The sequence below is a fragment of the Benincasa hispida genome, chromosome 4 (assembly GCF_027475165.1).
Source record: "Benincasa hispida cultivar pf3 chromosome 4, pf3_genome.v1.1, whole genome shotgun sequence".
In the NCBI taxonomy this organism is placed as follows: Eukaryota; Viridiplantae; Streptophyta; class Magnoliopsida; order Cucurbitales; family Cucurbitaceae; genus Benincasa; species Benincasa hispida.
The window spans coordinates 53697565-53841743 of NC_143481.1; the positions used below are offsets into that span (position 1 = coordinate 53697565).

A 144179-nucleotide genomic window follows, 5' to 3' on the forward strand; every position below is an offset into this window, starting at 1 on the left:
TGACATTGTTTTCATTTGGTGCTCCATTTTCAAGTTGCTCCGACATGTCGTCTTTATCTGGTTGTTGTTGTTAGCGGCTATCTCTCAGTCTTTGTCAAAACGTCCTCTCAATCTCTGGGTCCTAATTCGCCAGAGATCGAGAGCTGCAAAGAAATCAAAAAAATTATCGTAGCACACTAAATTGTCGAAGTCCCCGGAAATGGCGCCAAAAACTTGACGCGTTATTTTATGAGGTTATGAAATGAATTACGGTGATGGGAATGCGTTGAGCAACAAGTTTTCTCAGCAGAATCCAAATATAAATCCCGCTAAGTTTCCTGGTAAGTCCAGGGTCGAACTCAGGGACTTAGAAAAACGGTATGCAGTGATAATTTTTAGAAGACTTTGCGGTAACCAATAAATCAAGAATTGTTTTTGGGTTGTTGTTTTCGGTAATAAAAAGTATGTGGCGAACTTAGGACAAGAGTTGATAATATGGAAGATGCGATGAATATGTGGGGAATGGGTTGAGAAGGGGTTCAAACTAACACTTCCTAGGATGCGTTCATGTTATGCGATCATGCAACACACATACAATAGCAAATCATCTCTCAACGCAAATGCTACGGCCTCTAGTTCTAGAACACATGCGATATATGCGATGAGTCTATAGGACCTATACATAAACCTCTATTCTTATTTATGCGATGACAAATGGCACAGACACAAATAAGGCGACCGCATAATATCATAACCCATCTCTAGGGTACATACGATGCATGTTGGCAAACAGAGCTTATCTCTAAGTCCCTATCTCTTGCTTATGCAAATCTAATCTTGCTCTCTCAAGTCTAGATTCTAACCTAGCTCTCTCAAGTCTTAGGTTCTTTCTTTAGACTCTCTCTCGAGTAGCTCTAAAGGGGTGTTGGGTGCAGCATAATTCAAGACAATCGTATGCGATGAAGATCCTAGGTCATGTTAGCTTAGTTCTTCTCAACCCATTCAATGGATTTAGCTAGTCATGCGTGCTTTTAAGAGAGTAAACAGATGTAGATAAGCAAGTTCCATTTTATAGATATAGAGTTGGAATACAAAATAACAATGCGAAATGAGAATAAAGAGCTTGGTAGCAATCTCTTGCTTCCCAAGGCTTTTTACACTGTTCTTCTCTACTCTGTTCAAAAGATAGTCTTGCTCTCGCGAGAGTCGGCCCTCTCTCCGCTTTTCCACGCCTTTGGATTCTCTCTTGAGCTGACCAGAGCGATCTTCTGGCATCTCTTCCCTTCTCTTGCTCCGCCTCTGAAATAAAAGAAAAGCTACTTCTATCTAAGGGAAAATTATCTAACTGTCTGAACTCCTTCACAGAAGGTTGCCTTCGGTATTTATAGAGCTTCGGGGTGAAAGGCTACTTCTCTCTTATCATTGCACTGATGGGATGGGATTAATTATCTGTCTGATGAAACGAATATTTGTCACCGTAAACTTGGGTGTACTTGCTACAGTAGTTCGTTAACGGCTTGTCAACTTAATTCGGAATCAACCGTCATCAGCTTTCTGTCCCATCGTGATTTATTATGCTTTTCACCCAGATACGCCCACTAAGTTGCACCATCTCTATGCGGCAATCCTTCTTGAGCAGATAATTGCGAGCGCAAATCACCGCAAAGCCTTACGGTAACGCTACGTTCAACCGTTGATTTCTTGTGATCGTATTTTCCACTTTGCGTCAACGCATATTCTGCACAAAAATACATAAGTTAATTGTTTTCATGCGATGGACGCCTGCGACTGCAATATTATGATCTTAATGCCTTTTGGACGCAATTATATATATTTTATCAACGCAAACCTTCATTGTTTAATAACTTAGCACTGTAATAACGTGCATTTCTGCCCGTTATCAATGGACAAATAGAATTTCATGCAAAGAAGACATGTATAAGGAAGACAACTAAAAAATTCATGCAAGTAGGAGGTGGATGCACCAAAGAGTATGCAAAATAGTAGTTATGTGTTGAACCATGCGCAGAAGGGACAACTCAAAAGGCTAAAGAAGAGGTGGAAAGGTTAAGAGAGTTGGACATTGCATGATTTGGACAAGATTACCATGTGTCATGCGTTGAGGCATCCAAGAGGGTCTATAAATACCTAAATAGAGTAGAACCTCAGCCCACAACACAAATTCTTCAAAGGAGGTCTAAAAGAAGTGTGTAAGGGCAAGATTTAAGGAAAACCTTGCGTTGATCAAAGAGGGCATGTGTTGGTAGCACAACCATGCGTTGATCAAGTGGTGCCAAGAGGTGGAGATGCTATTGGACAATGAGGTCATGAAGTAACATCAACTTGGAACGAGAAGTGCTTCCTAAATATTCATGTGTTTTGAGTCATTCTAAAGCGACTTGAAAGCTCTGAGTGGGGTAGTTTTCAAGGCAGGGCTTTTGGACAAGAAGCTCAAAGGAATTGGGCTGGAGAGTGAGGAAAACACATAAGGGTCAAGCTCTTGGGTAAGCTTGAGCTAATCTTAATGATTTGAGGATTCCAGCCAACTCATGAGAAGTTCTAAGCTGCTGAGATTTTAAGGTAAGAGTCTTGAGACATTTGTAAACCTATTTGTAGAAGGAAATGTCTCAAAATAAGGTCTGGAATGATGAGTAATCTAAGGTTAGATTTTGAATATGGAATTTAGGGTTCAAAAGGGAGCCAGCGGAAACCAAGGAACTTGGAAAGAAAAAGGTTCCTACCAATCAAGGAGAGTGGTATTTCCTTTAAGATCTGAAGTATATTTTTCATGTATATGTTTGTGTTGTGAATGAGTAGCCAAAACGACAATGAGAATATGTGGCTGGGATGGTCAGAGGGTCAACAGACCTAGTTCCTAAGCCCCGAGCAGAATCTCAAGGGATGGTTGGGGGCCGTGAGGCTTAGTTCCTGAGTCTGTGAGAAGAACCTCGTATGGGATGGTCAGAGGGCTAACGAGCCTAGCTTCTGAGTCCCTAAGCAGGGATCTATATGCACATAGGGAACACGTGAGAGTATAAGTTTGAGATAAGTATTAGTTTTAACTATCTACCGTGTGTGTAGGTAGGGTTGAGAACAAACTCATTCGAGGCTGAGGTTTGGATGTTAACCTCGTATTTGTGATATACTTGTATTATTATGAGTTGAAAGAAACTCCATAAGTTGTTTACCACTCACTGAGCTTCTTGAAGCTCATTCTATTCTTTCATGTTTTTCTTCCCAGGTAGCAAAAGATGAAGAGTTCCAGGGTGCTGCTAAGGTCAAGGTCTGCCACACCCCAACCACACTTCTGGTTTAAAGTTGTTGATGTAAACTATGTAGTTAAGTCTGGGAGTTTTATAAACATTATACTGTTTGTAATAAAATGGGTTTAGTCAAACAGTTGTTTATATCCTTGGCTTAAAGTTTAATGAGTGAAAAAAGTTCAGATGGGTAGTAGGTATCATGAAAAAGTGATATCTATTGTCCTTATGCGACCTTTCGGTTTTTTTAGGTAGGCTCAGAAGGGGTGTGACAATGACTATAAGATTTGGCAAATGGATGTCAAAACTGCTTTTCTAAATGACAATCTTGAGGAGACCATTTATATGGTGCAGCCCAAAGGATTCATAACCCAAGGTCAATTGCAAAAGGTTTGTAAGCTTAACCGGTCCATTTATGGACTGAAACAAGCATCTCGATCTTGGAACATAAGGTTTGATATTGTGATCAAATCTTATGGCTTTGATCAAAACGTTGATGGCCCTTGTGTCTACAAGAAGATCATCAACAGTTCGGTAGTTTTTCTAGTGTTGTATGTACATGATATCTTACTCATTGGGAATGATGTAGGTTTACTGACTATAGTTAAGAACTAGCTAGCAACCCAATTCCAAATGAAAGATTTAGGAGAGGCTCAGTTTGTTTTAGGTATTCATATTTTTCGAGATTGAAAGAACAAATGCTAGAGCTGTCTCATGTGTCGTATATTGATAAGATGCTTGTCAAGTATTCGATGCAGAACTCCAAGAGAGGCTTATTACCTTTGAGGCACGGAGTTACATTGTCTAAGGAACAATGTCCTAAGACACCTCAAGAGGTTGAAAGATGAGACGGATCTCCTATGCATCTTCTGTGGGCAGCTTGATGTATGTGATGTTATGTACTAGAGCTAACATCTACTATGCAGTGGGGATAGTCAGTAGATATCAATCTATTCTAGGATTAGATCACGGGACATCTGTTAAGAATATCCTCAAGTATCTACGGAGAACGAGAGACTACATGCTTGTGTATTGTTCTAAGGATTTGATCCTTACAGGATACACGGACTCTGATTTTCAGACTGATAGGGATTCTAGAAAATCCACATAAGGATCAATGTTCACTCTTAATGAAGAGCCAGTATTATGGCAAAGCACCAAGCAAGGGTGCGTCGCTAACTCCACCATGGGGGCTGAGTGTGTAGTGACTTGTGAAGCTGCTAAGAAGGCCATCTGGCTCAGAAAATTCTCGACTAATCTGAAAGTTATTCCAGACATGTCAAAGCCCATCACACTTTATTGTGATAATAACGGTGTTGTGGCTAATTCCCAAGAGCCTAGGAGTCATAAGCGCGAAAAGCACATAAAGCAGAAGTATCATCTCATCCGAGAAACTGTGCATCGAGGGGACATGATTATCACGAGCATAGCTTTGAGGCACAATGTTGCTTATCCATTTACAAAGGCCCTCATGGCTACAGTGTTTGAGGGTCACCTGCAAACTATGGGTCTATGGGACAGGCCACGTCTGGACTGAAGCAAATGGGAGATATTGTATTGGGCGTATTATGCTCTAGTTTATTATTTTTGTACGTTGTATTTTGATTATATTGTACACCCCACTAACTTTAGGTCAAGTGGAAGATTGTTGGGTTGATGCCTTAAATCTCATAGAGTCCTATAATTTGTAAACATTGTATGAACAAACTCATTATGTGATTTATAAAATATATGATATTTTATTCACTTTGTCTATAAAATATATGCATTTTAGTTGCATTAACCACAAACCAATAAACTAATATCCAAGGCTGTCTTTGTAAGTTAAACATGTATGTGGAAACATATGGGTGGATCATGTTTAAGTGATAACCGAAATGGTCTATAGTAGATGGATAAGGTTGGGTACCTTATCCTATGACACTACGAGTATGGTCCGCTTTGTAGGTGTTACAATTGTTGTAAAGTGCTACTACAAATGATCTAATCCTGATCATTCATGTATTAGACATGCGAGTGGGATTATATACAAAGGAGTTTGTATAAGACCAGGCCACGAAATGTTTAGTCTCATTATATAACACCGTTCATAATAGAGACTTACATTTCGTCAGGATGATCATAGGTAACATGACCTGAATCCTGAGTGAATTGTAAACTCATGTCTATGAAGGCAGTCTTTTGATTTGTATGGGTGAGAGTGGCCAGATCGCCGACTCAACAAGCCTACCATTTTGGGGATTCGTCTGATTGGGGAGCTGGGAACACAGCTACATAAGATGGAATTCACTCCTTCCTCGAGGCAGGGGTAAGTAGATAAAATTCTCCTTTAAGGGCTGATTCCGGGTCTTGAACAATGTGGCACCACACACTCTCCTGGCCCAAGAGAGGTTTAGTCATAGTAGGACTATGATCTATTGTTCATTAAAGGGATCAGTGATACTTATGGAGTTAGATGTAACTACAGAGGCAAAATGGTAATTTGGCTCAGCTGTACTTACAAACAATTTTTGAAGGGTCATCGTACTATTTATTGGTTATATCCAATGGACACAAGAATATATCTATAGTGCAAAGAATGCAATTGCCGGTCTTTAATGGAGTGTCCGACAGTTAATGGATGGTGAATAATGTAATTAAAGAGTTTAATTAATTGTTCATATACCGTTGGAGCTTCAAGCTACAGATCCATGAGGTCCCCTTGGTAGCTCAAAAGGATTTAGTTGAGAACCAGTTTTTGGATTAATTTGAATTGTTCAAATTAAAAGGGGGATTTAATTATATATGATATAAATAAATTGTTTCAATTATATGTGATATAATTGTCATAATGTATTTGATATATTATAGATTAATGGGAGGAAATAAATATTTGAATGAGATTCAAATATATTTTCTATCAATGTGATTCATAGTTGTTAAATTTAATATAAATGATATAGTTTATAAACAATAGATCATATTTATATTTATATATTATTATTATTATTATTGTATGTGAGAAAATAAACTATAGTTTATATTGTATGTGATACAATATTAAAACTATAGGTTATATGTTATATTTGATATAACGTATAATATATATACATATATATGATGAGTTAGTTATCATATTTATATTTATATATTATTATTATTATTATTATTAAAGAAGGGAGTTATATCTCTCTTCCCCATCTTTTCTCTCCACTTACTTTTGTGGGGTAGTTATTCAATTTGGCAAGAGGAGAATAAAAGAAAAACAGTTTTTCTTTTTCTTCTACGTTGATGTTGTTGAACGATTAAGAGAGTTACAGAAAAGTTTTGTGAGTTCCTGTGTGATATTTCTCAATCCTTTTCCTCCACCTAAACTTTTCCTCTAAACCAAAATAGTCAGAGCCTACCACTTTTCTTGGGTTCTCACTCCGAGAATACCAATGTAGCATTGTGGTTGTGTCTGGTTTTTGGTTCGAGAAATTCTTGAAGAAGGTCTTCAAGCTATTCGTGACTGTTCGACGGAAATGCGAATAAGGGTTCTTAAAAGGTGAAACTCTTGGACCTTTTTTCTTGAAAAGCATATTGTAGTTTAATTTAAATGCATATCTATTTGTATGTTTACTGTAAACTTAGTATTCGATAATTAATGGAATTTGGTCAATCCGCTTCCGCTCAAGGTTCTCCTTACCAGAGTTCCTTCAATTACAAGTGTTGTAAAGAGCTACAAATGATCTAATCCTGATAATTCATGTGGAGATGTGAGCATGGGTATTCTATAAAAAAGAGTTTGTACAAGATTGGACCACGAAATAATTAGTATCATTATATAACGCCATTAATAATAGAGACTTAAATTTCACCAGGATGACCATAGGTGACATGACCTAAATCTTGAGTGAGTTGTGAAATATTGCCTATGAAGGTGATCCTTTGATTTGTATGGGTGAGAGTGACCAGATTGCCAACTCAATATGCCTACCAATTTAGGGATTCGTCTAATTGGGGAGTTGGGAACATAGCTACACAGAAAAAATTCACTCCTTCCCTGATGTCGGGATAAGTACATAAATTGCTCCCTTAAGGGCTGATATTGAGGCTTGAACAATGTGGTCGCACCCTCTCCTGGCCTGAGAGAGATTTGGTCATAGTTGGACTATGACTTATTGTTCATCAGAGGGATCAGTGGTACTTAAGAAGTTAGATGTAACTATAGGGGCAAAATGATAATTTTGACCCAGCTATACTTACAAGCAATTTGTGAAAGGGTCATCCTACTGTTGAATGATATATCCAATGGACACATAAATATATATATATAGTGCAAAGAGTGCAGCTGTCGGTCTTTAGTCGAGTGACCAATAGTTAATGGATGTTGGGTAATTTAATTAAAGAGTTTAATTAATTATCCGAGTACCATTGGAGCTTCAATCTACAGGTCTATAAGTCCCCTCTGTAACTCAACAGGGATTATTGAGAATTAATTTTGGATTAATTTGAATTGTTCAAATTAATTGAGGAAATTAATTATATATGATATAATTAATTAAATTAATTCTATGTGATATAATTAATATAATATATTTGATACATTATAATATAAAATTTATTTTAAAAGGAAAATAAATATTTGAATATGATTCAAATATTAGTTATCTGGATGAGATTCATATAATCGAATTTAGTATAAATATGTTTTATATTAAATGTCATTTAATGATGAGAGAAAATAAAAACTATAAATTATATTGTATTTGATACAATATAAAAATTATAGGTTATGTGTGTGTATATATTTATTATTTATTTTATTTTATTTTAATTAATGGGAGGGATTTACAACTCTTTCCCCTGATCTTTATCATCTAGTACGTGGAGAAGGGGGCAAGTAGTTCGGTTGGATCATCATCTTCCCAATCTCTCTGAATGTAGTGAGATTACTCTCTGGAAAATTCTTCCTCCCATCCTCTTTCCCTCTTCCAAAATTTTGCAAAGCCCACCACTCCTGCATATTCTCCTTCCCAAGAGAATACAAAAGGTTTTAGAGTGGTGGTGTCCATTTGGGATTTCAACTTTGGAGATCGAATCGTTCATGACCCGTTCGAGGGACTACGCAAAGAATTTTGGCTTCAAGAGTAAGCTTATTTTTCTCCTTTTTTTTTCTCAAATAAGCATGTTGTAATTCTAGTTTATAATGCATAATCTTTTATCTCTGTTCTGTAATTTACAATTCTGTGGAACTAAAATTGGGAACGATTCCCGCTTCCACTACAGAACCTTCACCGGTTCCCTTCAATTAGAATCAGAGCGGTGGTTTTGATCCCATTTTTTTATTTTCAGAATGTAATTACAGTGGTGGGTTGCATTCTGTAAATTTTTCATGTTGAAGAATTTTACAACTTTTATGGGCGTTCCACTATAGAACCTTCATCGGTTCCCTTCAATTGAATGGTTTGTTATTATGGATATTTCGGGATTGGATCTTAGTTTTACAACTTTTATTTTACAAATTTTTGTTTCTCATATTTTGGGTCGTTTAAATGCTATCGAGTATGTAATTTATTGTTTTGAGTCGCTCGTGCTGTTTCTAGTGCGATCTGGAGAAAACGAGGCTAAAATCAGAGATGTTTCAAAGAAGTTTGAAATTGTACAGTAGTGTCACGACGCTGGGACGCGACGAACTTAGAAGAGGAAGAACTTTGAAGAAAATAAACCTGATTTATTTATCTTGGAGACATGTGAAGGAAATCAATCACAAGGATTTCCATGAGCAACGAAAAATAGATCATTCCAAATTACAATCATGAATGAACATTATAAATTACAGTCGTAAACAAAACAAATAGTTATACAATTGTTATAGAAATTACAGCATGATAACTACAAATGAATAAGGTGAAAGCCACAAACATTTGTAGAGTCGTCTCCACGCTCCTTGCTCACGAACGCTCGAACACAGTAACCTCAAATGCTTGAACAACACGACCGCAACACTGCACGAACACTTCGCGCTTGTCCTCAGCAATCGCCTCGGTCACAAACTCCCCAGCAAGAGCACGAACGGCCTCCACAGAACCTCGACGGTGTCGAGTTGAGTAAGACACCATTAAGAAGGTTACCTTGGTATTCTCGTGCGAGAATCCAGAGGGTGGGCTCTGTTCGGACTTGGTATGAGGCAGATTGAGGAGGAATGAACAATCGTGTACAAGATTGAGCAAGTGGGAGAAGACAAAAACCTATCGCATAGGTCGATGTCCAATTGTCTAGCAAAAGCTAAGTGATTGTTTAGCTCATCGTTTAGATCAGTGTTTGTTGCCTACAAAACACTACACGATCGTTTACTTCGCTCAAGCTATCGCTTAGTAAATCTGTATTTACTTGACAATCTCCGTGAGTTTCTTTTTTTTTTTTTTTTTTTTTAGAGAGAGAAATCTCAAAATATTTTTCCCAAAATATTAATTAGGGAAATAATTTTTCTTTTATCTCACGGTTACCATGAACCACCAATAACCTCCCACTCAATTGGTTATTAGAGAAAAAGATTTAATTATCCAATAATTAATATTATTATAAATATAAATGCTAACCAACATATCATACTATATTTATAACCTATAGTTTTAATATTTCATCTCATGAAACATATAAACCATAGTTCTTTTTCTATTCCATGGTATTTAATGTAAATCTCATTTACAACAATCCTCTACTAGATGTATCTCATACATCATACCGATTATATCATATACAATCAAAATACCTCTTGTCAGTTTGAGCATTTCAAACCAAATCCTAGATTGGACTGATATCGATTGACAATCCCTACTGCTTAGCAAATTTCGGGTCTAGTATACAACATTGCATACATCAAGCTTCCTACAGCATAAGCATAGGGAATCCATCTCATTTCCTCAACCTCTTTAGGTGTCTTAGGACATTGATCCTTAGACAAAACGATTTCATGCCTGAAGGGTAACAAACCCTTCTTGGAATCCTGCATCCTGTACCTGAACAACATTTAATCATTGTACGATGCCTAAAACAGGGCTAACCGTTTGTTCTTGCGATCCCGAATAATCTGGATCCCTAGAACATACTGTACCACACCCAAATCTTTCATTTGGAATTGGGCAGCTAGCCAATACTTAATGTCAATCAGATACCCTACATCATTCCCAATGAGTAGGATATCATCCACATACAGTACCAGGAAAGCTACTGAGTTGTTGATGAGCTTCTTGTAAACACAAGGCTCATTAACGTTCTGATCAAAGCCAAATGACTTGACAGCAGTGTCAAATCTGAAGTTCCAAGATCTAGATGTTTGTTTTAGCCCATAAATGGACTTCTTAAGCTTGCAAACCCTTTGCTCTTGATCTGGAATTACAAACCCCTCTGGTTGAGTCATATAGATGGTCTCGTCAAGATTACATTAAGAAAGGCAGTCTTGACATCTATTTGCCATATTTTATAATCATAAAATGTGGCTATGGACAGAAGAATCCGATAGACTTCAGCGACAACAGGTGAGAAAGTTTCCTCATAGTCAACTCTCTCAACCTGGGTATAACCCTTTGCCACGAGTCTAGCCCTAAAGGTTTGCACCTTTCCATCTACACCTCTCTTTCGCTTATAGATCCACTTACACCCAATAATCTTACCCTATCAGGTGGATCAACTAGCTCCCAGATGTTATTGAAGTACATAGACTCCATTTCCTGGTTCATGGCTTTAACCCATTCATCTTTGTCAACATCCTCCATTCCTTTCTTAAAAGACAACAGATCCTGGACCCCATCATTCGTAATGACGCTTTGGGCTTCATTCAAACCCATGTAGCAATCTGGTGGGTTCATAACCCTCCCACTATGTCGAAGCAATCTCAACTCTTGAGCTGGTTGACTAGACGTTCTGACCTCAGAAACTTTTATTGATATGTCGGCCTGTTCAACAACTCTTGTTGAACCCTCAACAGTCTCAGTATCACTTGCGATCTCACGTAAAACGAGCTTACTCTGTGGCTTATGATCCCTCGTGTGGTCTTCTTCCAAGAAGATAGCATTTGTAGAGACAAACACTTTGTTCTCACTCAGATCATAGAAGTACCTCCTCTCGATTCCTTGGGGTAGCCTACAAAGAGGCAAACCTTCGAACGCAGTTCCAACTTCTTTGGGTTCGTCGCTAGACATGTGTCGGACAGCCCCAAATCCTAAAGTGACGTAAACTACCTTTACAACCTCTTCATAACTCTAAAGGTGTTTCAAAAACACTTTTCGAGGGAACGTTGTTCAGGATATAACATGCAGTCTACACTGCATAACCCCAAAACGAGTCTGGAAGATGAGCATAACTCATCATAGATCGAACCATGTCCAACAAGGTTCTGTTTCTCCTTTCTGATACACCATTCTGCTGAGGTATACTAAGGGCCGAGAGTTGGGACTCAATCCCATGTTCTATCATATAGTTCTGGAATTGGAGGTCCATATACTCTCCACCACGATCAGATCATAGTGTTTTTATCTTTTTACCTAACAAGTTTTCAACTTCAGCCTTATATTCCTTGAACTTGTCAAAGGCTTCAGACTTACGTTGCATTAATAAGAGATACCCAAACCTTGAATAATCATCTATGAAAGAGATGAAATATTCATACCCACCTCGAGCTCTAACATTCATGGGACCATAAAGGTCTAAATGTACAGGCTCCAAGGCTTCCTTGGCTCTATAACCTTTTCCAGTAAAAGGTTGTTTGGTCATCTTGCCTTCGAGGCATGATTCACATATCGGTAAGGAGTTTCTTCTAAACTCTTTAGAAGTCCACTTTGTACCAATTTCTCAATCCTATTAAGGTTGATGTGACCTAACCTCAGATGCCAAAGATAGGCGTTTTTCTTAGGAGAAACCTTTGGTCTTTTAGTTGTTATTGTCGTACTAAACATTTATGTGTTAAACAAGGCTTTTATGACTAACGACCTTAGTACATATAAGTTATTTTAAATTGAACCATAACCAATTCCATTCCATTCTTGAAAATAAACACTTTATTCTCAGAAAAGAAGATGGTATAGCCTTGTTCAATGAGACAAGAAATCGAGATTAAGTTCCTCTTAATATGAGGAACTACAAAAACATTATCTAGTAACAAATAATGTTTCTTGTCAACAAATAACTTCAGTCTACCTACAACTACAGCTGAAACAACCTCATCAGTCTCAATAAGTCATCTCTTCCTGTGGCAACGTTTGCCTGGAACTAATTCCTTGGTAAGAGGAATTGACTTGATTGATAGCACCTGAATCAAGGATCTAGGCAGAATCACCATTCTCTACCAGACACGTCTCCAAGACCAATAAATCATATTTATTATCTTGTCTTCTCTTTTAAAGAGTAGTGGGATCGAGGTCGTTTGCCATGAAATTCGTTTCACACGATTCTTTCCACTATAAGTAATCAGTCATTTTAAAAGCTTTAAACGGAAATACTAACGAGTTGCTGAAAAGAAAAAACACATTGACCTACGTTAGGTTTTGAACAAATACCCGTTGTAAAAAAAAATAACATCCAATAAGGTTTTAGTAAAACTAACATGAAGCCCGTGTGACATCTAGTTTCGCAATGACGCTTCAAAGGTTTAGGAAAAAAGCCACCAAAGGGAGGTCAGTTATCCCTCCTCTGAATTGAGAAGATCTCAACCAGTCATTAATACCAGAACAGTGCTTGTTCTTATAATGACTAGCCATCATTGATTTGGCCAAGAGATCATTAACTTACTTAACAATCTCCCGTAAGTGTGACCCGCCATTTTAGGCCCTAGAGGTCCATCACAAAAGGCCAATCCGAAGGGACAAAAATCTGATTGGGGCAAAACCTAAAGCGACCCCTATCCATTTCTGGAGTTCACCTTGATCTTGACCAACTGCACAAAATCCATCCAAAGGGGACGCACAAAGGCGACATGAGCGAGTACAGAATGATCTCATGGTGTGAACCAATAACAAAGACCATAGGACGTGTTGACACATACCCTTCACCCACTAACTATAAACACTCTCTCCGTTCACCTTGATATTGACTCATGGAAACACCATCCGAAGGGGGATGGCCAAGCATGAATCTCACGGCATGAATATACAGGGAGAAACGTGAGTGGAATCATAGACATATTTGATACGCCTCTTCCTCCCACTAAGTATTTTATAAACTAGGGTTTAGGTTACTTAGAAAAAAACACGGCTAAGGATTTTAACTAAGTGACTTTTAGGTTTTCCCAAGAGTAACATTTACCTTGGATAGTTGAAAAAATTTTGATCATCATCCATTAAACTCTTTAATGGAATCTTTGACCAAATCGCCGCATGCTTGTTGAAAATCTATCTAATTCACCTTTTCAGGTAGATTCCCAAGTAGGGGTTTTACATTTCCGTCAACTTAAGAACCTCATCCTAGCCAGAACCCACCTTAGACAAAAGGTCCCTTATAGATAGGTTTACAACAAACTTAATCTTTTATTTCAACCAATTTAATCCTATTAAACCGATTTAAAAGATTAATCTAGGTTGCTAAACTCTTTAGAACCACTTGAACTTAGGTCTATCTCAATCCAATTTTAAAACCCTTTTAAAAAACTTGAGTTCACCCTAAGTCTGCACTGATGCATTGTGAATATTATGAAATAATGGTGTATATTGCGATGGTGATGTATGCGTTGTGCATGAAAGTTTTCCTAGCAAAATCCAAGTATAAATCCTACTAGATTGCCTGGTAAGCCCAGGGTCGAACACAGGGACTATGGAGACAGTATGCGACGGTGATTTCAGAGTTTTTTGCGGTGACAAATAAAACAATGAGTTGGTTGGTATGTTTGTTTAAGGTATAGATTCTTGCAGCGGAATTGAGAAAAGAGTTAATAACAACGAAAGTTACAATGAGTATGTGGGGGAACGGGTTGAGAAGGGATTTAGCTAACACTTCTTAAGATTGCATTCACGTTATGAGATCATGCTACACACATACAACAGCAGGTCATCTCTCAATGCAAATGTTATAGCTCCTAGTTTTAGGATGCATGCAATGTATACGATGATGTCTATAGGACTTATGTCTAAGCCTCTATTCTTGTCTATGCGATGATGAATGACACACACATACACAAGGCGACCACATACTACCATAACCTATTTGTAGGGTGCATGCGATACATGTTAGCAAACAGAACTTATCTCTAAGTTTCTATCTCTTGCTTATGCGGTTCTAATCTAACTTTCTCAAGCCTAGATTCTAACCTAGCTCTCTCAAGTCTAGGTTCTTTCCTTAGACTCTCTCTCGAGTAGCTCTAAAGGGGTGATGGATGCATACATAAGACAAGATGATCGCATAAAATGAAGATCTTAGGCCATGCTAGCTAAGTGCTTCTCAACCTATTCAGAAGTTTAATTACTCATGTGTAATGTAAAGAGAGTGAATAGATGTAGAGATGCAATTTCCATTTTATAAATGAAATCAGAATACAGAATGACAATAGAAAGTAAGGATAGGGATCCTGGTAGCAATGTCTTGCTTCCCAAGGCTTTTACACTGTATCTTTATCTACTGTGCCTAAAAGAATATTCTTGCTTTCACAAGAGTCGGCCCTCTCTCTGTTCTCAATGCTTCCCAACACTCTCTCGAGCTCACCAAGAATGATCTTCCGACGTCGTCTCTCTTCCTTCACCTCCGATTCTAAGTATATAGAAATTACAGACTACGGCTATCTATGTATATGGTGGAAAAGAACTCTAAAATTCTAAAACTGCTGAACTAGAGTGGAACTGAACTTCTTTAACGAATGTGGCCTTCGGTATTTATAGAACTTCAGGGTGAAGAACTTTTCTCTCAAATGATTGCTATGATGGGATGTCATTAAATCTCTGTCTGGTGCGCCGATTAATTGTCACCGAAAAAGTTGAATATACTTGCTACAGTGTGTCGTTAATGGCTTGTCAACTAAATTCGGATTCGACAGTCATCAGCTTTCTGTCCCATCCTGATTTATTAGGCTTTCACCTTGATCCGTCGTCTTTCTGCGGCCACCTTCTTGAGTATATCTTCGCGAACGCATACGATCTCATAGCTTTGTGGTCGCAATCTTCTAATGCTCTCGGACGCTGAATTCCTTGGATCGCAATTCTGCCTTGCGCCAACACATTTTCCTGTACAAAATAGGTAAATTAGCTGCTTTAATGCGATCGCAATGTTCTCAACTTAATGCTTTTGGACACAATTTTACATATTTGTACCATCGCAATCCTTCATTGCTTTATATCTTTGCATTGTAATGACGTGCATTTCTGCCCGTTATCACGCACGCAACTCTTAATTATTGATTTTAGGTCTAATTTCCTTTATAACACTTATAAACAGAAACAACCACAATGCTAAGCTAACACATGCAAGGCATTCGTAACGCTTATAAACAGCTTAAGTGTCATACTCAATGCATTGTCCATTCATTGCTACTTCTTTTATATAATGCTTATACAAAACAGCAATGAAATAAGCAAAGCATGCTTCCATTCACCCTTAGACTATAACATTTATAATAAAAAGGATGATGCATGATAATGCTCAATCCATGCAAAATATAACTCTTATATTTCATGATGTATGCGCATGCTTTCAAGTAATTTCTTCATGCTCGATTATAACAATTATAATACATGATGCATGAATAATTGCATAACCTAAGGTGGGTTTTGAACTATATGTCAAACACTTTGGCATATACACCATGCATCACATGCATAATAAACCAATGTTGATGAACCGGGTAAAATTCCTTAAAAACCACAAAATTAAAGCTAACTATTACAAAGACAAGGAGTCTCCGGTTTAAACAGGCAAACCGGGTCTTGAACCGCTCGAGCAAAGCATAGTGTCTCCAACCATCGTGTACTAAGCACCCCACAATCGTCTACACGATAAAACAAACGCTTTGCTCTATCACTTACCAGCGCTCCCAGAGTTAAACAATCGTTTAACATTTACTACACGATCGTTTAGAAAAATCTAAACGATCGTTTAGCTATTACTACACGATCACGTACCTTTACTAAGCGATGAAGCCTGAGGTACACGATCGCTTATCACGCTCTGCACAACGCCCGCCTTCCGCGATCATCTAAACGACTACGATCCTGTGAAGCACCATCGCCTAAGTGATCGCTTAGCTAGCGCCTCCGTATCGCATATGCGTGATCATGTAGGTAGTAACTAAGCAATGAAGCTTGCTAACTACACGATCGTCTAGTGCGCTCCTTTTACTAAACGATGAGCATCACATGCTCCCACTACGATCGTCTACCTCCAGCGCCTATGCGATCATGCAACCAACGCTACACGATAGAGTAAACGATTTACCCCATCGCTTAGCATTAGCTAAATGATCGTTTAGAAAATACAACATAATCTTTTAGAAAAATCTAAATGATCGCTTAGTTAAATCCCAACGATTGTTTATCTGAGGCTACATGATACGACCAACGCTTGGTCTTCTTCTTCGTTGAGAACCGCATCTCCATGCTTCGAAACTTCAACACGAACGACTCGACGAACTCAAACTCTTTGAATTACAGACTCGATTGCAAAGTTAATTATGCCCTCAAACATAGGGGCCCTTACAATTAACACTTTATAATTATAGAAAGCTTTAACTAAAAGGCAATTAAACCAAAAACATTCATCAACTTCACCACAAATGCAGAAACTCACTGCGACTGTCAAATGAAGTTCAAAATAGAGTTGTAATTTGGAATATCAAAATAACCTGGCTCTGATACAAATTGAAGGAAATCGATCACGAGGATTTCCATGAGCAGCAAAAAATAGATCATTCCAAATTACAATCATGAATGAACGTTACAAATTACAGTCGTAAACATAACAAACAGTTATGCAATTGTTACAGAAATTACAGCATGATAACTACAAATGAACAAGGCGAAAGCTACAAACATTTGTAGATTCGTCTCCACACTCCTTGCTCATGAACGCTCAAACATAGCAACCTCGAACGCTCGAATAATACGACTGCAGCTGTAAGCCCTAAACCTTAACCCTAAATTCTTATGTGATTTCTTAAGCTTGAGATTTATATAAGTATACTAAAGGAGGAGTAGGGGAACATTGGCAAATTAAAGAAGTACACAAGAGAAGTTAGTTTGGCTCAGGGATTAAGTTAACCATGGTTAAGTTATAATTAAGTGAGTATTAAGGATTATTATTATTATTAAAACAATTACTGCTATTATATTTATTATTATTATTTATTAAGTAACTACAAAGAACATTAGCAAATTATTATCCTTATTTATAATTATTAAGGATTATTATTATTGTTAAATAATTACTGCAATTAAGTAGCTAGAATTAAGTGAATAACTATATATAAGAGTTAGTGGAAATTAGTATGTGAAGTAAATAATAAAAGATAAAAAGAAAAAGAGAAGGAAGTGGTTCTTCTTTGGCGGTGGAGGTCTTCTCTCTCAAGAAAATCTATGAAAATTTGCAGCTAACACGCGAAGAAGATGAGGAAGATGAAGATATAATATTTCTGAAGGAATTGAAGTAAGATTTGTTGGTGAAATTCAAGAAGGAAGTGAAGGAAGTCTGGAATAGAGGCCAATCTGAGCGTATTCTGGGTTTTCTGTGATATCTGGTTGTACAGAACGACTTAGAAGCTCCAATTGGTCAGGTTAGAAAGCTAACTCAATTATTTGAAACTTTTGCGAAGGTTGTTAGAGCTGAAAATGATTGGAAGTGGATGAATTTTCAGGTGGAAGTCAGTGGGTAAGAAAAATCGAGAAACTGGAGAGAGCTCTGGTTCTTGAAGCGGTTTGAGCTTTCTAGGAGGAGTTAGAAGCTGAAATGTGTGAGGTTAGTTAGCTAATTCGATTTATAACAACTTTTCTGAAGGATTCAAAACCTAAAAACGAAGGGAAATAAATGATTTCTCAGGTGGAACAGAAGGGGGTTGCAGGAATCGTGAAGAATGGTACCTTCTGGTTCCAGGCGATTTCTGGACAATCCAACGGTTTTTAGGTCTTTCTATCTTCAAGTAAGTTGTATAGGACTTGAAATCAAATAGTTTGACACAAATTTCACTCAATTTGGTCAAGTAATTAATTAGTTATAAATTTTTGAAGTTTGGCTGAAAATCTGGAAAAACGCTGGGGACTTGCTGCCAGCTTGTGTGGGTGCCTCACGGTCAAGACCGCCCCTCAGCACGCCTATTGCTTGCTTCAGCACCTTCCTAAGCCCACAGCACGCCCATCCTTGCCCACATGTATGTGTCAATAGCCATGGCACCTAAATTTGAGTAAGTTAAGGCCTATTTTGAAGTCGGTGAGTTTGGCTCCAAAATTGATTATTTTTGGACTCATTGACTATTTTTCTTTGGGCTTAAATAGGTATTTTAGATTTTTTTTTTTTTAACTTAAAAATACCTGAATTTGGAGTTTAGGTGAATTTTTGGAGATTTTATGAGTAATAGTGGTATAGGTTGAGTGTAAGCCCAATTCGAAAAGGAGTAAAGTTTTAAAGTGAATTTATAGGTTGGGTAAGGTTAAAAGTTCATGGTTTAGCTCATTTATGATAACATGGGTGATGTGAAGGATTATTTGAGTTTAACCTTGAAGTACCCATGTTTAAGGGATAATGGGACATATAATGGTTTTCAAGAAAAGTATAAGCCGAGTCTGAGTATAGACGAGATAAATAACAGAAAAGTGATTGATAAAGGATTTGGAACTGCTTTTCAGGTCAGACAAGGCTTTGCGATATGTATAAACACCCGGGGAAACGAGCTCCGAATAGTGAGTGACAAAAATGTTTTCAAACTATGCTTTATTAAGTTATTGAAAAATCTGCAATTACATGTTTATGAGCAAAGACTTCCCAGGCATATTGTTATTTTCTTATAAATGATTGGATGATGCCTGAAGTGAGTTTTATGTTCAATGTTATTTAAATATGATTGACGAGCTTGTACCTATGATTTGTAAGCATCCTATGTTTCACGTTTCTTGAAGTATGTTTTACAAGCTATTGAGTACTGAACATGTTTTAGTTAAATGATAAGTACCCTATGTACCGATACCTAAGGACATCGAGACGGTATCGAAATGAATGGGACCCTAACACATGAGGACTTCGGTGATGTATCAAGACAGCCCGATGTATGAGAGCTCTGCATGCACGTATCACAGTTTACGACGATGAGAGTGTTGAGCTTGCTCCACCTCAACTAAGGATTTAAGGGTACTATGTTTTCAGATGGTTACGATGTTTATGAACTATGTTTTCAAATGACAAAGTATTTATGAACCATGATTTCTAGTTTTATGACTATGGAATGTGTTATGCAAAAGGTTTCCCTATGTTGAAACCAGCTTGATTTTGATTTAATAAGAACGTTTAAATATCTCTATCACTCATTAGACATCTGTCTAATGTTTTCAAATGTTCTCTTTCTTCCCAGGTAGCGAAAGGTTTCCAGGAGCTTGACCTAACCTTGCAAAGTCTCTGGTGTGGATCCTCCCTTAGCTTATTATTATTAAGTTTTGAGTTAGTTGGCATGTAGTAGGCATGGTGGAAAGTTGGGGTAGAGAGAACCTTTGTTGTGTAAACTTAGCAGATGATTGTATAAAGTCTACTTCAGTATATATGAAAACATGTTGTGAAAGGATTCTGTATGCCAGTGTAGTGGAAGATCAAGTTAATTATGAACTGTTATCAGTTGTACAGGTGTATAGGTTGAGTAAACCCCTTGGGTTGCATTGTTTGTATGTTAATAAGAAGAATGTATCTCATGCTCTTTCCCAGGGATTAAAAGGGAAATCTGAGGGATTAAAAGGGAAATCTGGGGGAGGGTGTGATAGCAACACTATACGAACACTTCGCGCTCGTCCTCAGCAATCGCGTCGGTCATGAACTCCTCAGCAAGAACACGAACGGCCTCCACAGAACCTCGACGGTGTCGAGTTGAGTAAGACACCACCAAGAAGGTTACCTTGGTATTTTCGGTGTGAGAATCTAGAGGGTGGGCTCTGTTCAGACTTGGTATGAGGCAGTCGAAGCAGGAATTAACAATCGTGTACATGATTGGGCAAGTGGGAGAAGACAAAAACCTATCGCATAGGTCGATGTCCAATCTTTTAGCTAAAGCTAAGCGATCGTTTAGCTCAGTTTAGCTCAGTGCCTGTCGCCTACAAAACACTACACGGTCGTTTACTTCACTCAAGCTGCTTAGTAAATCTGTATGTACTTGACAAGCTCCGTGAGTTTCTTTTTTTTTTTTTTTTTTTGAGAGAGAGAGAGATCTCAAAACATTTTTCCCAAAAAACTTACTAAAATTAGGAAAAAAAAAATCTTTTATCTCATGGTTACCATGAACCACCAATAACCTCCCACTCAATTGGTTATTAGAGAAAAAGATTTAATTATCCAATAATTAATATTATTATAAATATAAATGATAACCAACTTATCATAATATATTTATAACCTATAGTTTTCATATTTCATCTCATGAAACATATAAACCATAGTTCTTTTTCTATTACGTGGTACATAATGTAGATCTCATTTACATCAATCCTCCATTAGAAGTATCTCATACATCATATCGATTATATCATATATAATCAAAATACTACTTTTCAATTTGAACATTTCAAATCAATACCAAGAATTGATCCTCAACTGAATCCATTGAGTTACCAAAGGGACCTTATGAACTTCTAGCTCGAAGCTCCAATGGTATATGAATAATTGACTAAACTCTTTAGTCACAGAATCCACCATCCGTTAATTGCCAAGCACTCCACTAAAGACCGACAACTGAACTCTTCTTACCACAGATATATTATGTGTCCATCTTAACCAATCAGCAGTGCAACAACCCTTCACAGATCGCTCGTAAGTACAGCTGGGCCAATAACCGTTATGCCTCTGTAGTTACATCTAACTCCTTAAGTACCACTGATCCCTCTAATGAACATAAGTCATAGTCCTACTATGACTGAGTCCTCTCTTCCAAAGAGAAGCTGTGACCATTATGTTCAAGCCCCGGAATCAGCCCTTAAGGGAGCAATCTCTCTATTTATCCCTTCTTCGGGAAAGGAGTGAATTTCATCTTGTGGATTGAGTTCTCAGCTCCCAGATCAAACAAGTCCTCAAAAAGTTAGGCTTGTTGAGTTGGCAATCTAGCCACTCTCACCCATACTAATCAAAGGACCGCCCTCAAAGGCAGGAGTTCCCAAAACACTCAGGATTGAGGTCGTGTCACCTATGGTCATTTAGGTGAGATGTAAGTCTCTAGTATCAACGGCGTTATATACAGAGTCTAGTCATCTCATGGTCTAGGTCTTATACAAACTCTTTGTATAGGACACCTCTGCTCGCACATCTCCACATGAATGGTTAGGATCTACTATCTGTAGTAGTTTACAACACATGCAAATCTCTACAAAGTGGGCCATATCCGTAGTGTCACCAGGATCAAGTATCTCACCTTAATCCTTATACTACATACCTATTTAGATTATCACTTAAGGCATGATCCACTTATGTATCACATATACATGCTTAAGTTCACATAAGATAACCAAGGAGTTTTGTTTAATGGATATGAGTAAATGCTAGAATTAAATAACACTTATTTTATTCATTCAACAATATGTATCTTTATCAAACAATGAGACTCCGAGAGAATTAGGACACCAATCCCAACAACATGCTTAGTAGAGAATGATGATTCTACCTGGATAGTTGATTCAAGAGCTACTAATCATGTATGTTCTTCTCATTAAGGATTTAATTCTTGGAGACAATCGATAGCTTGAGAGATGACTCTCAGAGTCGATACTAGTGAGGTCATTTCAGCTATTGCTATAGGCAAGCTTAAGTTATTTTTGTACAAGAAACGATATATGTTATTGGATGACGTATATGTAGTGCCTCTTATCAAGAGGAACTTAATTTCAGTTTCTTGTCTGATTGAACAAAAGTATTCCTTGTCCTTCTCTGAAAATAAAGTGTTTATTTTTAAGAATTGAATGGAACTAGGCTTTCGGTCAATGGAAAGTAACTTGTATTTACTAAGGTCGTTAGTTAAAAAAGTTGTGCTAAAGACAAAAATGTTCAAAACGGCAACAACTGTTAAAAGATCGAGAGTTTCTCCTAAAGAAATGTCCATCTTTGGCATCTAAGGTTAGGTCACATTAATCTCAATAGGATTGAGAGATTGGTGAAAAGTGGACTTTTAAATGGTTTAAAAAAAACTCTTTGCATGTATGTGAGTCGTGCTTTGAAGGCAAAATGACAAAACAACATTTTATTGAAAAAGGTTATAGAGCCAAAGAGACCTTGGAGCTTATACATTCAGACTTCTATGGTCTGATGAATGTTAGGCCACGAGGAGGGTATGAATATTTCATCTCTTTCATAGATGATTTTTCTAGATATCGGTATCTATACCTAATGCAACATAAGTCTGAAGCATTTGAAAAGTTCAAGGAGTACAAGACTGAGGTTGAAAACTTGTTAGGTAAAAAGATGAACACTACGATCTGATCGTGGTGGAGAGTATATGGACTTAAGATACCAAAACTATATGATAGAACATGGAATTATGTCCCAACTCTTAGCCTTGGTACACCTCAATAGAATATCGAAAAAGAGAAACAGAACTCTGTTGGACATGGCTCGGTCGATGGTGAGTTATGCTCAACTTCCTGACTCGTTTTGGGGATATGCAATAGAGATTGTTGTTTATATTTTGAACAATGTTCTCTCAAAGAGTATTTCTAAAACACCTTTTGAGTTATGGAGAGGTCGTAAAGGTAGTTTACGCCACTTCAGAATTTAGGGATGTCCAGCCCATGTGCTAATGACAAACCCCAAAAATTGGGAACCTCGTTCAAAAGTATATCTATTTGTAGGTTACCCCAAGGAAACGAGAGATGGATACTTCTATGATCCAAGTGAGAATAAAGTGTTTGTAATGACAAATGCTACCTTCTTGGAAGAAGACCACATGAGGGACCATAAACCACAAAGTAACATAGTTTTAAGTGAAATTTCTAATGAGTCTACTGACACTTCAACAAGGGTTGCTGAAGAGGCTGATGCATCAACAAGAGTTGTTGATGTTGGTTGATCTAGTCATTCGCATCCATCTCAAGAGTTGAGATTGCCTTGACGTAGTGGGAGGGTTATGAACCTACCTGTACATTACATGGGTTTAATAGAAGTCTAAGACATCATAACTGATGTTGGGGCTGAGGATCCATTGTTTTATAAAGAAGCAATGGAAGATGTTGACAAGGATGAATAAATTAAAGCCATGAATCAAGAAATGGGGTCTATGTTCTTCAATTCTATCTGGGAGCTTGTAGGTCAACCTGATGGGGTAAAACATATAGGTTGTAGATGGATCTACAAGAGAAAAAGATGTGTAGATGGAAAGGTACAGACCTTTAAAGCGAGACACAAGAGAAAAAGAGGTGTAGATAAGGATATTGATGAGCCTTGTGTTTACAAGAAAATCATCAACAGCTTAGTAGTTTTCTGTTGGGTTTTATGTCCTAAAAACTCGCAATTTGTAAAATGATAAACATTTTCTATAATCAATATACTTGTTATTGATTTCATAAATTATACGAAAGTCTAAATCCAATAAACTAAGACCCATGACTATTGTATGAGTACTTAAACTTTATGTCGAGACATAAGAGTGGATCAAGTTCGAGTAAATAGTCAAAATGATCTATGGTACGTGAATAAGGTTGGGTACCATATTTTGGTAACACCATTGGATGCGGCCTACTCTATAGTTATTACAAAGAGTTGTAAAGTGCTACATACGATGTGATCCTAATTCATACATGTTATGACATGAGGAGTGGGGTCGTCCTATGTAATGAGTTTGCATAAGATCAGGACCAAGAAATAATCACTCTTACTTTATAATGCTATTTACTGTTTAAGACTGACTATTTCACCTATATAACCTAGGTTAACTCGATCTTAATTCTGAGCTAGCTATGAACTCCTGTTTGTTCGGGATTATCCTTTGATATGGAAACGGTGAGAGTAGTCCAATAGCACTGCTCAATAAGTTTACCATTTTGGGGATAAGACCGGATGAATAGTTGTTCTCTCAAGTACTCAATCAAAGTTTTGAACAAGGGGCCTTACCCTCTCACTGGGCTGAGAGAGTTTGGTTTAGTGATTGGATCACAAACCAATTGTTCATTAGAGGATCAATAGGGACTTGAGGAATAAGAAGTAATCTCGGGGGTAAAACAAATATTTGACCCAGCCATTATTACGAACAACCTGTGAAGGGTCGACTTGCTGATTATGGTTAAATCGTGTGGACATAATATATCTACAGTGAGGGGAGTGCAACTATGGGCTTTAGTGGAGTGACCCATTAGTTAAAGAATGGGGATTAATTTGGTCTAATGAGTTTAGCCAATTAATCTCGGATCGTTGGAGCCTATGATCTGTAGGTCTGCGAGGTCCCCCTACTAGCTCGTAACGGACTAGCTCTAGAATAGTGTGATAAGTTAATTTGAAACGTTCAAATTAGAATTAAGGGAATTAGTAATTATATGAGATATAATTTTATGTTTAATTTTAAAATTAAATGAAATAGGAGAATTTATATATTTAAATATAATTTAAATGTATAAAGATGGATATGTGTTAAAATTAATTTAATATTTGATATTAAATTAATTAAGTTTTATTTAATAATTAATTTATGAAATTAATTAAAATTTTCATTTTTAAAATCAAAATAGATTTAATAAAATCAAATTTTGATTTTTTGAGATAAAATTAAAAAGGAAAATAAAACAAAAAAAAACACATAAAATGAAAAATGAGGGTTTTCCATTATCCATCACCAAGTAGCTCACTCAAATGGCATTATCTTTGCCTTGTCTTCTCCAAGCATGAGTTGTAACTCATGCAACTCTTCTCTTTGCATGTTGATTTGCAATATAATGAAGAGATTGGAGTGAAAATCGTGCATGCAATCTATAGAGATTTTGAGAGAAAATTGGGTTTGAAGAAAGAGTTCTTCAGCTAGTTTTCTGTCGTGAGCATTTCTCCTTCTACCCTTGATTCAAGCTTAATTTGAGTCCCACAACTCAATCTAGAACACCAAGAGAATAGTTTGGGAAGATCTTAAGGTGATCTAGAACAAGATTTGGAGAAGATAGCAGCTGATGAAGGAGCTTTGAAGAAGTTCTACAAGAGGTATGTCTTGAAAATCATTTGTTTCTACAAAAGCATGCTTTATATTTTGCCAAAATTAGTGAATTTGAGTGCTTAGATGATCCTTGTGCTTCCGCTACTATTGATACAATCCTACAATTGGTATCAGAGCTTCAAATAAGCATTCAATTTGGTTTAATTTTGGTTTGATGGGTGTTTTATATGAGACATATGAAATTGTTGCACTGATATGGTTTTCTGAGTTTGGGTAGTTTAATTCTCTTTATTTTCTCAAATTTTTAATTGGCACTGGCTTGATGAGCTTTAATGTATTCCCAAGAGTTTGTAATTTATTTGGAGTCATTAGAGTTGAAATTAAGCTATAAATTGAAGAAACAAGCGAAGAGGTCGAATTGCAGTTCCAGAAAATTAGCCTCTGTTCTTATCGCCATTGAGCTTCAGTATCTAAACGATCATTTAGCTTCATGCTTTAGACGATGTGAAGAAAAGCTAAGCGATCGTGTAGCTTTGGGTGTTGATCGTTGAGGTATTGTGTGCTAGACGATCGTGTACCTGCTGAAGCTAAGGGATGTGTTGTATTGCTATAAGATGGCACTACACGATCGTGTAGCTTTGGCTGGGAGCTAAGCGATGTGATGAAGAGCTATACGATAGCCCTGAGCGATCTACAATCATTAATCTTTGACCAAGAGCTAAACGATGCGTTGAGTTGCTATGCGATATAACTACGTGATCGTTTACCTCTATACGGCAGCTAAACGATGTGTTGAATTGCTATGCAATAGCATTACGTGAACGTTTACCTCTATGCGGCAGCTAAACGATGCGTTGAGTTGTTATGCGATAACACTACGCGATCGTTTACCTCAATGCGGTAGCTAAACGATGCGTTGAGTTGCTATGCGATAGCACTACGCGATCATTTACCTCTATGCGGCAACTAAGCGATGCGCCGAGTTTCTAAGCGATAGCACTACGCGATCGCTTACCTTTGTGCGGCAGCTAGGCGATGCGTTGAATGCTATGTGATGGTATAAAGCGATCGTTTACCTTTTGCGCGTGCTAAACGATCGGCTTCATACGTTAGACAATGGAGCTAAGCGATCGTGTAGTAAATTGTCCGTGCTAAACGATGGACCTGCGCGATAGTGTGAGACACTAAGCGATCATGTAGCTTCCTTCGATACTAGAAGATGAAACTATGCGATACAAGGAAAATACTACACGATCGTGTAGCTTTGCTAAACGATCAAGCATTTATTAAACGATCAAGCAAAATGCAAGACGATGGTCGTCATTACTAAATGATGAGACTTAGCGAGATGTTGAACATGTGCGAGGGCTACCAATTCGACCGGTTCTCTTGTGGTCTGGTTCGGTTCAGCTTCGAATGGTTCTTGGCTAGTCCGGCTCAGACGATTTGGGTTTGGTTCAAGCTACTTCAGTTTGTTTTGGAGCGGTTCGAGCAGTCTGGGAGCAGTTCGGAAGCTGTTTTGTAATAATTAGGTTTTGTTTGCTTTTTTTTGCCAAAACTAAAACCATATAAGTCTATGTTTAGTTATTTATGCATTTTATGTATGTTATAATTAGATAAATATTGTATGTGCATATAGTATGTCATTTAGATTTAAAATCCCACCATAGGAAGCATGTTACATGCATTGAAAGTACATAATTGTTATAATATATAGTATGCATGTTAGAATTTCTCATATTTAATATAAATGTTATATTAAATGTTGAATGCCTCATGTATGTTATGGATGTTTAGCATGTCTAAAGTTTTATAAGTTGCTATAAAATTGGGTTGGATATTTAAAATCCATAAACAACAACTGCATGCTCAAGTAGGTTGTAATCTTCTATTTCGGATGCAAATTAATACCGTCCTATAGGATCTAAAAATGGCGGGTCACACTTACAAGAATTACTAAGTTGTTAATAAAGATCTTGACCAAAAACGATAACTAAACGACTATAAGGAATAAGAGTTATTCTGGAGACAATAGGAATAAGAGTTATTCTAGGTATAGTGTTTGGTCAAAATTGTTTGCTAACTGCCCCACGGTAGCACATATTCTGACTCACTAAAGTGTCGTTGCAAATAAATAATGGTTATGGGTGTATTATTACTTTTTGCTAAAACTTGATTTTGGATTTATTTACAATTTGCAACTTAGAATTTGTTTGAATTTTATCAGCATGTCGAATTCTTCTATAATACTCGCTTTCGATGTACGTAACAATAAAATCAAATCAACAAACAAATTACTAGCAGTTGATTATACCAAAAGAGTTTTAAGAAAGGATTGTCATCTATCTCCCAACTCATCTGAAATTATGAATTATGTAGATGAGAATGTTGAATTCGAATAACAAGATAAATATGATTTACTTGTTATCAAAGCATGTTTAGTGGAAAACGATAAAATCTGGATAATTGATTCAGGTGCCGCTAATCATGTATATACTATCTCACAGGAAACAAACTCCTAGAGACAGTTGACAGAAGGTGAAACAATTTTTAAGGTAGGGACCGGGGAGATTGTTTCAGCCAAAGCAGTGGGAGATATGAAGTTATTTATAGGAGATAAATACATTTATTTGAAAAATGTATATTTTATTCCTTCTATGAAAAGGAATCTAATATTGTCTCCTGTTTGCTAGAACAAAATTATAAAGTTTATTTCGAAAATGGTGAAGTGTTCATCAATATGCGAAATAAACAGATTTTCTTTACAAAATTAGAAAATAACTTGTACATGTTAAAACCAACTGAGGTCAAAGCTGTTTTGAACAGAGATGTTTAAAACTGTTGGGACTCATAAGAAAAGGAAAATTTCTCCAAATACATCTTTGGCACTTGAGATTGGGTCACATAAATCTCAACAAGATTGACAGATTGGTTAAGAACGGTCATCTAAATAAGTTGGAAGACAATTCATTACCACCATGTGAGTCCTGTCTTGAGGATAAATCACAAAGAGATCTTTTTTGGAAAAGGTCTTAGAGTCGAAGAACCCCTAGAGCTGATTCACTCAGACTTTTGTGGTCCTTTAAATGTTAGAGCAAGAGTATGAATATTTCATCAATTTTATAGATGATTATTCCACGTATGGGCATGTTTACCTAATGCACCAAAAGTCTGAAACTTTTGAAAAGTTCAAAGAGTATAAGGCTGAGTTTGAAAACCAATTAGGTAAAAAGATTAAAACGCTTCGATCGGATTGAGGTGGTAAGTATATGGACATAGAATTCCAGAACTATCTGATAGAACATGGAATTCAGTCTCAACTCATAGCCTCTGGCACAGCTCAGCAGAACGGTGTGGCAAAGAGGAGAAATAGAACCTTGTTGGACATGGTTCGTTCCATGATGAGTTACGCTCAGTTACCAAATTCTTTTTGGGGACACGCAATTGAGATTGCGGTGTATATTTTGAACATGGTTCCCTCGAAAAGTGTTTCTGAAACACCTTACGAGCTCTAGATGGGACGTAAAGAAAATTTATGTCACTTCAGGATTTGGGGTTGTCCAGCACATGTGTTGGTGCAGAATCCTAAAAAGCTGGAACACCGTTCAAAAGTATGCCTATTTGTAGGCTACCCAAAAGAAAAAAAAAAATGTGGTTTCTTTTATGATCCTCAGGAAGATAAAGTATTTGTATCGAAATGAAACCTTCCTAGAAGAATATTATATAAAGAACTATCAACCTTGCAGTAAGCTAGTAATAGAAGAAATGTCCAAAGAACGACAAACGTATCAACAAGAGTTGTTGATCGAGTAGGTTCTTCAACAAGAGTTGTTGATCGAGCAGGTCCGTCAACAAGATTTGTTGATGAAACTGATACTCTACATCCTTCTCAAGAGTGGGAATGCCTAGTCATAGTGGGAGGGTTGTACAAACAGCCTGACCAGTACATGCATTTAACTGAAACTCAAATCATCATACCAGATGATGGTTTAGATGATCCATTGTGTTTTAATCAAGCAATGAATGATGTGGATAAAGACCAATGGCTTAAAGCCATGGACCTTGAAAAAGAATCTATGTATTTCAATTTTGTCTGGGATCTTGTAGATCAACCAGAAGGGGTAAAACTCATCGGTTGCAAATGGATCTACAAGAGAAAATGAGACCAAATTGGTAAGGTATATAGATTTTGAAGAAACCTTCTCTCCAGTTGCCATGATAAAGTCTATAAGAATACTCTTGTCCATAGCCACATTTTATGATTATGAGGTATGGAAAATGGATGTCAAGACAGCTTTTTTGAATGGCTATCTTGAAGAGAGTATCTATATGTCTCAACCAGAAGGGTTTATACAACAAGGTCAAGAGCAAAAGGTTTGCAAGCTTAATTGATCCATTTATGGATTAAAACAAGCTTCTAGATCCTGGAATATAAGATTTGACGCTACGATCAAATCTTATGGCTTTGAACAAAATGTTGACGAACCCTATGTATACAAGAAAATCATCAATAAAACTGTCGCTTTTCTGGTGTTGTATGTTGAAAATTCACTAATTTTGGCAAAATATAAAGCATGCTTTTACAGAAACAAGTGAGTTTCAAGACATACCTCTTGTAGAACTTCTTCAAAGCTCCTTCACCAGCTGCTATCTTCTCCAAATCTTGTTGTAGATCACCTCAAGATCTTCCCCACTATTCTCTTGGTGCTCTAGATTGAGTTGTGGGACTCAAAACAAGCTTGAATCAAGGGTAGGAAAAATGCTCAATGCAGAAAACTAGCTGAAGAACTCTTTCTTCAAATCCAATTTTCTCTCAAAATCTCTATAGATTGCTCGCCCGATTTTCGCTCCAATCTCTTCATTATATTGCAAATCAACATGCAAAGAGAAGAGTTGCATGAGTTGCAGCTCATGCTTGGATAAGTCAAGGCAAAGATAATACCATTTGAGTGAGCTACTTGGTGATGGATAATGGAAAAACCACTTTTTCCATTTTATGTGTATTTTTTTTTTCCTTTTTCAATTTTATCTCAAAAAATCAAAATTTGATTTTATTAAATATATTTTTATTTTAAAAATGAAAATTTTAATTAATTTCATAAATTAATTATTAAATAAAAATTAATTAATTTAATATCAAATATTAAATTAATTTTAACGCATATCTATCTTTGTACATTTAAATCATATTTAAATATATAAATTCTCCTATTCCGTTTAATTCTAATGTTAAACATATAATTATATCTCATATAATTACTAATTCCCTTAATTCTAATTTGAACGTTTCAAATTAACTTATCACGCTATTCTAGAGCTAGTCTGTTACGAGCTAGTATGGGGACCTCGCGGACCTACAGATTATGGGCTCCAACGATTCGAGATTAATTGGCTAAACTCATTAGACCAAATTAATCCCCATTCTTTAACTAATGGGTCACTCTACTAAAACCCATACTTGCACTCCCCTCACTGTAGATATATTATGTCCACATGATTTTACCATAATCAGCAGGTCGACCTTTCACAAGTTGTTCGTAATAATGGCTGGGTCAAATATCTGTTTTACCCTCGAGATTACGTCTTATTCCTCAAGTCCCTACTGATCCTCTAATGAACAACTGGTTTGTGATCCAATCACTAAACCAAACTCTCTCAGCCTAGTGAGAGGGTGGGGCCCCTTGCTCAAGACTTGTATTCAGTACTTGAGAGAACAACCTGTTGCCTATCCCTAAATCAGGTAGGTGTGACCTCTATCTTGCAAGGCTATGTCCCCAGCTATTCATCCGATCTTATCCCCAAAATGGTAAGCTTATTGAACAGTGCTGTTGGACTAATCTCACCGTTTTCATATCAAAGGATCATCCCGAACAAACAGGAGTTCATAGCTAGCTCCGGATTAAGATCGAATTAACCTAGGTTATATAGGTGAAATAGTCAGTCTTAAACAGTAAGCAGCGTTATAAAGTAAGAGTAACTTATTTCTTGGTCTTGATCTTATGCAAACTCATTGCATAGGACGACCCCGCTCCTCATGTCATAACATGTACGAATTAGAATCACATCGTATGTAGTACTTTACAACTCTTTGTAACAACTACAGAGTAGGCCACATCCAATGATGTTACCAGAATAAGGTACCCAACCTTATTCATGTACCATAGATCATTTTGACTATTTACTCAAACCTAATCCACTTTATGTCTCCACATAAAGTTCAAGTACTCATACAATAGTCATGAGTCTTAGTTTATTGGATTTAGACTTTCGTACAATTTATGAAATCAATAACAAGTATATGGATTATAGAAAATATTTTTCATTTTACAAACTGTGAGTTTTTAGGACATAAAACCCAACAATACTTCCACTTTGACTAAAACTCCAGTGGATCGATATATATAAATATATACAATGTTGAGTTTACATGCAGAGAATAAAATGTACAAATACAATAAACTAGGGCATCATAATAGCTATCAATTCTCTCACTTGCCCTATTGATACAAAACTCGTAGACCTAGTTCTTTTAGGTGACCCTTGAACACTTTAGCCGAGAGGGCCTTCGTAAATGGACCAGCTAAATTGTCTTAGGAAGCAATCTGGGTGACGATAACGTCTCCTCAGTGTACAATCTCCCTGATGAGATGGTACTTCTGTTCGATATGTTTTCCCCTTTTATGGCTTCATGGTTCCTTTGAATTTGCAACTGCTCCACTGTTGTCACAATAGAGAGTGACAGGCAAGTGCATATTAGGAACTACTTCCAAATTTATTAGGAACTTTCTGAGCCATACTGCTTTTTTTGTTGCTTCACTTGCAGCAACATACTCAACTTCGATTGTGGAGTCTGCAATACAACTCTGCTTGATGATCCTTCACACCACTGCTCCTCCGTTAAGAGTAAATACGGACCCCGAAGTTGATTTTCTAGAATCAATATCGGTCTAAAAGTCAGAATCAGTGTATCCAATAAGGATCAGATCCTTAGGACCATACACGAGCATCTAATCTCTCGTTCTCCGCAGATACTTGAGAATGTTTTTAACAGCAGTCCAATGGTCATGACCAGGATTGGACTGAAATCTACTGACAATTCCTATGGCATAGCATATATCGGGATAAGTACACAACATTGCATACATCAAACTCCCAACTGCAGATGCATATGGAATTCAATTCATCTTCTCAACCTCTTGAGGTGTCTTAGAACTTTGTTCCTTAGACAAGTGAATTCTTGCCTGAAAGGTAAATATCCTTTCTTGAAATTTTGCATTTTATACCTAGAAAACTTCTTGTCTATATTAGCTTGAGATAATGTCAATCTTTTGTTCTTGCGATTCTGAACTATTTGGATTCCAAGAACATACTATGCTTCTCCTAAATCTTTCATTTGGAATTTTGAAGGCAACCATCTCTTAACGTCAACTAGATATTCTACCTCATTCCCAATGAGGATGCTTAGATGATCCTTGTGCTTCCGCTGCTGTTGATACAATCCTACACTTTCCCCGTACTCTATATGGATGATATCCTACTAATTGGGAATGATGTAGGTAGGTTTTCTAACTGATGTAAAGAAATTGTTGGCCGCCCAATTCCAAATAAAAGATTTAGGAGAGGCGTAGTTTGTTCTAAGGATCCAGATCATTAGGGATCGAAAGAACAAAAGGTTGGCCAAATCTCAGGCAGAGTATTTTTACAAGATGCTTGTCAGATATTCGATGCACGATTCCAAGAAGGGTTTGTTACCTTTCAAGCATGGAATGTATTGTGTAAGGAACAGTGTTATAAGACTCCTCAAGATGTTGAGGCAATGAGACAAATTCTCTATGCATCGACTATTAGTAGCCTTATGTATTCATTATTATGTACCAGACCTGACATTTGTTATGCAACAGGGATTGTTAGTTGATATCAATCCAATCCAGGATTAGATTACTAGACAGCAGTCAAAACAATCCTCAAATACCTTCGGAGAATGAGGGACTATATGCTTGTGTATAGAGATAAGGATTTGATCCTTATAGAATACACAAACTCTAACTTTCAGACTGATCGAGATTCTCAAAAATCTACATCAGGGTCAGTGTTTACTCTGAATGGAGGAGCTATAGTTTGGCGAAACATCAAGCAAGGATTCACCGCAAACTCCACTATGGAAGTCGAATATCTAGCTACTTGTGAAGCTACTAAAGAGGTAGTTTGGCTTAAGAAGTTCCTTACTAATTTGGAAGTTGTTCCAAATATGTATTTTTCCATTACACTTTATTGCGATAATAGTGGTGCTATAGAAAATTCTAAGGAACCTATGAGTCATCGAAGAGGCAAACGCATAGAGCGAAAATATCATTTGATTCGGGATATTGTGCATCGAGTTGACATGATAGTCATGAAGATTGCTTCAAAGCACAACGTTGCTGATTCGTTTACAAAGGCTCTCATGGCTAAAGTGTTCGAGGATCAACTGGAAAGTCTGTGTATACGGGACATGCGGCATATTGTCTAATGCAAGTGGAAGATATTACTGGGATATATTGTGTACCCTTGTTTATTGTATTTTGTACTTTATTTGTATGGTACATTAGGCTCCCTTAGGACAAGTGGAAGATTGTTGGGATTGGTATCCTAAATCTCTTGTATTCTCGTAGTTTCTAAATATAGTATAAACAAATTGTTATTAATAAAATAATTTTTATTTTATGAGCATACACTCAATCCAATAAACTAAGATCATAGGTTATTTTATGTAATTTAAACATGTATGTAAAGACATACGGGTGGATCATGTTTAAATGATAACCTAAATAGTCTGTAGTAAATGGATAAGGTTGGGTACCTTATCTTGGTGACACTACAGATACGACCCGTTTTGTAGATGTTACAAGTGTTATAAAGTGCTACAAATGATCTAATTCTGATCATTCATGTGCAAATATGTGAGTGAGGGTATCCTATACAAAGAGTTTGTATAAGACTAGACCACGTAATGATAAACATTTGTATGAAGTCCTAAATCCAATAAATTAAGACCCATGACTATTGTATGAGTACTTAAACTTTATGTGGAGACACACGAGTGGATCAGGTTCGAGTAAATAGTCAAAATGATCTATGGTAAATGAATAAGGTTGGGTACCTTATTCTGTAGATGTGGCCTACTCTGTAGTTGTTACAAAGAGTTATAAAGTACTACATACGATGTGATCCTAATTCATACATGTTATGACATGAGGAGTGGGATCATCCTATGCAATGAGTTTGCATAAGATCAAGACCAAGAAATAAGTCACTCTTACTTTATAACGCTATTTACTGTATAAGACTGACTATTTCACCTAGATGACCTAGGTAACTCGATCTTAAACCTGAGCTAACTATGAACTCCTATTTATTCGGGATTGTCCTTAGATTTGCATAGTTGAGGGTTGGCTCAACAGCGCCAGCTCATTAAGACTCCCATTTCAAGGGTAAGACTGGATAGATAACTGGGGACATAGAGTGCAAGACGGAGTTCACGCCTACTCAATTTAGGGAGAGGAGAAAGGTTGTTCTCTCAAGTACTGAATCCAGGTCTTGAGCAAGGGGCCCCACCCTCTCACTGGGTTAAGAGAGTTTGGTTTAGTGATTGGATCACAAACCAGTTGTTCATTAGAGAATCAGTAGAGACTTGAGGAATAAGACGTATTCTCGGGGGTAAAACAGATACTTGACCCAGATGTTATTACGAACAACTTGTGAAAGGTCGACTTGTTGATTATGGTTAAATCATGTGGACATAATATATCTACAGTGAGGAAAGTGAAACTATGGGCTTTAGTGGAGTAACCCATTAGTTAACGAATGGAGATTGATTTGGTCTAATGAGTTTAGCCAATTAATCTCGGATCGTTGGAGCCAATGATCTGTAGGTCCGCGAGGTCCTCCTACTAGTTCGTAATGGACTAGCGCTAGAATAGCGAGATAAGTTAATTTGAAATGTTCAAATTAGAATTAAGGGAATTAGTAATTATATGAGATATAATTACATGTTTAATTTGAGAATTAAACGGAATAGGAGAATTTATATATTTAAATATATAAAGATGGATATGTGTTAACATTAATTTAATTTTTGATATTAAATTAATTAAGTTTTATTTAATAATTAATTAATTTTTTCATTTTTTAAATCAAAATAGATTTTATAAAATAAAATTTTAATTTTTGAGATAAAATTGAAAAAGAGAAAACAAAACACACAAAATGGAAAAAGGGGTTTTTCCATTATCCATCTTTCAATTAGCTCACACAAAATGCATTCAACCTTGCCTTGTCTTCTCCAAGCATGAGCTGCAACTCATGCAAACCTCTCCTTTGTATGTTGATCTGTAATATAATGAAGAGGTTGGAGTGAAAATCGGGTATGCAATCTATAGAGAATTTTAGAGAAAATTCGGGTTGAAGAAAGGGTCATTCAACAAGATTGCAGCAGTGAGCATTTCTCCTTCATCCCTTGATTCAAACTTGTTTTGAGTCCCACAACTCAATCTAGAGCACCAAGAGAATAGTGGGGAAGATCTTGAGGTGGTCTGCAACAAGATTTGGAGAAGATAACAATTGGAGAAGAAGTTTTGAAGAAGTTCTACAAGAGGTATGTCTTGAAACTCACTTCTTTTTCTGTAATAGCATGCTTTATATTTTGCCAAAATTAGGGAATTCGAGTGCTTAGATGATCCTTGTGCTTTCGCTATTGCTGATAAAATCCTACAATTGGTATTAGAGAATTAAATAAGCATTCAATTTGCCTTTATTTTGGTTTTGTGGGTGTTTTATATGAAAAATATGAAACTGGTGCACTAATATGCTTTTCCAGTTTTGGCTGTTTAATTCTCTTTAATTTCTCATTTAAATTTGTAATTGGCTCTTGTTTGATGAGCTTTTATGTGTTATCAAGAGTCTATAATTTATTTGGAGTCACAAGAGTCGAAATTAAGATGTAATTGAAGAAACAAGTGAAAGAGGTCGAGCTGTTGTTCCAGTTTTTCAGCTTCTGCACAAAATCGTTGTTGAGGTTCAGTTGCTAAGCGATCGTCTAGCTCCATGCGCTACACAATGTGAAGAAAAGCTAGACGATCGTATAGCAACAGGTGCTGGTTGTTGTAATATTGAACGCTAGACGATCGTGTACCTATGGGAGCTAAACGATACGTTCAATTTGCTATACAATAGCACTAAGCAGTCGTTTAGCTTTGGTATGTGAACTAAACGGTACATTGAATTTACTATATGATGGTACTACGCGATCATTTAGCTACGATGCGCGCTAAGCAATGCGATGAATTGTTACGCGATAGCGCTGAGCGATTGTTTAGATGCGGAGCTAAGCAATCGTGTAGACGAAGTGCTAAGCGATGCGTTGAAGTTTCTATGTGATGGAACTAAACGATTGCTTACCTACGAAATGCTAAGCGACGCGATGATATTCTATACGATGGAGCTGAGTGATCGTTTAGCTACGGCGGATACTGAACGATGGCATGAAAGCGCTAGATGATGGTATTACGCGATCATTTAGTTCTATACTATAGAACTAAGCAATGGAAGTCAGCGATCTTGTAGTTCTATACGATAGAAATAAGCGATCGTGTACCTTTGGGAGACACTAGGCGATCGTGTAGCTTTATGCGATAAAGCTAAACGATCATTTAGTTGAGGCAAACACTAAGCGATCGTGCAGTTCTTCACAACAAAAGGCGATGGAGCTAGACGATTGCCTTCAACGCTACACGATCGGCCTTTGTAAAACTTTGAGGTTGGACTGAGAGCAGCCGGTACGACCAGTTTTCTCAAGATTCAATCTGGTTCAATATTAAAGTGTTTTTGGCTGGCCCGGTTCAGACTTATCCAGTCCCGTTCAAGATGTTTGGGTTCAGTTTGGAGCAGTTCGAGCGGTTCAAAGACGGTTTTTGAAGCTAATTGTAATAGTTAGGCTTCTGTTTGCTTGTTTTTGCCAAAACTAAAACCATATCAGTCTTTGTTTAATTATTTATGCATTTGACGTATGTTATAATTAAATAAATCTTGTATGTCCATATAGTATGCCATTTAGATTTAAAATCCCACCATAGGAAGCATGTTACATGCATTAAAAGTATGTTATAATTTTTATAATATATAGTATGCATGTTAGGGTTTCTTGTATTTAATATAAATGTTATATTAAATATTGAATGCCTCATGTATGTTACGGATGTTTAGCATGTCTAAAGTTTTATAAGTTGTTATAAAATTAGGTTAGACATTTAAAATCCATAAACAACAGTTGCATGCTCACATAGGTTGACCACCTGTTTTAATTGTTAAAACTTATAAAACCTAGGTTACAAACTCAACCGGTATGTAATCATGTCTAAGGCCGGGGGTACTTAAGTTGACGGTTTACGGAATACCTCTTACTTAGGGATTATGGCCAAATTATTGATCATTGGTAACCAGTTTTATGAGCATACGTGGGTGATGTGAGGTAATAAAATGGTTTATCACCTAGACATCATAGGTTAAAATCTGATTATAAGAGTTATACTTGGATAAACCACATAGACTTAGGGTTGTTTTATTAGTCGACAAGAACATAAGTATAAATATACCCAAATAGAACACTTCAATGTCAGTTTAATAACTTCTATATGATAGAGTTATTAGAAAACTTCACTGGGATATTAATAACATATACGATACGTTATTTTTAACTCTCACGTTTCTAAAAGTTCACAATCTAGATTTAAGCAGTACTTTGTGTCACCTTGGTAGTTGATGGAATACGAGACATACGCAACGGAATAAGGATCTAATTACACTCTAATTGCTTTTAATTTAAAGGAAAAAAGCATGCAATTGAAGGAAAAAACACGAAATTAAAAATTACTTTTGAAGCTCCCGAAAACCGTTTTTCCTCGCTGAATCTCGACCCGAACTCTTTCGGACCACCATTAGAGTTGACCTACTATTCTCTAAACTTAGAACCGGATTGTGGGACCCGATGGATGAAGAACCCGAGAGAGAGAAAGAGATGGAAAAGAAGATGGAATTTTGGGTTGGGTTTTGGGTTTTGAATTTGCTCCAAAGTAGTGATTTTTTCAGCCCAAATTTAGAAACCAATTTTGGAAAAATGACCAAAAGTTTTTTCATTCAAATTGAAAGCCCAATTTATAGAAAAAAAATCATGCAACAATTACATGAAACAAATCCATAAAAATCCAACATCTAGATACCACTATCTAAGTGGGCTTAACGTCTTCACTATAAGCCAACACCTAGCCCACTATTTTGTTAGTGGAATTATCCAACAAAAGTTTGGATTTTTCCACTAATTATAGTCAAAGGGTAAAATAGTCATTTTGTCAAAGTCAAACTTTGACCAAAAAGTCAACATTTTGACTTTTTATGATTTTTTCGTGTTGACTAATTTTGACCTCCCGAGCATGAATCCGCATTCATTTTCTCGAAATTAAAATAATATTTGAATATAAGGTCGGTCAAAGTTTGACTTTTCAAAGTCAAAAGTCAACTCTTTGACGTTTTACATCTTTCACTATTTCCATTATTTTCGAGCTTCCGAATATGAACGTATTCATATTTTTGATATTTAAATCATATTTAAATATTAAAGTTGTATCTCTAAACTGAAAAACTGAACATTATATCACATATACTTGTCAGTTTCTCTCTCTTCACCTAATTCGAACAATTCGAATTATTCTATCATACTGTTCTAAGTTTACTCCATATGAGCTAGTAGGGGAACCTAATGAACCTATAGATCATGGGTTCCAACGATCCGAGATTAGCTACCTAAACTCTTTAGACAGAGCTAATCAACATTCGTTAACTAACGGGTCATTCCACTATAGTCCTGTAGTTGCACTCCCCTCACTATAGATATATTTGTGTCCACTTGATATAACCATGATTAGTAAGCTAATCCTTCACATGTTGTTCTAATCTTGGTTGGGTCATAAAAATCGTTTTACCCCCAAGACTACATCTTGTTCCTTAAGTTCCACTAATCCTCTAATGAACAATTGGTTTAAGGTCCAACCTATAAACCGAACCCCTCTCAGACCAAGGAGAGGGTGGGGCCCCTTGTTCAAGACCTGAATTCAGTACTAAAGGGAACAACCTATCTACCGTCCCTATAATGGGTAGAAGTAAATTTCGTCTTGCACCCTATGTTCCCAGCTATCCATCTGATCTTACCCCTGAAATGAGAGGCTTATTGGGCCAGCGATAATGAGCTGCCCTCACCTATGCAGATCTAAGGATAATTCCGAGTGAACAGGAGTTCATAGTTAGCTTAGGATTAAGATTAAGTTACCAAGGTCATCAATTAACGAAATAGTCAGTTTTATACATAAAACGGCATTTAGAACGTAAAAAGTGACTATTTCATGGTTCAGTCTTATGTAAACTCTTTACATAGGATGCCCCTACTTTCATGTCTCCACATGAACGATTTAGGATCACATCGTTTGTACTAACTACAAAATGGGCCGCATCCATAGTGTCCCCAGAATAAGACGCCCAACCTTATTCATATACTATAGATCATTTTGGCTATATATTTGAACTTGATCCACATTTATGTCACTACATAAAGTTCAAACTACATTAAATAGCCTCAGGACCTTAGTTTATTGGATTCAAAATTACAATTTCAATAACAATTTTATTGAAAAACAAAATAGAATATGTTTATTAATTTACAAACTACGAGTTTTAGGACATAAAATCCAACAGTAATGACCTCCCTTTGGAAAGTATTTTTTAGCTTAAATCTAGATTTTGGTGAATAAGAGAAAGTTGTTCAAATATAAGTCTATTATACGATAAATAGATTTTAACTACCATGTCTCCACATAGTTTACACCGTAAGATTCATATGACGTTTCATGTCACCTTGGGAGTGACCTCCCTTTGGAGAGTGTTTTGTATGAGTCAATATCAAGGTAAACGGAGGAAGTAGTTCATAGTAAGTGGGTGAAGGCTATGTGTCAATATTTCCTACGGTCTCCTCCATTAGTCTAAACCGTGAGATTCCTATGTTTTGCTTGCTGGTTAGCTTTAAGCAGCCCTTTGCTAGTCGTTTAGCAACGGCTATCCCCACGGAGGGTTGTAACATAAGATTCGGAACAACACAGACTTCAGTAAAATGAATAGGGTCCTATAGTTCCATTTTGGATGTTGTCTTCTATTTTGAAGGCAAATTCGTACCGTCCTATAGGATATGAAAATGGAGGGTCACACTTACAAGAATTACTAAGTTGTTAGTAAAGATATTGACCAAAAACGATAACTAAACGACTATAGGAATAAGAGTTATTCCAGAGACAATAGGAATAAGAGTTATTTTGAGGATAGTGTTTAGTCAAATTTGTTTGTTTTAGTGAAGGAGTATGTGACTGCCCTTCGATAGCCCATATTCTGACTCACTAAAGTATCGTTTCAAATAATGGTTATGGGTACATTATTACTTTTTTGCTAAAATTTGATCTTGAATTTATATACAATTTTCTAATTAGAATTTGTTTGAATTTTATCAGCATGTCGAAATCTAGAATACTCATTTCTGATGTACATAACAGTAAAATCAAATCAGCAAACAAATTACTAGTGGTTGATTATACAAAAAGAATTTAACAGAGGATTGTTCTCTATCTCCTAACTCATCTGAAATTATGAATTATGTAGATGAGAATGTTGAATTCGAACAACAAGATAAATATGATTTACTTGTTATCGAAGCATGTTTAGTGGAAAACAATAAAATCTGGATAATTGATTCAAGTGCGGCTAATCATATACTATCTCACAGGAAACAAGTTCCTAGAGATAGTTGACAGAAAGTGAAACAATTTTTAAGGTAGGGACCAAGGAGATTGTTTCAGCCAAAGCAGTGGGATATATGAAGTTATTTATAGGAGATAAGTACATTTATTTGAAAAATGTATATTATATTCCTTCTATAAAAAGGAATCTAATATTTGTCTCTTATTTGCTAGAACAAAATCATAAAGTTTATTTTGAAAATGATGAAGTGTTCATCAAAATGGGAAATAAACAGATTTGCTCTGCAAAGCTCGAAAATAACTTGTACATGTTAAAGCCAACTGAGGTCAAAGCTGTGTTGAACATAGAGATGTTTAAAATTGTTGGGACTGATAAGAAAAGGTTGATTTCTCCAAATGCCTAGTTTATTGTATTTCCCTTTATGTTTCTCAACCTTGTATTGTATATATTTGTTCTCACTAGAGTTTTAGTCCAAGTGGGAGATTGTTGGGAATGTCCTAGAACTCGCAGTTCATGTTAAACATTCTATTTATCAATAAATATTATTGAGTAATTTATTCGATAAAGTTGTTAATTTTGCATTCTATTATGAAAATCCAATAAACATATCCATGGCTATAGTGTGAATACTTTAAATTTATGTGGTGACATAAACAAGATCAAGTTAATAGTATATAGCCTAAATGGTCTAATAAGTATATGGATGAAATTGGGTGTCTCATCTTGGTAACACTATTGGATGCAGCCCATTTTGTAGGTAATACAAATGATGTGATCCACAGATCATTCATGTAGAGACATGTGAGTGGGAACATCCTATGCAATGAGTTTGCATATAGACTGGACCACGAAATAGTCACTTTTCTTTATAACGATCGTTTACTGTTAAAACTGAGTATTTCATTTAAGTAACCTAGGATAATTCGATCTTAATCCTGAGCTAGCTATGAACTCCTGTTTGTTCGGGATTATCCTTTGATCTGCATGGGTGAGAGTAGTCTAACAGCACTGCTCAATAAGCCTTCCTTTTTATTGAGAAGATCGGATGAATAGCTGGGGACATAGCCCTGCAAGATGGAATTCACTCCAATCCGATTTAGGGTTAGCAGATAGGTTGTTCTCTTAAGTACTGATTCTAGGTTTTGAATAATCGGGGCTTCGCCTTCTCATGATAGAGAAAGGACTTGATTCATAAGTATTATGAATCAAATTGTTCATTAGAGGGTCAATGGGAACTTAAGGAACGAGATGTATTCACAGGGGTAAAACGGGGATCTTGATCCAACTGTGATTACGAACGACCTGTGAAGGATCAACTTACTGATCATGGTTATATCGAGTGGATATAATATATCTACAGTGAGGGGAGTTCAACTATGGGCTTTAGTGGGGTGACCCGTTAGTTAACGAATAGGGGTTAATTCGGTGTAATGAGTTTAGTCAATTAATCTCGGATCGTTAGAGCCCATGATCTGTAGGTCCGCAAGGTTCCCCTACTAACTTGTAAATGGATTAGCTTTAGAGTAGCATGATAAGTTAATTTGAAACATTCAAATTAGAATTAAACGAAATAGGAGAATTTATATTTAAATATGATTTTAATATATGAAAGTGGATTTGTGTAAAATTAATTTAATATTTGATATTAAATTAATTAGAATTAATTGAATTATTTAAATAATTATTTATTAATTTGATTAGAAAATTAATTTTACAAAATTAATAATATTTTTAATTTTTGAAATTAAATTGATTTTTGAAATCATTTATGAAATTGAAGAGTTGGAAAAACAACACAAAAATGAAAATATGGTTTTTTCCATTAAACCTTCAATTAGCTCACACCAAACCCACTTATTTTGGCTTCAATAACTCTAAGCATGAGCTGCATCTCATGCAGCCATCTTCTTTGCATGAAAGACCTGCAATAAATAAAAAAGATTGGAGTGGAATTCGGGCATGCATCAAAAGAGTTTTTGCTAAAAAAATTCGGGCTGAAAAGTTGTTCTTCAAGTGGGTGGGTTGTAGCAGTGAATTCTCCTTTCCTTTCATTCAAGCTGATTTTGAGTCCCACAACTTATTCTAAAGCTCCAAGAGAATAGTGGAGAATATCTTGAGGTGATTCATAGCAAGTTTTGAAGAAGGTTACAGCTAAGAATCAAGATTTCTAGGAGTTCTACAAATGTATGGCTTCAAAACCTCCTGTGATTGATGAGCATGCTTTAGTTACTGCCAAAATTAATGAATTAGAGTGCTTATCGATCCTTGTCGCTTCCACTGCATGCTGATATACTCTTACAATTGGTTTCAGAGCATCATTTAAGCACTCAATTTGGTTTAATTTTGGTTTGGTGGGTGTTTTTCATGAGTTATATGAACATGGTGCATTGATATGGTTTTCTGAGTTTTGGCATTTAATTTCTCTTTGATTTCTTGATTAAATTTGTAATTGGCTCTTGATTCATGAGCTTATATGTGTTCTCAAAAGTCTGTAATTTATTTTGAGTCATTAGAGTTGAAATTTAGATGTAATTGAAGAAACAAGTAAAGAAGGTCGAGCTGCAGATTCCAGTTTTTTCAGCCTCTGCTCAAATAATTAAAGAAACAAGTAAGAAATTAGAGTGCTTATTGATCCTTGTTACTTCCGTTGCATGCTGATATACTCTTACAACTCACATTATAAACTCACATTAACTCCTCTATAACTATAATGGAGTTATGTGTTTATTTAATTTATATTAAATTAAATCTAATTTAATTAAGTAATTATTAAATAATTAATCTTAATTAATTAAATATCACATATTTAATTAATATTAAATTTGAATTATATTCAAATGTATTTCTCTCTTACAACCTATAATTTTAATGTGTATCACATTCATATTAATTTTAACCTATAATTTTAATATGAATCTCATTCACATTAAATTTAACATATAGTTTCAATATGAATCTCATTCATATTAGATTTAACTTATAGTTATAATGGTATTCATATTATTTAATATTTGAATCTTATTCAAATACATTATTCTCTCATATAGTTTAATATTTTGATCTCATTCAAAATTAACTTTATAATATAATGTATCTGTAGGATTGTGTCAGCAACAACGGAAGCACAAGGATCATCTAAGCATTCAAATTCACTAATTTTGGCAAAATATTAAGCATGCTCTTGTAGAAAAACAAGTGAGTTTCAAACTTTTTCAAAGTTCTTTCTCCAGCTGCTATCTTCTTCAAATCTTATTGCAGACCACCTCAAGATCTTTCCAATATTCTCTTGGTGCTCTAGATTGAGTTGTGGGACTCAAAACAAGTTTGAATCAAGGGATGAAGGAGAAAAGCTCACTGCAGCAACCTTGTTGAAGAACCTTTTCTTCAACCCGACTTTTCTTTAAAATTCTCTATAGATGGCATCATCGTTTTTCACTCCAATCTCTTCACTGTATTGCATATCAACATGCAAAGGAGTGAGTTGCATGAGTTGTAGTTCATACTTGGAGAAGAGAAAGCCAAGAAGATGCATAATGTGTAAGCTACTTCAAAGATGGATAATGAAAAATATTTTTTTTCCATTTTAGTGTTTTGCTTTTTTACTTTTTCCAATTTTATCACAAAATCAAAATTTGATTTTAAAAAATGAAAAATATAATTAATTTCATAAATTAATTATTAAATAAGACTTAATTGATTTAATATCAAATATTAAATTAATTTTAACACATATTCATCTTTATATATTTAAATCATATTTAAATATATAAATTCCCCTATTCCATTTAATTCTAAAATTAAACATGTAATTATATCTCATATAATTACTAATTCTCTTAATTTTAATTTGAACGTTTCAAATTAACTTATCACGCTATTCTAAAGCTAGTCCTTTACGAGCTATTAGGGGGACCTCGTGGACCTACAGATCATGGGTTCCAACGATCCGAGATTAATTGGCTAAACTCATTAGACCAAATTAATCTTCAATCGTTAACTAATGGGTCACTCCACTAATGCCCATAGTTGCACTCCCCTCACTGTAGATATATTATGTCCACATGATTTAACCATAATCAACAAGTCGACAAAGTTGTTTGTAATAACGACTGTGTCAAATATCTATTTTACCCCCGAGATTATGTCTTATTGCTTAAGTCCCTATCGATCCTCTAATAAACAACTGGTTTGTGTTCCAATCACTAAACCAAACTCTCTCAACCCAGTGAGAGGGTGGGGCCCCTTGTTCAAGACCTGGATTCAGTACTTGAGAGAACAACCTTTCTCCTATCCCTAAATCGAGTAGGCGTGAACTTCATCTTGCATCCTATGTCTCTAGCTATCTATCCAATTTTATCCCTGAAATGGGAGTCTTATTGAGTTGGCGTTGTTGAACCAACCTTCAACTATGCAAATCTAAGGGCAATTCCAAATAAACAGGAGTTCATAGTTAGCTTAGTATTAAGATCGAGTTACCTAGGTCATCTAGGTGAAATAGTCAGTCTTATACAGTAAACAGCGTTATAAAGTAAGAGTGACTTATTTCTTGGACCTGTCTTATGCAAACTCATTGCATAGGATGTCCCCACTCCTCGTGTCATAACATGTACGAATTAGGATCACATCGTATGTAGCAGCACTTTACAACTCTGTGTAGCAACTACAGAGTAGGTCACATCCAATGGTGTTACCAGAATAAGGTACCCAACCTTATTCATGTACCATAGATCATTTTGACTATTTACTTGAACCTGATCCACTCTTATGTCTCCACATAAAATTCAAGTACTCATAAAATAGTCATGGGTCTTAGTTTATTGGATTTAGACCTTCGTACAATTTATGAAATCAATAACAAGTATATTGATTATAGAAAATGTTTATCATTTTACAAATTGCAAATTTTTAGGACATAAAACCCAACAGTATCTATATATGTATTATGTATAATGTATCTATATACATTATATTAATAACTATATCATATATAATGTATTATTTATATACAATTAACTTAAATTCTCTTATGATTTGAACAATTCAAATTCTTTCAAAACTAAATATTCCTTGTTTTATTCTTAGTGTGGAAATAAAGGGACCTAATGGACCTACAGATTCAAGCTTCAGCAATACGACATTAATTAATTAAACTCTTTAATTAGATTAATCTTAATTAATTAATCAACATTCATTAACTGTGGGTTACTCTATTAAAGACCCACAGCTGCACTCTTCGCACTGTACATATATTTTTATGTCTATGGATATAACCAATTATCAGTAAGTCCACTCTTCACGAATTGCTTATAACTACAGTTAGGTCAAATTACCGTTTTACCCCTATGGTTACCTTTTACTCCTTAAGCCTTATTGATCCTCTAATGAACAATCTATTTATGATCCTACCATAAACAAAAACCCTCTCGGGCGAATAAGAGGGAGGGACCCCATTATTGAAGACCCAAGATCAGCACTTAACGGGAGCAATTCATCTACTTACCCTAAATAAGGACTAAGTAAATTCCATCTTGTGTAGTTATATTCCTAGCTCCCTACTTGGACAAATTCCCAAAATGGTAGGCTTATTGAGTCGGCGACTCGGGCCACTCTCATCCATACAAATCAAATGACTGCCCTCATGGATAAGAGTTCATAACTCACTTAGGATTGAGGTCTATGGTCATCCTATGAAATGTTAATCTCTTCAATTAACGGTGTTATGATGAGAGATTAATCATGTCGCGGTCCAATCTTATACAAACTCTTTGTATAGGATACCTCCACTCGCATGTCTTCACATGAATAATTTGGATCAAATCGTTTGTAACACTTACAACTCTTGCTACATTTACAAAGCGGGTCCGTAGTGTCATCAGAATAAGGTACCTAACATTATTCATATACTATAGACCATTTAAGTTATTACTTGAACATGATCCATCTATATGTCTATCAAATACTTTTTAAATTACATAAAATAACATTGGATCTTCCCTCAATGCACGAATAATTACATATTTAAAATAATCAATCATTATTTTAAATAACTTATTAACTACAAGGCTTTATGGTATATATCCCAACAACTTGCGCTCTCAGAGCCACCACAATAAAAGAAAAACCTAAAATCAACCAAGGGGTCTTTTTTTTTTTTTTTTTGAAAATGTAGATAACTGGAATCTTAGATGTTCAGAATTATAAATGTACAGAACTATAGATGTCTGACATTTTAGATTACCATGTGTTGTTTTATATGAATATTTTTGCAGGTATCTGGGAATATTTTGATAATCATGTTTGTTTTGTAGAAATTCTACTCAAGAGTGTCTTAAATTTACATAATATTCCAAGAATACCCATACAATTATTTATTTATTTATAATTAATTTTTGCTTATGTAATATATTTATTTTTATCAATTTAAATTTCTTTTTAAATTAATACAATTTATATTATTTTTATATGTTGGTTTTCTCAAAAATAATATATCATAATCTTATATTTTCTATAAAATAAATATTAATTTAAATTTAAATTTAAATATCTTGCTAAAAGAATAATAAGAATTACAATAATAACAAATATATATATATAGTTGACAATATTTATTTTAATTATATAATGCAAATGAAGATTAATTTATATATGTAAAATAGAAAAAAGAATGCAAAAAATGAGGATGCCTCAACTCGGAAATCTGAAAAATCTATGTTTTAAGAGAATATCCAAAACTCTCGAGATGTCCTCCATAAGAATATCCTAGGATATCTCAAAATCTCCAGATATTCAGATATCTTACAATACCATAAAATAAATACGATAATCTAGATGTTCATTCTATGAAAATCTAGAATGCTCGTGAAACAAACTACCCTTAGATTTGGATGTGTTCTTTCGGAAAAAGGTTGTGAGAATTGCTTGAAAATTTTCTAAATAAAACCATTACTCCATGGCAACACTCCCAACCGAAGACTCAAAAGTTACACATCTTGATTGGTTGAACGTTTACAAGTCCAAAAATATATCATACCAAGGCCAAGAAATGGACAAATTAAATGAAAAAAACATATATATAAATAAAAAGTTAGAAAAAATGTGAAAAGAAAAAGTAGAAAAGGGATTGAAATGAAAATTTGGAAGCATGCAAAAATGAGAGGTGGCGAGCAGAGGATGAATTAGAAGTGTGTGTTGGCGGAGAAAGGGAAGAGAATTTAAATTCTTTCTTATCTAATAATACCTCCTCCATCCCCAACACAACACCATCAAATTTAACCCCACTCTACATATATATTCTTTTATTTGTTTTTTTAAATATATAAGATTATTTTTAAATATAGAAAAATAAATTAAAATATAATAAAATTTTAACTATCAATAATAGATGTTGATAGACACTGATTAACTTTTATCAGTATCTATCAGTGATATTGATAGATACTGATAGAAGTCAATCAGTGTCTATTATTGATAATTTTGTAAATATTTTCAAGAATTTTAGAAATAATTTCCCAAAGTTATATTTTTTTTTTTTTTTTTTTGAAACTTTTACGGATAGAAAAATTTTCAAACTTTACAGAAATAAGAAAATAAATACTAATATACCTTTATCAGTTTCTATCATTGATAGATATTGATAGACTTCTACCAGTCTCTATTAAAGAAGATTAAAATTTTATTATTTTGTATAAATAGTTTAATTTATTTTTCTATTTTTGAAAATCTCTTTTTTTATATTTAGTTTCTAAGGTTTTAAAATAGTATATATTTAATTCTTAAGTTATCTTTAATACATTTAATTTTTTTTATATTTGGTTTCTAAGGTTTTAAAATAGTATACATTTTATATTTGATTTCTAAGGTTTTAGATCAAAACATGTACACTAGATACAAAATCTAGGACCAAAAAGTTATCTTTTTTTCAAAAATTTATTAAGACACAAATATGCACCTACTTAAAAGTTTATGAATTAAACTTATAATCTTACAAATGGATAATTGCAATGGATAATACCTTTCTGATTAATAATTAATTAAGTACTATGTTACAATATTTCTAAAGAGTTATAAATAAAGTAAAATTTATTAGTCATAGATTTTATCATGGATAGATATTAAAAATTGTATCTAAATATTATTATATCTACAAATTCTTTTGCATCGTATTATAACAAGTAATTAGTTAGACTACATTAGCCAATAATTTAGACTTAATATCAACTTCAAGAAATTTAAAATAATTTAAAAATGATAAAATAATTAGTTGAATTCTTTATAGAATCCTATAAGGGTAGGGATTGGTTTTTTTTTAATTTAAAAATTAAATGTAACAATAAAAAAATCTAAGAATAGAAAAAAATGTCAAATTATTTTTAAAAAAAATAGTAAGAAAATATTTATAGATATTAATAAACTTCTATCAACTAATCTATCAATTAGATCAATTTTATCAAACTCTATCGAATAGAATTAAAATTTTATTATTTTATATAAATAGTTTCCGTATTGTTTTATTTTTAAAAATCTCCTTAAAAAATATATGGAAAAAAAAAAAACAAAACCAAGAGGAAGATCCATTCCGATAAATTTTTGTCTGGATTGAGGTTTGTCCAGAAAAGACGCGGCACACCGCTATCCCCACACCTGGCTTTCTTATTCGCGTGTCCAAACAACCCCCATCTTCTTCACTATATCAACTCTCCGCTCCCCATCCCTCAATTCCGCAAACAAAAAGAAAACCATCCAATAATGGGGAAAACAAAATTATCTGTTATGGCCGCCGTGGCGGTGGCTTTGGTGGCGGCGGCCGTGGTGGCGGAAGGTTACGGCGGAAGAGTAGGCGGAAGGATGGAGATCAAAGACGTGAAGAGGAATGAGGAGGTACAGCGATTAGGAAGATTCAGCGTGGAGGAGTACAATCATCGGATGGGAGGCGGCGGAGGAAAGGTGAAGTTCGCGGCGGTGATTGCGGCGGAGAGGCAGGTGGTGTCGGGAATTAAATACTATTTGAGAATTTTGGGGATTCAAAATGGGGAGAGCAAAATTTTTGACTCGGTTGTGATTGTGAAGCCCTGGATTGGTTCTAAGCGCCTTCTGGATTTTTCGCCTTCTATAGTTTCGAGCACTCCCATTTTTAATTTCTGATTTTTCTTTCTTTCCCTTTGGTATGCCTAAATAAATACGAAAATGATTTTCTTCCATTTTTTCTTCTGCAAATTAAGTGCACCCCCGAGTAGCAGCGTGTGTTCATGAGTTGAGTTGGATTGAAATTTTTTTAGATCTTAACTTGTAAATTTTTTCAATCAATCTAATCTAAATATTTGGTTGATTAATTCACTTAATCGGATTATTTTTTAAAAATTTTATTAAAAAAAGCAAAAATGTAAATAAATTATTCAAAAAATATTGAAATTAAATAAAATTAAAATCGATATACTTATTTAGTTTTACCAGCGAGAGGAAAATATATTTTTTTAAGTTAATAATAAATTCAAGTTGGATCGGATTGGTTTAAATTATATTAGGAAAATCCATGAACTAATTCAAATCCATAAAATTTTCATTTATTTGAACACAATTCAAATCGTATAGTTGGCTTGAGTTGATCGGTTTTTTCAGGTTATCGAGTTTTTTTAACACTCCTGTTAAGTAGTACTAAGATGTCCACTAACTATGCTAACAACAAATTAAATATACTTGTAAGTGGTATTGACATGCACATTAACCATCTTAACCAGTCAAAGGTTTAATCTAAACGTACAATGATTTATCGCAAATTAGGTGTATCTACAAGTAGTATTGATATAGACATGTACACTAACTATGCTCTTACTTGCATTAATTTATAGTAAATTAAATGTACTTGTAAGTAGTATTGACATGCACCCTAATCACGTTAATTAGTCAGAGATACGATCTCTTACTTGCAATAATTTATAATAAATTAAGTGTATTGGTAAGTAGTATTGACATATAAACTCACATGTACACTAATTATGTTTATTGCCACCAACAGAATTGTTGAATATTGTACTAGATTAATAAGATCTTATTCAATTTAAAATCTTTAATTTAAAGAGAGAAATTTCGAAATTCACTTTTTTTTAAGTTTAATGGGTAAATCCATTTAAAATAGCCATTTTTAAATATAAAAAAAATAAAATAAATTATTTATAAAATATAGTAAAATTTTAAAACTATCCATGTACGTTGATAGATACGGATAGAAATCTATCAGCGTCTATCATTGATAGTTCTAAAATTTTACTATATCTTATAAATATTTTCAACAGTTTTACCATTTAAAATAATTTCCTTTTTAAAACTTATGGGATTTAAAATATTACATTTAAAGCAATCTTTAAATTTTGGAGTTGTTCAATGAGGAAAAAGATTGTATCATGGGGGGCTTTCTACACTTAATAACCTAATTAAATAGGTCAAATTACAAGAATAACTTAACTTTACCATTTTCTCTATAAATAGTCTAATATGTTATAATATTACATAAAAATCGCCCAAAAGTCATTAATATTCCATTAATTTTTGCCTTTCTTCATTTAAAAAAAAAAAACGAAAAGATAAAAATATTAAAAAAAAATGGAAATCATGTGCAAGTAGTTTTTTTTTTTTTTTCCAAATTTTCAAAACCCAAAATAATTTTCATTTCCATTAAATTTAGAAGATCTTTATTTACAAATTTTTCTTTTTACAAATTTTGAATTTTGACTTAAATTTTAGAATCTCCATACATTTAATACATAATTATAGTACCAAATCTTGGCTTTCATCTACATTTCTTTATATGTATACTAGGTTTATTTTTAATATATACGACGCTATTTCTAATATATATAATGTTTATTTCAAATATATTTAGAACAATTAGAGATTTAAAGTTGTTATATAATATATATCAATATTATAATTTTGGTTTCATTTCTATTAAAATATTTATTTCACTTACTTTGTCACATCTATCCATATATATTTAGTTATTTTGCAAATATATGTCTCATATTATATAATAATAATGATATGGTAAATTGCAAAATTCATCCTTCAAGTATGGTAATTGTTGCAATTTTCACCTGAAAGACGTTTCATAGCAGATGGATAATTTTGAGAACATAACCACCATAACATATTCTTGAGATTTAGAGATATATAACCTATTTGTTAACGAATAAAATAAGAAACGTTTAAATGGAAAACACTCATTAAAGATGATATATTTCATAATTAATTATTAATAAAAAAAACTTTCTAATTATTTAATATTAAATTTATTTTTATTTTCTTTAATATTTTAATTATAAAATACTATAAAAATTAGATAAGAGTAAGAATGTACTACAAGACTAAATTTGTCCAGAAAAATCGGTAGAAATCTAGTTATGAAATATCATTCAAGTTTAGGCTATTTATGAAATATAAATAGATTAATTGTTTAAACTTTTCAAGTAAGTCTATTAGTATTGAATATGATTTAGCCCAAAATTGTCTAAACCCAAATCCAAATGAATAGGAAATAGTAAAACATAGCAATATTTTAGGTTGCATTTTGAAAATGGTCAAAACACACAAATCTTCAAAACTATAACAAATTGCCTCTTTTCCGAAAATACCCTCAATAATGCGTGAAATACGGTATGATTAAATCTGAATATTGATATCAAATTGAGCATAGTTCAATTGGTATTCAAGTATACTAAAAACCACAATGTCTAGAGTTCGAATGTACTTACAAAAAATTGGAAAAAAAAATCGAGTGTTTGTGACTATAAGCCTAATTTAAAAAAAAAAAAAAAGACAAAAAAAAAAAGACAAAAAAGAAAGGCTATAAAACCACCTCGAATCTTCTTTTTTTTTTAAAAAAATTCTTGATTTTGAGGAAAAAAATTATTTAACCAATTTAAAAGATTCATAGAAGCTCAAAAGACTCCTTGAAGACCGATGACTCTACAATTCTTTGAAGATCGAAGACTCTTCGAATGACCATGACATTTTTGAAGTGGTTAAAAAATCTTCAAGATCAAAAAGTTTGAGATTAGAAGGCTTTGAAGACCAGAAGACTTTTAAGAAAAATTAAAATTTTGACCGTGAGAACAAACTTTTTAGTAACCCTCAAGTGAAGCATACGTTCAAGCAAAAGAATCAACCAATAAATATTAGAAATTGTATCACCATATCCACATATTATAAATCAATACAATTCAAATTCATATTCATGAATTAAATTTCCTTGTTAAAATGTCATGCGAACACATTTGATTTCATTTAAAATATTCTAAAAATCACCTAATTAAAATTATTCTTCCCTAAAATCATACCAAGGGTGCAACAAAAATTATCATGTAATTATTTTTTCTAAAATAAATAGAGAAATTAAGTAAGATAAAATGACATTATTGTATCTGTGAATTTAATTCTATTGTACTTAAGGAAGTGATCTTATGAATTTGTGAAAATTTAAACAGGTAAAAGTTATGCACTAACCATCTTAAAACAAAACTCCAACAACGTGCCCTAAATTATTCATTCATGAATTGAAAGTATAAAGTTTAAATTGATATAATGTATATTAGTTTCATACCAACTCAAAAGTTTATGATCAAATAAATGGAACTTTTCCGAGAAATCATTTTAAATAGTAAAACTGTTGAAAATATTTACAAGATATAGAAAAATTTTAGAACTATCAGTGATAGATACTGATAGATATTGATAAATACTGATAGACTTCTAGTGTCTATCAATATCACTGGTCGACATTGATAGAAGTCTATCAATATCTATAGTTCTAAAATTTTACTATATTTTTTAAATATTTTGATTTATTTTTCTATATTTAAAAACAACCCAACTTTTTCCAACAATATATTACAATAAATAAAATTATAATTTACAAACAAAATATTGGCTATATAAGGCATATGAAGAACCAAACTTAAAGGTTACTAAGAATTATAGTTTTGCAAATGATTCAAACTCTTTCCTTAAAGCATCTCCATCAGTTCATCCTTCTCTTTCTGTCTTCTTATTTCTTCTTTCATTCTCTCTAACTCCCAAACTATTTCTTCAATCTTCACTTCAATGGCATCATCACTTAGCTCAAAAGCACTCTCCACCACCCTCACAAGCCTCCACAAGCTTGCCATCATTATCACTCCGCCGCCTTTCCTCTCCGCCGCCACCTCCAAAACCAACGCCACGACCGCTACCACACCATCCACGACGCAACCTGACCGTCTAAAGAACGAGCAGCCCAACCCCACCATCAGAGCTGTCGTCTTTGCGGAGAGAAAGCTCAAGATGGCAATGCTCACCCAATGGAAGTACAACATTTTTTCTTCTTCTTTCCCGTGTGATCCACAAGATATTAACGACGACGAAAGTTCGAGAACGGTGATGATAAGGTCCATTACGAGGAGAACAATGGTGATGACATGAGCGGGAGTGGATTCGAGTAAGGTGATTAAATGGACTCTCCATGACGAAAATGTGTCGATACTATTTGTATTTGGGGCGACGAATAGAGATCGCCATTTTTTACGTCTTTCGTAGAGTTTCACAACATCGTGGATAGACGATTCTAAGGATTCGATGGTGGTGGTGGTGGTGGTAGCGGATTGCAACGGAGATGTCGAGTTTAAGAAGTTAGAGAGAATAGCCATTTGAGATGTGATATCAATGGAAAGGGTTTAAACTTTAAATATGGAAATGGAAGAGAAAAACATTAATATGGTTTGAAGGTTACGCCAAGAGATGTGGGCGGCTTCAAAATCAAGTTGTGTGGTGAAAGGTAAATGAATGCTTAAAGCAATAATTACTATAACCCTAAAGTTTCTCGGATGTACATGGTTGGATTGGATTGGGTTGAGTATATTTTTTGAATCAACCTGAAAATTCGGATTGATTTGATTGGCAACCCAAATGACCCAAATAAAGTTTCCAACCCAACTCAACCTAACCCTTAAAAATCAGGTTGGGTAGGATTGGGTTGTCGGGTTATAACTTTTTTTTTTAATAAAAAATATGTAAATTTATATATAACACATGACTAATAACTAAAATCTCATAAAATTAATATGTTAAATACCAAATATCTATGATATTTATTGTAAACTTTAAACAAAAACAAATATCATAATAATTTAAAAGAAAAATATTAAAAAATCAAAAATTAATCAATACAAAGAAATCAAACTTTAAATAAAAAGGAATATATATATATATACAAAATTCGGGTTGGATTAGGTCACCCAAATTTTTTTTAGCCAACCCACAACCCAACCCAATCCAATAAAAATAGAAGAATTCAACCCAACACAACCCAAGAACAAAACTAACCCAACCCAACTCTTACATTTTGGGTTGGGTAGTCCGGGTTGTTCGGGTTGTTGAGTTATTTAAACACTCCTAGTTTCTCGTTGTTTCAATTGATATCAAATTTGTACTGTCAATTTCGAAATTTGAAATTCTATTCATCCGTTTCATATATTATCAAAGAAAAGAAAATCTCACTTTTATAGATTGTTCACATATTCATTCATTATTGAGATACGTCTCAAATCCTCGACTAAGATGTTAGAAGTTCGAATTTTTTTATATGGTTGATTGAATTAAAAAAATCAAGATAATAAAATAAAAGAGACATGTATTATAATCTTTAATATTAAATCATTATAATTAAATTACTAATGTTACTTTTTTTAATATCATATCATTTTATTTCAATCAAGTTCATGTGTGGAAATCTTTTTTTTTTTTAGTTCAACCAATAATTTCATCATTATCATATCATTTTAATTTTTTTTCTGAACCACGTATCTCTTTTCTTTTCTTTTTTTTGGTTCAATTTACTGATTCATATTATTTTTACAAATTTCTCTAATTTCCTTGATTTATTTCTTATAGAATACTCTTGTTGACATGAAAACTTTAATTTTTAAAATTTTGGAAACTTAGGATATTGGCATTCTTTGATAGAAATTATTGTTTTTTTTTTTTTTCTCTCTCTCTATGTTTTTAAAATATTTTGTTTTTATTTCAAAATTGCATTACACAAATACTTATTTTAGTAGTTATCAGTAATTTTCATTGAATAAAGCATTGAACAGAAGCTACCTGCCATGATTTTTGTTCATCTATAAAATTAATAATTGTTTACATGTGTTTGATAATTGATTATATATCGCATTTTAAAATGTATTAGTTTTCGTTGAATAATTGATGAGAAAAAGTAAACTATAAGAATAAATAGATTTTATGGAAATTTTCAGTTTCAAATACATAAAAATGAATCAGCTTATTTTTAAATATAATAAAATGTCACTATCAACAGTTCTTTGATTTAAAACAATTACCCGAAGAATAAATAAAAAATTTTAAAAAAATTTCAATTTAACCAAATTAAACCTTAGACAACAAAGTTGAATATAACTAAAACAACGTTATGGTACATATTTAATAGTATGGAGTAAAAATGGAATTAACGCCTAATTACATGAACAAAAATTGAATTTCCTTTCATCTTTTACACAAATTTTTAGGTTTTTAAAACAGTTATGCATTAAAGTGGAATTCACAACCGTTTAAATATTAAGCATAGCTCAATTGACATTCGAGTGTGTTTGTAACCATGGGGTTCGTAGTTCGAATTTTTCTATCCTCAATTGTACTAAAAAAAACTATCAAACATTGTAAAGATAAGTTTAAGGACTTGAAAAGGATAAGTTCGAATCTATTGTTGTATTTAAACTAATTAAACTATGTTCAAATATTTTACAAGAGTGTCTTCGTATTATAGTGCTTAGCGAAAATGTGTTATGATAGGTAATAAATATCAATAAATATTTATTGTTGATTAAATTGAAAAGTCAGGAAACAACCAACAACGACAGAGTTTTCATGACAGTTTTTTAGAGTCATAAAAACCTATTATTAGTCTAGTGAATGAAGAGTTTTGTATTATTTACAAGTGTTGTTGTATATGCATATTTTATCCACATGACTTCATTGCATTTGAGACTAACTTAGAGCATATAGTTTTATTTGCCAATAATACATGAGTAACCTCACTTAATTTCTACACTAATTTGTTTGAATTGTATGAACTTAAAAGTAAAAAACCACATTTCATAACAATTTCACTTTAATTTAAGTCCCAATGGCTACTTAAAACAAAAGCATTCCTTATTAATATTTTCAAAAAATGAGGTATTTGTAATGGGTAGTACTTCTAGGGTTAATAATTAAGTGTATTGCAATATTTTAAAAGAATTGAAAAATAGCAAAATTTATCATTGATAGCCTCCATCATTGATAAACTTCTTTCAGTGACATAGTTTATCACTGATAGACTCTAAGAGTTAGATCTAAATTTTGTTATTTCTACAAATTTCTTTGTATTATGTTTTATCTACTAATATTTTAGGTCTAGTTGCTATATTTGCATACACCTAAAAAAATACTTCTAAAATCTTAATAGTGATAACTCAACTAACAAAATTCAATCAATTTAAAATGTTCGTACAAAATTTGGTCTCATACGTACTCGTATTCGAACCTTTGTATTTGTTTTTTTTTGTTTTTTTTTTTTTTTGGTAAAAACAAAAAAACAAGCAAGAATGAGATCTTAATTTGCTATAAACAAATTCATCAATTCCACCATACATATGATACAAACATCATTTTTTTTTTCTCCTTGTCACCATTGTTTAATAAGGAGAAGAGGATCCTTAAAATCATCAAAGTATAAGCTTTGAAGGGGGGAAAAACAAAAGGAAGAATAACAAAGGAAAATGAAAAAGAATAATAAAATCATGTTGTATGTACAAGAGAAGCTTGTGCTTGAGCAGCCATTGAAAGTTCAAATTGCCTTAAAGAAATGGAAGGAAAAGAATTAAGAAACTCAGAAGGAACAAAGTTATTGAGATTATTATTATTATTATTATCCCAATTATTAGGGTTAATAATAATAGGGTTTGTAGTTGTAGAGCCATCCAATCCAATGTGTGTCACATGCTTCACATCTGTTGGATATCCAATCTCCATTTCCACTTCATCTATTTGATCTTCATCTTTTCTCAAAACTAGGGTTTTTTTTTTAACAAGAGAGATCAAAATTCAGTTTTCCACTTTTCTTCTTAAAGAATATATATGATTATATGGATAAAAAAAAAAGAAAGAAAATGACAGACCCATGAAAATAAGAACATATGGACTATTTGGGATGCTGAGATGATATAAAATGTGGGGAGTTCTGATGTTTAGAGAGTTCGGATCAAGTATGAACGACTGAGTATGATCGAGTATGTTCAAGTATTGAGATGATATACAATACACATAAGGAAAATGACGGTGAGATACGTAACATGTTCCGAAAATGGACCCACGAACAATTAAAATCGGTGAGATAGGATAATGGGCCTCCAAACATTGAGATGATATAGGATGTGGGGATATACCATCTCATGTTAAGCCCCCAAACAGTGCCATAAAGATACACACATCTATGAGAACATATTTCAATAGCAGTAGATAATAATCATATGAAATTATATGAAAAATACTTAGGTGTATATCGGACAATACCTATCTTTTCGTATCCCACTGAATTGTCCCATCATAATTTTTCATGTAGCAAACTTTGTTTATTTCTTTTTTAAAATATTTCAATTCTTTTGGGTAAGTTGTACCTAATCTCATGCATATCCCTCCCTTTCACATATTAAAAATAATTAAAAAATTAGTTTTAAAAAAATAAATTGTCACATGACAATTTTTTATTGGACAATTGTCTAAGTTGCACAAACACGAGTGCAGCTCATACAACACCTAAGAATTTTTTCAATTCTAGTTTTTTTTGTGAATGATGAGGCAGAGATGCATAAAGATGGGTACGTCTCCTAATTATATTGATTGGTTAAAGTATTTCTTTTTTCTACCTTCATAGAAGTATTTCTTTTTCTTATTTTGCAGTTATTTGAAGGGGATTTTGTAATGGTAGGTAAAATTAGTTGGTGGGTGTGACTTATTTTTGTTTAATTTATTTGGATTTATTTTCACAATTGGGGGAAGGGTTATTTAATTAAGATAAGAAATGGTAGACCAACTACTTTTTTTTCTTTTTCTTTTTTTTCTAGAACTCCATACTCTTCTAGTATGCTTTTTAAGCTAAATATATCACTAAGTAAAGTATACAAAATATTCTTTTTATTTAACTCTTAAATTTTATAAATTTCAATTTACTCAAAAAAAAAATCAAAATTTTCAATAAAGCATTGGGTAAGAAATATTAATTAGAAAATATTTTTTAGGAGCAAGTTTTTACTTAAAAGATAATTCAAATATCTACCATAACTACTTGATCCAAAAAAAACTAATTCATGTTTAATAACTATTTACTTTCTAGCTTTTCTGTTGCCATTTCTTGATTTTTATCCTTTTTAAGTAAACATTTGAATTCGAAATCAAATTCCATGGATAAAAACATTTTTTTTGTTTTAAGAAAAAAATACATTTTTCAAACTATTTTTTCAATTTTCAAAATTTAATGATTCTCTCTCCAGAAAAATATCTCAGATTTTGAAAATTATTGGAAAATAGATAACAAAACAAAGAAACTCATAAGTGAAAGTATTATTCACTAAGCATAATTATCAAAAATTAAAAACAAAACAAAACAGTTACCAAATGGACCTATACAATCTCTCTTCAAATTATATATATAAAACACTTAAGCTAATTATGTCAAAAGAAGAAAAATATTACAATTCATTTGGAGAAGGATGGATTCATATTAAAATCAAAAAGTAAGTGAAGATGGCAAGAATGAAGAAAGATTAACAGATGAAGAAGTGTTGCATTGAGAGAGTATTTGTTTTATTGAGTGAAAAATCAAATGTTCTTAGAAGAATACTATATAGAGTAGGTGGTTAATTATTATTATTATTATTATTATTATTATTATTATTATTATGGCAAATGTTATATCCTTCAATTTTGTGGATTGCATCCGTTTAAACCCTAAAATAACAATGGTATCAATTTAAACCCTGAATTTTGGAGATTATATCAATTTAAACCATAAACTAACAATTGTATCAATTTAAACCCTGAATTTTCACAAGTGTATCAATTTAAACCTTCCATTATGATATATTTGGATAAATAGCTGTGAGACTTATAATTTTATCAATTAAATATCTAAATTTACATAAGTGAATCAATTTAGACTCTTAATTAAGATTTATTTGAAAATTGTCCATTCAAATTATAATCCTCAATTTTTGTTAAGTTGATATTTGTAGAAGTCAACACGCATATAAGAATTTATGCATTGATGATTTTCAAATACATTCCTAATGAATATTCTAAATTGATTCACTTATACTTGTTTATAAGTTTATTTGAAAAAAAAAAAATTAAATGTTTAGAATGACATTTTCTAAACTAAATATGAAGGTGTAAATTGATATATTTATGAAAGTTCACCGTTTAAATTACTTATAAAAGTTTTGGATTAAATTAATACAATTATTAATTTGAGGTATAAATTGATAAGAATCCCAAAATTCAGGATTTAAATTGATACAAGAGTTCAAAGTATAAATTAATATTTACCCTTATTATTATTACCTAGAATTGGTTGAGTTTTAAAATTTAAGTTGGATAAGGTGGATGTTTTTTAACTTTAAAAAAGTTTACATAATAGGAACATAATTCTTAAAATGTCAGATCATTATTAGTGAACAAAAAAAAAAGTCACTATTATTCAATTTCAAAAATATTTTTTTAGTGGAGATATTTTATTTTTTAAAAAAAATAAATAAATTGTAACTCTTTGAAAGTATAATTGAAAATTTTGAGCCATTAGATAAGAAATTTTTAGAATGGCCAAATGATGGAATTTCTCTATTCTTTGGAAGTATTATTCTAAACTCTCAAGTATTATTATAAACTTGCAATTATCATATAATATCATATTGCATTATGAATGGAGAAGCACATTATACCATGTTTATTTCAAGACAAATCATATAATTGTTCAGAAGCCATAATAAATTCAAGATAATTAATGAAAGAAATTATAATTCAAACAAATATGTAATTATGGAAACAAAATAAAATTACTACTTACCAAATAATTGGGAGAAAGTTTTGAGGCTTCTAACCAACTTATGAACTCCATTTGATATGTTAGGCAGAACAAATAAGAAACCAGAAGGGTTTTTCATTTTCACTTCAGAAGTTCTATTTTCACTTTCTTCTCTTCCTAAAAAAGTAAATAAAAGTAAATAAATAACCCAAAACTGTTTTATTGAGGGGGGAAAAAAGAGAGAAACTTGGAAACAAGAAAAATGGAAAGAAAATCATTGATCCTACTTGCTACACTTGGGTTTACTTCTGAACCTCCTTTAAGGTCTCGTATTTGAGCCATGGAAATCGAGGTGCTCGTAGCGACACTAGAGCGAGAAGCACAACCCGAGAAGAAAGGAAGAGCGGCGAATTTTGCAATGGCTCTCATGTTTTGGAGAAGGGAAAAGTAGAAGTGATTAAAAGAAGAATGTTGAGAAGCAAATGATTATAAGGTTGTGTTGTAATTAAGGGTATGTTGTTATGTTATCAAAAGCTGGCTTTAGAAGCAAGATAGAATGATTTACATGTGGAACAAAACAAGACCTACTCCAAAAGTTTGGTACTTTGAAAGACAGATTAGCAAAAGAGAATCTTCAATTATGGGGGTGGGTATTAGTTGCAAAGTTAGCTCAACAGTGCAATTCAACCTAATATTACTTTTCTCTCAAATCCTATTCTCTCTCGGGTTCCACCTATTGGGCCAAGATATGTTAACATCAGAGGACAGTTACAGATATAGCAATCAAGTTCAACATATTGGCATATATAGCACAATATCAAAGAATTTGAAGATATAATATAATTTAGATTCAGTTTTCAAAATCTATCAATGATAGATATTACTATATTTATAATTATTTTAAAATGTAGCTATACATTTAATTATTAGTCCAAAAATGGAACTCGTTGCAATTACTCTAACATTCAAAGTGTAGAGCCTTTTAGGCACTCTTGAAGACCAAGCTAACCAAAGGATTTCACTTGCTTCAATTCATATTGATGGTGAAAGATATGGTTATTCCCTTAATCTTGACTCAATCATACTAACAAACATTGAATCAATATCAGAGTGAAGAGAAAGGAATTTCTGTTTTAGTTCTTAGTTTCAAATATTAAGTGAGGTTTAAGTTTTCAATTGTGGGTCACTCTTGGATTTACAATTGTTTTTTTCCTTCCTAAAGATACATACAATGCTTTTGTAACTATAAATATTTATCTCCAATCCAAGTTATTTGCACTATCAGAAAAGAAATGTGGAAATTAAAAGATTAGAATTAAAAGGGGGGGGGAAGAGAGAAAAGAAAAGAAAAGAAAAAAGGGGGTATATCTTATCTAACATGTCACATCTTCATCTTTTTTATCATTCTACAATCAATTTTCATTTCATCTAATACTCAATTTTCACCCCCATCTAATACTCATGTCCATATCCATAACACTTTTTCAAAGTCACATCTATAAAATAGCAGCAAATAATGTTTATGAACTAAAATAGACATTTTAGAGTATCGAAAACGGATCCAGATCTTTTGATATCGCTCTCGATACCAACCCAAGTATTCATACCATTCGATATTTACGATAAAACCAGAAGTATTGTCTAGTAAGCAAAATAAAAAGGGAAATTAACCAAGTAATTAGTCCATGGATTGAAAGTTCAAACAATTATTTAGTCAGAAGTCTAATTGGAATAGCCATCACAAGAAAAGTCCAAACTATTTCTATGTTTTTGCTCAGTGCACATGGTAAATATGTGGAAAATGGTGGGAAAAAGGGATAAATAACAAGAAGCTTTGGAACAATTATTTTCAATTACTTTCAGAATATACTGTACAGGAGATCAATGGTTAACAATGGAAGTACTTGATACCCAACTAATGGCAAATCTACCAAACCAACGGCAATGGACCCATCTCTCTCAACCAGACTAAGAATAAGCTTTCCTATGATGCTGCTAATATTCTAAATTCGCAACTGCTAATCTCGATATTTCTCATAAGTTCGGCTCGTACAATTAGTAAATATGGGATTTTTAAAAAAAATGGGTGAATTTTTTAATAAAGAATTGCCTGATTCGACATCACTGACTTGTGAATCCAGAACTTGAATCCCGACTTCCAGTGCGTGTCGCAAGAATGGCAAATGTCATTCGAAAATTTGCCGGAGGTGAGCTGCCAATGGCAAACTTTACATGACAGTTCTGCCCATGAGAAAAAAAGAGAATCATCAGCAACCACGTGTCAACGAAACAAAATCGTGCGAGTGAGAATGCAAAATTTTCTTTTCGTATGTAGAAATCAATTTAATTACCAATAGCTAAATGATTTAGAACCTGTTTCATATGACAGACCATAGTTTTTAAGACAACAAAATGTGGAAAACGAATGCAATTTGGCTACTTAACTCTATATCTACTTGATCGAGCAATTTAAACATTAAAAAGTAAGACAGTAGACAATAAAAACAATCCCCGTTTTGCTGACCTGTTTCATTCCCCTTTCCAATCTACTAAATCTGTTCGAGATACATGTAGCTTTGAAACTCGTTCTTCTTCGTCCATATCATTGACTACACCCCGACATCTAGGATACCCGCAATAACAAGCTAGTTGTTCATCAATGGAAAAAAACCTGAATGCAGAATGAAATATCAGCATCTACAGACTGCATAAAATAAGATGTAATCATCCAGAATGAGCAGAACCTATAATCATATGTAAGTTCTTCCCATCGCTTAATGTCCCTCTTTGCAAATATTATTATGTGCTCATCTCCATTGACACTTATAACTCTGGAGTAGCAATTTGGCTGCATAAAGGAAATATTATTGTGAATAATCAATGAGAATTTCTTGTTTAGAAGAGGAAAAAGATGAAAATAGAGTAACAAAAACAGAGAGATTGAATTACATAACCAAATTATTGGGACAGGAAAACTGCCAACAAAGAATTTTCCTTACTGAAAATGCAAGTTTTCACTCCTTAATTAGGTTGCACTCGAGAATAGAAGATCCTTTAATTGAGGACGATAATTTTCTCGAGTTCCACATCAAACTTGCAGTTTAGTTTTCTGTTATTGTATATAAATTCATTTTCATATTTTGTGATCAGGCTGTCAAAGATTCTATTTCACAGTTCCAAAATAAACAATTTCGATGTCTGAATGAAGTTCATCACAGGTGACAATGGCAGTGTCATCATTTGATCTTAATCTACTATCTTTAGTTTTAAGAATTGGACTATATTTAATGTCCCTGAACTCCATAAATGACCTTATCAGTAGTACAACAGCTACATCGACTACGAGGTGTTGTGTTTGTTGTTTGGCAAGAAACGTGACATTTGATTGAAAAGGAGAAAGATTTACAGTAAAGTTTTTATAGATAAAGCAGAAGCCTAAGCACTTTACAGAGCTCCCAATCATCCCATCCTTCAATGGTATAAACTTAGTACGTCAGCCTTCCCTTTCTTATTTGAGTTTTTCTTTTTATTTAAAGATCTCTGTGAAGAGCAACACTTGCTGTGTAAGATAGCTGAGTTCATGAGAGAAAAACAGGAGTTAAGTTTCTCTTCCAACTTCCAAGCATCCAAGGAAAATATTTAGCTTACTTGCATTCATCCCCACAAAGCACTATGATATGAGATAATTCTACTGACACCCAATTTAATGGGTCATCTCATAAGGAGAAAGAACGCTAACAAGTTAAAATGGGAAAAGGTAAAATAAATGAATAGCTAGAGTAAGTAATGCATACTTCACAAGAGTGGTTGATCAGATGAGCAATGCTCCCAGCCCTTGTAGCGTCGATTACTCTTTCATCATCAATTCTAAACATGTAAGTGCCAGCACCCTGAAATAAATGGAACTCATTAACTTTTCTCAGTCCGATTCCATTAAAGTGGAAGGGGAAAATCCAAAATCTATTAGAGGATAAATAAAGGAATGCTTCTAAATTTACCAAATTCAAGAAAACCACAACTCACTTCCAGAAAACCGTTTTATTTAAGCAACCTAGCTTTTATCGAAAAAATAAAAGAATACAAGATCAAACAAAAACAAATATTAAAAAAAGAGTCAAACACTAACTACATAAAGGACTTCAATTGAAAAGAATAAGACCAATATAATAATTACAAAACAGCCTAGTAACCAATGCATAAACAGAAGCATCAATCCTCTCCCACTTACTTTTTGCCCAATGTTCATATGTTATTTCTTTGTTTGGATCTTTTCGTTTCATCTTGTATCTTTAGGCATTAGTCTCTTTTCATTCTCCTTTTTTAAGAACATAACTGCTTTCATTCAGAAAAATGAAAGAATACAAGGGCATACAAAAAACCAAGCCCACAAAAACCCCTAGAGAAAGGGTTTCCAACTCAGTAAAAACCTAGGGAATAATTACAAAATGTCTTCCAAACTGAAGCCCAAAGAGAGACATGGAACCTCACCATCCTTATTCCACCCCAAAAAGACTCCAATTGAAAAGAATAGACTCCAATCGAAAAGAATGACTACCTCCTCCAACAAAGAACAACAATCCTTATTCCACCCCAAAAGGAATGCTGTCACCACCTCCAACAAAGAACAACCATCCTTATTCCACCCCGAAAGGAACGCTGCCACCAATCCCACAGGTAATTTGCGAACTTCAACTCCCACAACAAATGAGTGATCCTCATGATGCTTCCTACGCAAGATAAAGGAGGAATGCCTTTGGACATGACCTAAGGTATTAACTCTCCCTGTAAAACCTGCTCAGCAAAAACCTTAAACCCTTTGGAATTTGTACCTTGCATACAAAGGAGAAGACCAAAGCCTGGAAAGAGGATAAAAGCTTATATAGGAATGACAAGAAAACTCCCTAGCATGGTCAAGGGACATCCTAACATCCCTCCTCAAGGAACAATAAGGTTGAGCAACTCCCTAGCATGGTCAAGGGACATCCTGACATCCCTCCTCTAGGAACAATAAGGTTGAGATCTGTCACCTCGACCACAACTCTGTTAGAGAAAGGGCAACAAAAGTCCAAAGAAATTGAAAAAGATTGGTCAGGAGAAGACAACGCCGAAGCCACATAATGCAGCTTCTCATCCGAAAGAAAGTAAAATCGAGGGAACAAGTCACAAAGGTTTGTCTGCCACTCATCGATCATCCAAAAGCAAACACTTAGGTCATCCAAAAAACCAATTTAAAGAAAATATTTTCCAAATGCTCCAGTTCAAGTGAACAGTTTTTTTGGAAGCTCGACCTGCACTACATGTACAAGTATATCTATGTATGCATGTGAGTGTGTATATATATATCTCAAGAAGATAAAGCGTGGTTGAAGCAAAAAATGCATGGTTGAAGTAAAAAATTAAATTTTTTTTTAAAAAAAAACCCAAATGCTATAGTTTTTCCGTTTAGTGTTAAGTACTATCTCTCTAAGAAGAAACCCTAAGGAGCTGGCCTTTGCACTACACCCCCTCATAAGCGAATCATAACAGTCAATTATATCCTTGAGAAAAACTTGCCTGATTAGACGAGGTTACAACTCAAGAACACCTTAATACAGTCAGATTACAAGAAAGCTGAAACAAAACTAACGCTAGTAAGTATTTAATCTCAAAGTATGGTTATTTTGTGAAAAACAATTTTATTCTACTTCAACTATATCAAAGAACAAGCACACTACATGAATTAAATGGCAGCAAACAAATCGTAATTGTCAAGGAATTTTACTCCTTTTAAGCTTAAGCAAAAAAATAATCAAGTTGATTACATAAGATGAGATGTGCTTTGAGAAATACACGAGTGAAGTTAACCAGTGATTATTGTAACTAAGCCAAATTTCAAGAAATTGCATTTCTTTATCTTGAATTATTCGTGATTGGATTTCGAAATTTAGAGATTTGAAATTTGTTTATTTTAGTTAAATCAATTTAAATTAATCTTGGTAAAAGACATGAATTTAATTCTAAGTATTGAGAATTGAATTTAATTTTGGTTTGGAATTTTAATTGTTGGGGTTGAAGTGAGGAATTTTATTTATGCATGTTTATTGGAGGAAACAAATTTTTAACGTATATATTTTGGTTTGGGGAAAGGGGAGAAATTAGGGTTTTTAAAGAAATTTTATTTATATATTAGGGGTGTCTCGTTAAGCGTGCAAGGCAAAAGAAAAAGAGAGAGAGAGAGAAGGGAAATTTCTCTCTTCTTTCATCGTGACAGCACACCCCCCCCCCCGGTTTCTTCTCCCCTTCACGCTTCGAGCGCCGCTACCCACACAACACTAACGCATGTCACGCTGTCGTCGACGACCACCTCCTGACGAAGCCACGCCGCACCCCCTTGCCAATCGAAGCCCATCCGCCTGACAGATCCGGTTCACACGCAAGTCGGTGAGTTTGTGTGCGTACGAGTCCGCCAGCCAATGTCGTCCGTTCGTGGGTTGCGCCGCCAGGTTCCCCTTCACCGGCCGTGAGCATTGTCGAGTCGCCGTTCCAAACCTGTTTCGCACTGGCCGTTGTCAACACACACGCATCGCCGCTCGATTTCCTCCATGTGTCGCCGGTGAATTGTGGAATTTTGGGTGAGTTTTGGTTCAGGTTGGACGTTCTTGAAGGATTCTTGTTTAAACCTTATTTATCCACTGAATTTGGGTTAATTCTTGATTTGTCTTCAAAGTTGGATCATCAAATTAGTTTTCTTGTACCATTGGGTATCGTTCAGCAAGCTCAAGTGTATTTTGGCACTCCTTTGGTGAGTGATTTTGGTCTTGAAGAATAATTTGGAACATTATCAGTGTCTGAGGATTGGTTTTAACCCTTAATTATTGGTTTATGTTCAAGTTGGATCACTTGCGAGTTTAGGGGACGTTTTGGATCAAGTTGCTACTTAAGTGAAATTAAAAGGCTTCTAAAATATTGTTATGAATGAATTTGGGTTTGATGGTTAAATTAGAGTTATTTGGCCTTTGTCCTAGAACCTAACTCCAAGTTGGAAAAGCTAGAAGAAAGGTTATCTTATGGGTTTATTTTGCTGTCATCTTTGGACCTAATATCAAGGTAAGCTACTTACTGTCGATTCACCCTCGAACTTAAATGGTGTTAAGTATGTGGTTGTATCATGTATTTTGGATTAAAATGTTATGACTCGCTATGTTGGGTTGATGTGGGGCTATGGGGGGCCTGTGTTTATGCCATGGGAATTTATGATTTCATGTGAATGTCGCAATGATTGAATAATTGATGGACTTTGTGACTGTTCTAAAAACTCATAAGCATGACTTAAGATTATGATTGTATGATTATGACCATGTTAGACTAATTGTGACTCTTGGAAATAAGGGATTTAGTTGATTGTCTATAGTCTCGGGGGTATTATATTATTTACTTTTACCTATTTTTCTTTCCTTTTTTGTATTTAGGTTTGTTGGAACTGATAAATAAGAATCCTCTTGTATTTCTCATATTATATAAAAAATTAATAAAACGGACTCTCTATCGTGGTTAGGATTTTCCATGTAAATCTTGTGTCTCCTCTTTCCCTCTCTTTTAACATGGTATCAGAGCATGGTGACAAAACCCTAGCCGCTATCAACGAAAACCAACCGGTGCAAGATAACCTTAATGTTGCACCAACATCACTTCCGCCACAGCCGTCGATGGAGCCTCCGACCAACACCATCGCCGTCGCCGCCGCCGCCACTGCCATTCAGACCACCATTGACCGGTATCTTTGATCGCTGCAAATACATCCTCAACAGCAATCGATCAGGAACCCTAACGCCACCAGCTCTACTCCCAACACCGACACCACCATCTCTGGTCCTATCGTCGCTGCCTTTGGTCCCATTGCCATCAACCACTTCACCCAGCCACCGGATTATGACACTGTGCACTCAAGTCTCGATAGGAAGACTAACATATCACCTAGTGAGCCCAATAGTAGGTTGCTTATTGGGTATATATATACTCATTCTTTCGTCTTTATGTGTTTTAAGTATGGGAAAAGACCAGACGGCGAATGACAAGGAGAACCCATGACCTGGCCGTTGGGACTTGGCTTCCTTCCACACTTAGGTTTTCTTTTAGTTAGACATGATTTGGTTAGGATCTAGTATTTAAAACTCCTGGTTATTTTATTTGTTCATTTGTTAGTTTATTTTTATTTGCTTAATTTGTTCATGTGTTTTCAATAAGTTATCGTTTTAGAGCTTTATTAAATGAAATAGAGATTTTATTTCTTTTTTTCCAAACCTCTCTACAAATAATATACTGTCAAGCTCATGCATACATGTAGTAACGCCCTAGTTAGATATTAGAAAGTCGGGTCATTACAATTATTCCACAAACAAGAATATTTTATCACAAAAAAAAAACCCAACCCCAAACCCCAACACCAATGCATTCAAATTAAAAAATCATGACCGATATAAAAAAAGAAATATGGTAATCAACATGATCAAAGAAAAGACAACCCACTTAATATATCAATCAAGAAAACTCATTCTAAATCCAAATGGTGAAACTTCTATTGCATGGGTGTGACATATGATTGATACTACATGAAACCGACAAACAGATTAATGATACTGATGAACTTACCACCAGTAAATTATATATGAACCGCTCCCTCCTGTCTGCAATGGGAGGTCTAACAATTTCTCCCGTGTATTCGATTACCTAAAGAAATCAAATTTTATATACTTACTGAAAAAGGAACAATAAACGAGAATAACATTGTTTTTACCATATCCCCTGCTCTGTGTGGATGCTTAGCAAAGATTCCAAATCCATGAATCCCAGACTTCCCTAAAGAGCCAAAAGAGGTTTCAATTGAAAGAAAGCCAGTTAGATGGATAGATCTTTTTTAGATAAGCAGTTAGATGGATAGATATAAGAACTTGTTAAATCCATCCTCAAGTAAACTATTCCGTACAATCATATAGAGGGTGTTTGGGGCAAGGAGTGGAATAGTGAGCTCCAAGGAGTTATGAAGTCTAGGGAGTTGTGAACTCTTGAGATCCACAGTGTAAAAAGTTGATGAAGTATAAAATTGATGTTTTTTAGTCATGGAATCCACAAACTCCTTAGACCAAACAAGGAGTGGAGTTCACAACTCCTACTTCCCAACTCCTTCTAAACTCCTGGTGGATCTAACAAAAAGAGTAAACTTGCTTCACAACAATAAGTTCAAGAATTAAAATGAGTTTCCTTTGGGCATAGAAGTAAACTTGCTAATGCATTCACAACAATAAGTACAAGAATTGAAATGATTTTTTTTTTTTTTTTTGTTAAGTGAGGATTATTGTTTTATCTCATTAAGAAAAAACACATGAAACTAATTGAATAAGATAAATATGTTTTCTTAAAAAAAATGGTGACTGAATTAATAAAAATTTATTATCAAATGTTTCCTAATGGAAACCAACGCAGTTTCCTAATTGTGGCTGAATTAGTTAAAACCTACAAGAACACAAAATGAGGGGAAAAAAGGGTTTTGCAATTTAATCCTTACCAAATGCAAGTCTTTTCCTGAACGTTTCCCTCATAAATTTGTATTTTTCAGCCACGGAAAGTATGTTTCGAGGATCAAGCTGACAAGTTTTCAAATGTTGAAGTGAAAATTTCATGCCTAGAACTCCAATGCAAGGCAATAAGTTTCCTGATAACAAATGTTGGGAATAACCGCTCGCTATATAAGGCTGATTTTCAACAAACAATCGTTTCAAGGATGCAGCAGCAACGGCTTCAGGTGCTTTGCGCCCTCTTCTCCCAAAGTAATTATAAGGCTCTGCCAAGAAGAGGACAATATATCAAAGATAGAACACTTCGATGTGAACCAACAGAACATATTATGGGGAGAACAGCAAAACAATTTCTATAAAACTGTCAACAGAATAGGACTTGTCATTGAAGATACAGTTATTTCTTTCTCCCCTAGATTCCAAAGATATGCTATTTTGATAGCCAGTAAAATAAATTTCTAACTCCTCCATAACTACCGAGCAGGAAAAAGTTGAAATTTACGGTGAATCTAGGGATTACTCTGTCAAAAGTCTCCTCCTAATCCTAAAATCCCTGTTCTGGGATTCAACCCACCAACAATCTGCAACTGGAGCCCCTTTTCTGGATGAAAGGGCAAGAAAATCTGAAAGTGCCATTAGCCCAAGCATCCTCCCAAACATGAATATAAGTGCCATTAGCCACTTTACAGCCTGAAAGACTTCAAAAAATCATCTCTACTATTGTCAACATCAACCCACCGTTTGCCTCTTGCCAACCCTCTCAGGGTTTATTAATCCAACCATGGATGGCACAACCACCCTTCTCCTTCTCCATAGGCTATTCCCTTCTTGGGTAAACCTCCAAAGCAATGTTTAACAGAGCTTCATTCCTTTGTTCAAGGGAAAGATGTCATTAGTAACAATTTAGTCCAGGAACTTCTGTAACAATTTGTGACGAGCTAATCGACAGGGCTTCATCTAATCTATTGTCCATTCAAACATTAGTGTGTAACAATTTAGTCGTCCAAGTAGTCCCAATGTGAAAGACGTTAATAATAAAATTGCTTATATATGCATGTAGATCAACAAATTAAAGGGGGACCAAATTTCTTAATAAACTAAGAAGACTAAATTATTACATAATGAAAACCTACACTTAATTTTGATTAGATTCTTCACATTGGGTTACAAATTTTAAACTATACCAACAAAATTGTGACACTTGTTCCAAGACTAAATTGTTACCAATTTGAAGTACATATTTTTTTTGTTTTTGATTGAAACAACTGCTTTCATTGAGAAAAAATAAAAGAATACAAGGGCATACAAAAAACCAAGCCCACAAAAACCCACTAAAGAAAGGGTTTCCAACTAAGAGAAATAATGTCTAGAGAGAAGTTACAAAAGACCTTTGAAACCAAAGCCCAAAGAGATGCATGAAATCTCACCAACGACTAAACCTCACTATAATCCCTCTCCACGTCCTAACACTCTATTGTTCCTTTCTCCCAAAGATTCCACAATAAAGCACACACCCCAGCAAATCAAAGAAATTGGCTTTTCTCTCGAAAAGGCAGATGGAGAAGGAACTCCCCGATCATCAACCAAACATCCCCCTGACGAGCAACCGAGATATCAAACTCTTGCAAAAAAACAAATCCAAACGAATCTCACGAATTGACACTCCCAAAAAAGGTGATCTATACTTTCCTCCACCTTCCGACAAAGAATGCAACAGAAGGGACCCATTAACGAAGACATCTTTCTCAAAATTCTATGCAACGTATTCACACGACCAAGCAAAACCTACTAAACAAAGAACTTAACCTTCTTTGGAATCTTGATCCTCCACAAGACATCAAAGACCGACTCGAGAGACGGTGAAGGATCCAACAAAAACCTGAAAAACAACTTACAAGAGAAACCCGCAAGCGGGTCAAGACTCCAAACACAAACACATCCATCCTCCCGATCTTGAAATTAAAACCCTCAAAATGAGAAGCCACCTCATTCATTTCCTTATTGGTCAAAGACCAACAAAAGCCAAAGAAGAAAGAGATCAAATTACCTGACCAAACCAAGAAGTTCGACGCAAAGCAATTTTTCAAAGAAGACAAATGATACAGCCTAGGAAACGCAGCAGATAGGGGTCTATCCCCCACCCAATGATCCTCCCAAAAATACATCTCCTTACCATCTCCCACGATATAGAAAATAAGATGAGAATAAGAGGGAAGCAGAAGAGAAATGTCTTTCCAAGGATTTTTTGTGTGTACCTTTGCTACCCACTCAAGGGTTGGGGACCGTGTTTGCTCAGGATAATCTTTTGCCACAAAGCTTCGGGCTCAAGGGCAAAACACCATAACTGTTAAGCCAACAAAGCTTTGTTACAAAACCTTAAATTTCCGAGCTCTAGCCCTCCCAGATTCATAGGTTTCCCGACTGCATCCCAGATAACCAAATGGGACTCCTTTCCTTCCTCCACCCCTTCCCAAAGAAAGTCTTTCATGAGCTTCTCACTATCTTTGCAAACCGACAAAGAGCACAAAAAAGAGAGAAGTAGTAGATGGGAATTCCGCTCAACACCCACTTAGTTAACGTCATCCTCCCAACTTTGGAGAAAATGCTTTTCTTCTACGAAGCAAGCCTTTTCCTTACCTTTTCTAAGGGAGCATCCCTTAGAAAAAGTACATATACTAAATCTTGAAAATTAAAGTTCAATGACTAAATTGTTACTTCAATGAATATAGTAAAGGAAAATATAGGGATCAAATATGTTATTTCACCATAAGAGAACAGTTAAAACTCTCGATAAAAGAACACCCCGCAAAAGAAAGAAGCAAAACTAGTAAACCTGCAGTTTCTAACAATGATGCAACTAATCACAAATTTAATTCAACAATTAAAAGTGCCAAACCTGTACGAGCACAACCAGATGGATTGCATGGTGGAGTATAATTGGAGCACTGCTGTCCAGCTTGCCCTATACGATCCTCAGCCATTAAACGCTCATTAGATGGTGGCCTGTGTTTCTTGCAAAAGGAAAGTAATCGAATACACTGATGTTCTTCATCTTCATCCGCAGCAAGTAGATGGAGCCTGTCATCTTCCTCAAGCTTTGAAAATACAAAAAAGAAAAGGAAAAGAAAATCAACAAGTTACTACGGCAAATGTTTGTATAAATTTTAAAAATAAATAAATAATCCAGCAAACAAGCGTTAGCAAATGGATGGATAGTATACCTCTACACAAAGACCAGCAGCTCGTGCACAAAGAGGGTGATATGCTACATAACAAGTATTGTTTGAACACTGTTACAAAGTAGGATACGGTTAAAGTAAAAATATGAATAAATGTAAAGCAGGGATCGGGTACTTTGTCATAACCACATACTTCTGTCAAAAAATTATATTACTTTTTGTCTAAATAACTAAAGTTTTCTTAGCCAACTGACATTTGTGTCAACTACTCCAAAACCCTGTCTAATACACCATTATTTGAAAGCGCAAAAAAAAAAAAAAAAAAAAAAAAGAGAGAGATAATTATAATATTAATTTTCTGTCGATATCTCAATACTTCCATCGATATTTACATGTTTCCATGGATTCGATATCAACATGAAGGGTAAGTCGAAATTTCCATTATATCATAGAAAAATCCATTAAACATAAAACATAAGCAACAAAATGCCACTAATGTAAATATAATATAAATAACAGACATGTTAAATTATTTAAAAAGCTTAAAATGTTTATTTACTAATTTAAATTTTGTTAGAAATAAGGGGCTTTGTTGATAGTTTATAGTCACGAGGGTATTTTAGTATTTTACTTTACCCTAGGTTTATTTCCTTTTTTGTATTAGGGCTTGCTAGAGCCTATAAATATGGCTTCTCTTGTAACCTTCATTTTATGTTAAAATAATAAAAAGAGACTCTATCGTGATTTTTTCTCCCTGTTCTAGGGTTTTCCACGTAAACTTAGTGTTCTCTATTTTCTATCTTTTAACATGGTATCAAAGCATGGTGACGAAACCCTAGCCACCATCGGCGAAAACCAACCGGTGCAAGATAACCTTAGTTTTTCACCAACCCCACTTCCGCCACAACTGCCGATAAGGCCTTTGACCACCACCGCTGCTACTGTCGTCCAAGCCGTCGTTGATTGGTATCTTTAGTCCTTGCATATCCGTTCAACTCTCGTGCCGACCCTTTGATGGAATCTCTAGTGTCGCCGCCCTTTTTCACAATGTTGTCGGAGTTTCTCCCTGAGTGTCGCCACTATCAATCCTTCCAACCTTGTTGTGAATAGCCGAAACATACACCTTGAAGCCGAGATTGATGAGTTGTTCGCCTACCACAGAGGTAAATCCCTTGTCGCGGCAACAAGCCTTTCACAGCCACCGAGAATCCCCGGCTCCTTTTCCCTTCCAACCGCAAGCAACCTACCTGTAGCCGTCGGGCCTTCCTCATCATGCGCCACCTAGTTATGAACATTAAGATTTAATTGGTTTATCTCCAATAATGGTTCAACAACAGTTGGCTAATCTTCTGGCAAGTTTTCTGCAATAAATCGCTGCTCTTGGAGCAACCCTAGGTGCTTCCACAAACTTAAATTCTAGTACAGTGAATTCTGACATTCCTTCCGGTCTACCGATGTATTTAGAGAATCCGGTAACCTCTTTCCCTGCTTTAACTACTACAAACATTGTTTGTCTGGATCTATGGGAAATTCCTCAGGGTTAATTACAAGAGAAGTTGAATGGTCAAAATTATTTCTCCTGGTCTCAATCCATCAAAATGGCTCTTGAGGGGCGTCAAAAGTTCGGATATCTAACTGGTGAGATACCAAGACCTAGGTTAGGGATCCTCAGGAGCGCATTTGGAAAGGAGAAGACTCTCTGCTTCGATCACTGTTGATTAATAGTATGGAACCTCAGATAGGGAAACTGTTGTTATACGTTGCGACTGCTTGAGATATCTGGGACGCAGTTCATAAATTATATTCTAAGAGGTAGAATGCAAGTCCTTACACCTTGCGTAAACAAGCTCAAGAGTGCAAGTAGGGGACGATGGATGTCATTTCATACTTTAACAAATTGTCCCTAATATGGCAGGAGAAGGACCTGTGTCGTGAAATTATTTGGGATTATCCTTGTGGAGGTGTTCAGTATTCCAAGATTGAGAAAGTTGATCGTGTTTATGATTTCCTAACCAGTTTGAACTCCAAGTTCGATGTAGTGTGAGACCATACACTAGGACAAAGGTTTATACCTTCTTTTATGGAAGTGTGCTCTCGTCTAGAGGAAGACAAAGTTAGTGCTATGAACATCACGACTGTAACTGCTGCTGATTCTACTGCTTTCAATGCGAGATTATCTAGTTCTGATAGTGATAAGCAAAATGGAAAACAGACCCTGGTGTGTGAACATTGCAAGAAACCCTGGCATACGAAAGATCAGTGCTAGAAGTTACATGGTAGACCACCAATGGCAGAAGACGTCCACCAAATGACAAGTCCAATCCTGATCGGGCTCTTATGAGTGAATCTGCGAGTGCCTCCCAGTCACAACCTCAAGTGAATTGCCAAAGTGACCCTAGTGTCTCTTCTCTTGGGGTCGTTGCTCAATCGGGTACCTCTCAATCCTTAAGTCTCCTCAACATAAATGGTAAGAAACCATAGATACTTGATTCAGGGGCTACAGATCATTTGACTGGATCTTCTGATAATTTTCTATCATATCTTCCGAGTGTTGGTAATGAAAAGATTCGGATTGTAGATGGGTCATTTGCTCCTATTGCGGGCAAGGATCATATTTCTCCTTTTGATGGTTTAACTTTACAGAATATGTTGCATGTATCCAAAATATCTTACAATTAATCTATTACTAAGATAACTAGAGATCTGAATTATCAAGTTGCCTTCTCACCAGATAATGTTTTCTTTCAAGACTTGAGCTCAGGGAAGACAATTGGCACTGCCCGGCACAATACGGGACTCTATTTCCTTGATGATGACGCTTCCTCTAGGAACTGTTATAGGACTAGTTTGTTGTCTTCTTATTTTTCAACTTCAAAAAAAATTGTATGTTGTGGAATTTTCGCCTTGGTCACCCAAATTTTCAATACATGAAATATTTATTTCCTCATTTATTCAATAAAGTTGATGTCTCTTCTCTGTCTGGTGATGTATGCATTCGCGCAAAAATGCATAAGGTCACCTTTCCGTCTCAACCTTACAAACCTTCTCCGCCCTTCACCCTTATTCATAGTGATGTTTGGGGTCCCTCGAGTATTACCACCTCATCGGGGAAACGTTGATTTGTAACCTTTATTGATGATCATACCCGTCTTACATGGATTTTTCTCCTCACTGATAAATCTGAGGTTTCATCGATATTTCAACAATTTTACACAACTGTTGAAACTCAATTCAACACCAAAATTACTATTTTTCGTAATGATAATGGTCATGAGTTCCTTAATCATATCCTTCGTGATTTATAGTCCTCTAAAGGCATTGTCCACCAAAGCTCATGTGCCTATACCCCTCAACAGAATGGGATGGCTGAAAGGAAAAATCGTCACCTCCTCAAGGTTGCACAGTCTAAAAAAGAAAATGGCTGACGAGTTTGAGATCAAAGATCTAGGAAATATAAGGTATTTCCTTGGAATGGAGGTGGCAAGATCAAGGGAAGGGATCTCTTTCTCACAACGGAAATACACTCTTGACCTGTTAAAAGAAACAAGTATGACTGGATGTAGACCTACCGACACTCCTATTAAATTCAATGCGAAACTGGGAGATTCTGTTGACAAAGTTCCTGTTGATAGAGGTATCAATGTCTAGTGGGAAAGCTAATTTACTTATCTCAAACTAGACCAGATATTTCTTATGCTGTCAATGTTGTTAGCCAGTTTATGCAGGCACCCTACGAAGAACATATGGAAGTTGTGAATCGGATTCTGAGATATTTGAAAAGCCCTCCGGGTAAAGGTCTGATGTTCAGGAAAACTGACAAGAAATGCATTGAGGCTTATACCGACTCTGATTGGGCAGGATCAATTATGGACAGAAAGTCTACCTTTAGATACTGTACTTTTGTGTGGGGTAACCTAATTACTAGGAGAAGTAAGAAGCAAAGTATTGTTACTAGAAGTAGTGTTGAAGCTGAATACAGAACTATGAGTTTGGGAATCTGTGAAGAAATCAGGTTGAAGAAAGTTCTGCATGATCTTCACCAAGACATTGTTTTACCTGTGAAGCTCTATTGTGATAATAAAGTGGCTATAAGCATAGCCAATAATCCTGTACAACATGATAGAACGAAACATGTGGAGATTGATAGACACTTTATAAAAGAAAAACTAGATAATGGCAATATCTGTATTTCGTATATTCCATCTAGTCAACAAGTTGCTAATGTTCTCACCAAAGGATTACTCAAGCAAAGTTTTGACTCATGTTTTAGTAAGTTGGGTCTGATTGATATCTACGCCCCAACTTGAGGGGGGTGTTAGAAATAAAGGGCTTTGTTGATAGTTTATAGCCCCGAGGGTATTTTAATATTTTACTTTACCCTAGGTTTATTTCCTTTTTAGCATTAGGGCTTGCTAGAGCCTATAAATATGGCTTCTCTTGTAACTTTCATTTTATGTTAAAATAATAAAAAGACTCTCTATCGTGGTTTTTTCTCCTTGTTCTAGGATTTTCCACGTAAACTTAGTGTTCTCTATTTTCTATCTTTTAACAAATTTATTTTTATTATTTTTTTTATATATAATTTTTCCAAAAATATCCATCGAAATCAATATTTCTATTGAAATTTCCATAAAATTAGGTCTTCAACCCATAACCTACACGACTAGATTCAACACCCACCAAACGTGTTTTCAATTTGTTGCCTCGGCGTTTGCACAACCTAACCCAACTTCGACCCTTATCATTTTTTTCAATAATCCCACCAAGCCTAAATACAAACTAACCAAACCCATCCACCCATTTCAACTTTGGCCAGCCTTTGTTCAAGAGTTTTTCTTCCACGATACATGATATTCCACCTAACCCACTCATTTTTCTTCTTCAATGGACTCATCTAATAACATGGAAGCTTCTTTTGTTGAAATGGGCAGTCTTCCCCTCAAGGCTCGAAACACACTATTATTTGTACTCAATCAATTGTCCCAAAGACATATTGCTTTCATGTTTTCAAAACGTATTTTGATGTTAAAGATTTTTATTTGTTCTTTTTTTAAAAATTCATTTTGATTAAAACTTATGGACAAGTTTTCTTTTCTTTCTTTCTTTCTTTCTTTTTTTTTTTTTTTTTTTTGAGGGATATGAAGGATTAGGATAATCTTAGGTAAATCTCTTTTACCCTCACTTGTGTATTAATCCTTATAAATGGGGGAGTTTCCCACATGTATTGGACACACTTTCATTCTAATAAAGATCTTAAATTGACTTTTGGAGAAAACTCTGCTTAATCCTTCTTAGGCTACACCATTATCATTCAAACTTGCATCAAACACGTGCCAAGCTTTTTTTTGGGTGGTACTAAAAAAATTTTATGGTTGTCCTTGTTCGAGCTTCTTTCTGGCTGCTTTGGAATGAAAGAAATGACCGTCTTTTCAGAGATATTTCTCACTCTTTTGATTCTTTAATGTAGAGGCTTTTATCTAGTGCTTCCTTTTGGTGTAAATCACAACAGCCTTTCTAATCTCCAAATTGGAAAACTGTGTTGCAATTCACCAATAGGTGTTCAAAGTTTCAACTCCTCCATTTCATCAATCAATAAAATTGTTTCTTCAAAAAGAAAGAAAAAACAGCCAAGTCTCAAAAATCTTTTCCACATGTCAAAATATCTCATATCAACCAAAGAGAGATGTTCAGCATACTAATATTTATTATAACTATAGTCTTGTGCATATTTGTGCCAGCTGAATTTTTTTTTTACTGTAACCGTTGGCTGTATGGTAGCTCAAACTATAACACACCCATCAAATCAGGACAACTATCATGCACATACATGCTTAAATTAATAACAAACTTACTTGAATGCAAGCTCCGTAAGAGACCCCACAGATGCTGCATAACAGCTTCCAACGATCCTGTTTTAGAAATTACAGTAAAAGAAAATAAACAACTATGATCTTCATATCATAAAATTAAAACTAAATAAGCATAAACTATGCAACTTATATTTATAATTTAAGGCAAAATAAGCACAAATAATAAAGAGAACAGATATGTATTCATCAACACAAGGTAGTAAGGAAAATTGTGCATATCCCTCCACCCAGGTAAATAATGGGAAGATAATGGTGTCCATTATACGTAATATGCCTTACTACTTTCTGCTTTTCAAAAAGAACAAGGATTGCATACGAATTCTAATCAAAAATTATAATGCACGTGCAGTTCAACGAAAGTTTAAGGGAACCATGAGCTGAAAATATGATGGTTAAAACATTGATATAATTAAATTTATCCTAACTTATTAGCTTAAGCTTTTGTGTACAAAGGCATTTAAAATGGTATCATAGCAAGAGGTCTAGTGTTTGAACTGTTGCAATATTATTTCCTCTCCAATTAATATAAATTTCCTCTATAGATTTCAAGCTTAGGTAATGTTGAAGTATAGATATAATTAAATTTACCGCAACCCGTTAGCTTAAACTTTTGAGTTTAGTGGTGATTTAAAAAGCTTATAGGGCATCATGGCATCAGCTAACTTTCATTATAAGAAACTTAAAGAAGATGCAAAAGAGGGGGAGAAGAAATATCCCCACACACCTACAGGTTACAAAACGGAAGCCCAAGTAGTGTAAACAGGAGTAAGACTATAATTACAAAAGAGTTTAGAGGTCGAAGACCAAGTGGAGACAAAAAGTAACTAAATCCCTAAAAATTTCCCTGCTAGGTTCTTCACCACGAAGAGAATATCTTTCAAACCAAAGCCTCTAGAAAAGGGCAACGACCCCATTAGACCAAAGGAATTTCATCTTCAATCAAGGTTTTTTCCATCAGTAATAAACAAGCACATCCAACTTTTGCATTAAGAAGTTTCTAGGTAAATATTCTAAAGGGAAAAGGGTGCAAGAATCTAAGGATCAAGTTATTTATACATTAGAAACTACGAAAGGGTACCTTATTGATTCTATTAAGACCGTCAATGGGCTCCATTTTCTTGATATCAGATAAACACGTTTCTGCAGAATGTGAGAAGTCAACATACATATTGTAATTTCCAATTATTGAAAACTCCTAATGATAAACTCACAAACCAGGTATCCATATAGCACAAGCAAGATGAGCCCAGCGTCCATCAGTTGTAGGCTTCATTGCACCCCCTGGAGAATATGAATTTAATAAACCAAGCTTTCACCGGAAAAAGTGAAAGACGATTCAATATAATTCAAAGTTGATATACAAAAATCCTATCCAAAAAACATGATATACAGCAATCATATTTTAATGGTGTGAATTCAAATACCAATGACAGGACAGAGGCAGCATGGTGGCGGACAGTCAGGAGACCCAGGCCGACACAAGTTGCACAACCATATTACTCCGTCAACTGGTTCTAGTTCTCCATAGCACCTAGCGTGGACCTAAAGTATAACAGATTAAATATAAGAGTAAAATATAAAATAGCTTTTGAAAGGCAGGATAGTAGAAAGTTTAAGTAAAGAACAGAGGAAACAGACTAGCTCATAAATCTAGTTGACGTATAAATATATAATTCATAGAATAGATTTCATTTCACGTATACTGAAGTAATGTGATCCACGTAAACCAGTAAAATTAAGAATGTGGCATTTCAAACAAATGCTACAATCAATATTATGATGTATGCATTTATAATTCACTATATTTTATGCATTCATGGATCAATATCATTCTTGATTTCAACCTGAAGCTAAATCATCCCAATGAAAACCCATTTCCAATTTCTTCAGCCTCATCTAATAACTCTTTTGTTTTTTATTTTCTATTTTGGAAAATTAAACTTATAAACATTACTTTTATATGTGTGTTTATTTGATTTGTTGTCTATTTATTAAATTGTTTTCAAAATCTAAGCCATATTTTGAAAACTCCTTAGAACTCAAGGATACAGTACAACCTATAGAACAAATCTCATTCAAGTAAGGTCGTAAGCCATATTTATATATATGTATATATATATATATATATAAAAGTTTTCGAAATTCTATTATTAAGAGATGTGAAAGCATACTAAAAAATCATGAGAAATAAAGCATAATTTTCAGATAAAAATAAAAATCAAAGCATTATCAAAAGGGCCTAAGTTTAGGCCAATGTTACTTATAATATTTATGGGACTCTGTTTAGTTTTGTAGTTTAGTTCTCTTTCAAGGCTGTTGGGTTCAGAGTAGTGTATTTTTCTAGTTGTTGGTTTGTAACAATATGTTGATACTCGTAAGTGATTATCAAAAAGTTCTATTTCAAGATAGTTGCAGATGGTTTTGAAATTAAATTATGAAAAGGAAGAGGAAACATACCATCATTCTGCATTTGTCACACTGCAAGAAGAGGTTATTTTCATACTCCTATTGAAAAGAAGTATAAGCTCGATTAGCAAAACATAAAGCATTAACCGTGACAATCATAAGACAATAGAAACCATTGTCAGAATTGAAAAATAAATGTAAAGGGTGAAAAAAAAGAGAAGCTTATTCATCAAAAAGGGGCAAAGAGGATAAATTTAGACTCACTAGCATGGTTATTTTTATTTTTTAAAATAATAATAATAGAAGTCTCAACATGATCTAATGCACAGTAAAAACTGGATTAGGAGTGAGTGAGCAGTTTTGGTAAGAAAGTTTCGCATATGAGAAGGCTATACCAAAATGAGGTGAGCAGATTATGGTGTGAGCTAGGAGAGGAACCCAGAAAAAATGCAGTCAGGTCAACTGTCCTATTTTCAATTATTTTATTTATTTAACATGAAAAACAAAGATGCATATAAATAGCCAAACAAAAAAGAACCAAGATAGGGAGCATGACCTTGATAAATACCTAAGAGGTCATAGGTTCAATCCATGGTGGTCACATACTTATAATATAATATCTTAATGAAAAGGCTCTTTTAGTGTCATCCTTTTACATCGTTTAGTGTCATCCTTTTACATGGTGGCCACATACCGATCCCTTTACATTGCTTTAGTGTCATCACAATTATCTTGTATCGTCTTTCATTATCTTAATGAAGAGCCTCGTTTCCTTTTTCAAAAAAATATAATATCCTACGAGTTTCCTTGACACTCATAGAGTCAGGCGGGTTGTCCCGTGAGATTAGTCAAGGTGTGCATAAGATGGTCCGAACACTCACGGATATAAAAAAAACACAAAAGAAAAAAGAAAAAAGAAAAAAAAAATGAGAACAACCAAGAGACCATAGAGGCACAAGTAGTCCCTATGCCAAGGAAGAATTGCAGAAAAGGTCTCTCCAATCTAAAATGATAATAAAAGGAGCAATTCAAAGGGAATTATGAAGAGGACTCCATTTGAGGCTATGCACCTACAGAGTCCCAAAAGTTTACAAAAGAATCGAAGTTATTTGGGAAGATTCTTGATCTTCATTCCTGTATTCTAGTAATGAGTATCTAATTTCCTTCATTTTTGTAGGAAACAGAAATTGACTGATCTTTACCTTTTACTACAATAGCAACTGAAAGGGCACCCATCTACCCAAAAGTTCATTGAGGGGGAGAAAGAGAACCCTTAAAACCACAACATAATGATTGACAATTTCATACTTCATTTACTATAAAAATGGCAACCATTTACTTTCTACGAGCATCATATATACATAATAAAAGGGAAAAAAGGAAAAGGAAAACACATATCAGCAACAGATGAAGGCTCTTTAATATAGGTACTAGTAAACCGTCGTTAAGAAAAAAAATATAACTTTTAAAGAGAGTGATTGAAAAGCAAAGATATCTATCTTAATTGGAATACTTTCATTCAATCTATGTAATCATGTCTTTATGACATTTAATTTTCTATTGTAATTGTCATATTTTGTTTCGGGATGTGATGAGGGTGTTATGAATGTGTCCATCTAGTTGAGATAGTCAAGTGCACCTGTTGATCCTTAGTTCTAGTTGTTATTTCGATTATTGCTTTGTAATTCGAGCATTAGTCTCTTTTCATTTTATCAATGAAAAGTGACGTTACCATTTCAAAGAGAGAGAAAAAGGGCAAAGAACTTAAATGAATATAGCCTAGGAAACAACTCTCACCTCATCCATATGACATACGCTGCACTTGTCAAGGTCTTTCCAATCAACACGAACAGGTCTATAACCAATGGGAAAATCTTTGTACTTTTTGGAGGCTACTTTGCCCGAGGATCTGGAAGAAGACAGTCCAGATTTAGATATCCCCTGTCAAAAGAAGAAATGAGTTACTTTGAAACATCAGATTTGTTTACAAGAAAAAGTACGCAAGCTAGGTTTTCCTCAAAGGACATGAAGGATACAACCCCCACCTCACCCAAGATATGCATAGCCATATAGTGATACTGAAAAGCTAGTATTATCGCTGGAGTGAAACAAGGCACAATTAAACAAATAAAGATTTAATAAAATATAATGAAGGCTACCAATTAGTAGACCGAGGCTCCAACAATAACAATTCAAAAAATCATCATTCTGATATTAATAATATTCAAGGTTTCTCCAATACAAAAGATTACCATTTCCTATTTACAGAGGCTTTTCTGAACAAGATACTAAACATTTCATTAAGAAAACGAAAAGAGTCTATTACTACGGATACAAACTCCAAAATGAATGAAAAAGCAATAAAAACAGCATAAGTAAGCAACATATTTATAGAGGATGTTAACCAAGCAAAATCCAATTCCTAACATTAAAATTAAATAATAATAATAATAATAATAAAAGAATTTTTTTTTTATAGGAAACAGATAATTTCATTGATGAGATGAAATAACAAAAGTGGATCCTATCCAATGGATTTTAAAAAAATTTCTCAATTAGTCATGAGATTAGATAGAAGTTATAATTACAAAAAGAAGAGACCAATTTACACCAATTAAGAGATAAAAAGGTAATAGAAGGGAGACTGAGAGAAACTTGGTGGTCTTGTTCCTTATTTGTGAATATGGAAGCATGTCATTCAAGCCAAGTGCACCAAAGGTATGCACGAATGAAATTCATCCAAAGAGTTTTTTTCCTTTTTAAATGGATGCCAAAAAGACTCCTATTAGGGACTCATAAAAACATAACACATGCAACACATGCGTGCACGCACACACCAAAACAAAAAAACAAAACAAAACAATTGTTCAAGTAAAATCCTATTACAAATACAAAACTTCGACAAAAATATAAATTTGTCCTAATCCTCCTACATCATCATATATGCAATATTTAGCAAGGAAAAAGTAACAATTAAGAGATGATAAAACGTGATCACTTTTACTAAAATTTTGATTCTTTTCAAGTTAAAAATAATAATATTAATAATAATAAAAGTAGCATCATGCCTTAAACAAAGTATGCTGACAGAGTTAGAATATCATAACTTGATCGCACTTCCACTGGCTAATTTTTTAGTAGATTCACCTGAATGACAATGCTTGTTTGTTAAGTAATTAGCTAGAGAGAAGCTCCTAATAGCAACTTGTATTTTCTACATTGATGCTGCTCTCTCACTCACTTTTTTTATAAATAGACTATCATTAGGAATGAAGGAACCAAAAAAAGAGGACAAGACATCCACGGAATTGCCTAGGAGCCTATATACAAAACTGCAATCAACTTGAATAACCAAACAAAGGGATGGTAACATAAATAATTACAAATAAAGGTCCATTTAGAAGCTAACAGAACCACTTCCTCCAAAAAGTCGTCATTATACACAAAGGCACAAGAAAAATCTTGGAAATTTTAGGTTTGTTGTTGCCGCCCTGCTATGTTCCAGCAAGGCTAGACATGTACCTCTGTGTTCAACACTTGAGGGAGATGTGCTATAGTTGAATGCAACTAGAGATATTTTTTGCCAAGTGTGACACAACAGGAATAGGGGGAAAAGGATCCACATGAGATATGGGACCTTGTAGTTTGTCCAGCCTCGTTTTAGAAGCTTTGTTTCTAATTACTTCTGTCAGTACCCCTTCCTTACATTATTGCCAATTAGAAAGATTTACAGCTCCTTGGTTTGTAGGTGTTATTCCTCCTCTGTAATTCCATTCATTCAAAGAAATTCTTGTTCCTTAGAAAAAAATATAATTTTAAGTAGAAATCATACATGGTACGGACCAAATATGATACAATTGCAACACCAAAAGAAGGGAAGAAATATATATTGGAAAAGAACTTTCATGTATACCTGGATGAGTTTCTTAACATCTGGATTGGAGAAACCAAACATATCAGAACCAGACTTGTATACGAATTCCCCTTTACTTTCGGCAGCAGCATCAGAAATATGTTGTACTTTCCTCATCCTTTTGTATATTTTATTCCAGCAAGCAGATGGCGAGGATCCTTTAAACTATAGCAATACACAGGAGTATCAACAACGGAAAAGGCCTTGCATTAATAACCCTTGACATCTTTTAATAGGAAAGAAGGCAATTGAAAACCGCTACAGCAAAAATCTAGTTTAGACAAGCGAAATATTTAAGAAGTCACAAGATTAATACAAGGCTAACAAAAAAAGGTTCAAAAAATGTGGATTAATTAAAAAGTAATCTATGGCTAAGATGTTAAACTAAAAGAGTAACGGAAGATAAGGTTCAATATTGCCAGAATGCATAACAATAACGATTTCTTAAAATATTAACATTTCCTGAATAGACTGCTTGTCTTTTTTAAAAGGGAAAAAAAAACTTTTCATTGAAATAATAAAAAGAGACCAATGTTCGAGATACAAAAATATAAAAATAAGACAATAGATCCTTTTTTTTATAGAAACAACTGCTTTCATTGAGAAAAAATCAAAGAATACACGGACATACAAAAAAATCAAGCCCACTAACCCACTCCATGTTTGGGGCACCAAATATAATAGTGGTACATACAACTATTTATAATCTACAATTAAGTATAATAAATACTATTTCAAAACCCTCTTTGTTACCGTATTTACTATTCTTCACTCATCCTCTCTTTTCTTCTTTATTACAGTATTTACTATTTTCTACCCAAACAAAAATAGTTTACATCTCAAATATAAACTATTATAACTAAAACTAAAATAGTCTGCATGATGTTTTCTTACCATCTCCCACAATACAAAAAACAAGTGGGCAACGGAAGGGGGATGAGAAAAAATATCTTTCCAAAGATTTCGATGTGTGCCTTTAACCTCTTTCACTACCCATTCATAGGGATGAGGACTGTACTTACTCTCAATAACTTTTTGCCACAAGGATTCAGGCTCAAGTGCAAAATGCCAAATCCATTTAGCCAACAGAGCTTTGTGGTGTAACCTTAAATTCCCAATCTTTAACCCTCCTTGAGTCACGGGCTTCCCCACGACATCCCAGCTAACCAAACGAGACCCTTGCCCTTCCTCCACCTCTTCCAAGAGGAAGTCTCTCAAAAGTTTTTCAATGCTCTTGCAAACTGAAATAGGGGCATTGAAAAGCAAAAAGTAATAAATGGGGATACCACTCAACACCAATCCAATCGTCAATCTCTCAGCTTTGGAGAAAAAACTTTTCTTCCACGAAGCCAATCTCTTCCTAATCTCCTCCAAGGGGGGATCCCAAAACAAGATAACTCTTGGATTACCTCAAGGGGAAACCAAGATAGGATGAAGGAAAGAAGTCAACATCGCAACCAACAAAACTAGCCCATCTATTAAGCTTTTCCTGGATGTCTGACACTTACTTCTATTAATTTTAAGCCTTTAGAAGCCTTAATCGAGCCCTTTGGAGAGCCATTGATAAGGATGGAGTAATTCACGTTCCTAACACATCCCTACATCCACATTCTCCACTTATCCCCGAAGCCTTTCTTTTCCATCATCCTATCTAAGAAATTCCAGTCAACATGTCATAGGCTTTCTCAAAGTCGATTTTGAAAATCAAATCTTCCTTTTTCTTGGCTCTCAATGGCCTCATTCATAGTGAGGGCCTAATCAAGAATTTGTCTCCCTACAACAAAAGCTTCTTGAGCCTCAGAGATGGTCGGAGGGAGCACTTTCTTTAACCTATTAGCCAAGACCTTTGAAATGATCTTCTAAACACTGGTTGTGAGATTGATAGGTCTAAAATCTTTGACCCTGTTTGCATTTTCCTCTTTGGGGATAAGACAAAACAAAGATTTCCTTAAGGGAGCAGTTCAAGATGCCTCTTTCAAAGAATTCTTTAAACACATTTTCCAAATCCCCATTAAGAAGATTCCAATTATCTTGGAAAAAAGCCATAAAGAAGTCGTACGAGCTTGGGGACTTATTCCTATCACTCCCAAACCGCCTTCCTAATTTTTTCCATAGTGAACGGGGCCACCATCTCTCCACCTTCTCTGGTCAAGATGGGACACCAATCAATGCCTTGAACAAATGGTTTTGGCAAGACAGCAGGACTATACAGGTCAGAAAACACCGACAACATTCACCTCCTTATCATTGCCCGTACTACAACCATTGCCCTTGATTATAAGACCTATGCAGTTCTTGTTTCCTCTACCACTATCCACCCTATGGAAGAAGGCAGAATTAAAATCCCTCTTCTTAGCCCATTTCACTTCCATCTTCTGGCTCCAACAAATATTCTCCTTCCTTAACACATCAGCAAACTCACCAAATCCTTTTACACAAAGCGAAAGATCTAGGTAGAAAACTGAATCAATCCAAATAAAACAAGAGAAGACAAAACTCAAACTGATCTTAAACTAAAAAACCAAAAAAGCTATCTTGAAAGACTTGAAGAATTCTTCCAAAACGAAACTCATCTAGGTAATATATCTCTGCAAGTGAACAAAACAACCAAGGAAAATCTTCTAAAATGCCCAACCAAACTCTAAACTGTTGACCTTAATTGAGCTATCAAACACCCACTGAGTGAAAAATGGTGAACCAACACCCAAAAATACTACACCCACTGAAAGGCTTCAAAAGAGGCTTCCACTGAATAACTTCTGAGGACAAAAAACTGAAGAATATACTGTTCTTTCATAATGATTTTCGATTGGAAGGGTTCTTTGATCTAAGTTTATTAGTGATAACAATATCTGTCTTCCATCCAATTAATAGCAATTACTTTATTTTTAAAAAAAATACATATTAAAAAAATTATAGTTGTAACTTTAAAGCACCAAAGAAGCCATCATATACTAGAATAACCAGAGAATTAACATGCAAATTGTTTCTCATCAGAAGAGAAAAAAAGAACTGAAATAACATGCAAATGCAAGTATATCCACCCAACCTAACGAACTAACCTGCTCTCCGTTATCCAAAGTTACTCTAAATAAAGGTCGAAATTTTGATTCAAAATCTCTCAAAACTTCCATTCTATATAAGGTGCAGACATTGGGATCTGGAAGCAAGCAAAAGAGATGACAAGAATAGTGTTAGAAATTCATCACGTTGAAAAGGTAAGCTAGAAATATCTGCAACAAAGATAATTTCAAAAATAATAATTACAAAAGTTCAAATATCCACCAGTTAAAGAAGAAAATTTCCTCACAGCTGTGTACCCTTCGGGCCATACAGACCCATCATTCTGGAAATATTTAGAATCTTTGACGATCTTCCCTGAGAACAAAAAAAAAATATGCCCATAAACATTAATAAACAGGTTGCTTAAGATTAAAATACAATGTCAATTACCCCTTGTTTTGCCATATTTTGACAACTAGTCATATTTTTTTCCATAGGAAACAGAGAATTTCATCGATATAAATGAAACTACAAAATGAGAGGTCCGTTCAGAGGATTACAAAAAAAAAAAATCCAATGGGCTATAAGAGGGTTTAAGTCATAATTACAAAAAGGAGAAACTAATTTACACCAATTAAATGCAGTGTAAGTAACATTAGAAGAAAAAAAGATCATAAAGATGGTAAGTCAAAAGTGGAAAAGTTAACAATTTTTCTCAATCGATGATTTGGAAAACAAAGGTACCAAAGAAAGGTCAACGTTGTTTTGTTCAGAGAGTTGCTCTCATTAGGATTAGTGATAGCCTGCCAAATAAATGTGTCTCTGTGGTTGTGTGCTACTCAGAGAAAGATCTACGATAGTTTGCCAAAGGGAGGAACTTTTATATTTGGAAAATGTGCTCGTAGAAAAGTCTAATGGCAATGATACTTCATATCAAAAGATTACTATATTTACCTCAAAGGTATGTTATGTTTCACAAGTAAAATGAAGATTTTGATCATTTTTCCCACGTCATTATCTTGTTTCTTGAGAACTAACAAGTCAATTTAACGTATATAACATTATAATTTATGGAACAATAACAATTCAAATCTTATAATAGCCTACAGTTTCAAAATCCGTGGATGAAAATCAACATTTCATGATATCCCATAATACATTAGGAAAAGAGTGATTCAAATTTTACCAAGGCTTATTATTTCTAGATCCCCAACTATAAATGGAGAAGATCCATATTCATTGAGTAGACAATGCATCCCTCCTCCTTCATTAAGGCATTCTTCCCCTGAATCTGTTGTCCCTTCTTCCTCACCACTTGCAGTTGCAAAATCATCCACTTCAATTCCATTTTGCAACTGTAACATACTTGGTGGAAGTTTCTGCTCACTTAGATACCTGCTTCAACAGGTAAGTCAGTAAATTTCTACCAGTGACCTTAAAAATAGAATACAGCTTAGCAAGAAGTAACAAGAACCAACAAAGCCCCTCTTACATCATCACACTCAGTTTCATTTACATTATTGGACTCTCCATGAGTGCGAGTATTAAATTGAAATGGAGATGGGTTGGCACAGAACCATTCTCTCAAAGTGAGTATATATAAATTAAATCTCACGGCAATTTTTTCAACATTTCATTACAGGACACAGGACAAAATATATCTCAATAGGAATCTGCCTCAAAGTAAAGTTGGTCCCATCACATCCTTAGCATGGTAACTATAAATTGACAGAGCTGATACCGCAAACAACAATCAGCGTCAGGCTGTCGAATGAGTTTAATTTAGGATAAACAATTATAGAGACTTGGGAGTAAGAAATGTCGTAATCATTTCTTTTTTTAAATAAGAAGCCAAACCAATCCAGCATTACATTTTTGCCTCTTCTAGGCTCCGCATGAAGTGTGGTTTCTTGCATTTCTGGTGGAAAAAAGAAAGAAGACCTTTGAGAAATGAGATGGCCTGTTTTACTTTAATCCTGGACAATAGAGAAACTAGTTAGTGTGCGCATTCCCAACAAAAAATTTCTGCATTTTTTGTCTCAAAGTTCTGGTACAATAAACCAGACAAATATAGTTCAACCAGAAAGCTCACAAACCTTGCAAAGTCATGTGTACCAAAAAATTGAACAGGGACTGTCCTTCCTCCTGAAATATTTCTTAACCCCTTACGATCACCAATGAGTGATTCATCCACTATAATTGCTGGCCACATAGCATGACCTGCATTTAACTAACAAAAGAAGTAATCAAAATATGTCCCTTGCAAGAATTATCAATTTTTATAAGAAACCAACTTCTATTTGCATTGCTATCGCCATACAATTCAAAAATAGTAACAAAAGCACTCAGCCTGCATGAAGTTATGTCTTTTTGCTCAATAATTTCTTTCATCTTCCCAATTTAATCCTTGATTTTTCTTCCTTCTTCAGTTTTAGCCCAACAATTCTATTCTTTCTTCAATTATGGCTTCTTCTTCCCAATAAATTTCAACATCAACTCTCAACTTTAGTTCAGCAGTTTTTTTGCCTTTCTTCCCAATTTCAACCTACAATTTTAGAGATGACGGAGCTGGCAGACAAGATAAATTCTCAAAATTGAAAAAACCTAAACATGAACTGCCCCACCCCTCGATTTAATACTCTCAATAGCGACACTTTGAAGCTTGAACCGTGATAGAAAGGTACAACACGTTGATGTTTTCCTATTTCCATTTAATTTTTTGTCCTTTTGATTTTCAGCCTCTCACAATATGTTAAGAAACAGAGAGAAATGCATTCACCATAAAATGCACAATATGTTTGCTCCAAGAGTCATTTGTTTCCGCAATGGAGGACTTTCAATAACAATAGAGGACTCCAAGTTGGTGCTTATTTCCTTCATGTCTTTCTATTTCAGGAAAAACCACCACTCCCTCTCTTTTACTAATTTTTTTAAGACATTCGTTCTTTATTTTTAAAACATTACTGTTTATCTTTTTTCAATTGTTAAAATGAAAAAGAGGAGGAAAAATAGGGAAAAGGGAAGAGATGAAGTACAGACCAGTAAGTTTGGCCCAAACAATATCTCCAGGTTCAGGTTCCAGGCAGTCATCCAAGGATGCTGCTAACACTAGCATCTCATTGTAATCATAAGCATCACTATCTACGCTATCAACGCCGAAATTCAAGTTCAAAGACTGCATCTCTTCACCAGAAATATGGAATTTGACTTTCTCATTTGAAAGAATCAAATCTTCTCTGTCTTCATCTTCATATTCAATCTATATTGAATTTTGTAAGTAAGAATAAATGGCATCACCAAAAACCAAAAGCCGACAAGTCCGAACAATACAAGAGAAGACACATAATCTACAGTTAACAGTAAGTACTTATATCAAACACACACTGTGAAGTTTAAAATTACATATGTGAGAACATACATGATGACGACCAGTCTCTGAATTATAGCCCACAACACAACCACAGTACCAATCAGCGTCCAATGGCCAATAAACCTGTGACGTTGCGAAGTACCATATCGTTTCAAACATATCCCAAGAAGATGATTCAAATCAGAGTTACAGATAGAATGACTTGCCTTGCATTGTAATCCAATATACACTTTTGGGTCAACATCCTCAAAACTTAACCTGAGAGTTGATAATTTATTATATTCCAGTAAATAGAACTGACTAAGTGAGAAACAACTACACAAAAATCAAGATACAAATGCTTCACATTTCAACTCCGAAGAAGCCACTACCCCTCCGAGGCCTTAAATTGCAACTCAAAAACCAGAAACCAGTACCTGACCCATCTCTTAGCAGTAGGAGATTTGAACATGGTCTTCTCGGAAAGCTGTGAAGAATTGCGCTTCTTTCTCTGTCCAGGATTTTTATTGTTATTGCTGTGAGTGCGACAGTCCCTCAACCTAGGACCATTCATCGCACGAATAACACTGGAATCAACCTCCAATTTAACAAGCTCATTACACCCAAACTTATCCTTTCTCTTTTTCTTCTTCTTGGGCGTTCTATCAACTTCAGATTCCTCTTCATGATCGTCCACACCATTCACCATCTCATCAATCTCACGAGCTTCAGATTCCACAACAGTTCTCGAGCCCAATTCAACCTGCTCAACCAAAGATTCGTAGACAGAGGAACCAGCAGAAGAGTGGCGGGGTTTCTTCCGGCGGCGAGAATAAACATGGAGCAAACGAGGCGGCTTGAAATTAAGATCATCGAAGTGATTCACCACAAGCCTCCGGGCTTTCACCTTCTTAGACATAACATTGGAAGACCCACTTGTACTAACAAAAGGAGATGTAGTGGAGTAGACATGATCGAGAGAAAGGTACCGAATCGGAGTTCCAGCATTATAAACATCGATATTGATATCATCTCCATCTTCCCCATCAACAATTGGTGGCTTGGGGCGCTGCTGAAGAGGTAATGCCATTGAAAAAGAAAAGCAAAAGCAAAAGCCCTCCACCACTTCTGCTCCCTCCAGCAACAAAACAACAGCCCCAAAAAGGGCGGCAATCCAGGGAAGTAGGAAGGAAGCAAAACAGCAAGTTTGGAAGAAAAGGGGGAAATGGGGTTGTGGAAATTAGGGTTTTAGAGGGGATTGGAGAGAGAACGAGAGAGATGGCGATGGGGACGTTTGCTTTTTGATTTTGGAGGGAGGTTTTTGAGGGAAAAGGAAGGTTTTTTGTGTGTTTTCCCGCCGTGCGCAGAGCTCTCAAAGAAAAAAACTGAAAATGAGAGAAGAGAGAAAGAAGAATGACTGAACGTTTATATGTAATTACAGTGAAGATGGTACCTTTGAATTTGGGCTTTCCATTTGCAAATGGCGAACCTGAACTGAATTCGCTTTGCCCCCTTCTCCTTCGTTGTGGGCTTTTTTCCAAATTCCAAGATTCTGTTGTCTTTCAGATTTAGTTAAGCGAAAACAGCACCTTTAAGACTACTCTCTATATTGAATGATAACATCGAAAATTCTTATAAATAGAAAAAATCTAAAAATATTTGTACTTTATGATTTAAAAAAATTAAAAAAGAGGAATATTTTTCTATTAAATGTAAATATTTTTAAATATTGTTTTATATTTAAAAAGATTCCGGAGTAAATTTTCGTAAATAGTTCATATAATTTAATAAAATTCTCATAAACAGATCCTTCTATAAGAACTATTTGCAAAGGTTTTATTAAACCATGATGTAATCCAATTTGAAAAGTGAGCCTCATTTGATTTGATTGCTCTCACTCATTACTCCCTTTGCAATTGAACCCAATTACAATTAATACATAAATGCAACTCATTATGTTTGTGGAAATTTTGATTATGGATAAGTAAACTTGCCTAAATTCTAATTATAAACCATAGGGATTCAATTCTGGCTTTCTTTTAACCGTAGGAACCAAATTTACAATTGACCTTATTTTTCTTTATTTTTTCTTTTTTTTTTTTTAGAGTACGACAATTTGATTTTAGATGGTCGTAATTGATTTCTTATCAACTAAGTTATGTTTTAGATTGGCGAAGTATAAAAAAAGGTTAAAAAAATAGTTGTGACAAACTTTTGTAAAAGTAGTAGTTTACTTCATAAAATTTACTTTATGATAGCATAGTTCATATACTTGTAAATTTGTGACAATTTAATCATTCAACTCTATCATGTAACAATTTAGTGTTTGTACTTACAAATTTATGATGAAATAGTCCATACTCTAATAACTCTTCAAAATTAAGTGCTAATTTGTATTATATAGCGACTTGGTGTTTATAATATGTGAACCAATTTGATTCTTAACTAGTTTATCAATCTACATCAAGAATATCATAATACCATTTTTTAAGATGGAGATCAAACCAGTAAAAATTGATTGGGACTAAATTATTACAAATTCGTCAAACCAAACATAACTCAATTAGCATACAAGTGTGCTAGAAACCACGAGGTTTGTTGTTTGAATCTCCCTATTCTCAATTGTACGAAAAAAAACTATTGTAAATGTAAAAATACGTGAACTAAATCATTACAAGCTAAAGTCTAGTGATTAAACTCTAAAGTATTACTCTGTAAAAAATCCAGAGATCAAAAATACTTTTTAACCAAGAAAATAAGTTAGATTTGCAAATGACTGGTTGAGTGTTAGGTTTTTATTAATGCCTTTCTAGTGAGAACAAAATGTCTTACTATTTATTGTGTCAAGTAATTTACAAAGAAAATCAACTAAATGTTGGTTAAGTTTTCATTTTGTTGTTTGAGATTATTCTATTTTAGTTTATGTACTAATTTTTGTTTTTTATTATTAATTTAAAACTAATTTTACTGAATTTGGTAAAATAATAATACTAAGGGGATTAATCATTTTTTACCTTAAATTTAGGAGATCGTATTAATTTTAATTCCTACAATTTTAAGCTTCATCGATTTAAATCTTAAATTTTACAGTCTAGATTATATCAATTTTAATCACAGACTTTCAATTTCATCAATGAAAACTTCAAACTTTAACAGGTATATCATTTTACACCTTTGGCAAGTTTCATTTCAGTCACCGTTAGAAAGGTTTCTCACACATGCCTAAAGTCATGTGTCGTTATGTTATAGGTACTTGTTTTTTAATTAAAAATAACTAAATCATTTGAGATGGAATGGTGACCACTATCACGTAAACATGAGCCAGACTTTCAAAAGTAGGAGTCATCCAAATACACAGAGACTCTTGTATTCCTCGTCGTCTTTGGTGTTGTTTCTAGCTACAAAAAAGTGAGGAAGATACAAGACATTTGTCAATCGGCCACCGACGACATGTTGTGACGACCACCTCCAATTTTCAAACTCCAATGCCACCTTTGGTGGCCAAACTCTGATGACCACCTCCGATGACAACCATCTTCAGCGATCACCTCCAACGTCCAACTCCGCGTTATTACTACCTCTAGCGGCCAACTTCGGTCACCTATGATGACCTATTTCGATCACCAACTCTATTGATCATCTCCAGTGACTAACTCAACCAATCATATACTAAAAAATCAAAAGTATTTTATCTACCTCAAGTACGATGGTTATATGTAAAAAAATTGTAGAATATATGTGAAGTTTTCCAATTGATATATCGATTGAGTGTTATAAATTTGAAAAAAATATGTGTGTAATTGAAGGGTTAAACAAAAATGACTACGAAAAAATCATACTTTTTATAGGAAAAATACTTTTTTCGTCCCCGATTTTTCAAGAATACGTGTATTTGGTCCCTAATGTTTTAAATTTGTCATTTTAATCCCTAGGGGGCGTTTGAGGCAAAGACTATCTTAAGACTATAACAACAATCCTCTTGCTGCGGTAAATACTATTTTATAGTCCCCAGTTCGCTACCCTCAACAATATTTCAAAACCCCAATTTGTTACAGTATTTACTATTTGCTATAGTTTTACTATTTTACATTTATAATTATTTTATTATTTGCTACAGTGTTACCATTTCCTTCTCAAATTAAAATAGTTTACACCTCAAATACATACTATTATAACCCAAACTAAAATAATATATACTCCAACCACAAACTATTATAACCCAACCATAATAACCTAGTACTATAATAATCAACTATTTGCCCCAAACGCACCTAAGTTTTCAAGAATAGGTTTAAAAGGTCTCTCGACTAATAAATCTATTATAAAATTGATTAAATATATGATGTGACAATACCACTTGGAAAAAATATATAATTTTTAATCTTTCTCACGTTTGTTCTCCTCTCTCATCTTTCTTTCTCTTTTTAGCTCTCGTTTTTCAATGGAAGAAGATGATGAAATTTGCTCACTTCTCTCTCTTCTCTCTCGTCCTCTCTCCTCCATCTCCATCCTCTCAAATTGTCTCTCATTTTTTAATAATCTTAGTTTCTTAAACTTTTCTCTCTATTCTTCCGGGAAAACTCAGGGTGTGTTTATATAGTCTTTGGTTTTTCTTCATTGGGTTAATAGGTTGTTTTAGTTTGTTGGAGATTTTCCACTTCCATGGAAGTTCCAAACACCCTCTGTTTTTCTCGGGACTAGAAAGAAAGAAAGTGTGATATAGGAAGAGAGAGAGAATAAAATACATTAGAACAAACCAAAATTTGAAGTGTGATTCTTGAACTGGGCTTATTTCCATGGAAGTGTGATTCTCGAATTCCGAGAATACATACATTGTAACAACCCAATTTTTCGAGATAGGAATCAGACTGCTATCATATGCTTGCATAAATCTCAAAACAACATTTTCACAAAATTTTGATGAAATTCAAAAGAATAAAACAAATTTTATTACAAAGCCAATAACATAAATCTTTGTTCGGGGTACCCCTAACTTTACTTTAAAATAAATTTGGAAAAATCAAAGAGGAAAAAAAAAACCGAAATAAATACCCAAAGAATTTAAAATTTTAATTACAAAGCTAAAATTTGCAAATGTAAGAAAAAAAAGAAAATTATAGAGAAGATGTCAAGCCCCAAGGTCTGGTCATGGATTATTCTTGTCATTCGCCGCTCTATCATTTCCTTTACCTAAAAAATAAAATTATAGAGAAGATGGTAAGTATAAAAATACTCAGTAAGTGACCCACTACTGGGCTCACTAGGTGTACAGGTTAGTATCTCTATCAAGATAAAGGTGTGCATCCCGACATAGGCATGAACATAGGCATAAGGGGCGAAGCCAAAGGCACACTTTCATAGGAAGTGACTCCGAGGAGACAATTCAATGATTGAAATCTGAAGCAAAAGCAGGGATCGATCCCAATTGTAATTTTTTTTTTATAGAACATTAAATTGTAGAAACTACATATGCATTCTAAACAAAATTACAGCATGCTTCGAAAAATAGATAAGAGAAGAAATTTAAGGTTAGTCACACTTACCCTTAAAGCCCAATAATTGTTCACGAATTTCCTCTTGATCGGTCACAAACAAATCTTCCTCCTTATGAATCATGATCAAAACCCAATTACAATTTGGAATGCAAAAGTGACACCTCCATATTCTCCTTACCGATTGAGAATCACATGCATGTGTGGGGTTCTGTGATCTTAATTTTGAGAGAGATGGAGAAGAAATTTTTTTAGATAATTTCTCTGAGAGTTTTCTTGGCAGAAAGAAAAAAAAAAAAAAAAAGATTTGCAATTGGACCATCTTTAACAATTCTAAACAAAGAAAAAAAATCTTCTACCCAAAACCACCAACATCCCATGTAGGGATTTAGATAGAATTGTGGAGGGAGTTACATAACTCTCTCCCAATTTTATTTTTTATTTTCTTAAAAAATATTATATATATATTAACTATTAATATATAGGTAACTAATCTTATATCAAATATAACATATAACCTATAGTTTATATTAGACGAAATACAATGTAACTTATAGTTTGTAATTATCTCAATAGATTATGGTATTTAATATAAATCAAATTTATATCAAATTTAATTATATAAACTAATCCATATAATTAATATTTAAATCATATTCAAATATTTATTTCCTCTCAAAACAATATATCAAATACATTATACTAATTATATCACATATAATTAATTTAAATTAATTATATCATATATAATTAATTTAAATTAATTATATCATATATAATTAATTCCTTCAATTAATCTAAGCAATTCAAATTAACCCAAAATTAATTTGATTCTCAATTATCCCAATTAAGCTACCAATGTGACCTTATGGACCTAATTGAAACTCCAATGGTACTTGAATAATTAATTAAACTCTTTTAATTAAATGACTCAACTTCCATTAACCGTCGATCATTCCACTAAATACTGACAGCTGCACTATTCGCACTATAGATATATTTTTGTGTCCATTTGATTTAACCAATCAACAGTGTGATGACCTTTCACAAATTGCTCGTAAGTACACCTGGTCCAAAATTATTGTTTTCCCTATGGTTACATCTAACTCCTTAAGTACCACTAATCCCTCTACTGAATTATAAGTCATAGTCCAACTATGATCAAACCCCTCTCGTGCCAAGAGAGGGTGTGGCGCCACATCCTTCAAGCCCCAGAATCAACCTTCGAGAAATAAGTTTATCTACTTACCCTGACAGTAAGGAATGAGTGAATTCCTTATTGTGTAGTTGTGTTCTCAGCTCCCCAATCATATGAATCCCCAAAATGATAGACATATTGAGTCAGCGAACTGACCACTTTCACCCATGCAAATCAAAGAGCAACCTTCATAGGCAGGAGTTCACGACTCAATCATGATTCAGGTCGTATCACTTATGGTCATCCCGATGAAATGTAAGTCTTTACTATTAATGATGTTATATAGTGAGACTATTCATTTCGTAGTCTGGTCTTATACAAACCCTTTTGTATAGAATACCCCGCTCACATGTCTCAACATAAATGATCAGGATTATATAATTTGTAGAACTTTACAACAATTGTAACATCTACAAAGCGGGTCGTTTTCATAGTGTCACTAAGATAAGGTACCCAGCCTTATCCATCTACTACAAATCGTTTAGGTTATCACTTAACCATGATCCGCTCCACATAAATTTTTAAGCTACAGAAGATAACCTTGGATATTTGTTTATTGGTTTTGTGGGTCAATGCTACTAAATGTCAAATAAAATACATCAAATAAAATACATCTGATGTATTTTATTAAATATATAAACTATTTGTACAATACATTACAAACCAGATGACTTATGAGATTTAAGACATCAACTCCAACAAGCCAGTAATGTGGGCTTGTTACTCAAATGAGGGCAACAAAGTGGTTGAAAGTGGGCTCAGCCCAGCGGGGCAGTGTTTGTTGTAGTAGAGTACTGCAAAATTGGGGCTTGGACTTTAAGCGAAAGCCTATGTGGCTTCTATAGAGGTGTACTTCACAACTCAGCCCGTTCCGAGTACGAAAGTGGGAGAAATTTTCTTTGGGTGTCAGTCCTATTGAGGTTGATGTATCCTAACATTAGGTGCCAAAGACGGGCATTTTCTTTATGAGAAATTTTAAGTCTTTTGTTTTGAGTTACTGCAGTTTTAAACATTTTAGTGTTAATGAGGGCTTTAGTTGCTAACGGTCTTAGCACATACAAACTATTTTCAAGATTAACACAACAAATTAATACTCCATTATTGTAAACAAACACTTTATTTACTTGAAAATTAAGAGAATAATGTTGTTCAATAAGACATTTTACAGAAATCAAGTTCCTTTTCAAGCCTGGAACCACATATACATTATCCAATAAAATATAAGATTTCTGTAAGCAGAGTCGAAGCCCTCCCGCTACCATAGTTAAGATGACATGCCCAGTTCCAACACGCATCTTCATCTCCCTAGCTTTCAGTTGCCGCTAGGAACCAATTCCCTGAAATGAAGAACAAACATGGCTAGCGACTCTTGAATCAATTATCCCGGCTGAATCATCACTATCCACTAAATAAGTCTCTAATATAAGTAAATTATATTTACCTTACTTGGTCTTCTTATTTTTTGCCAAGTATTTGGGATAATTCCTCTTCCAATGTCCCTCGTGAAGGAACTCGTATGAGGAGAACCTTGAGCGGAAACGGATCGACCAAATTCCATTAATTATCGAATACATTACAGTAAACATACAAATAAATATGCATTTAAATTAAATTACAGCATACTATTACAAGAAAAGAGTTTAGAAAATATTACCTTTGAAAAACTTTTATTTTTTTTTTTTTTTTTTTTGTGAATTTCCCTTAAACAGTCACGTACAACTTGAAGACCTTATTCAAGAAAGAACTCGAACCAAAACTCGGGCACTACCACAGTGAAACCTTAGTATTCTCAGGATAAAAACCCAAGAGTGGTGGCCTCTGACTATTTTGGTTAGGAGGAAAAAGGCTTAAGGTGGAGGAAGAAGAAGATTGAAAACTTTATTCGCACAAGACAGAGACACAAAACTCTTCTGTAAAACTTTCTCTCAATCGTTCAACCCAATAGCAAAATCGTAGGGAAAAAAAAAATATTTTTTTCTTTTATTCCTCTTGCCATAAAAGATAACCACCTCCACCAAAGTGGGTGGAGAGAAAAGATGGGGAAAGGCTTCCTTATTATTCAAATAACAATATAATATAAATAAATATGATAACTAACTTATCAAATTATATTTATATTAAATTATATGTTATATCAAATATAACATATAATCTATAGTTTTAATATTGTATCACATACAATATAAACTATAGTTTCTTTTCTCTATTATGTGACATTTAGTATAAATCATATTTATATTAAATTTAATAACTATGAATCCAATTCATACAAAATATATTTGAATCTCATTCAAGTATTTATTTCATCCCATTAAGCTATAATGTATCAAATACATTATGACAATTATATCACATATAATTGAAATAATTTAATTATATCATATATAATTAAATCCCTCTATTAATTTAAACAATTTAAATTAATCCAAAAACTGATTCTCAACTAAATCCTTTTGAACTACCAAGGGGACCTTAGATCTGTAGTTTGAAGCTCCAACGGTACGTGAATAATTAATTAAACTCTTTAATGACATTATTCACAATCCGTTAACTGTTGGGTACTCCACTAAAGACCGACAGTTGCACTCTTCGCACTACAGATATATTTTTGTGCCCACTAGATATAACCAATCAATAGTGCGACGACCCTTCACAAATTGCTCGTAAGTATAACTAGGCCAAGATACCGTTTTTGCTCCTGTAGTTACATTTAATTAAGGGTGTACTTAGGTTGGGTTGGGTTGAGAGTATTTTTTGGACCAACCTGAAATTTCGAGTTGGGTTGATTGGCTACCCAAATGACCTAAATAAAGTTTTCAACTCAACCCTTAAAATTCGAGTTGGGTTGGATTGGGTTATCGGGATATAACTTTTTTTAAAAAATAAAAAATATGTAAATTTATATAGAACACGTGACTAATAATTAATATCTCATAAAATTAAGATGCTAAATACCAAATATCTATTATATTTATTGTAAAATTTAAACAAAGACAAATACCATAACAATTTTAAAAGAAAAATATTAAAAATTAAAAAATTAATCAATATAACGAAATCAAACTTTAAACAAAGAGGAATATATATAGGTTGGGTTGGGTCAACCCAATTTTTTTTTTAGCCAACCCACAACCCAACCCAACCCAACCCAACAAAAATAGAAAAATTCAACCCAACCTAACCCAAGAACAAAACTAACCCAACCTAACTCTTACATTTTGGGTTGGGTAGTCCGGGTTGTTCGGGTTGTCGGGTTATTCGAATACCCCTACATCTAACTCCTTAAGTACCATTGATTCCTCTAATGAACAATAAGTCATAGTCCCACCATGACCAAGTCCTTATCGCTAGGAGAGGGTGTGGTCACTATGTTTAAGACCCAGAATCAGCCTTTAAGGGAGCAATTTATCTACTTGCCCTTGCATCAGGGAATGAATGAATTCTGTCTTGTGTAGCTGTTTTTCCAGCTCCCCAATGAGACGAATTCCCAAAATGGTAGGTTTATTGAGTTAACAATCTGGCCACTCTCACCCATACAAATCAAAGGATCACCTTCATGAGCAGAAGTTCATAACTCACGCAAGCCATAAATTTGCATGTGACTCTATAAATTGGAGTGCTCGGCTAAATTATCATTTATGCTTACGAGAACTTTAAAAGAAACCCTGCAGAAATCACCAAACCCTTTTCATATTTTATATATTTCCAGCTTAATTTAGTGTTTCCACCACACAATCCTGTCAAGAGAATAGTAAAGAAGATCTTGGTGGTTGTCTACTTGAAGGTTGAAGCTCTTTCATGTGGATCTCGGTTAGATTTGAAGAGGATACTTCAAAGGTATTGTGTTCAGCAAACCCTTTTCGGTAAAAGTTACTTTGAAGCATGCTTTAAACTCAAATTAAGTATTGTTAGAGTGTTTTATTGATTCTGTTTTTCCTCCGGTGCATGTTAATATACTCTAACAATAGAATACCCTCGCTCGCATGTCTCCACATGAATGATCGGGATCATATTATTTGTAGCACTCTACAACACTTGTAACACCTACAAAGCGGGCCGTATCTATAGTGTCATCAGGATTATTGGGAATGTCCTAGAACTCACAGTTCGTAAATTTTGTGTTAAAACATTCTATTTATCAATAAAATATTATTGAGTATTTTATTCAATAAAGTCATTGATATTGCATTGTATTATGAAAATCCAATAAACATATCCATGACTATAGTATGAATACTTTAACTTTATGCGATGACATAAAACAGGATCAAGTTAATAGTATATAGCCTAAATGGTCTATAAGTATATGAATGAAATTGGGTATCTCATCCTAGTAACATTGTTGGATGCGGCCCATTTTGTATAGATAATACAAATGATGTGATCTATAAATCATTCATGTAGAGACATGTGAGTGGGGCTTCCTATGCAATGAGTTTGCAAAAAGACTGGACCACGAAATAGTCACTTTTTCTCCGTGAATTTCCTCTGAAGAACCTTTTCTTCGTGAATTTCCCTCGAACAGTCACATACAACTTGAAGACCTTGTTCAAGAAAGAACTCGAACCAAAACTCGGAGACTACCATAGTGAAACCTTAGTATTCTCAGGGTGAGAACCCATAAGTGGTAGGCTCTGACTATTTTGGTTATGAGGGAAAAGGCTTAAGGTGTAGGAATAAGAAGATTGAGAACTTTCTTCACACGAGACAAAGACACTGAACTCTTCTGTAAAACTTTCTCTCAATCGTTCAACCCAATAGCAAAATCGTAGAGAAAAAAGAAAAACCAATTTTTATTTTATTCCTCTTGCCATATAAGATAATCACCTCCACCAAAGTGGGTGGAGAGAAAAGATGGGGAAGGGAGTCAACTCCCTTCCTTATTATTCAAATAATAATATAATATAAATAAATATGATAACTAACTTATCAAACTATATTTGTATTACATTATATGTTATATCAAATATAAAATATAATCTATAGTTTTAATATTGTATTGCATACAATATAAACTATAGTTTCTTTTCTCTATTATATGACATTTAATATAAATCATATTTATATTAAATTTAATAACTATGAATCCAATTCATAGAAAATATATTTGAATCTTATTCAAATATTTATTTCCTCCCATTAAGCTATAATGTATCAAATACATTATGACAATTATATCACATATAATTGAAATAATTTAATTATATCATATATAATTAAATCCCTCTATTAATTTGAACAATTCAAATTAATCCAAAAACCGATTCTCAACTAAATTCTTTTGAGCTATCAAGGGGACCTCATGGACATGTGGCTTGAAGCTCAAACGGTACATGAATAATTAATTAAACTCTTTAATTACATTATTTACCATCCGTTAATTGTCGGGTACTCCACTAAATATTGACAGTTGCACTCTTCGCACTACAAATATATTTCTGTGTCCATTGGATATAACCAATCAATAGTGCGATGACCCTTCACATATTACTCGTAAGTATAGCTAGGCCAAGTTACCGTTTTTGCCCTTATAGTTACATCCAACTCCTTAAGCACCATTGATTCCTCTAGTGAACAATAAGTCATAGTCCCACTATGACCAAATCCCTCTCAGGCCAGAAAAGGGTGTGGCCACTATGTTCAAGACTCGGAATCAACATTTAAGGGAGAAATTTATCTACTTGCCCCTGTATCGGGGAATGAGTGACTTCCATCTTGTGTAGCTGTGTTCCCAACTCACCAGTAAGATGAATTCCCAAAATGGTAGGCTTGTTGAGTTGGCAATCTGACCACTATCATCCATACAAATCAAAAGACCGCCTTCATGAGCAGGAGTTCACAACTCACTCAGGATTCAGGTCATGTCACCTATGTGTTAGAACCAGAGAACGTGCAACGGAAGTGAAACAGATCAATAAGCATTCTAATTCATTAATTTTGGCTTTAAATTAAGCATGCTCATATACTAATAAGAGAGTTTCATAACATACATTTGTAGAACCACTTGAATCTCGATTCCAGCCGCAAATCTTCTCCAAATCAATTTGTGAACCACCTCAAGGCTTTCTCTAATATTCTCTTGGTGTCTTAGATTGAGTTGTGAGACTCAAAATAAGCTTGAATAAAGAGAATTTGGAGAAGAGGATCGCTGCCGTACCATGGAAGAAGACTTTCTTCAACCTTAAGTTTTTCAACAAAAACTCATATATTACATGCCCGATTTTTACTTCAATTTTCTCTATTTATTGCAAGACTATCATGCAAAGAAGATAGCTGCATGAATTACACCTCATGCTTGGAAAATTGACTCAAGAAAATGGTGGAAAATGAGTGAGCAAGTTGGAATGGAAGTGGAGAAATCCCACTTTTTCCATTTTCCAACTTTTCAATTTTGTTTTACAAATTGATTTCCAAAATCCATTTTTGTTTTCAAAATTGAAAACTTTATTAATTTTACAAAATCAATTCATTAACTAATTTTCTAATAAAATTAATAATAAATTACTAATTAAATAATTTAATTAATTCTAATAAATTTAATATCGAATATTAAATTAATTTAACATAGATTCCACCATCATGAATCCCTATTCATGCATTTAATATTTAAATCCTATTCAAATATTAATTGATTATCCAATTTCGTTTAATTCCAAAAATTAAACGCATAATTATATCACATATAATTACTAATTCCTTCAATTCTAATTTGAACGTTTCAAATTAATTTATCACGCTACTCTAAGGCTAATCCATTTATGAGCTAATAGGGGGACCTCGTGGACCTACAGATCATGGGCTCCAACGATCCGAGATTAATTGCCTAGACTCTTTACACCGAATTAACCCCAATTCGTTAACTACTGGGTCACTCCACTAAAGCCCAGAGTTGCACTCCCCTCGTTATAGATATATTATGTCCACTCGATATAACCATGATTAGTAAGTTGACCCTTCACAAGTTGTTCGTAATAACGACTGGGTCAAATGGCTACTTTACCTTGGAGAATACCTCTTGTTCTTTAAGTCCCACTGATCCTCTAATGAACAAATGGTTTGTGATCTGATCAATAAACGAGTCCTTCTCGTACCAATAAGAGGGTGGGGCTCCTTGTTTAAGATCCATAGTCAATACTTAAGGGAACAACCTCTCGACTATTTCTAAAAGCAGGTAGGAGTGAATTCCATCTTCATCCTATGTCCCCAGCTATTTACCTGGTATTACCTCTGAAATGGAGGTTTATTGAACCAACACTATTAAGCCAACCCTCACCTATGCAAGTCTAAGGATAATCCCGAATAAATAGGAGTTCATAGTTAGCTTGGGATTAAGGTCAAGTTACCTAGGTCATTGCTTTGAAATAGTCAGTCTTAAAATAGTAAACAACGTTATAAAGTAAGAGTGACTAATTTCGTGGTCCGATCTTGTACAAAACCATTGCACAGGATGCCCCCACTCCTCATGTCATAACATGTACGAATTAGGATCACATCGTCTGTAGCATTTTACAACTCCTTGTAACAACAACAGAGTAGGTCGCATCTGATAGTGTTACCATAATAAGACATAGGCACCCAACTTTTACTTGAACCATTATGATAGTGTTCTCATACTCGATGCTCGATGACATACTCAATGATCGTTGTCATACTTGATGCTTTATGCATGTGGTGTATGTTATATTTAAATTAAAACATGTATGTGCATATTATATGCCATGTAGATTTAAAATCCCATCATAGGAAGCATGTTACATGCATTGGATATATGTTATAAATTGTTATAATATATAGTATGCATGTTTAGGATTTCTTTTATTTAATATAAGTGTTATATTAAATGTTGAATTCCTTTGTTGAATGTTATGGATGCAAAGCATGTTTTTTTTTTTATTTTATAAGTTGTTATAAAATTGGACTAGACATTAAAATTCATAACAAAGATAAGTTGCATGCTCACGTAAGTTAAACATTTGTTTTAATAGTTAAAATAGGTAGTTATTTTATAAATCATGGTTACAAACTCAACCGGTATATAATCCTGTCTAAGGCTGGAGGTTTTTAGGTTGACGGTCTATGGAACACCTCCTACCGTGGGATTATTGCCGAATAATTGAGCATTGTTAACCGGTTTTATAAGCGTATGTGAGCGGTGTGAGGTAATAAACAATTTATTACCTAAACATCGTAGGTTAAAATCCATTTATAAGCGTTATATTTGGATAAACCACATAGACTTAGGATTGTTTAATTAGCCAAAATAAACCTGAGTATAAATATACCCAAACAAATAATAGAACGCTTCAAGTGGGAAGTTAATAACGTATATGGTATGTTGTTAGAATGCTTTGATGGGAGAGTAATAACATATACAATATATTGGTTTTAGCTCTCACGTCCTTAAGAGTTCACATCGAGATTCATGCTTCACTTCGTGTCGATTATACCTCGACTGCTCCATTCGAAAAGTGTTTGCATGATTCAAAATCTAGGTGAATAGAGGGAAGTTGTTCATTGTAAAATCAAGTATGTGATATATTGATTTCAATGTTGGGGTTGATGCCCTAAAGTCTCATGTCCCGTAGTTTGTAAACAGTTTGCACGAACGTTGTGTTGTTAATATATGATATTTACTTCACATCTTATTTTTTGCTCAGTTGTTGTTTTATTTGCTTTACCACAAACAATAAGCATAAAATCCCTAGTTATCTGTATGTGACTCAAACATGTATGTGGTGACATACAAGTGGATCATGTCTTGAGTGATAATCAAAATAGTATGTAGTATATGGATTTAGGAGGGAAACCTTATCCTGGCAACGCGATGGATGCGACCCGCTTTATGGAATGGTCACAAGTGTTGTGACTTGTCACAGATGGTCTGATCTTGATCATTGTGTTGGGGACATGTGAGCGGGAGCGTCCTATACAAAGAGTTTGTATAAGACCTGACCACGAAGTGTTAATGTCTCATTATATAATACCGTTCATGACAGAGACTTCACTTCACTAGGATGACCATAGGTAACATGACCTCAATCCTGAGTGAGTTGAGAACTCCTGCCATTGAGGGTGGTCCTTTGATTTGTATGGGTGCGAGTGGCCAGGTTGCTGATTCAAACCTACTATTTTGGGGATTCGTCTGATTTAGGAGCTGGGAACTTAGCTACACAAGATGGAATTCACTTATTTCCTAAGGAAGGGGTAAGTAGATAAATAGCTCCCTTAAAGGCTGATTCCGGGGTTTAAACGATATGGCGCCACACACATTCTCTTGACCCGAGAGGTGTTCACACATAGTTGGACTATGTTGTAATGTTCATTAGTGGAATCAGTGGTACTTAAGGAGTGAGATGTAACTACAGGGGCAAAATGATCATTTGGCCCAGCTGTACTTACGAGCATCTGTGAAGGATCATTGTACTCATGTTTGGTTATATTCGATGGACATAGAAATATATAATTGGTAAGAAGAGTTCAGCTGTTGATCTTTAGTGGAATGTCTGACAGTTGACAGATGGTGGATCTTGTGGCTAAAGAGTTTAGTCAGCTATTCACGGACCGTTGGAGCTTCGAGCCACAGGTCATTAGGTCTCCTGGATAGCTTGGATAAAGTCGAGAACCAGTGTTTGGGTTAATTTGAAATGTTCAAATTGACAAGAGGAAGTTCGATTATATATGATATAATTGGATTGGTTAATTATATATGATATAATTGGCTAACTGTATGAGATATATTATTTTGGAGGAAATTATAAATAAATATGATTTATATCAAGTAGAGGAGAAAATACTATAGTAGATATGTGATATCAAACTATAGGGTAAAAATATAATATGATTATATTTATTAATAGTTTAGTTAGTTAATTATATGATAATTAACCCAAAGTTCACGTTCGGACGTGGGTTAGTGGGAATGCATCGGTTATTGTAACCGATGAATTAAAAATGAAATTGGTTTCATTTTTGAATCGTTCGTAAGTTGTCCAAAAAGAAAAAGAAGGAGCGCGCTAGTGAAAAGTAATCGACCGCTTAAGTATTTCGAGAGTCTATACGATAGTCGCTTTGCGCTAAACGATCACACACTAGTTCCTACACGATCAGATAGTCTTCCTAAACGATCGTATTGTATGCCGAATTTGCTAAACGATCGTTCAGTAAAACCTACCAGATCATGTAATTTCTCCTAAACGATAAGCATCGTGCTATATGATAGCACCATTTTCCCTCCCACTTGCTTATCACCTACACGATCTGGTCTTCTTCCTTCCTCTACCAAATTCACCAAAGACCACGCTTTGGGTTCTCACTTCGAGAATACCTGGGGCTCTTTTTTGGTAGTGTCGTCCTCGCGACTTCGTGTTTGTGCGATTGTTCGGGCGTTGGTTGATTGAGTAGAGAATTCCGCTGCATTTAGTTATGAAGTTTGAAGAACGTCTTCAACTGGTATGACAACTCTTTCCCTCGTTTATTTCTTGTTCAAAACATGCCTTTAATTGATTGTTCGTTTGCATAACTGTACGTTTGAATGTATGTTGTTGTATTTCGGTCACTGTGAAATTGAAGCGATCCGAACGCGCTCATGGAAATCTTTGTTAATAGATCCTTCATTCAACTCTCACGTCCCTAAGAAAGTTCACACCGTGAGGTCCATGCAAAACTTCGTATTGATTATACCTCGACTGCTCCATTCGGGAAAGTGTATGTATGGGTCAAGATCAAGGTGAATGGGGGAAGTAGCTTATAGTAAGTGGGTGAAGGATATGTGTCAACATGTCATGCGGTCTCTTCTGTTGGTTTGGACCATGAGATTTCTATGTTGCATATGTTGGATAGCTTTAGGCAGCCCTTGTTAGTCGTTTAACGACGGCTATCCCCTCGGAGGGTTGTAACATAGGATTCAGAACAACTCAAACTCCAGAAATGGATAGGATTTCTTAGGTCCATTCTCGACTTTGACTCTTTAATTCGGTAGCATCCTTGGGGCCAACCTTTGAAGTTCTGAAAATGGATGGTTACACTTACAGAATTACTAAGTGTTAGTAATTTTTGACCAAAAATGGTAACAAATGACTATAGGAATAAGAGTTATTCTGGAGATAGTATTTAGTAAAAAATGTCTTGCTTTAGTGAAAGAGTATTTGACTGCCCCTCGGTAGCCCTTATTCTGACTCACTATAGTATCGTTGCAAATAAATAATGGTTTTTGGGTATATTATTACTTTTTGCTAAAACTTTATTTGGATTTAGTTGCAATTTATTAATAAGAATTTATTTAAAGTTTCAGCATGTCGAATTTTTCTAGAATAGTTGCTTCCGCTTTGATTAACAGTAATAACATTTCAACATGCAAATTACTAGCAAAATATGATTCAAAGCAAGTTTTAAAAAGGATTGCCCTCTATCTCCCAAATCATTTAAAGTTTTGAACTATATAGATGAGAATGTGAAAATCGAACGACAGAGTAAATACGATTTACTTGTCATCGAAACATGCTTAGTGAAAAACGATAAAAAGACCTGGATGATAGATTCAGGTGCCACTAATCATATCAGTATTTTCTCTTAGGAAACAAGTTCCTGGAGACAATTAATAGAAGGTGAAGCAACCTTTAAGGTGGGAACTCGGGAGCGGCTAAAGCAGTGGGAAATATGAAGTTAATTATATGAGATAGATACATTTTACTTGAAAATGTTTATTACATTCCTTCTATGAAAAGAAATTTAATATCTGTCTCATGTTTACTAGAACAAAATTACAAAGTTTCTTTTGAAAACAATGAAGTGTTCATTACTTCGAAAGATATCAAAATTTGTTCTGCAAAACTAGAAAATAACTTGTACATGTTAAAACTGATTGAGATAAAAGCTGTTTTGAACATAGAAATGTTTAAAACAGTTGAGACTCAAAATAAGAAATTGAAAATTTCTCCAAATACCTATCTTTGACATTTGAGACTTGATCACATCAATCTCAACAGGATTGAGAGATTGGTTAAGAATGGTCATCTAAATTAGTTAGATGACAGTTCATTACCGCCATGTGAATCTTGTCTTGAGAGTAAAATGACTAAAAGATCTTTTTCCGGAAAAGGTCTTAAAGTCAAAGAACCCTTGGAGCTAGTGCATTCAGATCTTTGTGGTCCGATAAATGTTAAAGCTAGAGGAGGGTATGAATATTTCATCAGTTTCGTTGATGATTATTTAAGGTATGGCCATATTTGCCTAATACATCATATAAATTAATGAATAATTAAAACTTATAACATGCATCTAATGACATTAAATAAATATAGCAATTACATTTATTAAGTAATATAATGCTCAATGCATCTCCATAATATAACAATTATATTAATCACTAATGAAAATCATACATACCATCATACAATATAACATTTATATTAAAGTATGATACATGAAGATGTTATATGAAACATGCAATCATATAATACAACATTTATATTAAATATGATGCATGTGCATGCATATAACATCGTGCAACTATAAAATATAACACTTATATTAAATATGATGCATGAAAATGTTTATCCTAATGTGGGATTTTAAAACTATACCACATACATTATGCAACATATATTATTTAACCATATATCACATGCATAAATTAAATAAATAGCAAAATAGACCAAATTTTGGCACCCCTAAGAATTAATTAAATCAATATAATCAAATTATATCAATTTAATTAATTAATAAAACCAAATAATACAAATAAAAGATTAAAACTGCTCCCGCAAGGACTGGAACCAATGTCTAGAAATCGCTTGACACGTGTGCCTCAGATACGGAGCATAACGACATTTTGCCCATAACGTAGCTATGATGACTTTTCTTGTTGCAGCGTAATGCTACGCTCTGCATAACATTGCTAAGCTAGGCATCGACGCAATGTTGTCGCCTAGCGTTGCAACACTGGGTCTTCTGTGTCGTAACATAAAGCATAGTGTAGCTACGTTGTGCATTACGCTCCAACATACAATGTTTTTCTCTACTTCAATTTTCATCTGAATTGCTCCTTTAACGATCTCCTTTCTTAGCAACAGTTGCCAATCAACAAGACATAGACTTATAGACTCGATAGTAGAATTTAAATGCCCAAAACAACGGGCCCTTACAAACTTTAATTTCATTAAAGCAGTAATCTAAGGTGCCAAAATTCAAAAACATCCATTTTGCAATCCAACATTAAAAATGCAGAATAATACCCACCTATTCTCTGATTTTGTTTTAGAATTGAAAAAGTAAATGCACGATATGATTCTAATACCAATTGAATGAATGAAATTCCTCGCGGAAGCATGTGTACACCGTGCCATTGACATTCAAGTTTGAAAACTTCAATATTCAAAAAAATATACAATAAAAAAGGATAAACATTCATAACATTCAACAAGCTACTATAGAGGAGAAAGAGAGTAGAAAATACTAACCCTTGTAGACTTTCTCTTCACGTATTTTCCTTTCCTTAAAATCACAAACACTTATTTGCACGAACTTCTTCTATTAACCCAAAAGAATAGCAACCATAAGTCCAAGACCCACCAACCAATTACTTTACTATCATCCATAATAAGAACACAGGAATGTGGGATCCTTTTTGGGTGTGAAGAAACCTTTGAGAGAGATAGGTATTATCTTGAGTTAATTTTTGCAAAGAGTTGAACAGAACATTCACCACTCCTCTTATGCAAAATCATTTACCGTATTAAACATCAAAGAGAGAAATGTAAGAGTTATTATGAATAATTCCCCACTCACATGCTTCAGAGTTATTCTGAATTTTATAAGTTTAAAATTTTTATATTAAATTCAAATTAATATATAACTAAACTAATAAAATTAATTATGAATATTAAATTACTTAACAATTAAATATCAAATATTTAATTTTCATTTGAATCATATTCAAACCACATTCTCTTACGTAACATATAGTTTTAATATGAATCTCACTCATATTAATTATAACCTATAGTTGTACATGAATCTTATTCACATAAATAATATTTGAATCTTATTCACATAAATAATATTTGAATCTTATTCAAATATTTATCTCTCTCGTATTATAAAATATGATTTTTTAATCTTATTCCAAACTTAACATTATATTATAATGTATCTATATACATTATATTAATTGTATCTTATACAATTAATTCTCTTATTTTATTTGAACAATCCAAATTAATCCAAAACTAATTGATTCTTATTTTACCCTTAGTGAGCTAGTAAGTGGACCTTATTGACCTGCAGATTAAAAGATCTAATTATACAAAATTAATTAATTAAACTTCTTAGTTAAATTGATCGACATTCATTAATCGTAGGTCACTCCATTAAAGACTCACAACTACACTCTTCACATTGTAGATATATTTCTTTGTCCATGGATATAATCTATCAACAGTAAGTTGACCCTTCATGAATTTCTCATAACTAGGCTGAGTCAAATTACCATTTTTCCTATAGTTTCATGTAACTCCTTAAGTACCACTAATCCCTGTAATGAACAAATAGTTTATAGTCAAACTATAAACTAATGCCTCTCGTGCTATTGAGAGGGTGAGACCTCATCGTCCAAGACCCCAAATCAACTATTAAGGGAGCTATTCATCTATTTACCCTAAATACGGGAAGGAGTGAATTCCATCTTGTGGTTGTGTTCCCACCTCCCTACTCGGACAAGTCCCCAAAATGGTAAGCTTATTGAGTCAGCAAATCTGGCCACTCTCATCTATACAGATCAAAGGATCGTCCTCATAGATAGTGTTGGAACGAACCAGTGCGCAGCAAAAGCGATCAAGATCCATAATCACTCTAATTCATTAATTTTTGCAGAAATGAAAGCATGCTTCAACAGAAATAAATGGGTTTCATGACATACCTTTGTAGAAATTCCTCAAAGTTTGAATTCAGATGCAAATCTTCTCCGAATCTTGATGTATACCACCCCAAGATCTTCCCCACTATCCTCTCGGTGCTCTAGATTGAGTTGTATGACTGAAAATAAGCCTGAATTAAGGGAAGTTGGAGAATGCTCACAGCAGCAACCCAAATGAAGAACACCTTTCTTCTCACGAATTTTCAGATAAATTCTTTCGGTTGCATTCCATCAAAATTACTCCAATCTCTTCAATATATTGCAGACTATCTTGCAAAGAGAATAATTGCATGAGATGCACCTCATACATGGAGTAATTAAAGCTTGAAGATGGTGGATTATTAGTGAGCTACTTGAAGAAGTAATGGAAAATGCCTATTTTCTATTTTTGTGTTTTTCTTTCTTTTTCAACTTTTGATAAATTGATTTCATAAATCAATTTATGTTATAAAATTGAAAATATTATTAATTTTATAGATTTATTTTCTTAATAAAATTAATAAATAATTATTTAGACAATTTAAATAATTCTAATTAATTTAATATCAAATATTAAATTAATTTTACACAATTCCATCTTCAAATATTTAAACCATATTTAAATATTATTTCTCCAATTTCATTTAATTCTAATTTGAACATTTCAAATTAACTTATCACGCTATTCTAGAGCTAGTTCATTTACGAGCTAGTAGGGGGACCTCACGGACGTACAAATCATGGGCTCCAACGATCTAAGATTGATCGGCTAAACTCATTAGACCGAACTAACCCCCATTTGTTAACTAATGGGTGATTCTACTAAAGCCCATAGCTGACCTCCCCTCACTATAGATATATCATGTCCACTCGATATAACTATGATTAGTAAGTTAACCCTTCACAGGTTGTTCGTAATAACGGTTGGGTCGAATCTCTGTTTACCCCCGAAATTACTTCTTGTTCCTTAAGTCCCACCGATCCCCTAATGAACAATTTATTTGTGATCCAATCAACTAATCGAATCCCTCCCGGGTTAATGAGAGGGTGAGGCCTCTTGTTCAAGACCTATAATCAGCACTTAAAGGGAACAACCTCTCTACTAACCCTAATAGAGTATGAGTGAATTCCATCTTGTAGGGCTATGTACCCAATTATTCATCCGGTCTTATCCCCAAAATGAGAGGCTTATTGAATAGAGACGTTGGTCTACTCTCACCGTTTGTAGATCAAAGAATAATCCCAAACAAATAGGAGTTCATAGTTAGCTCAGGATTAAGGTCAAGTTACCTAATCGCTTTGAAATAGTCAGTCTTACACAATAAACAACGTTATAAAGTAAGAGTGACTAGTTTCGTGATCCGATCTTGTACAAAACTCACTTACACAGGACGCCCCCACTCCTCATGTCATAACATGTATGAATTAGGATCACTTCGTTTGTAGCACTTTACAACTCTTTGTAACAACTACAAAGTAGACCGCATCCAATAGTGTTTCCAGAATAAGGCACCAAATCTTATTCATATACTATAGATCATTTTGATTATTTCTCAAACCTGATCCACTTGTATGTCTCCACATAAAGTTCAAGTACTCATGTAATAGTCAATGAACTTCAGGTTTATTGGATTTAGAAAAAAAAAAAAACAATATATTCAATAACAACTTATTGAATTTTCAGAATAAGTTCTATTGTTTACAAACAACGAGTTTTAGAACATAAAACCTAACAGATAGGAGTTTAAAACTCACTTAGGATTAAGGTCGAGTCACTTATGATCATCCTATTGAAATGTTAATCTCTTAAAGTAACGATGTTATAAAGAGAGATTAAACATTTTGCAGTCGGTCTTATACAAGCTCTTTGTATAGGATACCCCCACTCACATATCTCCACATGAACAACTAGGATCAATATGTTTGTAACACTTTATAAATAACAATTACAAAGTGGGTCGTATCCGTAGTGTCACTAGGATAAGGTACCAAACTTTATCCATATATTACATGCCATAAAGATTATTACTTAAAAATGATCTACTTGTATGTCAACCACATACATGTTTAAATTACATAAAATAACCTTAGATCTTAGTTTATTAGATTTGATTAATACAAACTGTCAAATAAAATAACATTTTAGTTTATTTAATAAATAATTTGTGTATAAAAAGTTTACAAACAACAATGCCCACAAGATTTAGGGCACTAACCCCAACAAATCCATCCTCCATAACTTGCGATGACTTTTGGAAGAGGAAAAAAATTTGTCCATTGTTCAATCCTGAGATGATAATTCCCATATTCATTCCATTTACTGTTCAAGAATTCATAGCTGATGTCTTTATTGAACCTGATCGTCATTCAAAAATAGGTTTATTGAAACATTGTCCTAAAAGAAGTCTTCAAATTTTACGTGTCCTTTCCCTTTTTGACCCAATAGAAGGATTTTATAGGCCGCTGATGAAGAATCTCTGCATGTTCTAATCCGATTGGAATACTATTGATCAACTTTGACCTAGAAACCTTGACATATGACCTTAAAATATCTCCATATGACAAAATAATTTTTGTACCTTCATTCTTGAGAAGCCTTGATGGCAATGAGCTTGAAGATCCCGACTATCTGATAGTTCTAGAAAATAGTTATTTTATATCTTTAATATAGCTTGCTTGTTATGTATAATGTGTTTAAATGTCTATTTTTGTAGGATTCTCAAGCATGTCATGCATTTCGAAGCTTTGTAGGTCGTTCAGGGTTGATTTGGAGCTATCAAAAATGAAATCAAGCATTGAAGCTTTAAGAGCAGTGAAATGACAAAAATACTCCTGAGGCTGGTGCAGCGGCTCCATGCACTATGTTGTGCGTTGTGCCCAAAGGAAAAATATAAATTAAGGCGAGAGCACCATAATGCTCCGGAGATTGACAAAAAAACATAGTGTATTGGCGTTGATGTCCTAAATCTTGTGGTCTTATAATTTGTAAACTGTATTTGTACAAACATATTATTTATTTAATGAAATAAGTATTATTTTATTTGAAATTTAGTTGCATTAACTCAAAACCAACAAACTAAGATCCAAAGATATTAGATAAAGCTTAAACATATATGTGGAGACATATAGGTGGTTCATATTTAAGTGATAACCTGAAAAGTGTGTAGTAGATGGGTAAAGTTAGGTACCTTATTTTGGTGATAGTATGGGTATGACCCATTTTGTAATTGTTACAATCATTGTAAAGTGTTACAAATGAATTGATCATGATCATTCATGTCCAAACATGTGAGCAGGGATATCTGAAACGCGCAAAAAATATGTGTTATTTGTTTTAGATTTACGATTGTTTTTAGTGTGTTTTTATCAGATTTGATGTGTTTGTTAGTGATTTCTAGGATTTATGATTGAGAAGTGAATTATGCTCAAAATAAGCTAAAGAATACCAAATTAAGCTTAAAAGAGTCAAAATCGAGCAATGGACTAAAGGAAATGAAGAAAAGAGAGGAAAAGTGTCATGTATCAAGATGTAGCATTGCAACGCTTCAGCAAAATCAAACCAGCATTGCAATACTACTATCGAAGCGTCGCATTGTTGGCTTTCCGAAAGGTGTTGACATTCAATATGCAGAATGAATAAGGATTTTAAGCACTCTAACTACATGAATTTAAGGTAAAAAGCATGCAAGGTCAATTAAAAACAATAGGGTTTCATAATTCACTACCTTTGAAGAACTCTCAAATTGCTCCAATCTACTGCTGATTTCTACTCATGAATTTGTTGTAGACTACCACAAGGATCTACCCTACTATTCTTTAGCCTTAGATTGGATTGTGATATCCAAAATGAGTAGAATTTGAAGGAATTTGCAATTGGAGAGTGTTTTTCTGGTGAAATTTTTTAAAAACCTATTTCATCAAAATTTTTGAAATTGCAATAAGTTTTTAAATCAATTAAAAACTCTCTATCCATTGAATAAATTCATGCATTCAAAGTTCACTAAAAATTGACATCAACTTGTACAAAAAATAATGAAATCTTAAGGTGTTTTGCAAAATGGAAAAGGGAAATTGCATTGTATGGCAAATACATTTTAAACAACCAAAGTCATGACTTCAACTTCTTTGTAATTGTAGGTGTGACAATCACATAAAATCAGATATCAATCACATAACAATCATATAGAAATTATATAGCAATCAAATTTTCAGGCGAAAGTTTTTTGACATGTTTGCAAAAAAACAAAACCTAGGAACACACGCCCAATTTTCAATTTTTTTTTTTCCAATGAAAAATATGGGAAAACCCCACCAATTCCAGTTTCAATTTTAAATTAATTTTCATAAAATTAATCAATAAATTAATTTATTATTATTTTTAAATAGAATTTCATAAATTCAAAAACTAAATTTATATAAAATTAATTAAAATAATTAATTATAAATAAATAATTAAACAAATTAATTTAATATCAAATATAAAATTAATATAATACCAATTCTAAACATGAATCTCTATTCACAGATTTTTAAATCAAATTTAAATATTTTACAACTCTCCAATTTCATTTAATTCAATAAACAATGTTTAATTATTCAAATATAATTAATAATTCTCTTAAATCAAATTTGAATGTTTCAAATTCACTCATCACACTATACTAAGATTTAGTCCATTTATGAGCTAGTAGGGGGACCTAATGGACCTACAGATCATGAGATTGAACAATTCGAGATTAATTGGTTAAAACTCTTTTAACCAAATTAACCAACCTTCGTTAACTACTGGGTCACTCCACTAAAGCCTAGTAGTTGCATTCTCCTTACTGTAGATATATTTTTGTTCACTTGATTTAACCGTGATTAGAAAGTTGATCATTCACAGGTGTTTCGTATTTACAGCTGGGTAAAAATATTGTTTTACCTCTGTAATACATATTTCTCCTTAAGCCTCCACTGATCCACCAATGAATAATTGTTTTGTGGTCCTACCACCTAAACCGAGCCCCTCTCGATCATAGAAAGGGCGGTGCTCCTTGTTCAAGACTAGGAGTCAGTACTTAAGGGAACAATCTATCTACTAATTATGAAATCAGGTATGAGTGAATTCCATCTTGCAAGATTATGTCTCTAGCTATCTACCTGGTCTTACCCCTAAAATAGGAGGCTTATTGAGTTGGCATTGTTGAACTACTCTCACCCATGTAGATTAAAGAATAATCCCAAATAAACAGGAGTTCATAGTTAGCTCAGGATTGAGATCGAGTTATCTTAGGACATCGAGTTGAAATAGTTAGTTTTAACAATAAACGACATTATAAAGAAAAGTGACTATTTCATGGTCTGATCCAATGAAAACATTTTTTGCAAAAGGATGCCTCACACGCATGTCTTCACATGAACGATTTTAAGATCACATCGTTTGTATCGAATACAAATCGGGTCGTATCTATAATGTCCCCAAGATTAGTACCCAGCCCTATCCCTATACTTTTAGACCGTTTTGACTATATACTCAAACTTGATCCACTTTTATGTCTCTATATAAAGTTCAAGTATTCATGCTAGAGCCAGGGGTTCGTTAGTTTATTGGATTTAGGCTGTTACAAGTGTAATTCACGTATTCAATAACAACTTTACTGAATAAATCTCAATAACAACTTTATTGCAAATAAAATATGTTTAATGTTTACAAACTGCGAGTTTTAGAACATACAACCCAACATTTCTTTATTTAAAAAAATCTATTAATTTTTGCAATGATTTTGTACTAAATTTCGACCCTCTAAATAATTGGACGACTTTAAACACTGTGAAAGGGGAATTCTGACCTAATTGGAAGAGACTCAAACCTAATTTTAAGACCAAAAAGAGAGAGTTCTTACCAAAGAGTAGTAAGCGAAGATCAATTGTGGAGACCGTTCAACTTCCCGATGTGCTAACTGAGAGAAAAGTGGCAATTTCTACAAAAGGAGAGCATTCCATATGGGGTTTTCTCTAATTCTTTCTTTTTCTGTGCTTGAATGCTATCGATTTTGTATGAAAATATGTTCTCGAGAACCATGGGTGGCTAAACTCTTTGTTTTAGGTGTTGTTGGATTTACAAATGGATTTGAGTTTATATTTAGGAATTTCATGGAATTGTATAGCTATTTATCTTTTAATGTTACTTTTTTAATTTATATTGATTGGCCATCAATAAATGTTAGATTGAATGTTCAATTCGGTAGATTGTATGTTTCATCGGATTTGTAACATTAAATTTCTATTAACCTGTCACGTACATAGTTAGGTGAGTAGTAAAAGTTGATAACGAAAATATTTAATACCATGGGTTTTAAATGATAACACGATGTTAGTTATCAATTAGGATCGCATGAGAAAGAATTATTTCCGAAAGATAATAATTCGAAATTTAGTTTCTAGACTTATATAAACGATATTGCTTACATCCACGATTGACCTAAGTATTGTTCAATGAAATATGTACTAAAAACTGACACCTTAAAACACTCTTAATTCTAGAATTTCTTTTGTTTGGTTTTGCTACAATTAAATAAAAAATCATTCAATTCGACTTTCCAATTTCCTAGCTAAAATCGATACGGTTCTAAATAGTTAAGTGAAAATTGTTTGTTTGATCCCTAAGGATGATATTCAACCTCTTAAGTCATTTTAATATATTATAACTTGATCGCGTTCACTTAGGCGTACACATTGAATATCAGTATCCTATACAAAGAGTTTGTATCAGACTAAACCACGAAATGAATAGTCTCTTTTTATAACACCGTTGCTAGAAGAGACTTACATTTCACTAGGATCACCATAGTTGACTTGACCTTAATTCTGAGTTATGAATTCTTGTTTATGAGTGTGATCCTTTGATATGCATGAGTGAGAGTGGCAAGATTCGCCGACTCAATATGCGTATCATTTTGGGGATTCATCTGATTGAGGAGCTGGGAACACAGCTCCACAAGAAAGAATTCAATCCTTCTCATTAGGTAAGTATATAAATTGCTCCCTTAAGGGATGATTCCGGATCTTGAACAATGTGGCGCCGCACCCTTTTCTGGCTCGAGAGGGGTTTAGTTATAACTAGACTATGACTAATTGTTCATTAGAGAGATTAGTGATACTTAAAGAATTAGATGTAACTAAAGGGGTAAAACGTTAATTTTGACCCAACTATACTTACAAGCAGTTTGTGAAGGGTCAATATACTATTGATTGGTTATATCTAATGGACATAAACATATATCTATAGTGCGAAGAGAGCAGTTGTCGGTCTTTAGTGGAGTAACTGACAGTTAATGAAGGTTAAGTAATTTAATTAAAGAGTTTAATTAATTAATATCGTATCATTAGAGCTTCAATCTATATGTTCACAAGGTCACCTTGTTAGCCCATTAAGGATTAATGAGAAATCAAATTAATTTTGGATTAATTTTAATTGTTCAAATTAATTAAAGAAAATTAACTGTATATGATACAATTAATATAATTTATGTGATACATTATAACATATAATTTTAATGAGAGAAATAAATATTTGAATATGATTCAAATATTAAGTATATGAATGTGATTTATATGAAAATTACAGGTTAAAATTAATATAAATATGATTTATATTAATACTATAGGTTATATGAGAGAATAATAAACTATAGCTTATATCATATGTGATATAACATATGATTTCTTATTGATAAATATTAAGGTAGCTAATATATATATAATTCAAATTTTTTTAACTCCCAAAGGAGTTAATTCTCAAATAAGGAGGGAGTTATCTGGATAACTCCCTCAACCTCTCATATACATGAGAAACACAGAGAAAGTAAGGAGTACGTAAAAATATTTTTCACAGATCTCTCTCCATCTTCATCAATTTAATCTTCCTATCTAATCTCTCTGTGTTTTTCTCTCAACCAAGAAAACTCGTCCCTTCACCAAAATTAACCTACAGAAACCCACACACTCTCTGTTGATTCTCACCTTGAGAATACTTAAAATTCTTGTGGTGATGTCCAAAAGAAGGTTGCTGCGTTTGTGGTTTATCTGTTCTTGAGGAGAAGATTAAGTTCATGTTATGAACGGGAGAGGAAGCGAGAAGATAGTAAGTTTTGTAAAATGAAAATTAGAGACATATGACATTCAATCACTTCTTCTTTAGGGAATTCAAATCTCTTCACAGTGCCTCTGCGCACGCAAGCGCAACAGGCGAGCGCCGCTGTGCGCCCTAGTGTCGTGGCTTTGTCCTATAGTGCCACGGTTCTGCTTCGTATTTTATAAATACACCCTTTTCTTCATTTTAGAATTTTTATGTGGGAAGTCATGGAGGCTGAGAAGAGACTCAAATTTCTTGTTCTTCCTCTATCTTTCTACATATTTTAGGTTAGATTTTACATTTCTTTTGGGTTGTAGCTTATGGATTGGACATCCCCTTTTCCACTTGTCCATGAGATGTCGAGGTAAAATTTTATTTAGTTTTGGGAGCAAGAACCTTGTAATTTCTTGAGATTTTCTGTTAATGGATTGAATGTATATCAATTTATGCCTTCCTTGAATCTATTTCAATTTCTAGATGCAAATTTATGTGTGGCTATTCCTTCATAGATGTGTGTCACCCTTGCTAATCGATTTATAGCTTCATTACATTCTCCCCTAGAATGTCTAGCAACAGTCACCTAATTAGAAAGTAGTCGAATCTTGTATGCTAGGGCTTGTAGCTAAATCTTGAATTTTAAATTGCAAGCTTCAACTAGGGACAAGAACAAGTTGATCAACTGAGTTAAGCTAACTTGCTAATTAATCATATAATGGAATCCTAAAACTTAATAAACATGTTCTTAATTCTATATGAATGCTATACGAATCCAATAGGATCTAGGGCATGTAGTTTAGTTAGAGCTTAGGTTTTAATTAATATTTAGGACGCTTGCTTAATTTATTCGAACAATTCGACTGCCTGTAGAGTTGTTGACTTAGGTTAGGCTATGTAGGTCATTGTGCATGCACAAATCAAATGCATGTTTAATTAACGAAAATTGATGGTCGAAATTACATAGAAATTCCTCTTACTCTCGAAACTAGATAAATCAAATCCTAGGTTACATTTACCCCCCTCCCCCCAATTTATCGCTCTAATGAGTTAATTAACTCTACGAAAAACTCATACTAACGCTTTTCTGTAGATCGAATAGGATTTTTCGTTGTTGCTATGTCGTCGTAGTAGTAGTTTTACAGTTCAATATTATAAATATCATTTGATTAGTAGAAGTTTGTAGGCGACAGTAAATCTCTCCGTCACTATCTCTGATCATAGATAAGAAAGAGAGCCCCCTTTATTTGTTCCTCCCAGCTGGAATTTATATGTTTTTCCTTCCTTTGGATGATGGACAAAAGGCATATTCCACAAACCAATCACTTCTATAACCATTCCATCATATGGAATGAGAGGGAAATTTGCTGACCTCTTTCTGTATCTTAAGATTTTTTTAAAAAACAAAGATAATTTGAAAGGTAAAATGTGAAAGATAAAATTACAGTATCCCTGAAAAATAGTAATGATATATAAAGAAAAAAAGATTTGGAAAAAAAAAAAACCTAAGATAAAAACAAAGATAAAATTACGATATCATGAAAAATGGTAATTGACGTAAGAAAAAAGTTTTTTTTTTAAGAAAATATTTTTATTTGAACACTTTTCATAAAAGCTTATTAAAATACGCTTGAAAATTAGTTTGAGTGGTTGCGAAACAGTCTAATTTTTTTCAAAGTGACTTATTTTTTAAATTAAACACTTGAAAATATATTTCAAACACAATTTAGAGTCCAAAGCTCGCATAATAAATATCAGGTTATATACTTCCTTAATAATAGCCACATTAGGAGAGAACTCAAATTGAAGAGTATGGATTCTTTTCATTAGGGCAAGAGCATCTATTTCTACCTATGGGAACTTGGGATTTGACCTTTTTTTTATTTTTATTTTTATTTTTTATTGCATAGGGTTGCCAAGGAGTTGGGTCAGAGTGGGGAGGGATTCCCCGTCCCCATCCCTGATGGGGGAATTTATTCCATACTCGCCCCGTCTCCACCATGTGAAGGCAGGGATGGGGGCAGGGATTCCCTGTCGGGGAAATGGGTCTCCACGAGACCCATTCTCCATTTCCCCTTTTGTTTCCTAGGGACCTTTTTTCAAATTTGTTCCTAAAATCTCTTTGTTTTGAGATTTGACACTTTAATTGAGCTTATATTGGGCTAAATTAAAAATTAGACTAAATATAAAAAGTTTAATACTTAATATATATAATTGAGGTGGGGTCAGGCTTGAGGATGGGGTGGGGATACCCTCCGCATCCCGCCCATCCCCGATTCGGGAACGTGACCCCATCCCTGATCAAATCGAGAATTTCTCACCCCAGTTGGATCAGGATCCCACCTCGATCCTGCAAGAAATTTTGCCAACCTACTATTGTGATCTTCTAAACAACCATATATCCCGTTCTAATCTCACTAATATAATTCTTGATCCATTCCACTTTTAAGCTTAATTGGCGCCAACCTGAAATCAATTTTGACATTGATTTCAATCGATCAATTGAGACCACAAAAAAAGCCGTAAATTTTAAAAGCATTATTGTCATGTAGAAATACCTTATCCAAAGCATACACCAATAAATTACGTAGTTTTCAAGCCTAGAACAATTATGCAGTCTAGTGACACTAATCAGTTATCTAAAAATAAAATAAATAATAAATTACATACTTCGTTTGTTTTCTTGGTGAGTAAAATTATAATATCAAATTATGGAAAATAAATTTAAAAATTTTAATTTTTAGTGAAATATTGATTTCATAATGGATGAAAAAAAAGTTTCTTTAAATTTAATTTTGATTTTGAATTACAAACTCCCAAACTAAAATTAGTAATATAAATAATATTTTAAGAAATTAAGATGACAAATTTAATTAATCTAGGATTTGATGACTAATAAATACAATGAAGTATGTTATAGCCAAAGATTTCTAAATTTGCAGTTTATTTCTAGACTTCCTAAACTTGTACTCTAAAAATGAATCTTTAAATTTAATTTTGATTTTGAATTACAAACTTAAAATTAGTAATATAAATAATATTTTAAGAAATTAAGATGACAAATTTAATTAATCTAGGATTTGACTAATAAATACAATGAAGTATGTTATAGCCAAAGATTTCTAAATTTGCAGTTTATTTCTAGACTTCCTAAACTTGTACTCTAAAAATGAATCTCTTAAAATTTTCCATTAAATTGGATCAAAATTTTCGACTACCTAAACCCCAATTTTAAACCCCATGTTTAACATTGTATTAGGATTCCAAACCTACCAACCCCTTGTGTCTAAGCTTATAGGTATAAGTTTTGGTTAATAACTAAATTCTTCAACTGAATAGATAAAAATCTATTCATGTTAATATTAAAAGTAAAAGATAAAAAAAGTTGAACTTCTAAAAGGCTAATCCAATAAGTTTTTTTTTTAGTTTACCACCTTTTTCTTAAGAAAATTAAGTAATAGATCATGTATTGTTTTTTTTTTAAAGTAAAAATATCTAAATGTTTTAAAAAAATTCATAAAATATCTTAAACAATAATTTGTATCCTAATTATTAATCACTAATTTGAATTTAGATATCGTAGGCGCCATTTGGTAACTATTTGATTTTTAGTTTTTATTTTCAAGTCTATTTCATGCACATTTCTTACAATGATTTGCATTTTTTATTTGATCTTTATTAATTACAATGGTTGAATTATTAACTAAATTCAAAAAACAAAAACAACTTTTTAAAAACAACTTTTTTACTTTTCAAACTTTGACTTAGTTTTTTAAACCGTTGGCGAAAGGTAGATAACAAATTAAGAAAATTGGGAGTAGAAGTAGTGTCCATAAGTTTAATTTTCAAAAAAAAAAAAAAATTACTAAACAGAATCATAGTAATCACGTTCAAATTTGTTTATAGGTATGTAAATATGGAATATTTTATTATAATAATTTTTTATTAATAAAAATCTTCCTTTGATTTTAGAACTATACTAATTTTAAAAGAAAAAGAAAATTAAACGGCTATTTCCAAATATAAGAAAAAGAACTAAAATATTTACAAAATATACAAATAAACCGCGATAGACTATAATATCTGTCTATTTGTGTTATGATATATATAGTAGTCTATCGTCGTCTATCATGGTCTAACGTAGATAATGGTTTTGTTCTCCTATTATTTGTAAATAAGTTTTGTCATTTAAAATAATTTCTTAAAATAATTTTGAAATTATTATTATAATTTAGAACATACGTGGAAAATGTAGGTTTTAAAATTTCACCAATAAGTTACAATTTGAAACTAACCGAGACCAGTGGTTCCTAATTTAACTATTTTTGTAAGACAATGTCTCTCATTCTCTCATTTGCATCATTTTAGGTCCATTCTGTTATCACAATTCCACAGTACAAATTCCAATCCCAAAAAACAGAAAACAAAGATCGAAAACCAAAAATGGCAGATTCAGAAGGGACCAGAGGGGAATGCGAACGAATCTTCAAACGGTTCGACAGCGACGGCGACGGGAAGATCTCGCTGTCGGAGCTGGAGAGTGCTCTTCGTGCCCTTGGCTCCTCCTCGCCGGAAGAGGTCCGACGACGGATGTCGGAAATCGATAAGGATGGCAATGGCTTCATTTCACTTGATGAACTCTGTGACTTTCAAAGGGCCAATCCTGATTTGATGAAGGAGGTTTGCAAGAGGCTTTAGGTTGGAATTGCAAATGTGATTGTAAAATTTCTTCATTGTGCCTTAATTGTTTGTATGTGGTCTTTCATTCAATTTTTTTTTTCCTTTTTTAATTACTTTTTATACCTTCGATCGGATTGTTTAATTTGTGTTCGATCCCTTTATTGAATTGGAATTCTCATGAATTTTGTAACTACTCGATAATGTATTATTTATTATTTATTTTTATTTTTTATTTTAAAATCTTTTTCTTAAGTTAATTTTGTGTAATCATCTCAACCTTAACATAGCTTGTTACAATATTTGGCCTAACTTTGGTAAGTTTGTTACATATGCTTTCTAAAAAAGTGGGTCAATTTTAGTAATGAGTAGTTAAATTTAAATAGTGATTTTGGAAATTAACCAAAAAAAGTTGTTTCAAAATTGGGACGATATTACACAATTACATTATATCATCTCTCCCCCATCTTTTTTTTATTTATTGTAATATTCTCTCATATTCATGCTCAGTGGTAGATCCAAGATTTTACGTTAGTGATATACACAGGCACATATGTCAAATTGTAGTAAAGTAAAATAATCCAAGATCCAGTATTGTCCTCTGGGAATCGGGTATGATATTGGATTTAGTGTCCTACATCTCAGTTTGTAATTTGTAAATACAATTTTTTCATCTAATAAAATAAAAAGTATTTTATTTGATATTTAGATTGTATTAACTCAATCTAATAAACTAAAATCCAAGGTTGTTTAATGTAAGTTAATAACTTAAAAGGTTTGTTGGGTTTTATGCCCTAATACTCGTGGTTTGTAAAAAAAATAAACATATTCTACTTTCCAATAAAGATGTCATTGAAGTTTATTCAGTAAAGATGTTACTGAATATGTGAATTGCACTTAAGAATCTTAAATCCAATAAACTAAGAACTTTTGGCTATTACATGAATACTTGAATCCTTGGCTATTACATGAATACTTGAACTATATGTGGAGACATAAAAGTGGATCTAGTTCGAGTAAATAGACAAAACGATCTATAGTATATGGACAAGGTTGGATACCTTTTATATCTTAGGAACACTATGAATGCAATCCATTTTGTATTTAGTACAAACAATGTGATCCTAAATCATTCATGTGGAGACATGTGAGTGAAGGCGTCCTATGTAATGAGTTTGCGTAAGACCGGACCGCGAAATAGTCACTTTTACTTTATAACGTCGTTCACTGTTAAGACTGACTATTTCAATACGATTACCTAGACAACTCGATCTTAATTCTGAGCTAGCTATGAAATTTTGTTTATTCTGGATTATCTTTTAAGCTATATGGGTGAGAATGGCCCGAGTTCGCGGACTCAATAAGCCCCAATTTTAGGGATAAGATTGGGTAGATAACTAGGGACATAATCCTGCAAGATGAAATTCACTCCTACCCGATTCTAGGGATAGTAGATAGGTTGTTTTCTTAAGTTTTGACTCCGATATTGAAAAAGGGCCCACCTTCTCATTGGCCCGAGAGGGACTCGGTTTGGTGGTTGGACCACAAACCAATTGTTCATTAGAGAATTAGTGGGACTTGAAGAGTAAGATGTAATTACAGGGGTAAAATGATAATTTTTACACAATTGTAATTACGAACAATTTGTGAAGGATTGACTAACTAATCATGGTTATATCGAATGAACATAAATATATCTACAGTGAGGAGAGTTAAGCTACTGGACTATAGTGGAATGTCCCAGTAGTTAACAAATGTTGGTTAACTAGGTTAAATAGTTTAGTCGGTTAATCTTGGATCATTGGAGCTCATGATCTGTATGGCCATTAGGTCCTCCTATTAGCTCATATCGGACCAAACCTTAGAACAGTGTGATGAGAGAATTTGAATTGTTAAAATTTGACATAAGAAATAACCGTTATTTATATTTGATATACTTAACGTCTTGGAGAGTTGAAAATATTTAAATGTGATTTAAATATTGCACACATGAATAAAGATTCATGATCGGGAATGGTGCTGCTATTAAACTAATATTATTAATAAAATCATTTGATTAATTATTTATCTAAAATTGCTTTAAAATTAATTTTATTTGAAATTAATTAATTGAATTAATTATATAAAAATTTATTTAAATTCAATTTTTAGAAATTCAATTTTAATTGAATTTTAAACTTAATGGGATTTTTCCACATTTTGAACTTAAATAACACCTCAAATCCCACTAAATAGTGCTTAATTTGGTGTCAACTTCAGATGAATTTGTTTGTGCATGGCTTCTTCTTTAAATAGAAGGAAGAAATGTTGAAGTTGGGTTGAAAATTCTAGCTTGTGAAGCTGAATTTGAACCAACAAAACCTTAAGCTCCAAACTCTCTTGAACTCATTTTTCCCTTTACAATTCATCACAATTTGGATTCGACAATCCGTTCTAAAGTCGAAGAGTAGCAGGAAAGACTCTAGCGGTGGTCCATGAATTGTTCGTGATTAGAAACAACCAACGAATTACTTCAATTTTAAGCTAGACCAAGGTTTGCATCACTAACTTTGTTTTTACAGTTTGGTACTGTTGGGATTGATGCCCTAAATTTGGGTCCTATAGTTTGTAAACCTTGTACGAACAAGCTTGTATGTGATTAATAATATTTGATATTTTATTCACTTTGTCTATGAAATATATGACATGTTAGTTGCATTAACCACAAAACAATAAACTCATCCAAGGTTATCGTTGTAACTTAAACATGTATTTGAAGATATACAGGTGGATCATGTTTAAGTGATAACCTAAATAGTTTGTAGTATATGGATAAGGCTGGATACCTTATCCTGGTGACACTACGAGTATGACCCACTTTATAAGTGTTACAAATGTTGTAAAGTGCTACAAATGATCTAATCCTGATCATTCATGTATTAGACATACGAGCGAGGATATTCTATATAAAGGAGTTTGTATAAGACCAGACCATGAAATGTTTAGTCTCATTATATAACACCGTTCATAATAGTGATTTTCATTTCACTAGGATGACCATAGGTAACATGACAATAATCTTGAGTAAGTTGTGAACTCCTGCTTGTGAGGGCAGTCCTTTGATTTGTATGGGTGAGAGTGGCCAGATCGCCAACTCAACAAGCATACCGTTTTGGGGATTCATCTAATTGGGAGCTGGAAACTCAGCTACACAAGATGGAATTCACTCCTTCCCTGAAGCAAGGGTAAGTAGATAAGTTGCTCCCTTAAGAGTTGATTCCGGGTCTCGAACAATGTGACGCCACACCCTCTCATGGCCCAAGAGGGGTTTAGTCATAGTAGGACTATGATGTATTGTTCATTAGAGGGATCTATGGTACTTAAAGAGTTAGATATAACTATAGGAAAAACGATAATTTGGCCCAACTGTACTTACGAGCAATTTGTGAAGGGTTATCGTACTGTTGATTGGTTATATCCAATGAACACAAAAATAAATCTGTAGTGCGAAAAGTGCAGCTGGTGGAGTGCCCGACAGTTAACGAATGATGGATAATATAATTAAAGAGTGCCCGACCATTTGATAGCTTGTCGGGATCGTTGTTTTCCATTTGGCAGCTACTAAGGGGACCTAATGAACCTGTAACTTGAAGCTCCAACAATACATGAATAACTGACTAAACTCTTTAATCACATTATCGACCATCCGTAATTGTGGGGAGTTATACTAAAGACCTATAGTTGCACTCTTTGCACTACAGATATATTTCTATATCCATTGGATATAACCAATCAACAGTACGATGTCCCTTCACAAATCACTCATAAGTACAACTAGGTCAAATTACCGTTTTTCTCCTATAGTTACATCTAACTTCTTAAGTATTACTGATCCCTCTAATGAACAATAGATCATAGTATCACTATGACTAAACCCCTATTAGGCCAAGAGAGGGTGTGGTACCACATTGTTCAAGACCCAGAATCATCCCTTAAGGGAGCAATTTATCTACTTACCCCTGTGTCGGGGAAGAAGTGAATTCCATCTTGTGTGGCTGAGTTCCCAGCTCCCTAATTAGACGAATCCCCAATATTTGTTGAGTTGACGATCTGGCCATTCTCACCCATGCAAATCAAAGGTCCTCCCTCATAGGCATGAGTTCACAACTCACTCAGGATTAAGGTCATGTTTACAGGTAGATCATGCCTTAAGTGATAACCAAAATGGTATGTAGTATATGGATATAGGAGGTAAACCTTATCTTGGTGACACTACGGATACGACCAGCTTTGTAGAAGAGTTACAAGTCTTGTGATTTGCTATCGATGGCCTGATCCTGATCATTCATGTGGAGACATGTGAGCGGAGACGTCCTATACAAAGGAGTTTGTATAAGACCGGACCATGAAGTGTTTTAGTCTCGTTATATAACGTCATTCATGACAGAAACTTCACTTCACCAGGATGACCATAGGTAACATGACCTTAATCCTGAGTGAGTTGGGAACTTCTGCCTTTGAGGGCAGTCCTTTGATTTGCATGGGTGCGAGTGGCCAGATTGCCGACTTAAATCTACCACTTTGGGGATTCATCTGATTTGGGAGCTGGGAATTCAGCTACACAAGATGAAATTTACTCCTTCTCCAAAGTAGGGGTTGCTCCCTTAAGGGCTGATCTCGAGGCTTGAACGATGTGGCACCACCTAGCTTCTCTTGTCCCGAGAGGTGTTCACACATGGTAGAACTATGTTGTATTGCTTATTAGAGGAATTGATGATACTTAAGGAGTAAGATGTAACTAAATGAGCAAAACAATAAATTGGTCCAGCTGTACTTACGAGCATATGTGAAAGGTTATCGTACTATTTATTGGTTATATCCGATGGACATGAAAATATGTATGTGGTGAGAAAAGTGCAGCTATCGATCTTTGATGGAGTGCCTAGCAGTTAACAGATGGTGGATCTCGTGGCTAAAGAGTTCAGTCAACTATTCACGTACCGTTGGAGCTTCAAGCCACAGGTTCATAAGGTCCCCTTGGTAGCTCAATGGATTCAAGTTGAGAATCAGTTTTTAGGTCAGTTTGAAGTGTTCAAATTGACAAGGAGGAGTTTGATTTATAACATCGTTTACTATTAAGACTGACTATTTCAATACAATTACCTAGGCAACTCGATCTTAATTCTGAACTAACTATGAAATTTTGTTTATTCGGGATTATCCTTTAAGCTACATGGGTGAGAATGTCCCGAGTTTGCCAACTCATTAAGACCCCATTTTAGGGATAAGATGGGGTAGATAATTGGGGACATAGTCCTGCAAGATGAAATTCGCTCCTACCCTATTCTCGGATAGTAGATAGGTTGTTCTCTTAAGTTTTGGCTCCTAATATTGAAAAGGGACTCCACCCTCTCATTGGCCTGAGAGGGACTCGGTTTGGTGGTTGGACCACAAACTAATTGTTCATTAGAGGATTAGTGGGACTTAAAGAACAAGATGTAATTACAGGGGTAAAATGATAATTTTGACCTAGTTGTAATTACGAACAACCTGTGAAGGATTGACTAACTAATCATGGTTATATCGAATGGACAAAAATATATCTACAGTGAGGAGAGTTCAGCTACTGGACTATAGTGAATGTCCTGGTAGTTAACGAATGTTGGTTAACTAGGTTAAAGAGTTTAGCCGGTTAATCTCGGATCGTTGGAGCTCATGATCTGTAGGTTCATTAGGTTCTCCTACTAGCTCATGTCGGACCAAACCATAGAACAGTGCGATGAGAGAATTTGAATTGTTCAAATTCGGTATAAGAAATAACCGTTATTTATATTCGATAAACTTAACATCTTGGGGAGTTGAAAATATTTAAATGTGATTTAAATATTGCACACATGAATAGAGATTCATGATCGAGAATGGTGCTGCTATTAAATTAATATTATTAATTAAATCGTTTGATTAATTATTTAAAATGAATTTTAAATAAGTTAATATTTGATAATAAATTATTATTAATCAAAATTCATTTTATTTAAAATTAATTATTAGAACTAATTTTATTTGAAAATTAATTAATTGAATTAATTTTATAAAAATTTATTTAAATTGAAATTCAGAAATTCAATTTTAATTGAATTTTAAACTTAGTGGGATTTTCCCACATTTTAAACTTAAACAACACCTCAAATCCCACTAAATAGTGCTTGATTTGGTGTCAACTTCAGATGAGTCTGTTTGTGCATGGTTTCTTCTTTAAATAAAAGGAAGAAATGCTGAAGTTGGTTGAAAATTCTAGCTTGTGAAGCTGAATTTAAACCAACAAAACCATAATCTTAAAACACTCTTGAACTCATTTTCCCCTCACAATTCATCACAATTTGGATTCGAACATCCGTTCTAAGGTCGGAGAGTAGCAGGGAAGACTCTAGTGTGGTCCATGAACTGTTCGTGATCAGAAACGACCAACGAATTACTTCAATTTTAAGCTACACCAAGGTTTGCATCACTAACTTTGTTTTTACAGCTTGGTACTGTTGGGGTTGATGCCTTAAATCTCGTAGGGTCCTATAGTTTGTAAACCTTGTACGAACAAACTTATATGTGATTAATAATATTTGATATTTTATTCACTTTGTCTATGAAATATATGATATTTTAGTTGCATTAACCACAAACCAATAAACTAACATCCAAGGTTATTGTTGTAACTTAAACATGTATGTGGAGACATACATGTGGATCATGTTTAAGTGATAATCTAAATGTTCTATAGTATATGCCTTATCCTAGTGACACTCCGAGTACGGCCCGTTTTGTAGGTGTTACAAATATTGTAAAGTGCTACAAATGATCTGATCCTGATCATTCATGTATTAGACATGAGAGCAGGGATAATCTATACAAAGGAGTTTGTATAAGATCAAACCACGAAATGTTTAGTCTCATTATATAACACCGTTCATAATAGAGATTTTCATTTCACTAAGATGACCATAGGTAGCATGACCTTAATCCTAAGTGAGTTGTGAACTCCTGCCTATGAGGGCGGTCCTTTGATTTGTATGGGTGAGAGTGGCCATATCGCCAACTCAACAAGCCTACCATTTTGGGGATTCGTCTGATTGGGGAGCTGGGAACTCAGCTACACAAGATGAAATTCTCCTTCCCTGAAGTAGGGGTAAGAAGATAAATTGCTCTATTAAGGGTTGATTTCGGGTCTTGAACAACGTGACGCCACACCCTCTCCTAGCCCAAGAGGGGTTTAGTCATAGTAGGACTATGATGTATTATTCATAGAGGGATCAGCGGTACTTAAGGAGTTAGATGTAACTACAGAGATAAAATGGTAATTTGGCCCAACTGTACTTATGAGCAATTTGTGAAGGATCGTCGTACTGTTGATTGGTTATATTCAATGGACGTAGAAATATATTTCGAGTGCGAAGATTGCAGTTGTTGATCTTTAGTGGAATGCCCAACAGTTATCGGATGGTGGATAATGTAATTAAAAAGTTTGATTAATTATTCACGTACCGTTGGAGCTTCGAGTTACGGGTCCATAAGGTCCTCTTGGTAGCTAAAAAGGATTTAGTTGAAAATCATTTTTTGAGTTAATTTGAATTGTTCAAATTAATAAGAGGGATTTAATTCAATTATATATGATATAATTGACATAATGCATTTGATATATTATAGTTTAATTAGAGGAATAAATATTTGAATGTGATTCAAATATATTTTCTATGAATGAGATTCATAGTTGTTAAATTTAATATAAATATGATTTATATTAAATGCCATAAAATAGAGATAAAGAACTATAGTTTATATTGTATATAATGCAATATGAAAACTATAGGTTATAAATATAATATAATAAGTTGGTTATCATATCTATTTATTATTAATTATTTTGGATAATTAATCTCTTTTTTCTCTCTAACCACCTTAGTGGGTGGTTAGTTGGTTTTTATGGGAAAATGAAATAAATGAAAAAATAGTTTTTCTCTTCTACCATACGAACAGAATCTACACGATTCATATAGAGCATATACGATAAGTTCATTGTCTAAACGATTGAAGCAATTACAATGTGATAGTGTGTTCTTCTTCAACCGTTTTCCTCCTTCAAACTCACAAACTCCCTCCTAACTAAAATAGTCAGAGCCCACCACTTCTGGATTCTCACCCTGAGAGTACCGAGGATACCAAGTGGTAGTGTCCTTCACTTTTGGTTCGGTTTTGTTGATGTTCGAGGATTTCGTGACTGTTCGAGAAGTTCGTGATAGTTCGAGGGATTTATGCGAAGATGTGTTCTTCAAAGGTATAATCTCTGAACTATTTTTCTAGTTTAAAAGCATGTTGTAATTTTTATTAAGATGCATAATCCGTATGTTTGTTGTAAATATTTGTTTTCAATCTAAATGAAATTTGGACGATTCGCTTCCGCTCAAAGATCTCTTGTATACGAGTTCCTTTAGGTACTAACATGCTTGATCCTTAAATTAATGAAATTAGAGTACTTAAGATCTTGATTGCTTCTGCTTTCATGTTGCTAACTCCTTCATGTGGTATCTAAGCATGTTTAAGCATTCAATTTTCATTAACTTAAGCTTGGTGGGTGAATTTTTATGAGATGAATGTTGTTGGTTGCTAAAGATGGATATATTACGGTTTTGACATCAAATTTAACTTCGTTCTATTGTAATTATTGTAGTTGCTCAGTTGTTTATGGGCTTTAATGTGTGAGGAATAGTCTATCTTTTTGCTAAAGTCAATAGAATTGAAATTAGTCTATAATTTGAAGAAATTTTGAGCAAGACACAGCTAGAACCAAAATAGGGAGCTACTACCCGAGACGCAACGTTGCAACACTCCATCGAAGCGCTGCAAAACTGCTCATCTTTTTTTCCAGAAACGCACGTGCGAAGGAAGAACGGTTTAGTTGGACCGGTTTGGTCTAGTTCACCCTCAATTCAGCTGGTTCTACTCCATTTGAAGTCTATGGAATCTGGTCCAAGCTATTTTTAACTGGTTCGGGTCGGTTCGAAGTGTTGGAAGCGGTTCAAGGTTGTTTTTTAAACTATTATTGTAATCATTTAGTTGTTTGATAGTCTAGAATGCCAAAATTAGTCCACTTTAGCGTGTTTAATTAATTATGTATTATGAATGTATGTTTTAGTTAAATTAAATTTGTTTGTGCATAAAGTATGCCATATAGATTTAAACTCCCACTACAAGATAAGCATGTTTCATGCATTGAAGTATGTTATAAGTGTTATAATGTATAATATGTATATGTAGGATTTCATGAGAATTGATATAAATTGTTATATTAATTTATGAAATGTTTGATGTACATTATGGATATTGTCTAAGTTATAAAGTGTTATAAAATGAATTAGACATTTAAAATCTATAACAATGATAATTGCATGCTCACATAGGGTTAACAACCACAAACTGTTTAAATAGTTAAAATAGTTCAATAACTTGTAAAATAAGGTTACAAGATAACTCACCTGGCTCTTGTCTAAGGCTAAAGGTACTTAAGTTGATGGTTTACATAACACCTACTACCTGGGGATCAAGCCGATTCTTGAGTTATGTTAAACTCGATTTTATGAGCATGCATGAGCGATATGAGGTGCTAAAAGGAGTTTATCACATAGACATTGTAGGTTAAATTCAGCATAAAAGTTATTCGAATACACACCTAGATTTAGGTTGTATTTAATTAGCCAGAATATACCTAAGTAAAAATGTACCCAAACCGTCTAAAACATTTCAGTGGGAGAAAATTTATTTTTAACTCTCACGTCCCTAAGAGTTCAAACCATGAGATCCATACTCAGCGTCGTGTTACCCTGAGTGCAACTTCCATTCAGAAAGTGTTTGTATGGGTCAATAATAAGATGAATAGGGGAAGTTGTTTATAGTAAGTGGGAGAAGGCAATATGTCAACACATCCTATGGTCTCCTCCATTAGGTTGCACCGTGAGATTCCCATGCTTCACTTGCGTGTCGTCTTAGAGCGACCACCCATTAGGAGGGTCGTGACGTGGAGTTGGAACACGGTAAACTTCATAAATGAATAGGATCTCTTAGGTCTGTTCTTAGCATTGTCTTCCATTTGGTAGCTTGTTGGGATCATTCTTTGGGATCTAAAAATGGAGGGTTATACTTGAAGGAACTCTAATTATAGAGGACCTTTGAGTATAAGCAGTTCATCCAAACTCCATCAAGAATGAACTCATACATTTATAGTTATAAAGAACAGATTAGGCACTATAAAATAAATTACAGCATGCTTTGAATATAAAAAAAAAAAAGATTGAGAGATTATACCTTTGAAGAACCGTTTTTCAAGATAATCCCTCGATCGTTCACGAACGCAACGAGCAACGACTCGATCTCCCTCGAATAGCAATGAACGGTAACTCATTCCTCAAACTAACCAGACACTGCCATAAGATTATCTTGGTATTCTCAAATCCAGAAGTGGTGGGTTATGGCTTATTTTGGTTAGAGGGAAGGTTTAGAGTGAAGGATGAAGACGATCGAGTAAACGAAAAGACTATCGTGCAGATGAAAGTGTACTGTATAGGTTACTCAATCGTTTAGGCTCTCAAGTGATCATGTAGTAAGACTCTCTTACTTGATGGCTAATAATATTAGTCGTGTGAGATTTTGAAATCAAATTTCATTTAATCTCAAATTTGCCACAAAACCGTATAACTACCAACTAAGGGTGGTTATGGAGAAAAGGAAATTTAATTATCAAATAATTAATAAATATAAATAAATATGATAACTAACTTATCATATTATATTTATAATATATATTTTTAATGTTGCATCATTTACAATATATAAACCAGAGCTCTTCTTCTATTTTATGGCATTTAATATAAATCATATTTATATTAAATTTAATAACTATGAATCTTATTCATAGAAAATATATTTGAATCATATTCAGATATTAGTTCCTCGAATATCATATACATTATATCAATTATATCATATATAATTGAATTAATTTAATTATATCATATATAATCAAATTTTCTCTTGTTAATTTGAACATTTCAAATTAATCCAAAAACTGATTCCCTACTTAAATCCATTGAGCTACGAAGGGGACCTTATGAACCTATAGCTTTAAGCTCCAACAGTACGTGAATAACTGACTAAACTTTCTAATCACATTATCCACCATCTGTTAACTGGCGAGCACTCCACTAAAGACCTACACTTGCACTCTTCGTACTACAGATATATTTCTGTGCCCATTGGATATAACCAATCAACAGTACGATGACCCTTCACAAATCGCTCGTATGTACAGTTGGGCGAAATTACCGTTTTACGCATGTAGTTACATCTAACTTCTTAAGTACCACTGATCCCTCTAATGAACAATACATCATAGTCCCACTATGAATAAACCCCTCTCAGGCCAAGAGAGGGTGTAACGTCACATTGTTCAAAACCCGAAATCAGCCCGAGCAATTTATCTACTTACCTCTCCTTTGGAGAAAGAGTGAATTCCATCTTATGTAGACGAGTTTCCTGCTCCCCAATTAGACGAAACCCCAAAATGGTAGGCTTGTTGAGTTGGCGATCTAGCCACTCTCACCCATCCAAATCAAAGGACCGCCTTTATAGGTAGGAGTTCACAATTCACTTAGGATTAAGGTCATGTTACCTATGGTCATCCTAGTGAAATGAAAGTCTAAATTATGAACGGGTTATATAACGAGACTAAACATTTTGTGGTCCGGTCTTATACAAACTCCTTTGTATAGAATATCCCTGCTCGCAAGTCTAATACATGAATGATCAAGATTAGATCATTTGTAGCACTTTACAACATGTATAACACCTACAAAGCGGGCCATACTCATAGTGTCACCAGGATAAGGTATCCAACCTTATCTATATACTACAGACCATTTAGGTTATCAGTTAAAACATGATCTACTTGTATGTCTCCATATACATGTTTAAATTACAATGATAACCATGGATCTTAGTTTATTGGTTTGTGGTTAATGCAACTTAAATATAAAATATTTCATAGACTAAAGTGAATAAAATATCATATATTATAAATCACATAATGTTTGTTCATACAAGTGTTTACAAACTACAGGACTCTACAAGATTAGGGCATCAACCCAACAATCTCCCACTTGTCCTAAAGCTAGTGGAGTGTACAAGATAATCAAATTACAAGTACATAATGGGGTTGATGCCCTAAAGCCTCGTGTCCTGTAGTTTGTAAACAATATGTACGAACGCTTGTGTTGTATAATATATGATATTTACTTCACATCTTGTATTTTTGCTCAGTTGCTTGTTTTGTTTGCTTTACCACAAACCAATAAACATAAAATCCCTGGTTATCTGTATGTGACTCAAGCATGTATGTGGTGACATACAAGTGGATCATGTCTTGAGTGATAACCAAAATGGTCTGTAGTATATGGATATATAAAAGAAACCTTATCCTAGTAACGCTACGGATGCGGCCCGCTTTGTGGAATGGTCACAAATGTTGTGACTTGTCACAGATGGTCTAATCCTGATCATTCGTGTTGGGAACATGCAAGCGAGGGCGACCTATACAAAGAGTTTGTATAAGACCTGGCCACGAAGTGTTAACATCTCGTTATATAACACTGTTCATGACAGAGACTTCACTTCACTAGGATGACCGTAGGTAATATGACCTCAATCCTGAGTGAGTTGGGAACTTCTACCATTGAGAGCGGTCCTTTGATTTGTATGGGTACGAGTGGCCAGGTCACCGATTCAAACCTACCATTTTGGGGATTCGTCTGATTTGGGAGTTGGGAACTCAACTACACTAGATGGAATTCACTCCTTCCCCGAGGCAGGGGTAAGTAGATAGATAGCTCCCTTAAGAGCTGATTCCAGGGCTTGAACGATGTGGCGCCACACACCTTCTCTTGGCCTGAGAGGTGTTCACACATAGTTGGACTATATTGTATTGTTCATTAGAGGAATCAGTGGTACTTAAGAAGTGAGATGTAACTACAGAGGAAAAACGATAATTTGGCCCAGCTATACTTACGAGTATCTGTGAAGGGTCATCGTACTCATGATTAGTTATATCCGATGGAAACAGAAATACATTTGTGGTAAGAAGAGTTCAGCCGTTAGTCTTTAGTGGAATGCCTGACAGTTAATGGATGGTAGACCTCGTGGCTAAAGAGTTTAGTAAGCTATTCACGGACCGTTGGAGCTTCGAGCCACAGGTCCATGAGGTCCCCTGGGTAGCTTGGATAAAGTTGAGAACCAATGTTTGGGTTAATTTGAAATGTTCAAATTGACAAGAGGAAGTTCGATTATAAATGATATAATTTGACTGGTTAATTATATATGATATAATTGGTTAAATGTATGAGATACATTATTTTGGAGGAAATTAGATATAAATATAATTTATATCAAGTAGATGAGAAGATACTATAGTAGATATGTGATATCAAACTATAGAATAAAAATATAATATGATTATATGTATTGTTAATTAATTGGTTAATTATATGATAATTAAGCCAAATTTCCATGTTCGAACGTGGGTTGGTGGAATGTGTCGGTTATTATAACTGTTGAAATAAAAATGAAATTGTTTCATTTTGAATCGTTCGATCAATCGTGCATCCAAAAAGAAAAAGAAATCGCGCTGGTGACAAGTAATCGATCGCTTAAGCATTTCGAGAGCCTATACGATAGTCACTCTCTGCCTAAGCGATCGGCCACCTTGCGCGTAAACGATCGCATACTTGTTCCTACACGATCGGATAGCTTCCCTGAACGATCGTAGTGTGTCCCGAGTTTTCTAAACGATCGTATACCATTTCCTAAACGACCGTTCAGTAAAACCTACACTATCGTGTAGCTTCTCCTAAATGATAACCATGATAGTGCCTTTTTCCCTCCCACTTGCTTATCGCCTACACGATATGGTCTTTCTTCTTCTTCTACCAAATTCACCAAAGACCATGCTTTGGGTTCTCTGGTGGTATCATCCTCGTCGCGTTCGTGATCTTGTGGTTGTGCGTGCTGCTGCAGTCGACGCTTTTGCTGGGTGTTGGTAGATCGAGTGGAGGTTTTCGTTGCGATGAGTTATGAAGTTTGAAGAACGTCTTCAACGGGTATGGAAACTCATTCCCATGTTATTTTGTTGTTCATAGCATGCCGATAATTACTGTTTATTTGCATAAGTATATGTTTGAATGTATATTGTTGTATTTCAGTCACTGTGAAATTGGAGTGATCCATACGCGCTCATGGAACTCTGGGGTAAGAGATCCTTCAATTGGTATCAGAGCCAAGTTCTATTACTCCAATTTCATATGTTGCAACGAAATGATATTTACGTTCTTGGTGGGTGCATTTCTACACTGTTTAATGGTTAAATTTGTTGTGGATGTGCGGGATTAGTGGATGTTTTTCGTGGATGGTAGCCTCGATTTGATTTAAATCCTTTTACATTTACGATTGTTTGAAAAGGCCCCTTCATTTTTGGGCATTAATAATCATTATCGAGTATGTATTCAAAGTTTGTTTGAAGTTTTGAGTCGTTCGAAGAAGCAGATCTATGCAAGCGTTGCGGTTCTTCGAGGAAGGAAATGATCAAGGGTTAATCGCATCGTGTAGAAGATGAGGTACGCAACCGCTGTTGATCGCATCGTAAAGACGATGGGGTATGTAATCGTTGTTGAATGCGTCGGTTAAATGATGGGGTATGCGATCAAGAGTTGATCGTATCGTATTGACAATTAAGTACGCGATCGCTGTTGAACGTGTAGGTTAAACGATGGGGTATGCGATCAAGAGTTGATTGTATCGTTTTGACGATCGGGTACGCGATCGCAAAGTATCGGGTCGTGTAGAAAATCAGATACTCGTGTATCGTTTAACGTGCGCGCTCTAGACGATCGTTTAGGTCAGCAAGCTTCATCGTTTAGTAACTGACTAAACGATCGCCTAGTAACGCACGGTAATCGTTTACCTGTCGTTGCACTTAGTGATCACATAGACGATCAGGCTTCGCAGCCTCGTTGTCGTCTACGCGATCGTTTAATTATGCTTATATCGTCTAGTTCGCACTGCACGATCGTTTATCTATTGCGTTTACTACACGATGGAGTCCTCTAGCGGTTCAAGACTCAGTTCGCCTATGAACCGGTTTGCTCGATGGAAAATGTAATAGATAGGGTTTTTTCATTCCGGCTTCTGTTAAGGCTCATCCCGGTCCATTAATCCTTTATTTATTACATGCTATGTATGTTTTTTATATGTCATATGGTATGCACAAATAGTAAATCCCACCTTAGGTTATGAAATGGTCATGCATCATCTCTTTATTGTAATTTTTATAATTTAGATAAGCATGATTTAATTATGTAAGAGCATGCTCAAGCATCATATAATATAAGAGTTATATTTATTCATACATAAAAAGCATTGACATGCATCATCTTTATATTATAATTGTTGTAGTATAAGGGTGAATGATATCATGTTTGCTTGGTTGTTACGCGTTATATAAAAGTTATATATAGTAATGACCGGAAATTATATGAAGCATGACACATAGGTTACTTTATAAATGTTATAAATGCCTCGTTGTGCACAATGTTTTTAGTTGTTTCTTTTTAAAAGTTAAAGAGAAATTAGAACTAAAAGAAATAAGAAAGACATGCATGCTCACTTAGATTTAATTCATGGTTTCAAAGTGTGTAAAACTTAGATCACATACACCTAGGATCACAGTTCTAATATGATTAGCAACCTTAAGGCTTTAATCTTTTACTCAGTTTAATAAGATTAAATTGGCTAATAAAAGGTTAAAGTGTAACATATCTATCTATAAGGGATCTTTTGTCTAAGGCGGGTTCTGTCTAGGCTGGGGTATTTAAGTTGATGGAAACGTAATACCCCTACCTGGGAACTTACCTGAAAAGGTGAATTAGATAGATTTGATGCATGCATGCAAGTTAAGGATAGTCCATTATAGTGTTTAAATGTGACTACTTGAACTTGTTCATATTTCATAGACAAACGTTGTTTATGAGCAGAGTTTAAAAAGAAAAAAGATGACTTAGACTAAAATCAGTAAACTGATTGTCTCAGTTAATGAACCCTAGGTAGAACATTCAGTGGGAGGTACTTGGGGCATAAGATGCTTCACTTAAACCTTTCACATTTCTCCCAAATAGTCCACACCGTGAGATCTACCCTCAGCCTCATGGCACCTTTGGCGTGTCCCCCTAACGGATGGTGTTTAGGTAGGTCAATATCAAGGTGGATGGAGAGAGTGTTCATAAAAAGTGGGAGCAGGAAGTGCGACAGCATATCCCTCGGTCTCCCTCGTTAGGTTGAATAAAGTTACTGCGCATCGCATCGAAGCACCCTGGGAGTGTCCCCCTAAAGGATGGCAATTTTACGTGTTTCTTTAGTTGAACTCCTGTAAAATGATAAGGTAACTTAGTCTCTTGTCCTAATCTGCTTCCTCCCTATGGTGGGCTCATTAGGGCGGGACTCTGGCATCGAAAGCGAGGGGTTACACTTACGCAAAATAGTTAAAAGTTAACGATTCTAGACCAAAAAATGGTGGCTGTTAGGTTCAGTTCCAAGAGTTGGTTCTGCCTAATGGTTGAGAATGTCTCGTCCCAGCAAAGAGGCAACTGATCACCCCACCGATGATGTTTGTCCTACCTCTCTGGGGCATCATTGCAAAATAGAAGTCTATATCTTAGAGTACTTGAAATTGTTTTGGAAAACTGATTGGTTTAAAAGTGGTTTAGCAAAATCTAATAAAATTTTGTTCGTATTTTCAGCAATTTTTTCAAAATGGCAACAGCCACGTTGGCATTATTAAGCGCTGAGAAACTTACTGGCGATAAGTTCGCAACATGGAAACACATGATCACAACGATCTTGATCAGCGAGGATCTCATGTGGATACTTACTGGCGAAAAACATGTATACGAGATATACAAGTGGATCATGCCTTAAGTGATAACCTAAAAATGTCTGTAGTATAAGGATTAAGGAGGGATACCTGATCCTGTGACACTACGAATACAATCCGCTTTGTAGAGGTTTACAAGT

The 144179-nt window shown here is 34.2% G+C and overlaps 4 protein-coding genes, 1 long non-coding RNA gene and 1 pseudogene across 14 annotated transcripts; 3 read left to right on the plus strand and 3 right to left on the minus strand.

Annotated features, from left to right (window-relative positions):
* Positions 1–17664: 17664 nt before the first annotated feature.
* On the plus strand, positions 17665–19975 carry LOC120076369 (uncharacterized). 7 transcript variants are annotated; one of them, XR_016529018.1, is made up of 7 exons: positions 17665–17946; positions 18028–18128; positions 18210–18309; positions 18398–18570; positions 19013–19066; positions 19356–19511; positions 19732–19975. It is a non-coding gene; the product is annotated as an uncharacterized LOC120076369 (long non-coding RNA). The 7 variants fall into 7 exon arrangements; XR_016529019.1 differs by having other exon boundaries at positions 18398–18537; XR_005481521.2 differs by lacking the exon at positions 19356–19511.
* Positions 19976–49851: 29876 nt separating this feature from the next.
* CYS2 (PHYTOCYSTATIN 2) lies at positions 49852–50501 on the plus strand. The gene has a single exon (XM_039030388.2). The coding sequence runs from the start codon at positions 50050–50052 to the stop codon at positions 50443–50445; it is 396 nt and encodes a 131-aa protein (XP_038886316.1). The 5' UTR covers positions 49852–50049; the 3' UTR covers positions 50446–50501.
* Positions 50502–54150: 3649 nt separating this feature from the next.
* Positions 54151–55288, minus strand: LOC120076714 (voltage-gated hydrogen channel-like protein). The gene has a single exon (XM_039030610.2). It carries the CDS (start codon positions 54975–54977, stop codon positions 54300–54302), a length of 678 nt encoding a protein of 225 aa, XP_038886538.1. The 5' UTR covers positions 54978–55288; the 3' UTR covers positions 54151–54299.
* A 2656-nt stretch (positions 55289–57944) lies between these two features.
* LOC120076677 (uncharacterized) lies at positions 57945–61959 on the minus strand. Its single transcript, XM_039030570.2, has 3 exons — positions 61693–61959; positions 61448–61582; positions 57945–58397 (listed from the first exon to the last, which is right to left on the minus strand). Exons 1-3 carry the CDS (start codon positions 61832–61834, stop codon positions 58126–58128), a joined length of 549 nt encoding a protein of 182 aa, XP_038886498.1. The 5' UTR covers positions 61835–61959; the 3' UTR covers positions 57945–58125.
* Positions 61960–63238: 1279 nt separating this feature from the next.
* Positions 63239–94263, minus strand: LOC120075405 (histone-lysine N-methyltransferase ATX2-like). Of its 4 annotated transcripts, none has more exons than XR_016529358.1 (26): positions 93114–94263; positions 92904–92955; positions 92746–92820; positions 92367–92586; positions 91424–91547; positions 91199–91303; positions 90514–90722; positions 89610–89702; positions 89387–89484; positions 86325–86489; positions 84209–84352; positions 82463–82510; positions 81430–81547; positions 81221–81286; positions 81084–81145; positions 79988–80044; positions 74178–74246; positions 73853–74051; positions 70947–71222; positions 70179–70240; positions 70034–70111; positions 66959–67015; positions 65200–65295; positions 64150–64253; positions 63930–64076; positions 63239–63646 (listed from the first exon to the last, which is right to left on the minus strand). XR_016529358.1 is itself a non-coding variant. In XM_039028780.2 (26 exons), exons 2-25 carry the CDS (start codon positions 93764–93766, stop codon positions 63935–63937), a joined length of 3315 nt encoding a protein of 1104 aa, XP_038884708.1. In that variant the 5' UTR covers positions 93767–94047; positions 94130–94262; the 3' UTR covers positions 63239–63646; positions 63930–63934. The 4 variants fall into 4 exon arrangements, 2 of the variants coding, with proteins under 2 accessions (XP_038884708.1, XP_038884706.1); XM_039028780.2 differs by lacking the exon at positions 66959–67015 and having other exon boundaries at positions 93114–94047; positions 94130–94262; XR_016529357.1 differs by lacking the exon at positions 66959–67015 and having other exon boundaries at positions 63930–64074; positions 64147–64253.
* Positions 94264–126809: 32546 nt separating this feature from the next.
* Positions 126810–127064, plus strand: LOC120076883 (polcalcin Phl p 7 pseudogene; annotated as a pseudogene).
* The last annotated feature ends 17115 nt before the right edge of the window (positions 127065–144179 follow it).

Excerpts from the sequence above, each read along its gene's own strand:
- CYS2 (XM_039030388.2), top strand. The coding sequence starts at position 50,050 with ATGGGGAAAACAAAATTATCTGTTATGGCCGCCGTGGCGGTGGCTTTG.
- LOC120076714 (XM_039030610.2), bottom strand. The coding sequence starts at position 54,977 with ATGGCTATTCTCTCTAACTTCTTAAACTCGACATCTCCGTTGCAATCC.
- LOC120076677 (XM_039030570.2), bottom strand. The coding sequence starts at position 61,834 with ATGAGAGCCATTGCAAAATTCGCCGCTCTTCCTTTCTTCTCGGGTTGT. Across the intron at positions 61,583-61,692 it reads AGTAAACCCAAGTGTAGCAA|GAAGAGAAGAAAGTGAAAAT; the intron begins GTAGGATCAATG and ends TTACTTTTTTAG. Across the intron at positions 58,398-61,447 it reads AACTTTCTCCCAATTATTTG|TTTTGAGAAAAGATGAAGAT; the intron begins GTAAGTAGTAAT and ends AAAAAACCCTAG.
- LOC120075405 (XM_039028778.2), bottom strand. The coding sequence starts at position 93,766 with ATGGCATTACCTCTTCAGCAGCGCCCCAAGCCACCAATTGTTGATGGG. Across the intron at positions 92,821-92,903 it reads ATATTGGATTACAATGCAAG|GTTTATTGGCCATTGGACGC; the intron begins GCAAGTCATTCT and ends GCAACGTCACAG. Across the intron at positions 81,146-81,220 it reads TTGTGCTATATGGATACCTG|AAACGTGTTTATCTGATATC; the intron begins GTTTGTGAGTTT and ends CACATTCTGCAG.